Here is a 144,179-nt window from a genome sequence, read left to right as displayed (position 1 = left end):
CTTACCTGAGGTGGATTTAGGTACACTGAGTAGATCTGCACAGAGATTATGCTCCGAGGGAATTAAATCATAAAGTCTCCTACTTTCCTCTGTGGAAGCGCATATTGCAAAATACAGATACATTATTTGCATCTGAATGACAGTTTGCTATTAGAAGAAAGAGCTGGAAGTCAGCCCATGTTTGCCTTTCACTGCCAATTGTCTTTCTATTCGTCTTCTATTCCTTCATGACACATGGACTGAAAAATACTTTGAAAAAATGTGTAGTGGAAAAATATACATATGCACATCCATGTCTCTGTGTAAAAAATGCTGCAGTCTTGTCCTGTATCTAGAATGGAAAATAATTGTTCTATATGTAACTTTTAAATTTATGCTTCAAATATTACTGATAATTTGGTTTTATTTCACACAGCATCCTATGAAGCAATTCTTGTGTCAGGAGTGCTACTGAAAGTTGCCTTTTTTTTTTTCAATTTTACTTGAACCTATTGTTGATAATTCATCATTCTGGATAATCAAGGAAAAAAAGGCCACATCTTAGTGTGCATAAAATCAAAGGCGGGTTTTTTCAGATAGGAAGGAACATGAACTTAGGGTGAAAAGACCTCTTGCAGCTACCTAACAGTTGTAGGGGACAGGTCTCCAGACAGAATTGAATTCAGGAGATGGTGAAGGATATCTGCAGAGCTGGTCCTGCCCACAGGTAGCAACTTTCAGATGAGAATATTCCCACTGAAGCAGCTGGTGCTTTTTTGCCCAGGGGCTGGCTGGACATACACCCCAACTAATTCCATGTCCTGATGTTTGTATTTTAAATTATGACTGAAATGAAATTGCAAGCCAACATGAAGTATGGAGACAGGAAATTATTCCTCCCCAAACTGAGCTGCTTTAATGAAGCACTGGCTCCTGATTTTTTAACAAGGTACAGTTTTTGACAGCATTGTAAAAGAATGAACTTTGATTCATAAAATCATAGAATCTTCAGGTTGCAAGCGACTTTCTAAGATCATCTAGTCCAACCCCCTGCAATGAGCAGGAACATCTCAACTAAATCAGGTTGCTCAGAGCCCTGTCCAACCTGACCTGGAATGTTTCCAGGGATGGGGCATCCACCACCTCTCTGGGCAACCTGTGTTTCACCACCCATACTGTGGAAAAATTTCTTCCTTATGTCTAGTAAAAATGTACCCTCTTTCAGTTTAAAACCATTTTCCCCTGTCCTATCACTACAGGCCCTGCTAAAAAGTCTGTCCCCATCGTTCTTATAAGACCCCTTAAAGTACTGAGAGGCTGCAGTAACATCTCCCCAGAGCCTTTTCTTCTCCAGGCTGAACATCCCTCAGCCTGTCCTCACAGGAGAGGTGTTCCATCCCTCTGATCATTTTGGTGACCCTTCTCTGGACCCTCTCTGTTTAGGCCAATGTTCATGCCTTGCTGCACTTTCCTCCTTAATCTACAGCCCATCATCTTCTGGCTTCACTAATACTTCTTGCAGGCGGCTATTTACAATCATAAAATCATAGAATCATAGTTTGGGTTGGAAGGGACCTTTAAAGATCATCTAGTCCAATGCCCCTACAGTGAGCAGGGACATCACCAACTAGATCAGGTTGCTCAGAGAGCTTTTGACCTGCTCATGGCTGTTCTTCAGAGACATCTTTTCACACTCTGTCCATTTCTTGACATAGAGGGCGATATTCCTTGCCTGTCGCTTCTGAATAGCCTGTAGCCATCAAGAGCCACACTCCAGTCATGGAATTCATCCCACCAGTTTCAGTAATGGTAACCAGTTCACAGCTTTCTAGCAGCACGGTGGCTTCCAGCTCCTCCTATTTGTTGCCCATGCTGCATGCATTGATGCAGAGGCACTTCAGCTGAGATGTCAGCCATGTCATCCTCTTACAGGAACACCCCTGAGTTCCTTTGAGGTCTTTCTCTGGTGCAACAGGCTGAGGAGCCTTGCTAGCACCCTGTCCCTCTAACCTTGGTGTGTTATCCCACAGCTTGTCATGGGTAAACCTAGTATTATCCCCCTCCGCCTTTGTATCCAGTTTAAAGCCCTGTCATAAGCTCCACTAACTTGTGACCAAAGACCCTCTTCCCCCTTTGAGAAAGGTTAAACCTGCCAGCAAGCCAGGTGCCCTCTAAGCCATCCCGTTATCAAAAAAAACCAAAATTGTGGTGGTGGCACCAGTCATGGAGCCATGCATTAGTAGACTGGGACAGTTTGTTTCTTCCTGTGTCACAGCCTGCAACTGGAAGGAGGGAGGAAAAAATAACCTCTGCTCCAGATTCCCTTACCAACCATCCCAAGACCCTGAAGCCTCTTTTGATCACCCTTGGGCTATGTGTTACAGCTTCATCTCCACCCACATGGAAGAGCAGTAGTGGGTAATAGTCTGAGGGCCACACCAGGCTGGAAAGATTCCTAGTGATGTCCTTAACCCAGGCCCTAGGGAGGCAGCAGACTTCCCTAAGAGAAGGGACTGTCTGGCGTGTTGGACTTTCAGTTCCTCTCAGAAGGGAGTCGCCTACAACTACAACCCGTCTTTTCTTTTGCATGGGGATGGTTGTGATGCAGTGGGGTAGGCCTTTCTGACCTTGGCAACACCTTTGATGTGTCTGGACCATTGTCCACTTCATCCATGGGCTCTACTTCCACATCCAGATCCTCATACCTGTTGTACAGAGGCACCTGGAGAGGCGAGGTGGGCAAGGAGGGGTTCATCTCCCATCCCAACCATGGACTTGCCTCCATTTGCTCCTTTCCTTTTAAGCTACTGCCTTCAGCCTTGCAGGGGGAGGATACAGGACCCTCTTGATCTTTTTTTCTGATGTCTATTCCTGATTCTGTCTCAGGGAGGGCAGAGTATGGTTCCACGAGTCCATCTTTTTCTCAGATTCCCTGATGCTCCTTAACCTTTCTACCTCATTTCGTAGCTCTGCCACCAGTCCACCTGGTCACACCTCACACAGCTGTTCTCACTACTGCCATCAGTTACAAGTGAGAGGCTTTGGTTCACTCCTATCTCCATGCCAACAGGAAGACTTCTAGTCTATTATTTTCACCAGAACATTTCCAGTTGTTTCCCTTCCTGCATCAGTGTCTGGAAAGTGAGACAAAGAAAGAAGATTGCTGGTACCTAGTTGTGCATCATAGAGGATCTCCATCTGCTTTAAGATGTTGAAGTCAACAGCTAATGATCTTCAGGTTGCATGAATGTGTTCTCTTTAAAATAATGACACTGAGGATGACAGGTTTGGTTTTGTTTTAAAAGATGTCAAAATTTTATCTTCTAATATATTTCAGTAAAAGTAAAGTCAATATATAAAAAGTTTTTGCATTGTTTTTTATTTAATAGCCATGCAGGCACTCATTTTATATAAACTTAAGGAGCAGTCATTCTGGAACAAAATAACTGCAAAAATTAAAACTAATAATTTTGTTTTCTGTTCCCAAATGCAACTAAATTGTGACCATAGGAACTTCTAGAGCACCTGGAAAGAAACTTAAGGATTAAAGGCTCTGTGGTGCACAGTGTGACCAGGAAGAGCTTTCATTGTATTCAAGTTGGGGCATGCGCATTTCTTTTAGCACCTTCAGTGCACTCTGCATATCAAGGACTGCACTTACCTGACTTGTGTAATAGACTGGATGAATAAGCTATATTATTTGCTAGGCAAATGTATTTCAAAGTCTTTGTGTGGTAAAGATAAAAATTTCTTTTTTTATTGGAAAGCTTAGGGACTCTGTAGTGTAGGGGTTTTTTTCTCTTTTTGGTTTTGTTTATTTTTTAAAGTATGGGGAGACACATTTATGTCCAAAAGATTTTTTATACTGAGAAGAATCGAACTGAATTATTACTTAGTGAGATAACATTATCATTTCACTGAATTCTTTAAAAAACATTTCCATGAAAATGATATCTGATATTGCTTATTTAACCTGGCATTTATTTAAATGTTTAGGCATTAATTTGTTCTCTTCTCTGTGAGTGTGTTTTCTTTTTTTTTCCCCTTAGGACCAGTTTCATAGCTAGTTATAACATACACCATTAGAATTGGGGAATTGGAAAGGCCTTTGTTAGATCTAGCGGCACCTGAAGAATGAGAATCGTTTTGCCAAAAAATCTGGAATACCCCGCTCTCCCTGGGCTCTTCCTCTTGAGGAGCCTCCCAGATCTAATACCAGGTTGTTGCCTGTAATGGATCGCCACTCACCATGTATGACCGTGCAATCTCTTCCACTTAGCCAGACTTGAAATAGAAATAATACATGCCTGAAAAAGTTGACACGTAGCTGGACCTAAGACATTGCCAATGTCTCAAGCATTGCTATGGGGCACAGAAGTTTTGAGACAGTTTAGGTTAATGCCTGTGAGTTGTTCCACCTCATTTAAAATGCACATTTGACTTCCCATTATCAACTGGGGACATAGCACCATGCCTGCTGTGAAGCGAAAGCAGCAGCTGTGCAGGGGAGGGCAGGGGAGGGAAAGGAAAACATTTGTTTGCAAACCTTTTAAGACATGAGCTCATTGAAATGAATAAATCTTTAGGATCTTGGTATTTCTGTGTTAACTTTTATTTGTAACATTACTTTTATTTCTATTTGTAACATTCCAAAAAGAGGGAGCAAAACCAAACCCACGTCTAACACATGGACTAAATCCTGCCAAGGCTTAGAGTGGCAATCAGATTGCTCTTCCCTGAGTTGGTCCTGCTGTCATGTACTTTGCTGGAGTTAAGCACCAGCCAGAGGAGTTCAGGTTTGATTTATTCCTTGCCAGCACAGTATTTGTCACTGAAGTGTGAGGTTGGCAATCACATCCTGCCCCATGTTGCTTAGGCGTGATAGCATCCCCAACATCTGCCTCGCTTAGGGTACTTGGATCATTACAAAATACTCCTGCCAGAAAAAAACAAGCACTCCAGAACAGGTATCAGGTTTATATTCATAGCTGGTGCACATAATAGCTTATTCTAATCATTTTCCATTACTAAATCACAGCAAATGCAGCAATCACTGTAAAAGATAAAACCAGGCCAGTATCTTGCAGGTGAATAATTTTTTTTAAAAAAAGATAATTAATATTAATATTAATTTTTCTTTATTTTGAAGTTTCTTTCAGCATCTTTTGTAGTATTCTCTAAGCATTACTTGAATTAATTTAAGATAAACCCAAGCAGTAAATTTGTTCTTCTTACTCTACAGTGAGTCCATTTAGAAAGCCAGTTCAAATTAAAAGGGCACTATGTTGATGCTGATGTTGGTGACAAATGAAAGATTCTAAGGGGGCAGGTCAGTAGGAGACAACACAATTAAAAGAGATTAATGAACCCAGATTTAGTGGTCAAGAAGATGAAGAAGTAATTGTACTTAAGCAGTAAACCATGAAGACTTAGTTGTTCTTTTACTTTTTAAAAATGTAAATGTCATGAGATCAGCAGAATCCACAGTAACTTAGGGTAAAGGTGGCAGGGGGAGACCGCGACCACCCACTCAATTGAGGGACTACACAAATTACCCCCTCAATCTTTCTAGGAGCATGCACGATAATTTAAATATGTGTAACCCATAATAAGCAATGTGGTAATTACTAGCCAATGAATATAAATGTGGGAGGTTCTCTTTGTTTTTGCTGATTGTGTAATGGGATAAATATGTGGTGAATCCGTTGTGTGGTGTGCTAGCTTGTGGAATACCACCTAGCACCCATATCTGTGTAAATATGCTATAAATAAAATACCTCTACTCTCTGTGTATATTGGTGTGTTGCACACTGGGTATACGATCACACTTTCAGGACAACAGTTTTCTGGCAACCCAGATGAGACTGCACTGACAGCCTTGCCTGGATTGTCTTGCCACACCCTACGGGGAGAAGCAGTCCGACTGGCGTCCAGCACACACCAACCTGTTGATTGGTGACTCCATCGGCTCCTCTCTTGCAGCCGGGCAGTGAGCAACACAACAGTGCAATGCTACTTGAAAGAGGTATTATAAGGGAAAAAGAGGGGAAGGGTGAGACTCTTTAAGGAAGCATTTGGAATTGCTATTTATGTAAGCTCTGCATAAAACACATCAGAAGGTGTAAGCAGCAGCTGCATAGTTTGTTTCTACATGTTGTGGAATTTTTGTGTATGAAACATTGGGAGAAATTGCTCTGCAGAAGGCTCACCGGAAAAGATATGCAGCAGTAGCATGGTTTTGTTTCTACACATTGTGGAATATTTGTGTATGCGATGTTGGTTTAAATGAGTTCCACTGCTTCCACAGAGGCTCCTCTTTGCTGTCCCTTAGGATGCATCCTAAAGAATTGGAGTAGGTTTGGAGGGGACCCCTTGACAAAAGAAAAATTGAAACAGTATTGTAATCAGCAGTGGCCACAATATAAATCAGGCAATGGTGAAAGGTGGCCTGAAAATGGATCCTTGAAATATAATACTATTTTACAATTAATGTTATTCTGCAGAAAAAATGCAAAATGGAATGAAGTATCATATGTAGATTTGTTTTTCTGATTTAAGAAACAATTGGCAAGTTAGGAAAAAGTGTGGTTTAGTGGATTCAAAACACCAGAATGGAATATATTCTTTAACAAAGAAAGAGAAAGAAAATTTATGTTGTGGTAGCTGTAGGATTGGAAAGTTTAAGTGCAAGAAAATGGAGGAAGATGTTCCTAGTAACCCCACCCGAAACAACCAAATTCTGAAACTTCAAGTGAGGATGAAAATGAGGTTACCAGCCCTGGGTCTGGAAGAACTAGAGGTCAGAGACCAGTGATTCAGGCTCCTCTTAGGCTGTCAGACCTGAAGGGACACCAGTATATGTGCATGTACCCTTTACCACATCTGATCTATTAAATTGGAAACAAGCAGTTGGGTCTTATCGGAATAATCTGGAGGGAATGTATGGTACTGTTAAAACTGTAATGATAACTCACAACCTGAATTGACGAGAAATACAAGCCCTTTTAGAATATTTGTTTATTTATGAAGAATGGAGAAGCGGCTTTAGAGAAACCTAGGGAAGGAAAACCCATCTGCTTTCTATGAAAGACTGTGCGAAGTAGCTTGAAAGTGGAATGATTTGAACCCAGAAGATGCAAGTAATATGAAATTGTTTAATATGTTGTTCATTGGTCAATCAGCGTTGGACTTTAGAAAGAAACTGCAGAAAGTAGATGCTGTGGACAGGATGACAATTTCACAATTAGTGTTGATTGCATATAAGGTATATAATAACAGAAAAAGAGGCAAGGGCAAGCAAAATTGCAGGCTTCTTTACTGGTTGCCCTGGCAGACGGACAGACAAGGGGCAGAGGCAAAGGCTTACTTTTAGGAGTGGTCAAGAAAAAGGCACAGAGGGAGCTGCTATGGAAATGGCAGAGATTGGATTAGACTGAAGGGGACCAGAGGAATCTATTAAAGTTTCCCCAGACCATCTTCCGGTTCCAGTTAAGCTGGGGAATGAAATAATGGATTTTCTGATTGATAGTGGGGCCACCCATTCTGTAGTGACTAGTTGTAAGGAACCGTTAAGCAAGACGTGTTGTTGGTGCAACAGGGAAAAGAACTTTAAGACCATTTTTGCAGCCTATGGAGCTCTCAATTGGCGACACCAAATTAGCACAATTAACAAATTAATATGCCAGAATGCCTTTTGCTATTGCTTGGACAAGATTTACTTTGTAAGTTAAAAGCACAACTAACAGTCTCTGAAGGTTCTGTCCAGCTACATATTCCTCCAGAGAATGCGTGGAAAGCCCAGAGACGTTTGTTAACTGAGAAGAATCACGCCAAAGAAAGAGGCATTCCAGATGAAGTATTGGATGCAGTGATACCTTTGGTATGGGCTTCAGGAACACCAGGATGAGGAAAAAACCTGACACCGGTACAAATCGAGCTAAAACCAGGATCCCAGCCAGGAAGAAAGAAACAATACCCTATTAAATTGGAAGTTCAGAAGGGACTGGAGCCTATCATCAATTACTTTTTAGAACAAGGACAATTAAGGGAATGTCAATCAGAGTTTAATATCTCAATTCCACCTGTAAAGAAACCTCTTTTTCATGAATATACGTTGGTACTGGATCTACAAGAGGTTAATACAAGGACTATAGATGTGCACCCTGTGGTTTCAAATCTGTATACACTCCTCGCCTCAATTCTTGGTAGTAATACCTATTTTATTGTATTGGACTTGAAAGATTCTTTCTTTTGTATACCTATAAATGAAGAGAGACAGACCATTTTTGCTTTTGAATGGGAAAACCCAGACACCAGATGGAAAATGCAACTCTGCTGGACAGTCTTCTCTCAAGGATTCAAAATAGCCCCACACTGTTCAGTAATGCATTGGTGAAAGAACTAGAGCAATGGCACAGTGAGTATGATAACACAATGTTACTACAATATGTGGATGACTTGTTAATTTGGTCTGATACCCACAAGGAGTGTTTGGAAGCCACAGTTAGCTTACTCAATTTTCTAAGTTTAGCTGGTTACCAAGTATCTAAGAAAAAAGCCCAGATCAGAAAAGAAAAAGTCCAGTATATGGGATTTGAGGTTACAAAAGGAAAAAGAGAACTAAGTGCCGAAAGGAAGGAGGCTATTTGTAGGATTGCAGTACCTACATCAAAGGAACAATTAAAAGGATTTTTAGGAATGGCTGGATGGTATCAGCTATGGATTCCTAATTTCGGGTTAATTGCCAAACCTCTGTATACAACTATAAAAGGACCCAAAGGAATCTTGGAATGGACAGCAGAATTCCATAAAAGCTTTGATGAGATTAAGAGAAAATTGATGGAAGACCATGCTCTGAGACTACTAAATTTAAGAAAGCCCTTCCAATTATATGTACGTGAGAGACAACGAGTGGCATTGGAAATACTAACACAAAAATTGGGGGACTGGAAGAGGCCAGTGGGATACTTTTCCAAACAACTGGATGAGGTCAGTAAAGGTTGGCCCGCCTGCTTGAGGGCAGTAGCGGTGACTGTAACCCTAACTAAGGAGTCTCGAAAACTGACATTGGGCCAACAAGTCACGGTGTTTGTACCTCATGCTGTATCGTCCCTCCTTGAAAATAAGGGACACCACTGGATTTCTTTGAATAGGTTAGCTGAATATCAAGCTGTGCTACTAGAACAAGATGAGTTAGAACTTGCTTTGACCTCCACCTTGAATCCTGCCACCTTACTCCCAATCTCTGAGTCTGATGAACTGCAACATGACTGTTTAACCACTATTGAACAAGTGTATTCCAGCAGACCAGACCTATGGGATGAACCCCTGTCTGATGGAGAAGTGGAGCTCTCCACCGACAGTAGCAGTTACATGCAGGAAGGAAAATGAAGAGCTGGATATACAGTAGTAACAAACACCCGGACACTAGAAACCAAGGCACTGCTTAATAATACATGCTCTCAAAAGGCAGAATTTTACTTTTTAAAAATGTAAATATCACGAGAACAGTAGCATTCACAGTAACTAGGGTAAAGGTGGCAGGGGGAGACCGCGACCACCCACTCAATTGAGAGACTACGCAAATTACCCCCCCACTCTTTCTAGGAGCATGCATGATAATTTAACTATGTGTAACCAATAATAAGCAATGTGGTAATTACTAGCTAATGAATATAAATGTGGGAGGTTCTCTTTGTTTTCACTGATTGTGTAATGGAATAAATATGTGGTGAATCCATTTTGTGGTGTGCTAGCTTTGTGGAATACCACCTAGCACCCATATCTGTGTAAATATGCTATAAATAAAATACCTCTATTCTGTGTGTATATTAGCGGGTTGCACACCAGGTATATGATTCCACTTTCGGGACAACATGTTAGTCTTTTTTCCACTCTCACCTCTTGCAATCTCAGTCCTCCAGAACAGCTTCATCAACTCAGGTTGTACCTGCTTCTGCTGTCCACTCCACCTCTGCTATGGCCTACTGAACATGTCATTGCTGAGCAGCAAGGCTACAACCTTGCAGGTGAACTCCTCCTCCTTGGGTAGGCTTCACACAGGTCCCTGCTGAACCCTGAAAAGGCAACACCTGTTTTCCTGAGGCCACAACATCAAAGGTAGGTGAGTCCTCAGCAAGCCTTCCTGCTTCCATACTGTTATCTTTGCTGCTGCTGCTACTCACCCTTCCAGGCAGCCGTCCTGCTGACATCAGGCACCATGGCCCAAAGAGCTGCCCAGCCAGCAGGAGAGTGAGAAGATTCAGCATCTGCTTTTGACTACAGCCCAAGCAAACGATCCCACTTCTCTGGACCTTGCTTCTTCTGTTCATAAATAGAACATAGTCTTTTCACCAGATTTTTGAGATCTGGGAAGGAATTTGAAGGAATTATTTGTGCCAGTTATAGGCAATGCCAAAAGAGGTCATTGCGTATGTATAGATTTAATCCAGCTTTCAGACAATGAGAGTGGTAAAACACTGGAATGGGTTGACCAGAGCGGTAGCAGACACCACATCCCTGGAAACATTCAAGGTCAGGTTGGCTCTGAGCAACCCGGCCTAGTTGAAGATGTCCTTGCTCATTGCAGGGGGGTTGGACTAGGTGACCTTAAAAGGTCTCTTCCAACCCAAACTATTCTATGATTCTGTGATACAGAGCTAAACTGAAAACAGGCCCAGCCACATCCTTACTGGTCTCTGCCACGTTCCTTTTGCTTATTTAATGATACCTCTGCAGAAACGCAAGCTGAAACAGAGCTTACAACAGAGACACCCTATGGAAATTTGGGCATGCTGCATTCAAAATTATTTGCCTGTTTGTAATTTGTAAAGCTATCCCTAGTGCCACTGCACTAGATGGAATTAAAAAACCCAAGACTGACCCATGATTAATGAACAGATTTGAAGGCTGGAAATTCCAGATGTGAATGATGGCTCTGCTAGCTTTTCTATGCAATTTGTAGCAAGCTCTTGTAGAACATTTCAAAACTGATTGCTTAAGTTTAGCTTCTCTAATAAAGTTGGTCTGTTTGCTAGAGACACTGAGTTTGGTTGTTGCATTTAAGCTGTGCAAAGACTGTGGGTTCTCAGTATCTCTGAAAATCAGTGTACTGTTTTTCTTTTAGGTTAATAAATTGAGGTATAGCTGAGTACAATTAGAAATTCATCTTTGTAAACCTTGTTCTCTGTTTGTTTCAATGAAATTTGCTGTGATAAAACTTATATAAGCATATAGAGCCTAAATTAATACCAAGTCTACGTCCAGGAATAGGATTGTTTTCTGTGTGTTTAACTATAAAATGCAGCTATGGGTATTAACCTGATACACCAAAGGCATCAATAAGCATATCCATCACATTTTGTATAATGCCTATCTCCCATTTGAGGTTATCCAAGATCAAAGAATTTTTGATCAGTTCCAACTTTCCTCTGAGACTAGCCTTCACACCAATGATATTTTCTTTTTTTTGTGTTTCAAGGATTGTCTTTCAGTTTTTGAAGTTAACCTGAACATTGTCTATTATGTTCTTAGTGGTATCACTCATGATTCTCAAAGGTAAAGCTCATGGGATAAAACAGACAGAAGACAGAGGTAAAGTAAGTTTGTGAGGATAAGAGGCAGTAAAAGAAAAGACACTGATAATTGGAAAAGAGAAATACGAGTGAACAAAAGTGCAAAAGACTAATACCAAATTCCATAAGAGAAAGAAAATATCAGAGAGGAAATGTTTGGGAATGAAAAATATCCAGAAAATCAATGAGGCTAGCAACAGTTTTGCTGGGCTTGGGGTTTTTTTTTGGTCTTTTAAAAAGTTTAAGATTAAAAACTGTGAAAAAAAACCCCAACATTGGAGGGCATGTAAAAGAAAGATTATTAAAGAAAGACAAAAGAAAATTGAGAGAAGTGAAAAAGAAAATGTATATGGTGACTTTCATTGCTTTTTAGTGATAGAAATGAAAGGGTTGAGGAAGTTACAAAGACAGACATCAGCCTTTATTTAAAAAGGGCATGATTACTACACAACTTATCTGTAATAGCTTTTGGACTCCTCAGGTTTTCACAGCTAAAATCCTCACTACTCAATACCTATGAAGATTACGACATTATAAAGTAATTGCAGCAGAATCTGTGATTACTGTGTAATAATAATTGAGCAACTATTTTACATATATTTTAAAATGCAGAAAATCAGTTAATTAATATTAATTAATATGAATACAATAATATTAGTATCTATTTATAGTATTACTATTTAACATAACATCAATGCAGAAACTTGATGAGGTAATCTTCTGAGGTAAGATTATAATTTTTCAGCTGCTTCTGTTTCAGACAAAATTCCTTCCCTAGGCATATTTAATAGCTGCACAGTTGCCATTGGTTTCTTGTCTGACTGTGCTAGACCCAGCACCAGAGACAGAGTTCATAACCAAATGGAGAAGGCTTCAAGCTTCAAGCTGCTCATGAAAAGGAAAAGTAGGCGTAGCTTCACAGGCCAACAGTATCTATCATGTTCTGCAGAGGAACTGCTCTTCCCATTCCTGGCTTTGATCCCATTTCCCAGAGCTAGAATGGGTAGGAGAGCTGCAGGGCTTAAGCTGGGCAGGGGCAGTGTGATTTACATCACTTCATTTTAGCAGCATGAAGGTAAGGTGCCTTGTCCAAGATATTCTTCTATACTCTGTCTATATTCAACTTTTGCTGGCAGTTGTTTTCTTTAAATTCCCAGTAACCACTGGCTAAAAAGGGGGTCAGAAAATATGGCCAGCTCACTGACAGCTGCAGAATGAAGAACAACTTCAATTCACAAAAGTCGCCCCTGAAACGCATTTCTGCATCTAGTAATCTCTGCGCAACCTGTGGTGTTTAAGTTAAGTTCATAAATATTTGCTTTGCATCAACAATTAAACATACAGGTAGTGAGCAGATTCTCCTGCTATATTCAGTATTAAAAGGTCTGTGATTTTAAATACCAGCTCCCTGCCTGTCTCTGTTCAGCTGGGAGTGTGGTATGGTTTAGGTGAGAAGACAATTATGTGTTACTTCAACACATAACGTTCTTTGTGCTGCCTCCATCTACCAGTACATTGCTTGTTAACAAACATAAGACATATCTCCTCTGACTCGCCATATTTTTCCAAATGTTTTCAGTATGAAGGTTTCTCTATTTTATTTTTTCCCCCCAGAGCAAATCCTGTAGAGCTAGTAAAGAAACAAGCAAAAGGGAGGGAATCAGCTCATGCAGGCTTTTGAAAAGGAATTTATTTCAACTTGCAAATCGAAATTTGGGTAGTATTTATAACATGTCTGTACCTAACTTCTGTTTAAAGCAAGAGGGGCTAGGAACCTATGTACTTTGGGAAATCTCCCTGTGTACTCACCTTCATTTTTAGGTATAAAAAATAGGATATGTAGACTTTCAGTGCCTCTTGCAGTTTCACGTACAAAAATAGTACCTCCCTACAACACGGATGCACTGTGAAGAGAGTTGCACAAAATTATCACAGAAAGATTCTTAGATTGTCTCTTGTGAGGGTCTTATAAAATTAACTGAAGTGTTAATATGTCTAGTTAGTTATAACTGGTGTGGTGTTCCTGCTATTGGTCTATTTTGGTACATTGGTGGCTTTGATCTGGCCAGCTGATTGCTTTCTGTAGAACAACATTTTTGTAAAGACTTTTGGTATTTTATACTTTATAGATATTTAGACCGCAGCTGTTACAGGCACTATGCATTTGACTCCTTCATTGAACAATTTTTCTTTGGCACACCTCTCTAAAAGAAATCAAGTCTTTTCAATCCATCATGAGCTGCTGTAAATATTTGCTTCATAGAAGTCTGCACTTTCCACTAGCAACACTCAAAACTGAAGAGAAAAGGCAACAGCTGTAAGGAGCACATTGCAACCAAACACTACACTCATCATAAAGTCACAGAAGAATAATCTTACAAAGTTTCTGTGCTTTTTTAAAAGGATCGCATATTCAAACTTGGAGCCATAAATATTAGGCACTTCAGTAAAGCACCTTCAGTGCCGAATACCTACAGTGCACATAGAAACTTACATTTTCTCAGCACCTCTAAAATTCAGTCTACCCATAATTTGGCTGCACAAATATAGAGCAATACACCTAACCCAGCTCTGAAAAGTTGTGCTGTGCTGTACAATATGTTTCCAGGTTAAAAGTGGGACATTTCAAAATTCTCCAGCTATACAGAAATAGAAGCTATACTCGTTAAGATCCTGTTATTGAAATATTCCTTCACTCTTCCTCCCCCTCAACCAATCCACCATCTTTGGAAGCACAGACACCATCCGTTCTGGGCACCACTGACTACCGATGGAGCAACATCAGTGCATTAATGACCACTTTGACAAAAATATCCTGATAACCAGCTTATGGGAGTGACAGAGAGAGCAGGAGCCTCAGTTCTTCCTCATGCCCCTGCATGCACATGCAGATCAGTTGCTGCCTATTGGGCACACGTGGGCTATGCTACCTGCTACAGCCATAGTTCAGCACCTACCCATCATCTCCTCCCATCCCAGCACTGCCACATTTACAACACATCTTTTTTTTACCAAGAATTTAATGAGACTCATTGTTGGTGCCTGGAATTTTGAAGGGTAGAAACATCAATGATGGCAAACAAAAACAACAGCCACCACATGTTTTTGAAGAATATCACAGAAATCTTCCGACCAGCCTCCCCAGTGCAAAGCAGCTGGGGCACTAGCATCTTTAATTCAGTTTATTTGTAATGCTTTGTAAAAATGGCTGTCTAAACTTAATAGGGGAAAATCTCTAGGGGTCTTTAATTCCTACTTCTAATTAAATTCTCCAGGTTTTAACAAGAAGGAATGAGGCTAAGATGGGACATATACTGATATACTACAGTAATAGTAATTAGTTTCACAGAGCTCCTTAAATCCATAAAAATTGAGAGGTCATTACAAAATGGGAATCACTTGACTTTACATGACCTTTATAATGGACCTGAATATTGCTTTGAAAATACATTTTAAAACTGATATATTAATCACCACACTAGAGGTTATGAAATTTTTACTGTTTATTTAATCAGAAGTAAACTGAGAACAGATCACAATTCTGAACTAATGGAGGCTTTAATGATGGTGCTTGAATCACATTAAGGTTGACAGAGATCTTTAAGATCATCAAGTCCAACCATCAATCCAACACCACCATGCCCACTAAACCATATCCTGAAGTGCCACATCCACATGTTTTTTGAACACTTCCAGAGATGATGGCTCCACCACCTCCCTGGACAGCCTGTTCCAATGTTTGACCACTCAATCCGTGAAGAAATTTTTCTTAATATCTGGTGTAAAACTCCCCTGGTGCAACTTGAGGCCATTTCCTCTCGTCCTATTGCTAGTTACTTGGGAGAAGAGACCAACACCCACCTCACCACAACCCCCTTTCAGGTAGTTGTAGAGAGCGATAAGGTCTCCCCTCAGCCTCCTCTTCTCCAGACTAAACAACCCCTGTTCCCTCAGCCGCTCCTCATAAGACTTGTGCTCCAGACCCCTCACCAGCTTCGTTGCCCTTCTTTGGACACACTCCAGCACCTCAACATCCTTCTCGTAGTGTGGGTCATCTTGAGTCACTTCAAGTGCAAATGAAATTTTCTGGCTCATTAGAGATCAGGTTAACAAATATTAACTTGTAGCTCTTCCTCACAGTGTTAGTTTCTCACTAAAATTGGTTTCATTTTGAAACTCAGAGCCATATATAGCTATATGTCAGAAAAAAAATGTGCGAGAATGTAGGTTCACAACCTAAAAATATCTCTATGTGTACTTTCTTCATTTTGACAACAATAGCTTTTCTGGAAATTTCTGGAGTAGGGTGTGCTCTACTGGTAAGCAAAGAACAGTAGTCCTGCTACTGAAAATAAAACTCAGTTGCATTTCCAATATTAAATAATGGTATTCAGGATATTTTAAATCAAATAGGAAGTTTTTCACATTTATGCCAAAAAGCAGCAGTATTTAGCATCTCAAGCAAGCATGACCAGCTTGTGTATGTAGAATCTATTTTGTGGTGGAGCCTGGCTACAGTGATGCATCAGTTATTGTCAGACATTGACCAACGAGGTTTATGTTAAATATTAGGTGAAACCAAGACTGCTGACATGGAAAACTAAGTTGCACTTAGCATTTTATTCATTTACGTGTTCTAAAGTATGGTAAATCCTCTAGTTTAGACAATCCATTGGACACAGGCTTTCATCTGCTTTATTTTCAAATGCTTTGTTGAACATGGCAAGGTCAAAAAAACCCCTGAGCAGTAAGTCCAGCACACATTGTCTAGACCATCTTGGCAATCATTAGTCCCAGTTTTATCTCTTGTCTTACACAGCATGGAAACAAAAGGAAAAATCAGCATCATATTTAGTGGTAAGAACCACTATGAGAAGTAAGGTGTCTCCAGTCTAGCACCTGGTCTGTGTTCAGCCTACAAGTTTACAACAGGTTGTGAATTAACCATTCACAGTGTGTACTGTGAGGGTGTACAACGCATCTGTGTGATTTACTGACATTAATGTCATTAGAATTATTTTCAAATGTTTTAATATGTTGTTCCTTAGGCATTAGTTGCCTTGGGAATCGCTTGTATTATTTAACATTATTTTCCCTACTGGCATAGCATGATCTTGACAGATAGCCTTAAATGTTGCAGAGGTGGGGGTTAGTGTACTTTTTGACCATCAGTCTGATTTTCTGATTTAACAAAATTGCCATGATATTAAACATAAGTAATCCTTCTCAAGTATACAGCCAAATCTGTGTCAAAGGATCAAAGTTTATGCTATTTGGTGTCTGTGGTGGGTTGACCTTGGCTAGATGCCAGGTGCCCACCAAAGCCGCTCTATCACTCCCCTTCTCAGGTGGACAGGGGAGAGAAAATATAACAAGAAGCTTGTGGGTCGAGATAAGGACAGGGAGAGATCATTCTCCAATTATCGTCATGGGCAGACTCAACTTGGAGAAACTAATTTAATTTATTGCCAGTCAGAATCAGACTAGGGTAATGAGAACTAAAACCAAATCTTAAAACACCTTCCCTCCACCCCTCCCTTCTCCCTGGGTTCAACTTTACTCTCAATTTTTCTACCTTCTCCCCCTCAGGCAGCACAGGGGAACAGGGAATGGGGGTTGCAGTCAGTCCATCATACATTGTTTCTGCCACTCCTTCATCCTCAGGGGGAGGACTCTTCACACCCTTCCCCTGCTCCAGCATGGGGTCACTCCCATGGGAGACAGTTCTCCATGAACTTCTGTAGCGTGAGTCCTTCCCACAGGCTGCAGTTCTTCACGAACTGCTCCAGCCTGGGTCCCTTCCACAGGGTACAGTCCTTCAGGAACAGACTGCCCCAGTGCTGGTCCCCCACAGGGTCACAAGTCCTGCCATCAAACCTGCTCCAACGTGGGCTCCTCTCTCCATGGGTTCACAGGTCCTGCCAGGAGCTTGCTCCAGTGTGGGCTTCCTATGGGGTCACAGCCTCCTTCGGGCACATCCACCTGCTCTGGCATGTGGTCCTCCACAGGTTGCAAGTGGTTTTCTGCTCCACCATGGATCTCCATGGGCTGCAGGGGGACTGCCTACCTCACCATGGTCTTCACCATGGGCTGCAGGGGAATCTCTGCTCCGGTACCTGGAGCACCTCCTCCCTCTCCTTCTTCACTGATCTTGGTGTCTGCAGGGTTGTTTCTCACACATATTCTCACTCCTTTCTCTGGCTGCAATTGCTGTTGCTGTTTTTTTTCCCCCCGTCTTAAATATGTTATCCCAGAGGTGCTACCACCGTTGCTGATGGGCTTGGCCTTGGCCAGCAGCAGGTCCATCTTTAAGCCAGCTGGCATTGGCTTTATCAGACATAGAGGAAGCTTCTATTAGCTTCTCAGAAGCCACCCCTGCAGACCCCCTGCTAACCAAATCCTTGCCACGCAAAGCTAATACAGTGTCTTCAGCAGAAAAAATACAGCTAGCAGGAACTAAAAACTGATCTGCATGGTGCTAAGGGGTGTGTAGAGTGGCATAGCACTTGATCTGGATATGGCATCTGGGCCCAAACACTACCTGTAGCTCTTGACAAATCATTTAGTTTTGTTGTCTTGCCATATTGTATAACTGGAGTCCATGTGGTTCATACAGATAGGTGCACTAATAGTAATAATAGTTAAGTGGGAATACCTTGTTTCCAGAAATCCATATATGAAAATAGAGGAAAATGAACATATTTTCAGCTTTTGGAGATATTTTTGTGTGTTTATTTCTAAAGGGGGCAGACATGGTTCAGTACTGTCTTTAAGTAGATGGCATTCTAAACTGTCCCAGATTTTAATCAAATCTAGTGCTATCACAATTTCTATGACAAATTTCAAGGAGTGGAGGCATTGTTGCCTGTAATTATTGTTCAAGTGTACTTATAAAAAGGTTTTTTTGAGCACTAGGTTTTTTACATACTACTATTACTATTATTCATTTTATGCAGTCTTTTGTTTAGTGAAGAGATGAAAGTCTTTGTTATCCAGCAAAGTAGGCTAATTTGCAATAATATGTGGGAGACCCACTGTAAATTGCTGAACAAAAAAAGCAAACCATTATAACATAACTAAAAGCATCAGTCACAAATAACACAATGTACTTGGTTTATTTTAGCAATGGCAATTTTAATTCCTTCATAATTGCCTTGTAAATTAGCTTCCTTTTTAAGCAAAAAGTGTACATCATCTGTTACTATCTGTGTTCAGTACTTGGCTATGAAAAACCACCAGAGAATTAGAGTAAAACTGGTTACTTGCTCTACTGAGTGTAAGTCTACCACTTTTTCGTCACAATGGTGTGAATGTAGTTATTAGCCAACAGAATAGGTCTCATAGCTATAAAAATTCTTCAGGTTTTCTCAGACTTCTGGGATAGGAACATTAAGGCATTCTGGCAGCTCTCTCATTATGCAACTTACTAAAACCTATCTCATCTATACAGAAATCACACAAACTATATTTTTGGACATTTACTGACTATTCTTTACACTACTTCAAAATAGCAAATTAACTCAATGTTTTGGCTGTACTAGACCTTAAGAATCTAGAGACCAAGTATCATAATTTGAAGTACTGTGTTCCAGCTATAACACTTTTCAACATTTAGTTTAACAACATCCTGGTTTCTGCTGATGACAAAGAAGCACTCTTGCTACCGTATTGTCCATACACAGTTCAGACCATCACTGAAGTACTGTTTAGCCAGTCTCCACAACAGTCAAGAAACTAACCAATGGCACAGAGAAGCTGTGAGCTGCTTCCCCTATAAATGTCTGCTCTGGGCCTGTCAGTCTTTAAGAGGCATTTGGACAATGCCCTGAACAATGTGCTTTAACTTTGGTCAGCCCTGAAGTGGTCAGGAGGTTGGACTAGATCGTGGTTTTAGGTCTCTTCCAACTTCCCTTCCCTTCTCTTTTATTCCATTCCATTCCATTCCATTCCATTCCATTCCATTCCATTCCATTCCATTCCATTCCATTCCATCCTATTGCCTGCACTCATGACGAGTGGAATAACGATGAGACCGTTATTTGCCTGAAATGCCAGGGGGGTTTCAGCTGTAAAAACACTTTCAACTACACAAAGCAAAAAGCTTACAAATGGAAACAGGATTTTATTTTATGTTATTTTATGTTATTTTTCTGAATCTGTTCCAGAGACGATGCTCACAAGCAATAACACAATGCACATATGCAGCCACGAGCAGGCTGATGCATTATTCAGTTTAGTTTGCAAAAATACCCCTTGCAGTCTGGCAAAGGAAAGCCACAGCCACAGCAAATAGCAGCAGCAGCAATACAGGCCACACAGTCACTGTTTTCTGAAGCGTGAGAACTTGAAGAATGAACATTGGTACCAACCACACGCAACTGTAGAAAAAGAAGAGGTGTGTGGTAACATGGGGTATTTTCAAAAGGATGACACATATTAATGACAAGCATACTTTTTGCCTTCCAAAACTTGCTCCACTGTGCTTCTTGGCCAGTGATGCCTGACAAGTGCTCTCGTGCCTGCCCTGCACCTGTATTGCACACAGGGAGAGCTGAGAAGTGGCAGCTCCTGATGGGGCAGCAGCCTGGAGCCCTTCCAAGCACAGGCTGTTCTGCACAAGCAAGAGCACCTGGGGAATGGAGCCAAAGAAAGAGCAGAGCTTGCTCCTGCTCCCAACTTGCACTGGGCAAGAGATCCAGAGAGAGCCAGGGCACGAGTGGTGCCTTGGAAGGGCCGGAGCAGCCAGCAAGAACCAAGTCAAAAGGGCCCAGAGGAGCCCTGGCGAGGGGCTCTGCTCAGTGCTACAGAGGAAAAGAAGCAACCCCTGGGGTCCACCCCGGGGGCCTACCCTGGGAGTCTAGAAAGCTTCCTCCCCCTGGATGCAGGGCACAAGGGGCACCTTCGTGGAGCATGAGCAGCAGACACCTAGCCAAAATGGAACAGAGGAGTCCTGGCAAGGGGCTGTGCTCAAATGCTGCAGAGGAGCAGAAGGCAGAAAAAAAACCCCGGGGACACTTGCTAGCCCACTGTGGGGGAAAAAAAAGCCTTCCTCCCCCCAGCTGCAGGGCATGAGAGGCCATCTGCATGGTGCATGAGCAGCAGGCAGTAACCTAGCCAAAACAGACCAGAGGAGCTGGTGGAACTGTGACATAGGGGCGACAGAGCCCTGTGCACAGTCCCACCCACCATCACCCAGGATCCTTCAGAGGAAGGCGTTTGGGGTGCTGCCCCCAAGGCAGTCCTTGTGCACAGGATGTCCAGGGGACTGTCCCTGCCCTTGGTGGCCATGCACTAAGCACATCTGCTGGGTGTCCCTGTAAATTCATCTGGACATCCAGGCTATGTAAAGAAGGGCATTTATATTATATATATTCATTTAGGGATGAATGTATATGGGGATGCCAGAGGTGAAAGAAAGGCTTTAAACGCTCTGCATGAGTGTTGCAGAGACGTAGAGAGCAGGCAGGATTTCCTCACTGTTCCTCACCAGTGCACCAAGGGACATTTGCTACTACCCTGCTTATGGTTGAGGTATTCTTTGTGGGAAGAAGTCCCAAATTGTTTTTTATTCTTGCACTTCAAGAGCTCTTTTCCTCCTTTGGCCTTCACCCTTGAAATCTTTCTTGAAAGTGATTGTAGCCCTCTCAGCCTTTGTCTTGTTTCTTCTAGTTGTCTTCTTCTGTAGGCCCTCTACGCCCCTAATCAATTGTTTAGTCTTTGTTTGCCTGCAGCCCAGACAGAACTTGTCTGTCTTGAACCTTGAGGGATGAGAAAGGTCCCTAGTGGTACAGGTGAGTTCTCACCAGGGCTTTGCACAATGCTTGCCTTTCCAATGGAAAGGCTGGTAGCACTTCAGAAACACCTTCTGTGTTTGTTATAGAGGGTGTTTAGACATTTGCTGGTCTAGCTTGGAGAGTTGAAAGTGTCTAGCTTGGGGAGCTTACCTGTTGTATTACTACTATTGATCTTGAATGCAACACTTCACTGATTGCTGCTTAATTTCATGTTGTTGACAGATCAATAAAGCACTTGGATCCCAATTTGCCCTAAGCCGCATGGGTTGAGCAGGTTTTCCCTGCAACACTCAGGAAAAACAAGTAAATGACTCAGTTGTGTAGAGCACTTTAAAAACCCTCATCTAAATATCACTGAAGGAAAGGGTACTGTAGAGTGGGTAGAGATCGAGACATTGACAACAAATCACCCCAGCAAGTTTGTTCACATCCTTGAAAAGCAGAAGGACTGCTGGTCACTCTTCCATAAGGCTTATTTCTTGAGTGGTCTCTCAGGGGAAAAGGGAAAGCCACTGAATTTGTTACTGGAGATGTTGCTGGAGGCTGCAGAAGACAGCCCCAGCTGGGTTCCTGTTTGAAATGAGGAAATGTTTGTCTTTGAACAAATTGTTCTTTTAGGCAGAACACCATTATTCACACTGAAAACAACAGTAGAAAATGCTGCCTGCCTCTGCCCACTCCTGGTACAAAATAAGCATAATCACCCCTGAGAAACCACCAGGAAAAAATAATACACACACTCACAAGCACACACATACCTATGCATATACCATTGCCTATGCTTATATCTATACCTATATCTAATCACTATATCTATCTCCTGGGTTAGTGCAAACAAACCCTCAATCACAGCAGTACTAGGAATTTCAACAGGGGGCATATGCTGAGGACACCAGTTAGAAAGAGTCCTGCAGCCAGGGCAAAGGGAGACAAGCTGGAGGGAACTGCAGCAGCAATGTTCTTGCAAGAGTTGTTCATAAGCAAAGGCAGGAAACAGGAGAAACCATGAAGGGACAGCTTGTTGTCCATTCACGCAATGTCCTGAGCTGGTACTGAAATGAAAAGGTGGGCTCTAGAAGTAAAGGATCAAGAAACAGTGACCTCCCTAGGAGGGAAAAGAGCCAGGCCATGAGGGAAAGGTAGTGATGGATTGAAATCTCTTCTCTGTCTTAGAGAAACACAATGGTGTGTGGCATATACTACATTTCAGAGAACTTTTCAGGTATCATCTCTTTTCCTCACCATGCAAACCACCACTCTTCTTACCATTCCTTACCATTAAATGACTACAAATCATCCCCTTTGTGCTTGTTATAATTCATTGGTTTAACCTCAAGCTGGGGCACAGAGAAGTCAGGATACAAATATTTCTGCCGCCTATATTCTTCCACCAAAAAACTCTACAGCAAGACCTAACCCATAAGCTTTAAGCATCTAAACTCTGAAGTATCATGGCACTGAAGGAAAATCACAAGTTTGTCAGCATTTGACTACATTATGAACAATCTCCTATGATGCTCCTTATTAGACCTTCCTACTTGGAGGATTTTTGTGTCCAGTGGCTAAACTCGATACTGATCAGAGAGAAACTAATTCCCCTACAAGAGAATGCGTCCTGTGAAGCATCTAAAAGGGATCCAATCAAGAAAAGCAAGCCTTGGAAGGTCTGAAGTTTCAGCCTGAGTAAGCACGCACACAATTGTTTCGAATCTGCTGAGTGTGAACAGCTGAGCTGTGACTTGCAGGAGAAGCATGCTCCTGTGAGACTTACTCTGCCTTGTTCTCCTCCCTCCAGGGAGAAATATTGGGAGAAACAATTTCACAAGTTAAGCCTGAAAAGCACTGTTCCAGTATGAAAAATGTTCTTGCAGAATATCAATTTGATATAATATACATGTTGTGTCTGTGAACAGCTGCCTCTATACACATCATCACAAAATAGGAAAACACTGCAGAAAACAAACAAAAAAAGGAAGACATCTTTTACTAAGCATCAATGAGGCCTATAGTTCTGCTTTATTAGCAGGAGGTTAGCTGAGCCTCAAAATAAAAATAAAAACAATGAGAAGCATAACTAAGGTTGTCTTTCAGTCTGTAAAAACTCCTAGAAAGGAAGAGCTCTAAAAAGTTAAATCAATTCTGAGTGTTGGATCTCAGGCCCAAGCGAAACCTGATAGTGAGCCCAAGACTGATTTACTAGCAATGATAGACAATCCTGAAACTCAAATTTTCCACTCAACAGAAAAGCTGTAGAAATTAGTAGCCTCTTCACAGTATGTTCAAATGCTGTACACAACCATATATCCCTGTCCCAAACACTTTGCTTTATATTTCCTGTATCTTAGCTTGCAACTCCCCACAAGAAATAACAGTAAGGGCAAAAGCATGCCTGCTGCCTCCTGCTAGTTCAAGCAACAAAGGTTCTAAGAGCTAGGGAGCAAACTGTGCTCAGCTCAAAAGCAGGAACAAAGCTTTAAAATGGAGAACTACCACTTATGAGCTTAGCCAAACATTCTTGACCAAAACATTGAAGAAAATGGATCTGCCAGCAAAAGCAAGAGGTGTTCAATACAGCCATGCAATCTTTACCAAATACAAGTATTAGTACTGCCATACAGTATCATACAGGAACAGCTAGGCATTAGTAGCAGTGACTGTATTGCTTAGTCTATGCTGTCAAAGGGACAAATAATTGGCAGATTTGATGCTACTCATTAAGATGAACAAACCAGCACAGAAGTAGCTGATACCACTTATGCACTTAATCTCAGTTTTTCTTTGTTTTGAGACTCGTTATCTAACATTAGGCATGGAAATTGAAAGACAGAAGAGGAGGATATTTTGTGGTTCTGGAGAGGTAAAGCATATGAATAATAAAGATTACAGCCAGTGTATTCCTTACATATTCCGTATGTCAGCCTTAACAACACTGCTTTCTCTTAGCATTTATGGCAATCCTTGCTGCTTTTGGCAAAGATATTACCTGAAAAAAAAAAAAAAAAAAGCTATAGTTTAGTAATCTCAATCTATTAGCAAATTTGAACCTACGGGCAGGAGGTCCCAACTCCCAGCTGATCGGCATAATGGCTCCCCACTCTTTTTCACTTCTGCAAAACACAGTAAAGCTCATACTAGTACAATCAAAGACTAGTGGGAAGGTCATTCTCCTGCTAAATGAGGCAAATTTGTAGATCCCCTTAGAGAAAAAAAAAATTAGGACAATGCTCTCACTCTGATAGAAAAGAAAACAGAACTCAGTTTCTAGTATGTGTAGACAAACTTGCAGAATTTAATCAAAAAGAGGTAATTCAAAGCACTTTGCCTTCAATTGGTTAATGCCAGATTCAAATACAAAATCCTTGGACGGCCTAGAGAGAATAAGACTTCTGAGAAAGCAGTTTGGTTAGGTAGTGGGCAAAACTTCGTCCCATTTCACAGGGAATAGAGAATAGTTTTCATTGGCTTCTAGTGGTAAGTTTGATGACACCAAATACAAAAGAAAGCTTAGAAATATCTTTTTAAGCACAAAACAGTAGGAAAACATTTTAAGCATCTTCCTGGAAGTAGAAGAATATCACTGTGATAATCCAACTTACAAGAATGTATGAGATGCATAGAAAATCTCTTCTGGTACATTGATACACAAAAAGTTGGCCTCTGAATCTCCCAGATACTTGGAAACGGTATCTGCCATTGAGACCTGTGCATGTATGACTGAGTACCCAGTACGCTGGCTATGAAGAAAGAAGAAAAAATCCATGCATTAAGAGGTCCTTATCCACTGTGTAAATGCAGAGTACCCAGAAAACTCTGTGCCTCTTTACCAGGTTGCAAGATAAATTTCAAACACATTGTTCTGACTTGTAGAAAGAGAAATCTTTACTCAGGCATGCACCTATCACACAACCTCCCTAGAAATTTGACTGATCACCTTTTGCTGAACCTCATTATTTTCACTCAGGCATTCTCATGCTTCGGAGTAGATTTTTATGTGTGTGAGAGGTGCACAACATATATACAGTCACTCCAGTTCAAACCCATCGTATTCATGTACCGCTTGCTTCCCAATACAAAAATTTCCAGAGCTGAGGGCACCTCTCAGCTATAGCCATACTTTGTAAAAATATTACCTGTGAAATTTTGCCTTTCAGGCTCCAAAAAATGGATTTGAGAGTAAGTTTAATAGCATTTGGCTCTAGTTTCTGAGAACCCTTCATCAGTTCTCAAGGAAGACAGTGATGAAGGTGTGCTGTTCTCACCTCAACTGATTGGAAACAAGTGCAAAACAGGCTTCCAGACATCCACCCTTCCTCATGGCAGATTCTGGTGTGTGAGTCAGAGCTGTTGGTGCTGCATGCCCCTGGACAGATGCAAGTCTAGCAGTGACCTCTCTGCTGTTATCTGTCCTCTCATTGTATATTCTCTATGAACAATAGTAACAATCTTGGTGTCTCAGAGAACTTTGCATCCAGGCTAGCTATTGTCATACAGGAATTTTCTTCATCTAGTTCTTCCAAACTATTTTTTACAAGCTTGAGTCTAATACAGTGGTGTGGTTTGTTTGGGTTTTTTTCTTTTGTGTTAGTATCATAATCAAAGAAATATTTGTTTATATTCAAGCTGGCTGTACTTTATATAAGATATCATCATGTGGTGTGTTTGACCACATTCATTACTTCTGCATATCTTACAAGAGTCAGTAAATTCCAAAAAGCAGATTTGTCATGTTGTTTGGTTAAACACTTTTGCAATATTGCCTCTCTCTGGTTTTGTTTTTTTGTTTTGCCAGACTGAGTCACTGGTGCACTGGCAGCACAACGGAACTCATATTCGATTATGAATGTGGCAAAAAATCTGGTTATCGTCTACCCTGTCCTCCTGGCCATATTGAGGGGGTAATACAATGACTGTTTTCAGATAATTACTGTAGATATAACTAGCAGGGCAAGTATTCCTCCCCATCTGTCCAGCCTCCTGAGATTAGTAATAAACTAGCAGCCACTGCACCTTTGTATCTTTGAATGACTTGGGCTTTTCCTCTTTGCCAGTGGAGCTTCATACTTGCACCAACAGCAAACGTTGTCATGATAATTTTCTTATTTGATGTGTGCTGATTCATTGTTGATGCAACAAGTGTGAAACCTGCAAGTTACTTTCAAAACAGGCCCCTCTCAGCAGCACTGTAAACTCACTTTAGTAAAAAGAGAGTGGATTTCTTTCTTGAAATCTGTCCTTGAAATTTTGGCTGCTTCAATCTCTAGGTGAACTTCTGTCCTTTCATGCAAAGTACATCAATTCCATTGGACAATTGAAAGTGCATTAACCATCCTGCTATGAGTAATTTGGTAATATTTATTTTGGCATTCAATTCCCTTTTCTCTCTGTGACCACTTATCCTGATACTGGCATTCTTTCAATGGATGTATGAATGAGCCACGTTATGCACCATGTCTAAACCGTCTAGTGATGATTTTCTCATTGGCCTACCTTTTGAGAGTGACAACTGAGCTACCACCATCATGAATAAAATTAGAGAACTGTGCCTTGCCTCTTTAAAGTGTATGCAAATCATAACGCAACCCTAGGGAAAAAAAAAAGAAACAAACCTTCAACACTCCAAACTGTCAGATCTCCAGCAGTTAATCACAAAAGCAAAAAAAACCCCCAAACAGTCTAGTGCAGGATAGTGCTAATTCAGACCCTCATTCTCCCCATTTGCTTCCTTTCTTGTCATTTTTCTTCCACTTCCTTGCTTATCCATGCCTCTACTGTCCCCTTGGTTTCGGATTTTAAAACAATGATGGCTTTACATTTGTGTAAATACAACTGCTCTAAAATACAGCTTTAAAACTTACTTTCCAAGACTGAAAAATCAGTCCGTATTTTTTATCAGTCCACCCTCCTTTGGATTTGGTTCCTGTCTCCCACAAACTATTTTGTTTGCCCTCACTCTCCCCAGCCTTTAACACACCATGCAGAACTGGCCATGCTGATGCAGCATCCAGCATGACTAACACAGACTCTCCTATAGTACAACTCATGTATGTCAGCAAGCCAGAAATTTAGTCATGCCTAGGAATGGTATTAGCAAAGTACGTCTACATGGGCAAAATTAATATAAGCATTGCGATGCCACCCAGCTGACTAAGACAGTGTCCCTGCTACACATTAAACCAGTTCCTCAGTGTTCCTCTGGTCCTTAGCCAGCGCTGTTTCATTAGAAGAGCTGTGTCAATGACTTTGCTTGTGTCCACTTCAGTAGGCTGTGCCGTAGTAAAGTGTTATTATACAGGGAAATAATTTTTCAAGCACTTAGGTGACTAAGGGCCATTAGCTTTGAGAAGGCAAATTTTCAAAAATGGTGTACAGCTGGTGGAACCAGGATGCAAGTGAAGCATTTTGCCAAGCAAAGAAATCTTCTGTTTCTTCCTATTGCTTCCCCGTTTCTCTTTCCTTTCCCACGAAGCTACTGCATTTTCTGTTTTGAACTCTTTATATTAAGTAAAGGATAAGAACTTTTTATGATCACATTTGAGTTGCTTTAAATGTCTTCTGGTATAATTCAGATCAGAATCTGCATTCATCTGGGCAGGGAAAATCAGCATGGTTTGTAAGGGTACAGTGCAGAGAACCTTGACACAACACAATACCAAGGATATGCAAATATTGTTCTTTTCCTTTGCAGCACAGCCCCAGCAATATAATCCCACAGTCCTCAGGAATAAGTAAGACAGGACTGACTCCAAAACATTACTTTTCTGAAATATGTCTTAATTTTGGTATGATTTTGTATCATTGATTTCTTACTGTTACAAAGAAAAATTAACCGCCCCACTTGCAATCCACATAAAAGTGATGCAAATATGCTAGGAAGTTTATATTTTATCAGCATAAATTAAAGTTACCTGCACTAGGTATTTTTGCTTAAATTTGTTCATAGATTGCAAACAGGTTCATGTAAGTACTTAATCTAATTCAGTCCAGCTCACAGCTGAACAATAGAACTTCGTTCCTTTCCATTTCTACCCTGGTCTTCTCTCTGCAAAGTTGTTTTCTTATTAATCTGAAATTCACAATTACAGAAAGATTTCTATGTTCTTATGATGTCTGCACTTTAATCACCATCAAGGTTTTCAATGCAATGTTCACCTCAGGGTGACTCTTGATGTGAATAATTCAGAGGAGAGCCTTGCAGCTTCATTTAACACTTGCTGGACAGGAACAAGCTGTTGGTGCACAGTTGTACCATCCACTTGGGCTCCGAGGCTGGGTATGGTGCAGCTCAGTATGTCCAGGGCACGCTAGAAACCCACATTTCTCATAAACACCAAAGCAGCTGCTTAGTTATGGAAAGTCTTATCACATCTAATGGTGTCATCCCGAAACCCATCCGACAGCTCTTCTGGCACTGGGCTTGCTTTGCGGGGGGGGCGGTGTCGGGCGGGACAGGAGCCTGGCGGCCGTGACAGTGGTCGGCTGGCCACCGCCCGCGCCACCAGCCTCCCGCCCCCGGCGGGCTCAGGCTCCGCAAAGGGGCCAAGCCCCCAGCCCGGCCGAACCTCCCAACCCCGCTAAACCCCTGCCGGGAGCCGGCGCCCAGACCCCCTCTATAGCCACGGCGCGGCTGGCGGCTGGGCCAGGCCCCGACCTGCCCCAGCTCTTTTCCTGAGGGGACAAGGGAAGGAATGGCCGGGCTCAGGACACCCCAAGCTCTCCCAGCCGTGCCGGCAGTGCGGGCGTGGAGAGACCCCACGACGCGGCAGCCACCCCAGACCTCCACCCCCTCAGCGCCCCTAGCCCGCCTTCAGGGGAGTGGAGGGGGCGGGCCGTCCCTCCCGCCGCGGGCAGCCGCAGGCCCGAGCCCCCTCGCACCGCGAGACCTCCCCGCGTCGTGGGCCGGGGCGGGGCAGGCAGTGAGGGGCGGTGCTTCCGCGCTCTCCGGGCCGCGCTGGGGGGGAGGTGGTGGCAGATCCGGGCCTGGAGGAGGCGGAAGGGGCGGGCGGACGCGGCCTGGCTCTGCGGGACGCGCGATGCTGGTGAGTACGGGGAGGCCGCGGCGTTGTGTCGCAGCGAGGCCGGGATGGGTCCAGCCGGGGTGGAGGCGGTCCCGCCCGGCTGAGGCCGCGTGGACCTGGGGGAGCGGGGCCCGGCACTGAGTCACCGCCGCGGGGAGCGGGGGAAGGGGAGGCCGGGCCCGGCCTGCCCGCCCGCCTTTCTTTTCCCGAGCGTCCACCTGGCTCCGGAGCGAGGAAGGCTGCGGGAGCTGTTGTCCGGCCCTCTCGCAAATCCGGTGCCAGGAGCCGCGGGCTGGGTCGGAGCGGGGAGGCCGCTAACTGCGCACTCAAAATGCATCGCCTCCCTTGGGGCGCGGGAGCCCCCCCCCCCCCGCCGGATCTGCCCGCCGGCCACCCTGCTCGCTCCCTCCCCGTGCCGGTCCGGTCCGGCCCGGCCCGGCCCTCCCTTCCGCCTCCCTGCCCTACCCTGTGGCTGCGGCCCCCGCATGGCCGGGGCCGCCTCGGTGGCTGCCTTTCCCGCCCGCGGGCTCTTAGACCCCGGCGCCATGGGCCCGTCCTCCCGCAGCCCCGCGCCCCCTCTCTGCCTCCTCGGCTCCAGGACTCCCCACCGCTCCCATCCCAGGCCCTGCCTCGTCCCAGGCCTCTGCTCTCTTTGCCTCGTAAGCTTTCGTCCATAACCTCACTGGGCACTGTTTTTGGGTGTTCACCTGCCTTCTCTGTGCTGCCTCCTTTCACTGTCTTCTATCCTAGCCGTCCCCAGAGCCCTAGTGATGCTCAGGTCTGTCTAGGAGCGTTTGGTTCTACCTGGAGAAATTCCCCTGTGTTTCCAGTACCATCGTGGCTGCTGGGGGATATTTCTCACAGCTCCTCCTTGTCACCTTCTCTAGGTTTCTGCCAAGGACTGTGCACCAGGCATCCCCTTGTTGCCACCTACTGTTGTGGCCTTACCAGAGAAGGTGCCCCCTGTAACCTTTTATCTGTCTGTGCATTTATTGCCTCCATCCAGATGACTAGTCCTGCAGTTTGTTGTTCTTGCAAATAATCACCTCATTTGTTTCTCAGTAACTTTGCCACTGAAAGCTAACTGTGTCCTTACTGGGATCCTTTTGCCATAATTCTTATTTCCTCTTCAATTTATATTCCATCAGCATCATTATCCCCCATTACCTTTCCCCTTTAAGTTTTCTTCAATTTATATTCCATCACCATCATTATCCCCCATTACCTTTCCCCTTTAAGTTTTCTTCCTCCCAGTAACTACTTCCTTCACCATGTTTTTTGCCCTTCTGATCTTATTTTCCTGTCATTAAAACCTTCCTTGTGATCTCATCTAATACTCCTTCCTTTCCTTTGTAGACTCACATGCTGTCTCCCCGACTTTGTATTTAAATGCTCCAGCTGTGCCTTTGAGGAGAAAGGGATTTAACCCTAGGTTACCTGTATACTTGTCAGTCAGCACTAAGAGGACAAAGATTACTTACTTGTTTTACCTTATTTTGTTTTCATTTGTTTTCTTACTGACTTCCTCAACAGCAGATTCCCCCAGGGGAATATATATACAATCGTATACCTCCCCCCTAATACACACACATACCCTGATGCTGGTCTGAGGGGGGGAAAAAAAAAAAAAAGTCTGTTTTGGAAATCCTTTTGGCAGGACTTGGAAGAATGGTCCGTGGGGACCAGAAATACCTAGTGGCCATGTAACTTACATTAGACCCAATATTATTTGTAATACCATATTGTGAATTGGTACGTAGTTGATGCGGAGCGTGCTTTGGATGCATGCTCTTTGGGGAAGTAGTAAGATATATTTCACAGGTACCATAGTGCATAGTTTTTTACTGCGAGATGCTCATAGTGACCTGCTGTAATGTTGTGTATTGATGGGTAAGTGTCTGTGTTACACCGACTCTTTGTGTCTCTGCTGGTGACTCGACTAGAAAGAATTTTTTTCCCTCTGCTTTGTGACTTCTCTTGTTTCTTAGTATTTGTTGCCCAACTTCTTATTTTACATTGTAGTTGCTTTGGTTCTCGAGATCGGTTACATTTCACTATATATTTGAGGTGCAATTGAAACACTGGACATAGTTGGCCTGTGGAGCCATGGGGAACACATCTGATCTTGGGAGTAATTTATACACCTAGCTTTAGAACCCAGGTTTGGTGCCTAGTGTTAACAGCTTCTTATTTTCTCAGCTGAGTACACGCAGATCCTAGTAACTCAACAACAGCTCAGAGCAACTGAACTAGGTTTCTGATCTGAAGTACCCCTCTGGTGGAAACTTTCCATTGCCTATCCAGTGATCATGTAGAGAACAGTTTCTTTGTTTAGGTACATAAATTAGGCATATGCTCCCCACTCCTTGGCTGACAAAATATTTATGCTGATTTAACTACATGATTCTTCTTCCATCTTAGTCCTTTTTACACTGGTTTGAACTTGCCTTGTAACTTGGGCCTGTTACTTAGACTGTTGGCATGAGAAAATCACATTGCTTTAAATAATTGAAATTAATTTAAGCTAAATTGAAGCACACCCTTATTTGGATACTGATTTGGGGGTGGCTTTTTTGGATTTCGTTTACTCTTAGTCTTGGTGTAAGGTCTTACATTCTAGCTGTGTAGTTATGAAAACAATACTGAGTCCTTTGAGAAAGTTATCTTGGATATTCAGCTTAAAAAGTGTTTTCTTACAACTTACATGTTAAGATCTGAGAGCATTGCTTTTCATCTGTTGTGTTTCTCAAGTAGTGCCTAGTTTTGTGTAGTCATAAGCATTTCAGTAGGGCCTGGCTTAATGATGACAGTCACATCCTGGGTGTCAGTGGTTGTGTGAATTGAGTATGTCTGGAGTCACCTCTCTTGGCACTGAAGTTTGATAGGTTTTTAAAAAAAAAATCCTAGTGGATGAAAACAGCTTTAAGGATGTCCCACTTGCACTTACACTACTCAACATCAAAAATTTATATCATGAATGTGAAGTGAGGGAGTTGTCCTAGTAAGAGGTGGTCAGTATGTTAGAGGTGGATACTGATGTCTTGTGTACTACACTTTTCAACCAGGATTTTCTAACTTGCCAAGGGCAGAATCAGATTATAGTGTAAAGTGACTGGATCAGTGCTGGTGTCCAACAGTGTGGCCATGCTGTTGTACTTCCTGTGCTGTCCAACAGGGTCTGTCTGCGTGCATCAGGAGGAGAACAAGGGTGGGTGATGGGCATGCCAGGGGGATGTGCACAGGCAGTCCCAGCAGCCTCCAGGTCGATACAGTCTTCCTGCTGCACAGAGCTGGAAGAAAGGAGAGTGTGAAAAATTTGGTCTTGGAAGTTCTGCATGTGCTTTAGAAATGTATGAACTTGCTTTAAACGGACTACTTAAGTGCTAGTATTGTTTTTTCTGGCAAGAGTAAACTAATAAAAACTTTTTGGTTATTGTATTTTTCAAGATAATCTCCCATGTAAAGAAGTGTTTGTCGGAACCAACATTTAGAGGCCTAGGTAAAAGTTGTAACCTGTACAGTGTGCAAACTTAAACTTTTTTTTTTTAACTTATCATGGACACCATTGAGTTTCCCTTACTTTCTAACGGAGAATTTTCAGTAAGGAAAAGGCAAGAAAATGTAATGGTTGGAAATATAGAGAGCTGTTGAGCTTGTCTACAAGTGACTTGCTATTTTATTATGAGCTGTAGGTTTTCCAGTGGCAGAACTACACAGATTGACTATTGATGTTTCTACAACACTGCAGATCTGACCTGTTACAGACATGACTAAATGACTTGGTAATAAAATTGTCCTCAGCTGATGGGCTCTGCTGTAGTGCTGTAACTTGTAGCCTTTAACGTAACTACAGTGATGGAACATTGTCAGATTTAAACACTTGTTGCATTATCCAGGATGAGTAGTTATATGAGGTTAAATCAGGGAATAGTTGCAGTATAGCTGCTGGGAAAAGCACTGGTTCAGGAAATGATGTGTGTCCCACAGAACCTCTGATGTCACAACAGTGAACTGCCTCATGCTGCTACCTCACCTCTTATAAATGACACAGGTCAAAATCAAATGTACTTTTTTAAAAATAAAGCAAACATTTATTACATTTCACTTTATTTAATTTAAGATTTTTCAAATCCCTCTTCATTTGTGAACCTTGAAAAAATTAATGAAGGCTACTGTGAAAACAGGAGAATATTAACTCCATTTTGTACTTCAGGAAACTGGTATAGTCATATGTAAATTTTTGCTAGAGCTGGAATCTCTTGTAGTTTATCCTCAGAATTGCCCTACCTTCTTTGCCAATTGTATCCTGGACTTGTAAAAAGAAGCATGGCCAGCAGGTCAAGGGAGGTGATTCTGTTCTGCTCTCATGAGACCCCATCTGGAGTACTGCATCCAGCTTTGGGGCCCCCAGCACAAGATGTGGATCTGTAAGAACAGGTCCAGAGAAAGACCACAAAAATGATCAGAGATGATCAGACCTCTCCTATGAAGAAAAGCTGAGAGAGTTGGGGTTCCTCAGCTTGGAAGATAAGAAGGCTTCAGGGAGACCTTACTGAGGCCTTTCAGTACTTAAAGGGGGCTTATAAGAAAGATTGTGAGAGACTTTTTACCAGACTTTTTACTTTAATTTGCATCTGGTGACAGGAACAAGGGGCAATGGTTTTAAACTGAGAGAGGGTAGATTTAGATTGGACATAAGGAAGACATTCTTTACTATGAGAGTGGCAAGACACTGGACCAGGTTGTCCAGAGAAATTGTGCATGCCTCATGACTGGAAGTGTTCAAGGTCAGGTTGTACAAGGCTTTGAGCAACCTGATCTGGTGAAGGATGTCCCTGCCCATGGTAATGGGTGTTGGACAAGATGATCTTTAAAGGTCCCTTCCAACTCAAACCATTCTATGATTCTTGAACAAAGATTACAACTTTGATGTGATGTTCTTCTAAAAACATCGATTAGTGTTATCTCCTTTTCTTCACCTTTTGATTGTTCTGGTTTTGGAGTCAGAAGGTGCAGTGATGTAGCTTGGTCTAGCAGGTATGAGGCATTACTTGACATCAGTACTAAGAATAAAAAATCAAATACATTTTCTCTGAGGTCTTTGTAGTTATGTACTAGATTTCAATATCAGTTCAATACAGTTGACTCCTGTTCTTTAAATTTGAAGTACGTAAAGGTGATATAAAATGTTCCTTGTTTTTGGATCTCATTAGATTTGCTCTAGTTAATGTTGCTGTACGTCTCAAACTTGGTGTTACTGTGAAGGAGAAATGGAAACTTCTTATTCACACATAGGATAGTGAGGATCATGATGATCAAAAGTTTTATGGTGTGGGCAGCTTCTCACTCTGCTCTGGTAATGTAGTGATCTTTTGAAGACGTGCACATGCTCCTCCCATTTTCATGGAGATACTGGTAGTTCTGCTACTGGGACCCAGATGTATTTGATTCTTTAATATACAAAGTAGACAAAAGTTAATCTTTTAAATTTAAAGCAGGGAGCTACAAGACTTTGGGTTATTAGGAATGCAATTTCAGCCATTTTCTGAACTCAGAAACTTCTTGCTTTTATTTTTAATTTGCATCTGATGTAACTTGGCTTTTTGCTGCTCTGTGTTTAAGGTTGGACAGTATCTTGATGTGGATTAGAGTTCAGAAGTAAGGCTGCTGGTGTGACCTTAGTTCACCCTGATTTGCTCTGTAATTTTAACTTAATTTCCTATGTAGATTTGCAAGCTCCTCTAGTGAGGAACGGTGGAAACTGTCATCTGGAAGTTTTATCTAAAGTTTAGAGGACTGAATTTGGGGAGGGGGGAAGAGGGCTATTGGAAATGGGTTGATGTTTTGTTAGCTGCTAGTCTTTCCATCTTGCTTTTAATGGTAGTAATGTCATGGGCAAATGTTCTGCTTGCTTCTGGGTAGCCAAAGGAGAAACTTTTCAGTGTACAATTAAGAACACTTTTTAAAAAATCTGCATTTTCCTAAGAAAACAGGCTGTTCTCTTACTATGCTTTTTTCGGAGATTACTTTGGGAACGTTTTGTTCTCTGAAAGTGTGCCTTTGCTTGAGTACCATCACTAATAGGAGTAATATAAAATAAAAATGTATATGCTTAATTAAATTGATTTTGTTAGGTTCCAATGCAGGCTTAGCTTTAAAACATAATGGTGCAAGCTAAATCAAGAAGAAGCAGTATTTAAGTGTGGCTTTTAGGGTTGTGTGTCAATTTTAACTTTCGCAAAATTAAGTTAAACTGTTTCACTTCTGTACCAGCCACGCCTGTTGCAGTCATTAGAGGTCAAAAGTGATTAAAAATTTGCTGAAAAAGTTCCGCATAAATTCAGTATAAAAATTTTGTGAGGTATAAATTCTTTGCTATGAGATATGGCTGTTAGGTTCAAATTTCTTAGCTGAACGAGAAAAATCATGTATGAATCCATTTCTAGACTAATGAGAAAGTTCTTATTCTTTTTCATGCTGACTGTGGAAGTAAGCATGCCTTGTCAATATTTAGGCATCTGGAATGAAATATATAGGAGCTGTACTGTTCATTGCTAACGGTGTTTGCAGCATTTTACTATAGTTGGAATCTAGTTCACTAGCAGATATATCTGCGCACTTTATGTAGACCTGATTTAAAAAAAAAAAAAAAGAAAAGCATTCTCAGGGTAGTGGTTTTGTCACACGCAGGAAAAGAATGCAACTAACTGCAACAGTCCTTGATTTGTAGACTGTTTTTACTGTATGGTAGTTGCAATCCTCATTGCTTCTGAATGAAACATTAGCATGAAGGTAAATACTGAAGAGCTTCCTCCTGTATTCAAGCCATGGTCTTGTGGTAAATTTGAATGTCCAAAAATGTCAGACTGTTTGCAAGATGAATTGGTGTGACTAGTAATATTTATTTGTAAATTGAAGTGGCACTGCATTGCCTTGATCAGTTGAGTTCTTGCAAAAGTAACAAGATGGAAGATGTTGTAAAATTAGCAAGCTGTTGGGAAGAGATTCCAGCCAGAATTGTTTTATACTCATAAATGTTAGTACTTCTTAAAGTTACTGATAAGAATCACCACCTTCCAAGAGCATGGGAAAACTTTGTATGGAAACATTATTACAGGTAAAAATTCCTGTTTGTGTCTAACAGGTCAGTATGAAAGTGTATGCTGTGGTGCACTAAGTGCTGTTACAATGGAGGGGGATTTGTGTCAGGGTTCAGAGGCTTGCCCTGTGGGTTCTGGCAGAGATCATGTGTCTGAAGTGGACTGTAAGACTGTATCAAGATTTTCTTTGTGGAGATCAGTAGGATCACACTGTTTTAGCTAATTAAGTTGGTTTTAGTTAAAATTTTGATGGCTGGTAAGAGTTTTTAGGAAAGCAGTTACATGTAAGAATTGTGCTCACAGGTTCATTAGGGTCTCTAAACTCACCCAAGGTATTTCAGAGTTTCCAGAGTCTCCTGTGTTTGTTCTTGCTAAATTGCGTTTGATATTCCTTATATTCATTTTTCCAAGATGTAAGAATTGAGCATAATCAGTGTTTTAAGAAGCTGTGAAGCTCATCACTGCAGGCTCAGTTAAAAAACACTGTAGGGTCTGCATCCTATTTGTTGTAGCACAGGAAAACCTGAGACATCAGGTTAGAAAGGACACATTCCGTTTCGGAGTAATCTAAAAACTTTGTACACAAGGATTACGTGATCAGCAAAACGGCCATCTCTTAAAAATGGCCAAACAAAACCTGAAAAGTTTTACCTGTATAAAGTATATTATACTATAGTAGGAATCTAGATCATTAGCAGATATATCTGTGCACTTAATGTAGACCTGATTAAAAAACAACACAAAACCAAGACTGAAACCTCAGGTTAGAGGCCTTACATTATTTGCAAAGTTTATGTTGCTGCAGTAAGACTACCATGAAACTTTTCTAGTTGGCAGGACTGTTAATATTGACCAAAGTTTATTTCAGCTGCAAGTGCAGAAGGGAGAGCTTGCTTATATAGATAAATCAACAAACCTTGTCTAGCCTAGAACTAGCTTCTCTTTATTAGGCAGCACATATATGTTGGATTTTTTTGTTTTGTACTAGCTATTGCATACTGTAGTGACATTTCTGTCTAAAGTTGCAGGAACTGTTTGCTCAAGGAAGACAAGGGTAAAGCTGAAATCAAGAAGTAAAGAAAGAATGTTAAAGAACGAATAAAAGAATAGGCAAAAGTGGCACGCTCAAACTTCCTTGGTGCTCTTCTGAGGAACAGTCATTTATGTTTTGGAAAAATCTTTGTAATCAGACATCCAAATTAAAACCATGTCAGTTAAAAAGGCTTTTAGTGAACATGATCATGCATAATTTAAGTAAATAAGAAAGATTTAAGAACTGCAATTCCAAGTTACAGAATCACAGAATCATTAAGGTTGGAAAAGACCTTCAAGATCATCAAGTCCAATCATCAACCCAACACCACCAAGCCCACTAAACCATATCCTGAAGTGCCACGTCTACATGTTTTTTGAACACTTCCAATGATGGTGACTCCACCACCTCCCTGGGCAGCCTGTTCCAATGCTTGACCACTAAATTACTTCCATATATTCTTTAAATTTGAAAATAAAGGTGAATTTAATTGTCTGTCTAGCTGTGAAGAACACATCCAGGCTTTTGTTTTATTTTTTTAGCTGGTAACTGTGTCACTGGCACATGAAGTAATGCAGGGTTGTATTCTTTATAGTGCTTTAGTTATCATTGATCAGAGCTGTAACACATAGAGGAGAGGGTAGGTAGAACTCTGAAGCCCTGAATGAAGACATTGTCAGGGAGGTAAACTGCTGCTCAAACTTTACACCAAATTTACACAACTTGGTATTAAACTACTGGCAAATTGAGCCTACTTACTTCTACTCTAAACTACTTTAAAAAAAAAATGCTGTGCAGAATGCCTTTGCTATCCAAAGACAACTTTTGGAAGAGAGGAGTGTATGCATGTATAAATCTGCCTTTTTCTCAAATGAGAAGAACTGAATTTAACTCTCTTGAAAATAAGATGAGCTAAAGCTTTTCGCACTACACATAACTTAGTATTTTGTAATAATACAGAGGAACTGAACGTTCTAATTTGCATAGTTTATCTCTTAAATATCTTTGATACTGAAAAGGGAGAAGATATTCTAAAATTTCTCTTCTGGTATGGATATGATTTCTGGAATAACCATTTTTTCACAGTAGTTGTAAGTAGGTTTCATTTTGCTGGGGCACAGTGGAAATGTCTGCTATAGACAGGCAGATTTTGATTAATTACACATTTGTAGCATGTACAATGCTAGGGACGTTCTGCTCGCTCCTAGCCTTGCTTTAAGGATTGGGTCACTTTACATGCATAAACTGTCTGCCTAGTTTATAGTCTGTATATTTAGTGACCTAAAATACTTCTGGACAGAAATGTCAGTGCTATGAAATGTTGTGTGGAGGACCATGGCTCAACTAACCTATGTTACATTACAGTTTTGACCTCATAATGGTGACTTCAACTGAGGTCAAGTAAACACAAAAGAATTAATTTGCAGATACACGGCTATGAAAAGTGTCTTTGAAATCATAAGTTGTGAGTGCAAGTGATTATAAGGACAAAATGGAATTACTTCTCTTGTCTCTCTTCACTCCATCAAACATAAATGTGTGCTAGAATGGAGGTTGTGTCCTTTAGGATTCAAGAGATGCTTTTATAACCTGGAAGAAAAAAAATCCAAGAAATAGCTTATAAGTTGTAAAAGTAAAAGGTGAAAGCAAAGAGAATTTTTAAGTGTCTCCCCACCCTGCCCCACTGCTTGTATCTGATTAATCATGTAGATTGTATCTTACATGCTAACTAGTAGTGGAGGGAGGTATGTTATTCTTAGCTCTGGACTTTGCATTTACATGGCTTTTCAAAAGGTGTGTGTTTGCATGGATTCAAGAGGAATCTTAAGCCTGGTTTGGGTGGATCATCTGCAGTGTCCTATCTGTGAAACTGTCCCTGTTTGCTAAGTGAGGATACATGAATAATAAATTTACCTTTTTGCTTATGAGAGGGGTTTGGTTTGTATTTTGGTATGTTTTCTATCAAGCCTAACACTGAAAACAATAGATATGCCTTTGGATGCTTATTGTAAGGCAAAAACTTGGCAAATATTTTGATTTGGTAATACTTTAGGGTCACTTCAACCATAGTGATTTTGAAATTTATTTGAGCTAGAGTATAAACGAGCATCTAATAGCTTAAGTTGTTTTTAAAATACAGGAACTTTTAAAAACTATAGGAACAAGCAAGCAGCTTGTGTTAGAACAAAGGTAGTGTTTAATGTGCTTCTGTTTTAGTTCTTTGAAGATACTTTTTGTGTGTGTGTCAGATGGCATTGGTTCAATCAGTATTGCACATCTTGGGTAAATAACCTTAAGAGTTGCCTTGTCTCAGTGTGGAGGTAGCAGAGACTTTGAGGGAGTAAAACTGGTTGGGAACCTTTATGAGTGTTGCTGCTTGCTGAATACAAGAGCATCTTGTTGAATTTCTGGATCAGACTTGCTGAAATACAGCACAGGAGAGCAGGATAAAGTAAATTAGAGGAGTCAAGCTAGAAAAATGGGGAGAAAAGAGTTTGGAAAGAGGAATTTCATCTTCCATTTTTAAGGGTGTGGCTGTATTAAGCTTGCTCCTTTTTAATGTCTTTTGAAGCCAAAGATGAGAAGTTTATTTTGCTTTATCCTTTCAGCACAAAGGGCTGACATTTTGCTTGTAGTGGCCATTTAAGTGAACATGGCCACTACAACCAATTTTTACAGAAGATGTCAAACTGCAGACAGTGTCCAAATGAACTTGTACTGTATTTTTGCTACTGGGAAACTTGGATTCAGTGTTCAGAAAATGGATTTCAGGCAGTGTACAGAGGTGAAATTCTGACTTTTGATACACACTTGTAAACTTTGGAAACCTTGTAACAATGAAGGACTTTGAACTTATTTTTAATGGCATTCATTCTACCATAGCTGCTTATTGAAATTTGCTTCTCTACCCTAACATGTGTTTTTAGTATGATTAAATCTGGTCACCTTAGCTCACACTATTAGGCATGACAAGAATGTTCTCCTGATGTTTGAAATTAGACAAGGGATAGAATACTTGGAACTGACTAAGTCTAGGTAGGTCCTGTGCTTCTCTACTATGTCTTTTAAAAAAAAGCTGTCTGAGGCTCTTGGGTCAGCTGAAAAACCTTGCTCTGGACCTGAACATTCTTACTGAGACAAGAGGCTGACAACTTCAAATTCTGTCTGTAATTATTTATACAATCATTGAAGTAAGCTATCTTGAAATCTGTAGTTTAGAAATAAGTGGTTGTGGGAGAACAATGGGTGATGCATAGGCCTCCAAGCTGTGAAGCTGAAAGTTATGTTGTATCAGGATGTAAAACTGAGGTTGTCACTCCAGCGGATGGCTTGAGGTGCTGTAAATCTGGTGGGGTTTACTATGTATTATGTTTTTTAGATAAAAGTAGTGTTAACTTTCAGATTTTCTTATAGGCCTCATTCGGCGTACGCATAATTTTTCTCAGATGGGATATCTAAAAGAAATACTGTTTATTATTATTACGGATGAGTAAAAACACTGTTTTCCAATATGATGTGTTTCCTTGCATATGAGGTGTGTCATGCCAGTAATGGAAAGGAGGGAATAGCATTTCCCTCTGTCCTTTAAGTCTGTTGTTCTAATGTGTTGGCAGAAATATTACTTCCTTTTGACAATTGGCATGGGCAGAAATGACAGTTTTGTTTGACAGTGTTTTAATTGCAGTGCTTGAATGCAGGGTTGAAAGATAGGATGGCATTGAACACTGTCATGCTGCTGCATTAAATTGTGTATACATCAGCTGGAAACTGCAGGGGTAATTTTTTTCATGTAAATATAGCTGTTCCTGATAATGACTATCTACTGGTCCAGAGCAGATGTTGCAACTTGGGCAGGTGGTCCTGTCCATGAAGCAGGTCACCAGCAAGTTTGATCTGTTTGGGCAGGAAAGCACAGTGACAGTTCAAGACTGACGTGTGCATAGTGCTGCCAACAGCTATTTGGAAGGTGAGAACTCTCACTGATACAAAGTTATGACTTAATGTTGAGGTTTTAATTCATCTGTAGTAATTCATGGTCCTTGGGAGGGCACCTTGCTCTTGGCAGTTGTGCACAGCCTGGGCACTGAGAAATGGCAGACTTTTAAACTTTCTTTTTTCCCTCTTTGTAAGTTAAGCAATCAGGGCCTGAGTTAAAGAGATGCAGTGTAACTATAGTGGACCAGATTTGACCTTCTAGAATTGTTTGCCTAGGAGAGGTTTTCTGTGCATGAATCACAAAAATAATTTTGAAAACTACTACTTCTCACATGAAACAGAATTTAATATTTTCACTGGATGTTTGTGTATAATAACTGTGCTGAGTAACAAAACCTTGTTTTACCTCTCCTCTCTATACATGTAACAGCATAGCTTAGTTTAACTACTAAGTAAAATGGTTGCTTTCATAAATTACTTTTAACTACAAAAGCATTTCTTATGTAGTGAAACTTTATTCCTGTTAAGATAATATATTAATAATTATCTTTCTATTTTTCTGCACATGAATAAATCTGCAAAAAAAATAGGAGTCATTTTTATCATTATTCATCTATTGCATTATTTCACAACTGTGTTAACTGGTAGCTAACTGGAAAAAGTAAATTATTTGAGTCTACGAAGTTAGTGACATGATGCTATCACTCTGTATTCATGTCTTTAATTGCAAAATTCAAATTGGAAGCTAGCCAAGGAAGAGTGAGGTAATGTTGTCAAATGCAGTGGAATTTATTGCCTGTAAAGAAAAGATATTTCTACATAGTTGACTGCATGAGAAAATAAAAATTAAGTTCTTTCTCATGGTATTGTTTTTAATGGCTATATCCTGACGTAAATACAGAGAGCTACTTTAGGGGGAGGGCAGGGAAAATTAGTACAGTATGAATGAGGAACACCTTTAAAAGGTGTTTAAAAGGTTTTGGGAAAGGCAGCATTTGTAGATGTACCAGGGTACATAAAAACTGGGAGAAACTTGGAGATGCTTAATTAGAGAAGAAAATTAAGTATTTCCATCATCATAGAGGAGGAAACTCCACATTCACTGGGCAGCCGGTGGCCACAGGTTGCAATGCAAGGTGGCTGCCTCTTACTGGCACCTGGAGAGATGTCTGAATAAGAGCCCTAGCTGTTGCTTCTCTCTGTGGGCTGCCTGGGAAGGGACCTTGGCCCAGATGTGAACTATTGTAACAGTTACGCTTTCTGCTAGCTAGCAAGGGGTTGTCCTTTTGTTATGAACTTCTATACAGAATTATTAGTTTGTATTTGCATTAGTTATGCCAAAACATTTTTACTGAAATGCACTCTAATTCTAGGCTGCATGCTTTTTGCAGATTAATAAGAGAGTAATGGTCAGTTACTTTTTACACATACTGCAGTTGTAGTAGAGTTGTAGATTCATAATCTTTGTCTTGTCTTGCTTGTGCAGAGAGCTCAAATAGTACCTGATTTAAGGAACCAAAAATCTCTTCTCTCCTGGATTGTAGACATTGGATTAATTTTCTTGCTTTGTATTGCAATGCTGACTTAGGATCATAGTCCAAGATTGTGGGTGTGTAACATGCACAGCATGTTTCCCACAGTAGAGGCAAATGGCCAGTCATGGACCTTTGTTCTTTTGGACTTTCATTGCTCAGTTGTGGAAGTCCGTCACCAGTACTGCAGCAGGTTTGATTTCCAGAAACTAAAGTAGTGAAATACAAACAAGTTATGATCTGTATTACACTTCATCATGATGATGATGCATTATTCCCATGTGTCTTTAATAACTAGTTTGCTGTAATTATAGAAACAGAATGGCAAGGTTAAATTTTAACTGTATGTTTTATAAGATATATATTCAATGAATTCTTGTTTTTCCACATAATCCTCTAAGTACTTGTTGCTCATGTAAAAAGAAAAATGAGCTACAGAAGCAGTTGTGATTTGAAATGAGACAGTACTTGTTGCTCAGATTGACATAATGAAGATACTTCTTAGTATTTTTTACTTAGAGCTTGAGACTTAAATGCTTACAGGTGATGGATAGAAAGGACTATGAGGAGTGGTAACTTCTGTGTTACTGTGGCAAGACAGATTCATTGACTAGAAAAAATGAAGAAATTTCTCAATCTTGGCTAGTCCTTGGCCTGCACTATCCTTGGGATTATGGAAGGGTTCATACAAGCCTTGGCCGGCAGGTTCCATTACAGGACAGGTTTATCATAAAGCTGTATTCTTGTCTGTAGAGGCCCTTGGGCAGGGACATCTTTCACTAGATCAGGTTGCTCAAAACCCTGTCCGACGTGACCTTGGACACTTCTAGGGATGGGGCATACACAACTTCTCTGGGCAACCTGGTCCAGTGACTCACAACCCTCACAGTAAAAAATTTCTTCTTGTATCCAGCCTAAATCTACCCTTTTTCAATTTAAAACCATTTACCCTTGTCCTGTCACTACAGTCCTTGGTAAAAAGTCTTTCTCCATCTTTCTTATAAGCCCCCTTAAGTGCTAAAAGGCTGCAATAAGAGTAAGTTGGTTCTGACTTATTACAACTTTGTTATTTGTGGGTTAATTTTTTAAATCGTGTTACCTCTGTTGTCATTTTTGGGTATCTTCCTAATTTTATTGCTACAGTGGATGATACATGTTAAAATTGCAAAATATTTTAAGGACTTGTGTAAAAATGGATCTTTACTGCTTGATATTCTCGTCAGTCCTTTCTAGGTGACTGTTTTTTTTCCTACTCTGTCATTTCACGAGGCCAGTGAACGATAACCATCTTTTCACTATCTCCCAAACTATCTGCGCTTAAGCACTCATGGGAGTAGTGTATTTTCTTAGTATCTTATTCTTTCATTTACAATTCACAGAATCTTTATTTTCTGCACTACATTAGTTCTTTCTTCCCACCATTGTTAGCTGCATATTCTCTTGCTGGTAAAATGAGATTGAAGGAAGCGGTGTTCATTTACTTAGCAAAGAAATCAATGCAAGCATGCATTTACCATACAGAAAAATTCTCTGCTCCCAAAATACCTTGGAATTTCAGGTTACCTGCAGTAGAATCTCAAGTCTGGAAGAGTTATTGATAACTGAAGAAAAAGAATTATTTTTATTATCTTCTCCTTAATCTTGGAGTGCTTGTTAAACAGTGAGTTACCACAGAACCCTGAGTTGTTTGGAAATATGGAAGTTTTACTGTTGTGTAGGGAGGTAACACTTCTTAGTAGGATAGTGTCTGCTGCTTGGAAAGATTTTTACTGTTACATTTTCTTATTAGCATTAGGGTTTTGTTGTCAGCAGCACTGACCTTCAGGCTTTGGACAGATTGCTGAATTGCAGCGTTACGGTCTTTGTTTCTGGTATTTCAGATCTCATAATGGATTTCTCATCTGTATAAATGAAAATATTTCAATGAAATAATTTTATATCTTTTTCTCTAGTGTGAATGAATTTGGACTGTCATATAATGTGTATATTTTCTTCTCCTTTTGCAGATTATCTTCCTGGGAAACGTCACTCTTTGTATGTAACGAATATCTCACTGAGTTGCTGCAGCTGAGTTAGAATGTTACTTGACTTGTGATTCTGATGGAGGAATAGCCAGATCTCAGGCTGCTGCACTGGAAGACTTTACAGGAAATACAAAATGTCGTCGAATAGGAATCAGAACCCACATGGACTTAAACAGATTGGTCTTGACCAGATATGGGATGACCTGAGAGCTGGAATTCAGCAGGTTTACACCAGACAAAGTATGGCAAAATCCAGATACATGGAACTCTACACGTATCCTAATGCCGAAGCCAGTTAGTGCTTTCACTGTTAGTAGATTAGAGAAAGCGTTTACTTTTCTAAACTCAGAATTGTTTCATAACTATTTGACTTAGTGGCTTTTAAGAATACATTTTTATTTTGAAGATCAGCCTTTTCTATTTAATCTTACTGGCAAATAAGCAGGAACATTCTGTTGTGTTGAGAACTGTCTTTGTAATTATGGCTACCTCTGAATTTCAGGTTTGATTACTATTGTCTTTGACAGAGCAGATGTTTAAAGTGATTTTATTAATAGGTCTAATTTTTAGTCCACAGTACACCAAGAGAACACAGAAATTCTTTTTCCTTTATATGTTAGTGTCTGGCATTATGCTGCAGGTTTTATTGGTAATAATATCCGATCACCTGGAAAACTTTTTTCTTGTCAACCTTAGAGTCGTACTTTACTCTGAGTTGGTCGTATAATTTTCCCGCTGGAGTGATAATGTGCCCAGTGGATTTCTATTGAATTCCTAGCTTGCATCAGAGAGCTATGGAAATTTTCCAGCATGTCCCCATTCTGGGAGTTCTTATAAGATGCTAAAAGGGGGTTGTATCATGCTTGTATGTGTGTGCTGAAGTACCATTTGGAAGATGTAGGAAACTAGTTTCTGTCAGGTAATGTGTAACACTAATTTCTAACACTAATTTGAAGGACAGGTGTGCCTCTTGCTGTATTATAGCTTCAGTGTTTGACTTCAGGACTTTGTTTGGAAAATGAGAGTTCCTTTTATGTTCCACCTCTAAAGTGGCATGTAAATGGATTTGATGAGGAACCACCTCTGTTTTGCATCTGTTCCGTGTTTACTCTTGTAATCTTGTATTGCTCAGCAGAGTAAGCACTGCTTAAGAAGATGGTGGTAGAGCAAAGTGTGTGGACATATGGTAGAAGAAATGATGACGGAAAACATTTCCTATCCTACTTTAGTTCTGCTCTTTTATCAATTTTTAGAGGTTTTATAGGAAAGATTATTGTTCTGATACATAAACTAACATCTAAAGCTGTTGCTGGCACCGATTTGGAATTGCATATCAAGTTTTAGTCTGTGTTAATTTTTTTTGAAAGGATAGAGCTTTTATAAAAGAAAGAGGGCTTGAAGGCTATAGAGCAATTAATTCTGTAGTTCTCTGGACTTCCTATGGAGATAGAAAAGTTTGTTTTCTGTACATGTAATCTCAGAGTTGATCTGTAATCTTGTCTGTGCCTGCAGAATCCATGCTCCTGAGGGGGCGGGAAAAACCCTGAATGTTTCTAGGATACTTGTTTAATAGTGATGGGAAGATGAAATTACATTTGGTTTAGGGTCAGAACTTTTCCTAAGACTTAAAATGACTGATTTCTTGCAGCGCTAGGTTCAATATTGTTCTTGACTGAATGAAAGCAGTCTGCAAAAGTTGAATATCTGAGAGAAATCTGACATGTGGTAGAATCTTTGAGAGAGGTTTTTTTCTTCTGAGCGCCTTTAATCTATTCTTGTTAGTTTTCAGCTGCCCTGCTTGACAGAACTCAAAGTAGTTCTTATAATGGTAATGTTAAAACACTTGGGGTTTTTTCCTCTCCTGATGTTCTCAAATATTCTTGGGATGAAGCTGTAAAAGGGATATATTGTCTATTAACTATTCATTTCCTTCTTCTTGCTGCTTCAAGGAGTTGTTTGATCTGAAACTTAGGATGGTTTTTGTTACTTTCATAAGTGAATTAACTTAGTGGATAGTTTTGGTGTTTGACTTTCATTTGTGGATTAATTTAGTAGTCTGATAACTCACTACTTGAGTATTTGACGCTGGCTAGGCTAAGAGTTTTTAGTCTACTGTGAAGATAACAATGCACTTTGTATCCTATACCAAGTGCACATGTTCAAAAGTTGTGCTTAAAAGATTACTTCTCTTTTAGATGCAGTATCTGTAACACATTTGCTCAGTCTTTGCATACAGCAAGTCTAGTAGACAGATGGACTTTTATTTTGGGAAGCTCTGCCTGTCAACTTGGTTTGGAAAGCTAAACAGATGCAGATGAGTTTCAGCTGCAGTTGTAGTTGGTCTGAAGATGAACCTCACTTAGAAGGATGCTGGATATGACAGCAGTTTGGAAATTTTGCACAATGGACAGTTTAGTATTTCCTCATAACTTTTTGTCCTTTTTTCCCCACTTTTTTCTTTTTTTCTTTTTCTGTTTTCCTTTTTTTTTTTCCGGGGAGGAGGGGGGAAGCAGGGTATTGCTCCTGAAGTAGATTCCATCTCATCCCTCTCAAGAGGAGGAGAACCAGGCATAAGCAAGCCTGCCTTTATTCCTGTATCTGGTATCAAATTTTCAGTCAAAAATGATTGGAGATGTGGAAGTTTTTGTTGTGACTTGTTCAAGTGAATCAGGGAAAAAATTGGAAGAGTTGTGCACATAAGAGTGTGTGGACCTCCATGCTACCTCCATTAATTTTCTTTGTTCAGAGTGTCTCTTTGTGAGATGCTAGATTCAGTCTCTGAGTGCACACCAGAGCTTGTACTTAAGGTGTTTTTCTTCCCTTCATTCCAGCAGGGGAAGAGATTGATTGTTCCAGGGGTTTTCTATATCTGAGAATACTGAAGATCACTCTGTATACATCAAAGCAGCCTCTGCCGTCTGCTAGTATTAATCCTGTTTATATTCAGTATGACATTCTATAGCATTTCCTATGTACCAGTTAGTGCTTGTGTGGAATGCAAAGGTAGAAGTAAATGTATTTGTTTACATGTTCAAAAGGTACATAATACACTTTCCCTTGTGTGGCAAGGAATTGTACGGCTTTGTGCATATTTATAAAAATTGATGCTTCAGTTTGAAAGAAATGCAGAGTATGTTTATGTTAGTGTGATCAGTTCCTTTTTTTTATGTTGTTCTCCACAATGATCACTTGCTGTTGTACTTGCTTTTTATAGTAACCAAGAATATTCTGTACAAAACCAACTTCTGTCAATGTAAAGAACTTTAAACTTAAAAGCAGCCTCAATTATGGTGGTTCTTACATCTCCTGGCATAAAGACTGTACACTTTATATATGCATTTGTCTGTGAAAATTTGTGTTTTCCTTGTAACTCAGCGCTTCTTTGTGATTCTTTTGTGTTTATGCCATGAAGAGGGAAACAAGAAGTTATCTATTAGTCTTTAGATGGCGCTTGCTGGAAGCTTCTCCAATCTCAGACTTGCAGAAACATGTCTGAGTTCAGCTATGCCTGGATTTTCATAGCAGCTGCGTGGCTGATGCTGTAATAGCTGGTTCAGTCTCTGCCTCAGTCCTTCCCTGACTAAAATGGGGATGGTTTAACAGTGCAATTGTATCTAATCAAAAGACTTAAATGTGTAATTGATCTTAGGATAAAGTGTATTGAAACACAAATGGAGAATGTATGGGGTTGGGGGCAGTCTTAATTTTTTTGTTTGTTCTCTTTGAGCTGCTTTGTGGGAGTAACCTTTCCTTACCGGATGATGAACTGAACATAGTTAAAATAGGCTCTTGCTGATTCCTCCCTGAAAAGAGTGAAGGTTTCTGGTTTTTTTGTTTTACTGCTGCTCCTCACAAAGCTAAAGTGGATGTTTAAAGCACTTGTTCTGAAATGTGATTGCTTATTGGCAACCTCATAATTTCAAAAACTTGTGCAAAATTCCTTCATTTGGCTTCTGAAAAGTTAAAGTCATGTAGGCATGTCCACTTCTCTTAGCAGCTTGCTTTATGCATGAGGTAGTTTTGTGAGGTTTGCACAGCGTAATCTTCTGGACACACAGGAGTTGAAATAATTTTGAAGAAAATATGTAAAGCTGTTCTTTAATAAATATAATAAGCTGTATTGCTAGTATTAGAAATGGTTTTACAAGAATACAAAACTTCCATAATCATTCCTAGCAATTTTCTTATCAGTATGTTCAGTAACTTTCTATCTGTTGTTCTCGCATGCCTTTGGTGTAATCTGGGAAAATATAAATTTTTTACAAAAGTGGAACTAATCTCAACTTGTTCCTGTAGGCTAGCTGACAGAGCACTCAGCGTTGAGTTAATTACTGCTTTAAGTTCTGTGACATAGCAAGTTTATGCCTAAATTTGCATATAATAGATAATAAATATTTATTATAAAGAAACTAGAAGTAATGAGAGAAGAATTTTAGGTAGAGTTGTTCAGCTTTTGTTGTTGTTGTGTTTCCTCCTTTTTCAAAAGCTTTGTTGTCATTTCTCTCTCCCCTATAGTTTTGTGCTACGTTGTATTTCTGCTTCCCTTTCAGTTCCTTTTAATTTTACATATCAGTTCCTCAAGTAGACTTATTCCAGTTATGTTAATTTTTCATAGCAAAATGGAAAAACTGCAGGGACCCAGCTGTGCTGCTGAAGGGGGAATCAGTTATTACCTCAGCAGAACTGTTTTTCTTTATTAAAAAAAAAATTAAGGTGAGGTGAAACTGAGTAATTTCCACCCATCAGTGTAAAATCTGAGTATTTTCCTCTTGTGTACCGAATTACAGAACTGATACTTGTCTTGCATAATTTCTGTTTGCACTTGATACTGGAGGGAAAAAATGCTGTATGGAGTATTTTGATAGTTTTCTGGGTGGAGGATAGATTAGAAGTGACTATGGCGTGCACTCAAGCTTGTGTTTTGACGGCATACTTGCTCAGAAAGTATATGCACTACTACTGAAAGAGTCTGTTTCACTTTCCTCCTTTCTGTGCGGACACAGAAGTTCAAATCTGCTAAGCAAAGGATACAGGGACAATGGGTAGTTGTAGCAGCAGTCACTTTCCCAGTCCAAATCACTGATTGCCTGCATGAACTCCCATGCTACTGGAAAAGCAGGTGGCAAGTAAGCTCTCCCAGGTGGGTTGTGTGTCAGAATCATTTCCTTCAGTGGAAATAATCTCCTACAAGGCCATAAATTTGTTATGGCGTGGCAGCGTGGGAATTTTTTTTTTCCTTTGCACTGACCAGCTTTAGAAACTGAGTCAAGGTTGTCAAAAGCAGTGTGAATGATACTGAAGACAAAGGTGGTAAAATTTGTCTTTGTCTGTTTTTTATATCTCATTTTGAAGAGTTTCAGAGAAGAATAAAGTTCTGAAAAAGATTTTTCATCTTAAACAGCACAATGCTGAATCAATTTATAAACTTCCTTGCAGTCTTCTACTTCAAATTCTAATTTAGGTAAGTAAATGTAATTTCTCCTTCACTGTAAGGAAGGTGTAAAAGTTAGAGGAGATTGATCATGCTGTTTTTCTTCTGTAGATGGTTTGTCTGTTTGCTCGGCCAAATCTTGAAGTTCAGCAGCCAGAAGCTTGGGGAGCAGTGCAGCTTCACTTTGGTGCAAACTATTCTATTGATGAATTAACTTCTCTGCATGTTGTAGTATATGAATTGCTACGCAGAATTCTGCAAACACCCACAGAAATGTTTCCTACTAGCTGTTTGGATATGTATATGCCTTCCAGCATATGAAGCAGTTGAGGGGCTTAGTTTGCCTTCTGCAACCAAGAATTATCTTCATAGCATTCCTCTTGTGGTTCTCAGATGGACTGTCATGTACTTTGTTATAAGCAGTACAATTCTGATTTTGTTTTGAATGTGTCAGTCTTTCTGTCAGTGGTTGGTTTTAGCAGGTGGGGATACAGATTGTAAACAAAGTGAGAGAGAACATTCTTTTATGTATAATATGTCAAAGAGTTATTTACACTTACAAACCACCTTCTGCACAGGCAAACTAACTTCAGTTTGACTTGCATAGAACAACTAAACTGGAGCATTTCAAAAGTGCTGTTTTGGCTAGCAAGACTCAAGCCAGAATAACAAGTAAAGATGGGCAGTACTGGTATATTTTTACACCAGCTCTGTGTTGATTATGGGCAGGCATGGACAAAAGGTCTCAGTCTCTCTCAATGTTTACTTTACAAGGAATCCTGGTTTTAATAGTAGAATTTTGGGGGTTAGAAAAAGGCTTATGTCTTCTAACCTTGGTCTTTTATTTTTCTGAAGGCTATTGTGATTATTCTTGGAGAAGAACAGAAAGAATATTTTCATCAGGCAGTATTCACAAAAACTACAAGAATTACCTGTCATCTGGACAATCCTCGTTATTTTCAGGCTTGCTTAAAGCCACTTGGGATAGGAGAGTTGGGGAAAGAAGGAGGCAAGACTGCCAATTAGGTACTTATGAATCAGCCTTAAATTCCTTGTATCGTGATGGAGAGACTTTCCATACACCATTGAGGACCTTATTTTACCTATTTTAAAGTTAAACTGTGAGATAAGCCCTGCTTTTCTTGTTTGTGGAAAGAAGGAAAGTTTTGTATCTAGAAAAAAATTGTTATGCTGTGTGGCATTCCTGACTTGAACAGGCAGTTCTGAAATTGAATGTAGATTGTAAAAGTAGCAAGTGCCAGGAAGTTTGAACAAAAAAATGACTAGGAACTGGAAGAAATCATTAATGTCCAGGAAATAAGTGGCTGTTAGAGATAAGAGGCTGATAAAAGTTCAGTTGCTAAGCTCAAATTAAAGTTTTATATTATTGGTTGATATCATGGGAAAATAATTATTTGGCACCTGGATGAGGTAACAGGTAAGAAATAAATTAATGCTGTATGTTTTCAAAAGAGGTTAATCTTAGCCAAAGATCATTACTCTTTTGGACAGAATGTGATAACTTTCTGAACAAGTACATGAGTATAGAGTGTGAGAAGGCTTTCCTTTTAGATTGACACAGACTGTGAGCCTTGTTCCTGGTGGCATGCAGGATGCTCTGATCCTTAAACATAGTTTAAGGATATGATTTGTCTGTGAAGCTTTTTTTAAAAGAAATTGCAGGGGAGTTAACTGTGTATTTTAAGAGATTTTTCTACTTGAGCTGTACTATTTAAATACTAGAAGCAAGTCTGTTCATAATGACTGTAACGCATCATATATTTGGGGTTTATAATTCCATTGGTATTTAATTGTGCTGATGTTTTCCATTATATTGTACTGGTCTTTCTGAAAGGGAAAGATAAAAGGCAAATCTCAGCAACATATTAATTTCCTAATACATGGCATTCTCTGGAGGAAGCCTGTCTAGTGGTTAAAGCGTGGCCCATTACTTAAAGCACAAGTTAAAACCAAAGTAGACCTTCTGGATTGCTTAAATACAGTGTTCTCTGACAAGGGATATAACTAAAAAGCCTGCCCTCAGACTGTCAGTAGAAGCATGAGTGCTCAGTAGCTGCATTCCTGTTGGCTAATCATTTGCCAGGTGCGTCATTAGGGTATTTTTGTTGTCAAATCTGAATGCTCATCAAGTTGAATTTGAGTGCTACCAAGCTAGTTTATTCTCCTTGTGTGTGGAGTGCAGTTTCTTTCAGGATGCTTTCTTATCTGCAGTGTTTCAAGTAATGTGACTTCCGCTTACTACTTGGGAAGAATTCTGAATATTTTAATGTCTTAGATCAGAAAACAGAATGTCTTCTTGAAATGTTATATTAACAGATACAGTAAATCTTCCAGACTGTATTAGTATGAGAGGAAAAAATATTACTACCACATACTTAATTTTGGGATTATGTAGCCTAAAATGAGTTTCAGTGAATCTCATCATAAAGTTCACTTACACACACTGAAATGCACACTGTGTGTGTCACCATTACTGCTTTCTAGGTTTTTCTTCTGTCTGCCAGTGGTAAATGGCCAAATCTTTTATAAAGGATTATGTTCAGAAGAATCCAAAAAGTATTGTCCTCTGTGTTTTCAACTACTGAATGTTACTTGAGGCTAGTGGTGAAATTTCTTCCTGTTCAAGTGCAAGCTTATGTATTTGTAGAAGGCCAATATAGTAGATCAAAGAAATTCCATTAAAACCTTGAAAATAATCTTATAAGCAAATTCCACTGCTTTGCTTTGTTGGTGGTCTTGTTAAGTAAGTGTTAGGTAAATTTAATGTTGTTGTCAGTATTTGCAGTGCATTTGGCAGTCTGACAGATTCCTGCTGCAGATAATTCTGCTGAAAATGACTTCATTTTCTTAGCTTTGGTTTGATTTTATGTGGCCTAATGCGTCTTGTAATGTACTATGGTTAAGTCATTGATGGTCATATAAAAAAAGCTTAATGAAAGTAACATTGGATTTTTAATGTCCCATGCTGGCATATAAATATTCCTTAACTTTCCTATCAGTCATGTTTATAACTACTGTACTAGTGTACACCAGTCTAATCAAGCACGGGGAGCTGGAGTACCTCCTTCTAAATCAAAAAAGGGCCAGACACCTGGAGGTGCTCAGTTTGTTGGCTTGGAACTGTACAAACGGCTAAAAGAATTTCTAAAGAACTACTTGACAAATCTCCTTAAGGTAAGATGGAACATTAGATGAATCTGTATTTGTAGTAGTGATATGGATTGGTTGAGAAAAGCTTGTATCGACAAAACTAGAGATCTATGTGCAGCCACTGGAAGTAAATTGAATGATCTTGAAATTTGCTTTTGTCTCCATTAGCCATTAGAAAGTTTTGTAGGCTTTACCTCAGGCATAGATCAGTCACTAAACATACCTGTGAGCTGCTTTTCCCCTTCAAGCCAATGCGTCATTTCTGTGTTTTATAGAAGTAACATTATATGCCATCTTAAGCTGTCCTGTATCCTGAACAAGAGCAGCTGGACTTTCTAACCAATTAACCAGCATATTAGTAATGCTGAAAAAACAGTTTCCTGTAAAGTTGAAAATGCCTGATGGTAGACATTAATTTAGTAAATAAATTACCAAGAGAGTAGAATGTTAGACTGCTTTGTAAGAGAATAGTTCCTAGGTATTTTTGGAAAGGAGACATGCTTTTAACTTTGGGGATTTTAGTTTTGAGCAATAATAAGAGAATTCTTGGTGTCCTATCAAGTCTACTGCGTAATTGATTTATGAAGCTGCATAAAGGTGTCTGAGGTCTTCTCCAGAATGCACTCCTGGTTTTATTCCCTTGCCTGTTCAGGCTGTAGTGGTCCAGTTTGGAAACGTACTTGAAATTCCATTTGTTACAACTTTATTTTCTTTTTTTCTGTAACAAGAACAAATATGATGCCATACCCATTTCCAGTAATACAGGGTTCCATTTACTGCCTGACAGGGTCCTAGAGAAGACCCCATTCACAATCAGTTGCCTCAGCTGCCCAAGTAGCAGCGGTGGGAGTCAGTGCTATATTTTGTGGAGATTGTCATGTTGAATGCATTACTTTTTGCACTGGCATGTTTTACCTGGTGCTCTCATCAGTGTCACTGTCTGTTTCTGATGTGGGCCTTCTTGCTATCTCCCACAGGAGGGACAGGAGTGTCTTCTGGAGCTTTGCCTAGGCTGTGCATTTTTTTTACCAGTGTTCTAATTTCTAAATCTCATACTGGCCTTGTGCTTTATTAATGTAGCAATAAATGTTTCCTATAAATGTAGGACTATAAATGTAGCACTATGTTTCCTATAAATACATTGCATGGTGTAGATTTATTACACAGTCAATTTGTACACCCTTACAGATCTTGGTTGTACCTTAAAATTCCCCAACAGTGCTGGTGAACTTTTGTTATTTCAGGATGGTGAAGATTTGATGGATGAGAGTGTGCTTAAATTCTATACTCAACAGTGGGAAGATTATAGATTTTCGAGCAAAGTATTGAATGGAATATGTGCCTACCTCAATCGACATTGGGTTCGTCGTGAGTGTGATGAAGGTCGTAAAGGAATATATGAAATTTATTCGGTAAGTAGCTTTTTGAAGCAAGTGATTTTTCTATTCCATCTGTCATGCTTGCACTATCCTGTAGATCACTTCTTGAAACTTGTATGAAGCTCACAGAAGTTTTGAAGAAGTGGGAAAAGTGGAAATCTCCCCCCTTTCCATACTTCCCACCCCACTATATTTATAAAAATTCGATGGGTCTAAGCTTGTGAGATTATCAATCTGCCTTGTACATATTGAGACTAGCAATATTAGACTGTCGAGGTTGTTTCTGAATATCTGCTGTTTATACTGTTGTCTGTGCGCATCAGTGTGGCCTTGTCATTCCACTTAGAATTCAGTCAAGTGTTTCAAATAAAGAAGTAAATTGCATTTTTGTTGACTTCAATACATCTCTGCAAATTTTTTAGCATCCAAGCTGCTAAGATTCAGTCAACATTTGGTTTGTAATCTAAGTTATTTTGGTACAGTTCTGAAAGATTGATATGGGATCTTGATAATTCTGTTGTAATGTAAAGTAATATAAACAAGAGAAGAACATAGAACTTCTGTATCTCAGATAACTAAAAGTACTTTTTTTTTTTTGTAAATAAAGGATAATTATTGTCCTTTCTGGTAAAGCATTAGGAAAGTGATATGTTATTTTATTGCTTCGCTTAAATAACTTTGCATATAGTAGGAAAACAGTTGGTATCCTTGCTTCCCTCCTTCGTAACTTCACTGGCTTAATGCTAAGGGACTATGTCAGCCTGAAAATCATCAACAAAAAAAGCTGTATGTTGTCAAAGGAACTTGCAGCCTTTGTTAGTTTTAAGAGTTGGCAGTGAATCACTGTCAGAAAAGGGGACATCTTAGGTAGAGTTAGTAATAAAGCAAATGGCAAATTTTTTTTATGAAAGTCTTGTTGCATGAGAAATGTGTGTGCCAAAATATAATAATTTTAAAAGTTCTGATTATTTAGCATACTATATCAGCTTTCCTTAAGAAGTTATCTTGCATGTATATGTGTATATATTTATTCCAACTTTCATCTCCCTTCCTTTGCTTCTAGCTTGCTTTGGTGACCTGGAGAGACTGCCTATTCAGGCCATTAAATAAGCAGGTATATATAGATGTTATAACTGCAGTGTTATTTTATAGGGTTAATTTTATATATTGTTAGTAACTGTTCCAAGGAGAATTTGGAGTATGGGGGGAGTAGGAGGGATGGACCTAGAAAATAAAAGGAAACCTTCTACTTCTTGTTTGTGATGTTAAAAAGTTAAACATCTGGGGCAATGGGCCTTTCTCTCTGTGTGTGGTTGAACCTTGATACCAAGATTGTTCTGTTACCTCTTTGCTGAGAGGACTCTTGAATTTACTGTTTCCAAGCCAAGCAGGAGTACAGGCTGACAGTCATGTTTTAAGGTTTGAGAGTCAAGATTGTGCGAGAACAGTGACAGGCCTGGAATTTTTGGTCTCTTAATTAGTGAAAGCACAATATAAAACAAGAAATTCCATCACAACAAAATATTGGATTTTTGTATGTGGATTTCAATCTTATTTGCAAGTACTTCATGATGAAAAGAGTGCATTGTGTTATGAAAATACTAGCTAGATTTCAGTGTAGAGAAACAGTAGTTGCAACAATTATTTGTCAACATAAGCCAATAGCTTTCTTTGTGTAAAGTACAGGTGGTTAGTTCAGCTCTTACTGCAAAGTTTTCTTGTATTTCAAGTATAAAACAGACAGAAGTTTGGTTTAGAAGATGCTTTTTGAAATGTAAAAAACCCCAACAAGCAAAAACAACTAAAACACACAAAAAACCCCAACAACACAACAAAAGAAAACAGCACTTGCACACCCTTTTACAGTTCACCACTAATCAGACTGTAATTACATTGTAGAACTTAAAGGTGTAGCATACTCTGTGATGTCTGTAGGAATTTTTTTATGTTCAGGTGTCCTTAAATTTTGTTCCTGAGGCATTTGACTTGTCTTGAATATAGGAATATGCTCCTAATTAAGTACTGTGCTTGACCTACCAGCTGCTTTCTCTGGGCTTGACTGACTTTTAATTTCTGTTTTCTAAGGTAACAAATGCTGTGCTGAAATTGATTGAAAAGGAAAGAAATGGTGAAACTATCAATACAAGGCTGATCAGTGGAGTTGTACAGTCTTATGGTAAATGATATTTCTTTAAGGTTTTATTACTGTCTTAAAAATTGATAAATATATATTCCCTGCCAGAGCCCAGAAGAGCATCCCACCTCTTTGGATGTCAAAGATTTTTACAGTAAAACAAATGCTGCTATATATTGTTTAACTTAATGTTTTAGAGACACTTGGCACAATTTCAGTTGATTGTACCATATTTGTAAAGCTTGAAAGCAGAACTGGTAGACAAATGTTCATTGTTTATGAATCAGTTATTTAGGAACTAAATCTGGAAGTGGGGAAGCATAGTAGTTTACAAAATGGGGTGGGATTCTTTTTTTCCATTTGCATGAAATTGAGAGTTTTGCCATGCAGATTAATCACTAGTTTCATTAAGAAAAAAACATAAATGCATATAATCTGGAAGTGTAAGAGGAATAAATAGAAGGGGAATTTGAACCAGCTTTTGAGACAGGATTTGGAAAACTTCACTATCATCCATTTAGTAATGTATCAAAAAGTGCAGTTTACATCAATAATGTCTTCTGCTGCTTATTTTTTAAAATGCAAAGGAAATATATACTTTAAAAAGTTTTAAAAAGTGGTGCTGGTACTGTCCCAATGGATTATCTTCATGTAAGTTAGAAGTAGCGTACCTGTTTATTTGCTAGAGGGTACCTGTTTATTTGCAAGAGACCACCACTTCATAAAAGACAAGTTTGTGATTACTTGCCATTTTTATTTTGTGTTTTTTTTTCTTTTTTTTTTTTTTTTAGTGGAGCTGGGACTGAATGAAGATGATGCATTTGCAAAAGGACCTACTCTAACTGTCTATAAAGAATCCTTTGAATCTCAGTTTCTTGCTGACACAGAGAGATTTTATACACGAGAAAGTACTGAATTTTTGCAACAGAACCCAGTCACAGAGTACATGAAGAAGGTAAGTTACTTAATAAGCTTTGTGATTATTTTCTGGATACAGATATCTTCTAGATATCTGTGAAGTAATATAAATTCTTGGTTTTTATTATCTGTTTCTTAAAATGCTTATTATTTTACAATTAGCTCTTTTTCCCTGTGGTGATCTGCTTCTATATTTATCTGGTGTGAAGTTTGTCTCCTTAGTGTATTTCAGTAAGCACAATGGAAGTTTGAAACTTTCTTAATGGGCAAAAGAGAAGAGAATGTTAAAATAAATTCAGATTTTGTTAGACTTCAAGACACCAAAATAGTCATTCGGCTTTAGACCTACTAGTTCACTCTTCCTATACAAGGAACTCTGTGTTGGCACATCTATTACAATCTCTTCCAAGGTGGAAAAGGTGGCCAAAGAAGTAGATTGTAAAATATTCTGAGAGAATTAAAGCTAATTAAATGTAATGAACCCTACTGATCAACAGAGGCCAGATTTAAATTCTTAGATTGCCCTGTCTGGGATCCCCCAAACCAGAGACTACTTAAAGAGCGAGCTGGATAAACATTGACTATTTCTAGCCTGGTTTAATAACCAGTAAGTCTTATTGAATGTGAAATAGAATAGTCATCTTCCATCTTGGACAAGTGCTGCTTTATGTATTTTTCTCAGCATGTTTTCTCACTCTCTAAATTATCATTTGTTTTTTCCCCTTGCAGTTTACTTTTAAAAAAAAAAAAGAGAGAGAGAGCTTTTTGAGTATGTAATATGCGGATACACATCCGTCCCTGCAATATTTTTGTGTTTCTTTTGTGTAATTCTTTTTGCCGCAGAACACATCCTTTCTGAGTCTTGGCATTAAAGTCAATGATTTACTCAAAAAAGGAGAAGGGGGGGAAAAAAAAAGTCCTAGAAGTAACACAGTAAAATGAATCTTGCTTTTAGTGCTTTGGGGTAGTTGCCTAGTAGGTCACAGACTATGTTTACTTTCCTGTTGTTGTTGAATTCATTATTTTTGCTAGTCCCTTTCAATTTCTTGTCTTTACTTTCATCCTAAAATATATATATAAGAACAGAGTAAGGGAATTTCAGTCATTTGTAACCAGAATGACTAGCTCATCCAGGATTCCTTGGTTCAGGGAAGTAAAAAGCTGTCTGAAGGTCATCGCTATTTCAAGAACTAGAGATTAATGGCAAGTAGAAAGAACTTATTAGAACCCCAAACAATCTTGAAGACTTGAAGACAAAAATCCACAAAAGAGCAACTTGCTTTGCCTGAAGCCGAAAACACATATAAAGCTAGCAGAAGACAGGGGAAATCTTCAGCAAGAAAGTGTATAGCCTTAAGTCTTTGCTAAAATTCATATACCGGAGATGTAATACAAGCTATTTGGGCTGTCTTGGCATCTCCTTACAGATAATGTGCATACATTAAAATCAAACTGAACGAGAACTTTGTTTTCATTACTTATTTCCTGGGATTTAACTGGTGAAACTGAAAAAGATGTGTATTAGACTCTACAGTAAATATGATCAGAGCTTGCAAAATGATACAAACTAAGGGATGTGACCTAATGGAAAGGGGAAACATGAACTGAAGCTAAAAGCTTCATGGGAACAAATTGTCTGATTTCTGTAGTCTGCATGCTCTGCTGGAGAGATCAAGAGAGGTCGTGCAAGCTTTCAGAACTATTAATTTAAAATTCTTATAGGTTTGTCCTTCAGTTTTATCTTACTTAATTATGCATAAGGAATTCTTAACATTTTTTCCTTTAACTGTTTACAAAGCAGTTTCTTAAACTTCTTAATTATTTTTCTTGGTTTGGGTATTGTAATGTTGCATGTCACTTAAATGCCTGGAATGAGTAGTACTCCCCATAATTATTACTCAGGTATTGCTAGAATTAGGGTTCTTTTCTGTTATGAAGCACCTTAAATGAGACTGATGTGAAAAGCTGCAAGTTGTCCAGCAGTCACACAGCATACTATCAGAAAGAAGGTATTATAAGTCATCTGTTCGAAGTATGAACTACGAAGTAATCCACTATTAGTACGCTTGCTTGGCTTTCTCACTGAAGCACTGTGCATTGAGATCTAATTGGGCATAAATAGCATTGCAAAATAAAAATAAAAAGTGCACAGCAGCATAACATCAGTGTTTCCATGATATAGTAGAATTCTGGTTGTTTCTTGTAGAATACTAATGGAATCTTAATTAGACTTAGGATATGTGTATGTAGTTATACAGGCAGACTTACTGAGTTTAGAAGGATTGTGCATTTTTCTTCTCAGGCCAGAACTCATGAGTAAAGCTGGCATGGCCTGATATGCTGTAGGGAAAAAGGTCAGTATTTCTTAAGACTATCCTTTGAAATAAAGTCTCAAACTGAACTTTTGATCTTATACTTCAACCAGCCAAAGATACTGTTGTGCGAACTAGTTATTTTTCCTTTGTTTCTGAAATACCACTTTAAAAGGAAAATGGAATTATAAGAACACAAAAAGAGAGTATAAGCAAATTTGAAGGTAGAGTGAATCTTTATTTTCATAAAGGAACTCAAAGTGAGAGTTGACTTGTTAGCATTAGAAGTGAAGGTCTAAGGTATTTGAAGAAGCAGCATTATAAGTGGCAGAATTTCCTGAACTATAGAAATACAGAATTGGTTAAGTGTAAGATAAGTAGTCCTACTAGTCTGATACCAGTTTCCAGTGTTCATCAGAAAGATTTGCTCCTATTTGCTGTCATTAAGGAAGTCGATTGTTATTCCTTGCTGGTAAGAAACTGGCAAGTACTCCGAAGTACGAGTTTTTATCCCTTCCCAAACTCTTGATTTTGTTTCCCATATTTTGACTTGTATTTTTTAACTCTAGGAGACAGTAATCCATGACCATTTTGCAAGAGCTTATTTGTGGGCAAAGTTATTACAGAAATGAGTGAAGCTAACAGTGGCAGAGAATATTTAAAACTATCTGTGTATGATGCAGTGTACTTACTCTTTTTTTTGTGTGTGTCCATAATTCGATCTTTCATGTTTAGTTCATACTAGGAAAATACATTAATTTAATTTCCTTCTCTTGGTGACGCTATTAATATAAATAATTTGGACTGTTAAGGGGGCATATGCACTTTATGCCTAATAATGTACTGCAATTACAGATGGCTTATAAAGCTAATCTTTAGCACTTGTGCAAACAAAATAAAGGTAATTGTTATATGAAAAAACTTGAGTTTTACATTTTGGTGTAAGTACAATTCCTTAAGTGACATTTAGAATTTTGGTTTGCTGAAAAGATATGCATATGTAGCATTTCATTTGCCAAATTAAATGCTACTATAATTTAAATGATTTTAAATTATTGGGAAGCTTTTCTGTATAAGAATGTAGATGAGAACATTCAAATAAATTTGTCATGGGCATACTGCTAAATTGTAGTTTTCTGCCTTTTAGTTTTGTGGAGGCATGAAATACATTCATGTTTGTCTTAAACAAAACTGCTTCTGTAGCTGGAGAGCTTGCTGATGCTAAAACTGCCAGCATCTCATGTCAGCATTTTTCTCTTTTTCAGACAGCAGATTTCCATCTGTAAGCTTATTCGTAAGCAATGGCAAAACAATCTTGCTGTGATTCTCCTCCCCTCCCCCTTAAACAGTATATAAGATTATAATCAACATAAACATTAATTCCATATGTATGTGGGGAGGGGATCACATTACTATTACCAGAAAAATAACTGCCTGAATAGGTGGACCATAACACCACATTAGTGAGAGATTTGTTGTTGTTGTTTTCTAGATGAATTTACTAAACAGTCATCTGTTTTCTGCTGTTGGATTTCTGTTCTGCCTTCTGTACAGGTTTCATGTTTATATCTGTTCTTTAGGCAGAAGCTCGCCTTCTTGAGGAACAGCGTAGAGTTCAGGTGTATCTGCATGAGAGCACACAAGACGAGTTAGCACGAAAATGTGAGCAAGTACTTATTGAAAAGCACCTGGAGATATTTCATACAGAGTTTCAGAATTTGTTGGATGCCGACAAAAATGAAGGTAAGGAGATTCAAATATTGGTTTTAGGTTTAGAGCTCCTCCCTGATCATTTGTGAATAATGTAAATTCTGGTGATGGCTAAATGTGATTTGTTCAGGAGTTAGATTAAGAGAGAAGATAGACACTAAACTGATTGACAAGCAACTTTTGATTAAATTGGGATGGCTGAGATTATTGCCTCGAGAAGCCCATTCTGATTTCAAATATTAAGGCAAAACACTTGTCATTTTGATTTCTCTTAACAGCTGGAATAGCTTCAAGAGCACTTGAGCCATCCTTTCAGCAGGAGCTGAAGCTTTAATGAGAGAGATGTGAGGTGAAAGACAGATCACTAGTCTTACCAGCTGTTTCAGTTTAATCAATGGATCTTGATGAGTCAGCAGTGAGAATTTTAAAATCCAAGTTGTCTAGAATAGGAAATGTTAAAAGAGGAATAGAAGGAAATAAGTAGCTTCTAAAATATAGTATATAAAATATATAAAACTGCATATAGAGCACAAGGAAAGGGTGGAAATTATTGATTGATGACATAAAACTTATTTCCACAGCTAAAATTAAGTGCCACTAATGGTTCAAGTTTATACCTTCTTAGAGAACACATAGAATAAAAACTTCTTCAGTGGTTCCTCTAAAATAAGTAAAGCTTATCAAAGAGTTTAGGTATCTCTAAGGAATTGTCAATTGTATTTGTTTTTATTACTTTCTTCAGGTGTTAATGCTTAGCACAAAATAACAGTCAAAACCAGGGCCAAATAATTCCTGTGCATTGTGCAGATAATAAGGATGAGTGGTGTTTCTGATTTTTCCAGTTGGGGAATTAATTAAATCTATATAGGAAGTCAAGCTAAGACCCTATAGTGGAAATACTGCTTTTAAGAAAGTGACAGAATTGAAGAGATACTATGATTAAGTTACTATTGATGATACTGTTCGTTTGAGAGTTGTGAATTGCAGCTGTGACTCTGTCTCAACTATCAACTGTCAAAGAACAACTATGAAAAATAACTAATCATCATGTTGATAAATAAGAGATGCTTCAAAATAGAAAAGAGCAATTCAGCATGATTTTTAGGTCAGAAGTCTCCTGTTTCAAATGTAAATAGAAGGTTTTTATCCTGTACTAGTATTTAAGAGTCAGATGTTGTTTGTGTTTGTAAATAAATGTATTTACTCTGTAATTGGAAGAGATTTTGATACAGGTGGGTGTTAACGAGTAAAATTACTATTTCTGTTGCCAGAAGACATAACAGCACAAACAGGAATTTTTTTCTGGACTCGAGAGGCCTTCCCAGGCTTTTCTTCTTTCCCCTTACTTCATCAAGCTCATGGGTTATGTGAGCCTTTAATACAGTCATTTACCATAGTAATGCAATTCCGTAACTTTGTCAGGGTAAAAAAGGGAAGCACGTAACTTGTATCTTGGGCACCATCTTGTTATATGTCTTTGGTTTTACTTTCATTTCAGTTATTTCTAAGATTAATTAGGCATTTTAAAATGCCTGATTTTTTTGTTCTGCTTTTTCAAAATATTTTGTTTTCTCTTATCAGGCTTCACTTGTACAAATTATAGTAGTTCCCTGGCCCTTTTTTAAGGTTCATGAAGTCTCAAGATTAGAAGCATTTATTTTGAAAAATTCTTTGACAATTCATTCTTTAATTACTATAAGCAGTTCACTCTCTAATTTGTGATATACCAAAATAGCCTATTGTAGACTATTCTAAACTTAAAATAAAATCTTGCTCTCAGTTGAAACCTTCATTACTTTGCTATTGAAAGTACACTGGTTTTGAGGTCCTCCCATGTGAAGTATGTTAAGTGTATAGTATTACAGGCCACTTGGGTTGGTGTTCTGTAACTTCTTAATCACATTGTGCAACTGGTTATGAAGATTGTGGGCACATTTGTCATGTGTTACTTGATCACATCGGTACGATACCTATAGGAAATAATTATGGTTATTGGGAGCAGGCTGTAGTGATTTAGGTGGAATTACTGTGTAAATCCTCCTTGAGGCTTTCTAGGACCTCTTCCATATATCACCTAATACAGACATCCTGATAGACAAACCTGTGAACCCTTATTTTTGTGTAGGTCTAGCAGCAGCTTATTATACCTATGCATGGCATTATATTCCTACCTTTTTTCTAAAATTCTGTAGGTAAAAGAACAGCATTCTTATGTTGTTACAAAAGTTTAACACTGGGTTGCAAATATGGTTTCCAGAGAGAAAAATGTTTGCATTTCAAATCCAACAGTTTAAGCTTGCTGAAGTTCTAAGGAATGGAAAGTATTAGATGGAAGTGGGTCTGAATAGAGGTGTCATTGCTTTAGTATTAAAGGCATCAAGTTCTGTGTGTTGTATTTCAGAGTTAGGTAGGAATACAGCTACTTGATTGCTCTGTGTTATTTAATCTAATAATCCTAAGGTGGTAATAAATTGCTCATACTCTCTTCAGAGAAGTCCTTACACTTTAGGAGCACTAGATGCATATGTCAACCTTAAGATGGATTCAACAAGGTGAAATACCCTCATTAGTTTACAGTAACTAATTTGGTTGTTTACCATTTCATTTGAGTGCCTGTTCAGTGAGAGCAAGATTGCAAGAGGTAACTGATGGGTTTGTGTACCTGGTTTATGGCCATATTAAAGTTTGCTTTTTTTTTCAAAAGTGTTCTGCACTGAAAGTACAAAGCATCTGTCCTGTTGAAAATGAATAATAAAAACAAAACCCTCTTCAATATTTGACTTTCTGAAATTACTAATTGATTTTGGAAAGTCTTAGCTGAAAACTGGTGAGATTTTAATATGAGGCTTTAACATGTGTGAAATTGTCCAAATTTGAATATGTCCAAATTATTTTTACCTTAGTTTTGTTCCGAGGTAATGCTTTTCAAGAACCTTTTCTTTCTTTGAGATACAATTATTTCTACTGGTGGCTGGAGAATGTGGTATTCTTAGCATGGCCAGCAGTAATGCTAATGACTGTCATGGTAACACTTCAAAACTTCATTTAAATAAGAGAGTTTTAACTCCATTTTAAAATCATTGCATCTCTTTAAATTTATGAAAACTAGAAATCAGAAGTAAATATAATTTAAGGCCTTTTTTTTTTCCTTCTTCAGATTTATGTAGCATGGTGAAGGTAAAACAGATCTTAATGTTTAACAGAGTGCTTTCTCTTTAACTAGTCTTAGCTTTCCAGGTTAGTGCAAAGATTTGCTATACTGTATTATTTTTTCTGTAGTTTTTCTATGGCTTTTTAGAAGAGCAATTGCACATAGGTTTTTGTTGATGATAGATGTTTTAACTCTTATTGGCAACTTGTAAATGAGAAATTCGAGTCATAACTAGTACAAATGTTGGCTTTCCTCTTCCCCCCGCCCCCCCCCCCCCCTTCCCCTCCAGACTTGGGACGCATGTATAACCTTGTATCTCGAATCCAGGATGGCCTTGGAGAACTGAAAAAACTTTTGGAAACCCACATTCATAATCAGGGTCTAGCTGCAATTGAGAAATGTGGAGAAGCTGCTCTAAATGCAAGTATTCCTTCAAAATAAGTCTGTGTATGGTTGCTGCCAGTTGTACATTAGAGGAGGGTGAATGCTTCCTGATATAATTTCCAGTTTGCTTATGTTTTCCCTCTCACTGATTTAATTTGTGAGGATTAGGCAATTCTCAAATGTTGACGGTAGGCTTAAAACAACAGTACATCAACTGTGTTACTACTCTTTGAGCTTTGGGGGGGTGTGTGGGGATGTGTGTGTGTATTTGGGGTTGTTTTTCCTTCTGAGTTTTTGCTCTCTGTCAGGATGTTGTGCTGCTTAGAAAGCTGGCTGTGCAAATATAGCATTGTATACTTACAAATACACCTGGAAGACCACTGTTTCAAGAAGCATTATCTTCAGTGGGCTATATTTTATTTCATGATCTTAATGGACTTCCGACTCGGATGGAACTGTATAGACAAAGTTTCTGTTGGTTTTAGTTTTTTGGTGAATGGCTTTATTCTATTTGGAGAAGTATGAGAAATTTAAGACGTAGAGACTACTGAAATGGTTGGAGAGGTTAATGCTCTAAGGAGCAGGTCAGATCTTTGCAACATTGTGGTCTGTCTTGATTTTTATCCCATGACTGTAATTTTGTATTGATTAGGGTTGAATCTCGGCAACGTGGAGTTGTTTAAACCCTTTGCTAACCTTTTTGTCTGTAGATAATAACGGCATTTTCTAGGAAAAAAAAAAGAATGAAATGTTGCACAAAGCAAAATTAGGTTACCATATAGATTCTGGTAAATTTTAGTTAAAATGGGGTTTAACTTCGATTTTTTTTTTTTTTTTTTTTTTTTTTACAGAGTTCATTTTAACTTGTTCCTGGCCTCAGATATTCATGAAATAGCTTCATACTAGTAATCATTAAAGCAGTAATCTGTAATGACTGCATGGAGAACAGTAAAAACTTGAATAAAATGTTTTACCTGTGTAGTGTCTGTTGTTCACTTCTATAGTTTTAAGTTTTGTGTCGCTTTTTTAGCAATATTGATCTTTTATGAATCCTGTATTAAGTTCAGGAATCTTCAGCTTCATCTGTAGAAGTCACCTTAAATTTGGAAATCAGATGTGCTCCATGATCCCTGGTGATCATCGCTTTTTTGTTTCTTTGTACTTGGGCCTTGAAGAATTTCCCAGAAAAATGAAAGCTCTTTCTCCAGTAATTAGTTCATCTTTGAGAGGGAGGAAGCCTGAGATTTCTATCTATTAGTTCTTTTGACTCCAACCATTTCTAAAACTCTTCCTAGTCACGACATGTCTTCTTGTTTCTGCATCTTTCTCTTTTGTTCCTTTTCTTTTTCCACATGTTTGTTCTTCATTTTCATAACAGTATCTCTGGCTGTCTCCCTTGGGAATCATTTTGCCTCTTCTTCCAATATCCTTCACTCCACTGTATTGCTAGTCATCATTGCCTTGTTAGCCGTCTGTCACACTTAGGTAGGATTGATTCTGCCTAACTTTATTTATCTGTACTGTGTCCAAACAGATAGTCAGCTGGGCAAGTGCTTCTCAGTTTCTCTGTAGTCAGTGGAGAGAAAGAGTCATCCCAGCTTGACTCATCTGACCTATTTTAGATCTGTACTGCAGAAGGAGTTGTGCTCTAGACTTCATTAACTATATTAATGAGATTGGTCTTCAGGCAGAAGATTACTGCTTTAGTGCCTTTGGTTTTTTGCGGGTATTTTTGAGTCCTTGTAATAGGTAGATGCCTTTCTGAATGTTGGTCAAGTCCACTTGAATTTCTTGTCTGGGGGGTTCTCTAATAGTCTCAGTTCTTTGTCTGAAGCATGGCATTAGATCGGTGGCCTGCGTAGTCTATGTCTGTCTTCAGTGCCAACAGGCAATGTTTTTCAGGATCCTGATAAAACCCTGCCCATCTTTGGCCATTTGTTGCCAGCATCCAGAATTCTTATGATAGGAATGTTACAGTAGTACCTCCATGCCCAGTCCTTTTAGGTTTTTTTTTATGGACCTGTTGTCTGTGAGTTTGTGTAATCCATTCTTGAACCTGCTGATATTATCTGCTTCCAACAGCCTCCTGTGACAGCAAGTTCTAGAAGTCTACTACCTTATATGTAAAGATGTTCTTTACTTTCCTGTCACTTTCATCAAGTGCCCTGTAGTTATAAAATGTGGCTTTCAGTGATCGTTCATCTTTTTAGTCATCTTCCTGACTTTGTAAACCTTGGTCATATGCCCTTTCAAACTTCTGATCTCCAAATTTAAGATTTCTAGCCTTTTTATACTGTTGTATAGTAGCTGTGTCTGCCTGGTGTTTTAGTTGCCCTTCACTGTTCCTACTCTGACTCCACTCCATCTTTACTGAGATGCAGTGATCAGTAATTGCACATAGGACTCAGTCTATGAGTGCCATAAACTTGATGTTTATTGGCATTTGGCTGCCACGGGGTGTTGAGTGGATAATTTTTAAGAACTGTCAACAGTGACTGAGGTCTCTGTACTATAAGTTGTACTTAATTGGGGCTACACCTGTTACATTCTTACTACAGAGATTTGTTTTGAGGGTTTCTTCTATAGCAGCTGCCATTTTATGATTGTCCAGCTCTCTTGAGTCTGATTCAAATTAAGATTATGTCTTTGAAAATGTCCTTCTTGGAAACATTTGCAATGGTTGAGTAAGTGGTTTTGTCATCTTTTATTTTATATGATGGCATACACTATGCACTCTGCTGTAAATGAAAGCTTGGCCTAATGTAAGTCCTGGACATAGGACCTAAGTTAGTCTGGATACTATTTTACCTTCAAAATATTTTTAATACTTTGCAGACTTTCCTCATAAAAATTTGCTTAGGCCAGTGAGTAGCTCCATTTTGGAAGAAATAGAAAGCAGAAAGACAATGGGTTGAAAAAACAATGTCTCTATTGCAGGATCCAAAAATGTATGTACAGACAGTGTTGGATGTCCATAAGAAATACAATGCTTTAGTCATGTCTGCATTCAACAATGATGCTGGCTTTGTGGCTGCACTAGACAAAGTAAGTATATGTAGTGGCATATGATGAACTTCTTTTTTTTCTATTCAGTATTTTGTCTCCCAAAATTTCACTGTCTTTTGTGATTTATAGGCTTGTGGTCGATTTATAAATAATAATGCAGTGACAAAAATGGCTCAGTCATCCAGTAAATCCCCAGAGCTACTGGCACGATACTGTGACTCTTTACTAAAGAAAAGGTATGTCTTCAAAGACTAATTATTATTTCAGCTTGGCTGTTGTTTTAAAATGTTTTAGCATGTGAAGTTTTATATTGTGTCTTCAGAAACAAAACTTAACGTTTCAAGAAAAATTAATATCACCAAATTGTGAATACAAAAATTTCAATATGACCATTCTTAGAGGTTATATGGAGTTTACTTTTCTTTTTAAAGTAGGCGGGGAGAAATAACAGATCTAAGACCTACGTTTCCTTATAGGAAAGTTTTGGGGTTTTTTTTAATAAAACAGAAGCGGTTTCCTCCTGTTGTTTTCTCTATATCTTCTTCCGTCTGGGCAGAAATTGAGGAGGACAAAAACTGCTTTCTAACCTCTTGTAGTTCATAATTTAATTAAGGTATTTGACTTCAAAAAAATTCAGCAGGTCATACATTGAGTTGATATGAGTTCAGTTCATACTGGATTGGTGTCAGTTTTATCACTGGCAAATTTTCTAGCTTTTTTGGGGGACAGAAAAAAAAAAAAACCGAACGAACAACCCAAAATGAGAAGGAGTTCTTCCCTTTTCCCTTCCTCATCCCCATCTTTCTTCAGCAAAGGATTTATTTTCCCCTTTATAAATACTAGCTTTCTGCAGGGTAGGTACGGGGTATGCCTGATGGGCAAGCATGATATGGATGAAGGCAATGTGATACCACCTGAGCTCTCACCCGTTCAAGACCCAGCTCTCTGAGCTGTTTTTTTTACACTGTACTATCTAAGATAAATAGCACTTAGCAGCAGAAAAAAGGCAGGAAGAAAGATATATATATATAAACCCATAAATCCTGAGAGATATACATGTGTAAGCCATAATCCAGGTTATCAGGAAGTCCTGAGCAATTAATGGTCCAGGACTTCAACCTATTGTTTAAAAATCATGTACTTCACTACTCCACATATAAGCAATTCTGAAGTGTTCATTTAATTACACTGTTTCCTCTCTAAAGAGTCTTTGATCCCAAAACTACTCAATCTGTCTTCCTTTTATTTATGGAATTTCCATATACATCCACATGTTGTTTTAATTCACCAGTTTTGGGGCTTATTAAAAATGCAGTTCTTGAATTGCAGCTCAAAGAATCCAGAAGAAGCAGAATTGGAAGATACACTCAATCAAGTGGTAAGATGTCTATAAATACCGTTCTCTTCTGTGTAAGCTTTGACAAGTTAGTAATATTTGATTGTCACACAAGTCAGATTAGAGAAAACCTTTTATTTTGTATGTTTGATTTCATTACTTGAAATATTTCAGCTTTTCAGTAATAATCTCCATCTCTGTGTGGCTTGTTGGTTGTATTTTTTTAATTTAAAAAAAGCACTTTACAACGGATGGCTGTAAGCAGTGGCTAAATGGAATTTATGCTTTTAAATTAATGTTTATATACACATATAATATAGATAACTTCTACAGTAGATTTTTCTATAATTGTACATGCACTACATGTATATAAGGCATTATTATATACATATACAATGTGTGTGTATAAATATGTGAATTACATATACATATAATACAGAAAATTTTCTACAATGTATTTTTATAATTACATACACGCACTACAGATTTATTCATATATAAGGTGTATATGTGGAATGTACAGTTAATGTGTTTAAAATAGTATCCACATTTAAACAACTCCACCCCACACCCCCCAATCCCAAAAAACCCTGCCCTTAAGTGCCTTTAAGTGCAAATTAAGTAGCTACTACTACAGCTTTTCAAGACAAATGCTTTTTTTTTTTTTCTTACAAATCATCTTGGCTTTTCCAGATGGTTGTCTTCAAGTACATTGAAGATAAAGATGTGTTTCAAAAATTCTATGCTAAAATGCTGGCAAAAAGACTTGTACATCAGAACAGTGCTAGTGATGATGCTGAGGCGAGCATGATCTCTAAACTAAAAGTGAGTATTCCACCACTGCCCTATGATCTACCATATTGCAGGTCTTCAGGCTGCCTTGGAAAGCATCGATGTATGTCCTTTCATTTCATTATTTTATGTACAGTAGAAAAATACACAACCTAGGTTTTTTTCTCTCTTTTTTTTTTTTTACCTCCTAGGAGCTTGTAGTGCATGTCTGTCCTATGGACTTAAGCTTAATTATTCTTATCTAAATGAATGATGTGGATATAATTATCCAAGGGAATGACTACTGAAAAGTTGCTTAATTTCATTAACCCTTGTTCATTCAAGGTCAAGCAAGATATGATCTAATACTCTTTTAATAGTCCGTTTCATAGTGTGTTTCACTTCCTTTTTAAACAAAGTTTTCTTCTGTTTTTGATGTTAAAGAGCGTGTCTAGTTGGGATCAGTATTGTGAGTGAGGGAAATACAGAACTTTGTACATCATCTTTTAAGAAAATAGGCTCCAGTACTTTGTTGTTCTCATTCTCCAATGTCAAAAATGTGTCTTGCTGACATATCTGTGCTTTTAAAATACAGCAAGCTTGTGGTTTTGAGTATACCTCCAAGCTGCAGCGGATGTTCCAAGATATTGGTGTAAGCAAGGACTTGAATGAGCAATTTAAAAAGCACCTGACCAATTCAGAACCATTAGACTGTAAGTAATACATTTATCTAAGTTACTGCTGAGTAGTTTAGCTGCTTCTTATTTCTAGAGAGCTAACTATGTGAGGGAAATATTTGACTTAGACATCATACCCCCAGAAGTTAGAATTAGTATTATTTTGGACAAGATGACTAGGATTTTTTAATTAGTCTTTTAGATCTGTGCTCTGTCTTCTTAATAGCACTTTATATCTTCCGTTATAAAGATCCTGATCTTGCAGCTCGTGCTTAGGTATGTAATTAAATTAAGTTGAATCCTGTCTTGTCTGGGGTTTTTTTCCCTCACTTGGAAAGATGATTTTCTTTAAATGGTTTTGATTTTGAGCACAACATGGTTTTACTTGTGTAAAAGTATTAAGGAAAAAGGATACTATGTTTTAGGTTGCTAGACAGCCCTGTCACACTTTTTATATAAAGAAACATTTTTTTAATTGAAGCACATTGAAACAAATTCTTTAAAGAAATGGTAATTACTTTTGGGATTACATTTAGAGTTGTGTATTGTCAGGCTTAAATTTTACTTAGTTGTTGTATTTTTCTTACTCACTTGCCCAAAATGCCTTACAAATATAAATGTGAAATGTTTTTCCTTGCAGTTGTGTACTGTGGAGTGAGGAATTTTAGTTACACATAAAAACGAATGCTGACAATTTTTACACTTGCATGTTAAAAGATAAATCCGTTGTGGGGATGAAAACAGGGTAATAACTTCTACAAATGAGAGAAAATCAAGTGACTGTCACAGTAAATCTAAAGCTCTCCAACTATGGCAACATCTTACATGCATTCCTTTGTTTTATAGTCTGAATAAAAAAAATGTTGCTTAATGATTTTTCATCATGTTAGTTGAAGAGGGGTGGGAGCAAGGGAGATAATGCAGTGCAGCCTCTTCACCTCTCTTCCAGTGGATTTCAGCATCCAGGTGCTGAGTTCCGGCTCGTGGCCGTTCCAGCAGTCCTGCACATTTGCTCTGCCATCTGAGGTGAGGCACTTGCACTTGGTTCATCCAAACATGGAGTGATCATGTGAGAAATTTGTTTTATAAGGCTGGTGTCTCTGGTTTTGTTGTGTGTCAGACAGGACTGGATGTGTCTCTGTGGTGTATGCCTATTTGGCTGGAGGATGTTTGGAACATTTGGAACTTATCTCCCGGAGGAGATAAGTAAGGTAGTGGGAGGGAACTCTGTGAATACATAACTGTTTTCTCCTGTGGAAAGACCCTGGTTAATGAATCTTGCTTGAAAACATTCAACAATAACTGAAGCAAATCATTGTTAGCATATTTTTCTGTGTATACTTTTATTTAAGAAACTTTTTTTTGCTGTTGCTTTGGCTTTGTCCAGTAAAATCTTTAGATACTATGATTAGTTTTCTGTTGAGTGCTTATCCAGAATAGACAAGATGTGAATACTTGACATGAGAAATAAGTAACTGCTACTACCTGGAGGATGAAGGTGGTTAAAAAAAAATCACCTTTCTAGCCTTGCTTAAAGTATCATAAAAGAATAGTACTTTAAATGCTTGTTTAGTTTTGTATTGTTAATGACACTTTAAAGGGGAAACTTACAGCAACGGGAAATTTTCACCCAGTTTGAAGAACTTGAATAATTTGGATTTCTGTTTGTCTTATTCAGACAACATGGCAGTTAAGGGTGAAGAGATTCGATTCTCCTTTGTTGGTGCCAGAGCATGTTCTAGTAATGATAAATAACGGTAAATAATATTCTTTATTTATTGTTGTTGTTTTTATACAGTTAGAACGGAGCTATCAGAGATTTACTGCATTTTATGCCAGTCGTCATAGTGGAAGAAAATTAACATGGTTGTATCAGCTGTCCAAAGGGGAACTGGTTACCAACTGTTTCAAAAATAGATACACATTACAGGTAAGGATAACAACATAGCAATAGAAACACTTGGCAATGGTTGCATCCAGACGACTGGATGCAGGTGATCATTTGAAAGACATGCGTTCACGCTCCGGTCCACTGCTCTTACGTTACGTGGATGAGCTGCTCAGCCTCTGTACTCCTCATTTGGAGATAATTGCTTTTCTTTACTTTAAAGGACCATTGTGCAGATAAATGTGTGATAATGATGAAGTGTGTAGATGTTGAAGAAATGGAGTTGATATGAATACCTGTGCCTGCACACAAACCAATTTTAATAGATAATAGAGTGAATTGAGCTGTATTAGATGAAATACAGCTCAATACAGTATGTCAAAATATTCATCAGTAGTATGTAATGATGTATCACAGTTTAGTATTTTAAATCATGCAGTTCCTTAACTGGGGTGGGGGGTGTACGTTCATATGTATACACACACATAGATGTTTAGCTACTATTTATGATGCTCATGTGCATTCATTAGCTTTATTCCTGTGAATAATGCTACTGTCTTTAAAGCAAAGCCCAGATGCAAGCTCTGATGGCAACATGTCTGTGTACTACTGAAGTGAACTTAAGTGGTACCCCTCCTCAGATGGTTGTTGGTGTTATTATTAATAGATCCTTTATTATATATTTGATTTATTTACTATAATGATACTTAAGAACTATGTTTAATAGAAAATTGACTTAGAAAAGGGAATATATTACTTGTGGATTAAACAGGTGTTGAACGGCGTTGTTAGACAACTGCAACCTCTTTGCATAAGATCTCATGCTGCTTATACTTCCATGTCTGCTTTCTCTGAAAAAGGAGAGGAGAGGAATTCACAACAGTGAGAAGAAACAAGATAATCTTAGGTTTTGAAAACATCATCAACACATGTTAACCCTGTGCTGGTAGAAGTGAATAAGCCACTGATATGTTTATAAACTTGATTTTGTTAATTCTGCTGGAGCTGGGAGGGTTGTATTCCAGTATATGTGTTTAACTGGTGAATTTTGGGCTGTTCAAATTCAGAAAGTATGTTTGTTTATTCTCATTTTCCGATTTCCCCCCTCCCTCCTTCATTCTCTTTTTTTGGATCTGTTAGGCATCTACATTCCAGATGGCGATTTTACTGCAGTACAACACAGAAGATGCCTATACCGTGCAGCAGCTGACAGACAGTACTCAAATAAAAATGGTAGTGACTTTGTACATTTTACCACATTCTTGTGAACAAGTCTTTTGGTGTTCAGCGTTCTTCCTGCTGTTGTAAGAAATTGGGATTAGACATGCTTGAAGCCAGAGTCAGTTTCTGTCCTGAAGGAGGCAGATGTGCTCTATTCTTGGTCAACTTACTTTCCTGGTTTACTTTCCTGTAATCATAACTGCCTAGTCTTCTGATGAATCTTAGCATGTGTATACTGTTGTTCATGACTGGAGTGAATTGTCTAGGTTGCTGCTGAGCTCTGGTAGTAAGTTTTCAGTGTTTTGCTACATACATTTTAATATTAAAAGACAACATCACTCTCTTGTGGAAAAGGTTCCCTTTTCTTTCCAAGTAGACTTTATGGCCCCCAGTTTATTTGGCCTCTGTGTCCTTTAAAATCCTTTTAGTAGGTTTGATTCAAGTCTTCAGGAAAGTTAGGCAATTCTTAGCTAGTGAGATCTTTACTTTCAGAAATACATATCCAGAAGGTTACTGCTGCTGATGGTTTACAGCAAACTTTGAAGTTTTATTGGGGTTGCCATTTATTATAGATGCTTGTTTGCAGAGAGAGAGATATTTATTTATGCAAAACAAGTATTTTGGCCAAATTATGGTTGGACCAGAATAAAACTCTATACACAGCTGAGAACTAACTGCATGATCAGAAGACTTCCACTGTGGTAAAATAGCGGCTTTTGCAGGCCTGCACAGAATTTTGACAGTAGTGTAGCCATCTGGGTGACTGACATGGGGCAGTAAACGGAACAGAAGAAGCAAGAAGAGAAAAAATATGTTAATCAGAAAGCAGAAGATGCTTGCTTTCTAAAGGCTTAAGCCTGCCATTGTATTTATATTTGCATGGTTTAGGGAAAAAAAATTTCTTGCTGTTATAAATCTGCTTGCAAAACAGCTCCTAAAACAGTAAGTGCAAAGATCTGTTGTTTGGAATTAGTCTTTCTAAAAAGTCTGATGTTATTTGACTGACCGCAAGGCAAGTATGTCCTAGCACCCAAAAAGGGCCTTATTACATTCTATTTCTGTGAACTATGTTTTTACTACTTTTTTCCCTCATTTATTTTGCAGTGTTCTGCATTCTCTTAGTTCTTAGTCTAAATCTGTGTATTCCTGTTGAAGTATTTTAAGCTAGGAAACGTGCTGTCTGCGCTGATAATATTATTTTCTGTAATTTTGTAGGATATCTTGGCGCAAGTTCTACAGATACTGTTGAAATCAAAATTGCTTGTAAGTACTCTTGCTTTTTTATGACCTGGTTAACGTTCAGCAAAATGTATTAATGAATATATATTTACTTACTTATTTTATGTCTTGCAGGTTTTGGAAGATGAAAATGCAAATGTTGATGAAGTGGAGTTAAAACCAGATACCTTAATAAAACTGTATCTTGGTTATAAAAAGTAAGGAAAAACCTCATCAGCATACATCACTTGTGTAGCGTCCTCCTCCTCTGCTTTCAAAATTTGGGTAAAACCTAATAGACCTGGGATGAAAGCTCCAGGGTTCGAGTGCCAATTCAAGTACAGATCCAACATAGTAGCTTTAAAGGAGAGAGTTAGCTGGTATGGGGGATAGGGAAGACTTCAACTATCTGACTTTGACTTTGTCATAAAGTCTATCAAGTCAAGGCCTGAATATATTTTCATATCTCTTTTTTGTTCCTTGATTCTTGTCTAATTCTGGTATAATTTATTTCTGGTAAGAAATTGTGCTGGTTTTTACCAGGATGCATGACATACATGCACTCAGGAAATTACACTATGTTTTATAAAGTTACAGTAGCGTACAGTGACTAGCAAAGGTCAAAGTCTTAAATATTGATCCACTAGAGACAACATGAGAAGATCAGCAGGCTCACTTTAGAACTTCAGAGTGTACAGTGATTTGAAAACTTAATAAACATGATTTTCAGTAGTTTTTACTACTTACTTTAACCAGCATTGCTTTTAACGATTGTGTATTTTAAGGTGTTCATAGTACTGTGGTGACTTATCATGCTTACCAGAGCATAGAGACACACACACACACACACACACACAAATTCAGTGTGGATTCAGTACTTCCTGAAGATAAGATCTCAAGTGAAAGAAGCATTTTAAAACTTTCCTTGTACCTCACTCTTTATCTGCTTTGTTTCCTCCTTGACCAATAATGAAAGGTTTGAGAATTCATGGTCAGTTATGTTAATGCAGTGATGGAAACAGCTCAGCATTGCTGCACTGTGTGGTTTGCTGGTTCCCAGTTTATGATGCACAAGACTCTGCTAAATAAATAACAGATCCCCTCTCCACTGCAGTATTCCCGAGTGCAGCCAACAGGCTGAGCACTGCCCCATGATCCCTGGTTCTGAGGTTCCTTCCCCACTTGTGACACAGCATCAAGTCTTGAGAGCAGTCACGTGTGCTCACAGTAGCGCAACCATGGACACTGGAGAGCGTGTAAAAGAAAGGCAGAATTCAGTTTTAAAACTGAAAGCGCTAATTTGAAAACAAAGCGCTAATTTGACCTAACAGATCACTAGGTTGGATTGCGTAAGTCAGGAAATACACAACTGCCAAAAAGGTATTTTGGTTTTTTTGGTTAATTGAGGGGGGTTTTTTTGTTTTATTTATTTTTTTAAACTTGGAAAAGCTTGTCTAAAATTTTCAGAAGTGCCAAAGTCCCCTTTTGCTGTAAAGTAATTTTGGTGGTGTGGCTTTTATTTTGGAGTTGGGTTTTGTTCAGGGTTTGGTATGAGGGGGTTGGTTTGTTTGATTGGTTTTTAAACAGGCTAGTTGTTCTATTAACTTTTGGTTTTCTTTACAGCAAAAAATTAAGGGTCAACATCAATGTGCCAATGAAGACTGAACAGAAGCAAGAGCAAGAAACTACACACAAAAATATAGAGGAAGATAGGAAACTACTGATTCAGGTGACTTGTATTGCAGAATGCTGCCATGCTATGAACTCAGAATTACAGCTTTGTAATCCTTTAATGAAGGTTACTGTGGGGTTTTCTTCATTTTTATTAAAAGACATGCCATTGCAGCACGCTGTGGTGGAGCTAAAAATGAATTTACAATACTCTTAAAGGCGATATGAGTCTGTAATAGAAAATGTAGAAAGGTACGATAGGTCACTGTTCTAGAACATTTGTCCTAACAACATGTGGATGGGTTCCACAGATGCACACACTCACCAGAGCTCTGTCCTTGGTGAAAAATAGTAATACCTAGGTAGTGTGAAATTAACAGTGTTTTTCTATCTGTTCATTTGGAATCCACTTGAGAAGCAAAGGGGGCAGGGGAAGGAGATACAAATATACTACTAAGAGAGCGTCACACTAAGGTTAAATATATAAAGAAGTCTTTCTATTATATAAGTAGTTTTATGTTGCTCTTGGTACCAGCTGGTACTGTTGTTATGACTGACCATAAGCAGAGTAGTTCTTAAAATTCATGTGTCAAAACCACTGTTGATGACTGTATGCTACATAGAATCTGAGTTCTTAAAGTCTGCATGAGTAGTTGACATTTGTAGGCATGCTTCTCTCCATCTGGTACTCAAGTTTGCTGTGATGATGCTTCTGTGCTAGCAGACATGATCTGCTAGGGAAATAAAATGGCTTTATCCAGAAGGACAAGTAGTTGGCTCCTAAGCACACCTTTCTGACCTTGCTGTGCAGGCGGCTATTGTGAGAATCATGAAAATGAGGAAGGTTCTAAAGCACCAGCAACTGCTTGGAGAAGTGCTAACACAGCTGTCGTCAAGGTTCAAGCCACGAGTTCCAGTAATTAAGGTATGTGAGAACTGCATCTCTGAACCTGTGTTCCAGGAGGTGAGGAGGATATATATAGACAAAATACATGCTTCTGAATTTAAAAGGGAAGCTAAGGAGATGGGATGGGTAAGGACAGATTTTTGGAGTTGTAAATAAGTACGAAATATTTTAACCAGAAATACTGTATTTCTTTTATGGTAATATGCATGTTTCATGTTGTCCACAGTGGTAAAATAGTAGCTTGATTTCATCTTTTCACATCAGTGCCCGCCTACAGCAGCCTCTGCTCCAGGCTTAGCTCTTGTTCCTGCTTTCCCTGTTGTAGAAGGACCACTGTTTGTGGGCTGCCTCAATAGAAGAGTTTCCTGATCTTTTCTAGAATAAAAATGTTGGGGAGGGGGGGTGTTATATTTGTTTGTTGTCATCAGTTTCTTTAGTGGTCCCACCAATGGTTTTTACATCCACAACCATGGGGTAGTGGGGCAAACAACAAGCAGTGGAGAACAGTTGCATAAACTGGCACCAGTGCTGAAAGAGATGCACCCAGTCAAGTCGTGCAGCTAGTTACTGCAACTGCTGTCTTTAGTGCCATTACAGTAAGCACTCTGCATCTTGGTTTAACTCTTTATTTTCTGTTTTACTATGAAGTTGCTCAGCATACTGATGATCAGTTGATCTCCCAGTCACTACCCTGGTATGGCATCAAGTAAGTGTAATTCAGTTTAGTAACGTCCTCTACTTGGATGTAGTCAGAAACAGGAGAGCAAATTGAACAATTTTGGCCATTGAATTTCATGCCAAGTAGAGAACAGGAGTACACAAAGGGCATAAACCATGGCAAAGTTTGTAGCAACCACAAAGAGGGCTTTTCTGCCAGTGTCACACAACTTTTATGTTTGTTTCTCCCACAGAAATGCATTGACATTCTGATTGAGAAGGAGTACTTGGAACGTGTAGATGGTGAGAAGGACACCTACAGTTACTTGGCTTAACATTTTTATTAGCAATTACTTGACTGTATGACACTCAGCAAATATGTATGTGATGGAAAGAATGAAAGCAACGGAACTTCATAGCAGCCACCCTGCTGCCATTTGGACCTCCCTTTTTAATAATTGAGACCAGGACTCCCATCAGCCAGTCTCAGATTTACATCAGAACTGCTCAGGATTGATACATTTCAAGTATGTAAATATGGACACCAATGCCATTTAACCTAATTTAAGAACAGAAAGAAATCAAACCCGTCTCCTTTAAGGGTTGCATGCTACTGCATTTAAATCAATACATTGGCTATATGATAAACAGCTGCCATCACAGGCAGCACTTACAAATGTTGGCAGCACTTTGAGAGCAAGTCTGAACAGACCCATGTGTAATCTGCTATGGAAAAACCATTTGTATAGTGTGTTTCATTTTTTAATGTGTGATAAATAAAAAAAAATTAAAAGATTTCTGTACAAGTTGCATTTGGTTTTATTGTTTTAAGTTTCATGACTTATCTTTCTACATGTAAATAAAAGGTATAATGGTTATGAAAGCTATAGAAATTTGTTTTGCTTTTCCTCTTCCCTGTTTTCTGGTGATTTAAAGCACATTTTGTTCTCTGAAGAAAGTAATTGTCATCTATTATCAAATGTGCATGTTACTTTAGAGGAAATGTCTGCACTTTGAACAGAAATGAAAGTTGTGATGATTGCACAAGATATGCAGAATAGAAAATACTTTAAATATATGTGGCAATACTTTGTCATCTGAAATTGGAGCTGTTTCTAATATTGTTCAGTATGCTATTAAATGCATCACACTTGCCTAAATGCTACCTTGAATAAATAAGGTTTAGGCTGCCCATTTCTTTGACTAGAACAGAAAATTGTGTTCAGAAAGATTCATTCCCATTAAATGCAACCAGTGATGGGAATGAAAATATACTATATCTATATTGATTTACCAGGCTTCATTCCATTCTTCTCACAATGTTTTGTGTTCATTATATACATGTGTAATGAGTTAATACTTCCACATGCTACAAGCAAAATGCTACCATCCTCACAGTTTTGTTAATTTGTATTTTGTGTTCTTGATAATGAAAAGAACCTAACTTTTTTACAACCAAACCATTTTTTCTCCTGAGAATTTGTGATTTGATCAGTCCTTGTTCTGGCATGAAGAAAAGGGAGCCAGGTTTTGTGCTGATACTCTTTTCTCTGAGGAAAACTAATTTTTTTGTGGCTACAATTGAGCTTTGACTTACTTACAAAAACAGCTGGGTTTAAAATAAAATACTCCCAGCTTGAATTATAGAGCAGTATTAGATTAGATTGATCCAAACTGGTTTGGAAAATGGGGGAAAAGTCTTACGCACACTTGAAGCTTTGCATGCTTGCTATTCCTATTCTGGAAGAAATGTAATTGCACTAAAGACTGCCAGGATACGTAGTAGGAGCACCTTGCTGTTCATTTTTCAGATTGCTTTTTGAAATTTAGAAAATGGAGCTTCTGATGCTTTCTGTGCTGGCTTTTTTTTTTTTTAGATGCTGTTTTGTTTTTGTAAACCCTTCTAGTGGACAGTTTAGTGTTAGTAGATTTTTGTAGCAGGATGTAAGAAAGAGTGGTACAGTGACAGAGAAGCAGCCTCAATGATGATCATATGTGCCTCTGAGTTGCCTCTCAAGGCCTAGCCTTAACCTTATTGCTGGTTAAAGGAGCATTGTTTTGTATACTTTGTCTGCTGTCTATTGCAGAGCTGTATTTTTAAAACCCATTTGCTGTTCATCCAGCTTCAGACAAGAGCCATGCTTTACCTAAGCAGGGAGAAAATAAGTTTTGACCTTTGGACTTCTCCCCCACTGTTCCACCACCACCCTGAGCAGAAAGATGTGGGGTATGAATTCTTAGTTCTTAGGCCACCACAGAGCAAGATGGCATCTGACTGATATACTCTCAAGTACAGAAGCAGGCAGTGCTGCTTTGGCTCTTCCTGAAAAGGGCCAGTGAGTTAGAGCCTCCTCAGTGCAGAACATACACTGTCATTACTGACAGGATTGCCTGAAATCAGTTTTGCAGTAGTGTGTCCCTGTGCCTGCCTTCCCACCCCAGCTGTTTTGACCAGAGAGCATCATGTTCATCTAGCAGTATACTGCAGAGTTCACATTCAGCTGGCAAATCAGAAATAAACATATGGTAGCCCTGTACAAGACCCAGACAGAGCACTAGCTGCAATCTAAACAATTTTGAATAAAAACATACATATAAAAAAAATTTAGTAAGAGATAGTAACTGTGCCAGATAGATAAACAAGCAATGCAGAAGAGACATGTATGTGTAACTACTGCTGCATTCATCATTCAGTTTGCTTTTTCAGAGATGCCACAGTTGAGGGTTCCAGTTTATGGGAGTAACACTGCCAGTTCCCTTATCAAATGATGCAAGTGTGTCCTCAGTGTTTGTTCACTCAGTGTGGAAATAAGGGGAAAGATTCATGGTACCTGCTTGGGCAGGTGAGTTGCCATTAAGCTAAATAGGCAGATAGAAGCAAACCTTGTACCACAAATTTGTCTTGAAAATAGGGTTTGTGCCAGAAATCAGAGCTGTTCTAATTTGGGGGGGGACACACACTTTTCCCCCTCCCATTAAATGCATCTACTGCTGACCCTTGATGGGACTGAGCAAAAGTAGAGGAAAAACTTAGAAAAAAATTAAGTGCAGTTGATGGTGGGACAAGAGGTTAGCTAGAGCAGCAACTGTAGGAGTTTCTAAACTGCAGCTGGCACTTTGCAAAATGAATGTAGCTTCAAGTCAAGGGTGCATGAAAACTGCAGGACTGTGACTATTTTACTTAGGTGCTGTAGGCTGAAGTTCCCACCATCGGTCTCCTCCACTGTTCACATCTTCACATTAATCTATTACTTCAGGTTACATTTAAAAGTAGTAGACAACTGTAGACCTGCCTTTGCTCAGAAGTTTAAAGTAAGTATTCACATTGCTTCCTCAACTGTCTGACACAAAAATTCCAACTCTGTTCCAGTAAAAATGAAGAAGTTCAAGTATCCTTTATTCAAGGTTGAAAAATGTACCACACCACATTATTGCAAAAGTTCATAGGTACAAAACACTTTGCAGCTGGTGAGAAGGCAATAAAAAGTTGTTATTTTTTAAATTTGTTACTATAAATTACTGTTACAGTACTTTGCAAATACAGAATTTCAAATTGCATCATTTTTATTTTTCTAAAATTGCCCACAGTACTAGAAATTCCTGAAGATAAGGCAGCTGTTTGTTTAAAAGAAGAGGTAGCTGGTGTCAAGGGATTTCCATTTCTCTTTCAATGCCCACATACTTAAGGGCATCAGCTTGGCTATATCTGAAATAAAATAAAAAAAAATAATAAAACCCAGTAACACTCAACATTTCAGCTTTGTTCTAATGTAACAGCACAGCACCACAGCCTGGAATCCTCTCATACTTAGATTTTCCATGGTTTCCTCACCAGCTGGGGCCTTTATTCTTTGTGTATATTTGCAGAACAATGCTGACCGCTCAAGAAACTGCTTTTAGAGGAGTATGACCAAGAGGAAACAAAATGCTACAATTCCACACTTTCACCTTGAATCTCACAATGCTAAAGTTCATTTTAGCTAGCAGAAAGCAACTGCATTTCTCATGGTTGACTGGCTCACTCATACAGTATTGTCACTGGACTACTTAGTTTTCTTCAATTAATACGAGTTTAGATGAAAGTATGAACACAATCTTAGCAAGCACTTCTCTGTAATAGCATCAGAATACTACTTGCCCATTTCTGAATGATGAGAGCAACATACTGTTTCCTAGGGAACCCTACCAGATAAAGTTTAATATGCAGGTCTGCCTAGAGAAGTTGTGCAGGTTTGTCCCTCTGTCACTAAGCTTTTCTCTATACAAGCTGGTGTTCCAAGTTTGCAAGGTTCTTAACCAGCTGTTTTGCTCAAGTCAGTCTTGCTCTGGTGTCTAGCTTAAGAAAACAAAACACAAAGGGGACTGCTTCTCAGCTTCTGAGACCTGAGGTTGTAAGGAGGCTGGCACATTAATTATGAGCTGGGCAGAAATACTGAAAGCTAATCCAGTCTATGACAGGAAGAAATAACAAAATCCATCTACCAACCTGTAGTCAAAGAACAGTTCTTCACCAGTCTGAATAGCTCTTTTAGCAAATATTCCTATTCTGTGATCACCATTAACCATCATAACTGTTTAAAAAAGAAATGTAAACTTATGTTAAACACAAATACTGATAAAATGTGTATTCAAATAAGTATCCCACAACATTTCACACATTGCTGAAAGCAAGTAAGTTAGTTTAAAACTTACCTTTTGCATAGCAGTTGGGATTTACTGAATGGTTTGCAAATCTAATTTTGTTGCCCTTGCGTGTTGCATCAACCACAAAATCTATGCGGGGGAAAAACAAAACCCACAAATGATGGATAGGTCACCTACAAACAAATTTTTTTCTGTTTAACACCTAGTGTGCTTGGATTTTAGCAGCTGGAAAAGGTAACTGCTCAGCTTCCCACATGGAAAAGCTGGGACATCATCCTACGATAGCTTTACTGTTCTGCAAGACACAAAATATTCCTGCTGCCCCACACTGTATTCAGTTTGTTTCCTGCCACAGTTGCACTACCTTAGCTTCTCATTTGAAGCTTCTCTACATTTATTCCACAGGGACAAGCTCCATTAATATGCAAAGTCAACATTGACATAAAGCAACTTCCCCCCCCGCCCAATAGTTTTTAGTAATTCAGACTTGACACAGTGCAGTCTGTAGTTTTCAATGTAGCAGTAGCCACATTGTCTGTGTGTGGCTTTTTTTTCCCCCCAACAAAAAATTACCATCACAACTTACTGCTAATTTAAGTCACAGTAAAATTATTTCAGACAATACTTATCAAGCCGTTTAAATTCTTCAGGCTATGTTACTAATGCTTGCATGTAATTTTACTCCATGAAATTCTACTCAACTCATCTTGTATATTTGGCTTGTGTAATAGGCTCCATTGCTACTAACTAGTTGGCTAGCGTTTAGGGAAAAAAAAAAAGGATTACCTATCAATAGTAGGAATCTAAACATTTATAGGAAAAGATGTGCAGAAGAAAAAAAATTCACAATGTTATCTGCTGCAAAGAACAGGGCTGAACAAAATGGTAAGCATACATATTTTGTATATGCTGCAAGGGTTGTGACTAGTACATACATACCATTATTCAAGTTAAACAGAAAGCTGCACATATATTTGTCATACACTTTTCCTCTTCTGTCTGCCTCATCCTGAGAAATAATCTGAAAGAAACAGTAATTTTAAGAGAAATCACCTCTCCCCTTTTGTAACTGTAGCAGCTTAAGATCAAAAACCCCAGACATCTGAAAGAAAGGTGGGTTGTTTTATTTGCTGGGACTGAAAAAATTCCCAAAGTACTGTTTTCAACAAGCATTCTGCACTTGTCAAACCACCATTGTTTGCTCTTAGCATAAGTAAGTTCTTTCAGAGCAGAAGGAAAGCAAGAACTGCTTTTCATCTCAAAATCAAGACTGCATACCTGATTCAGGGTTTTCTTATTACTATAGAAGATAATTTAGTGAAAGCGCCTCCTGAATTTTAGTACTATACTAAATGATTTTGCACCAAATTCCAGGCATATCTGAATTGAAATTACATCTAAGATAAAAATGACACTCCAGCCCCTCATTCTCACAAGAACCTATGTCAAGTTTTTGGTGACATTTCAGCCACCTTGGTTTGGAGCCTCTGACAGCAGTAGCTCTATACTTAGTCAATCACATCTCTCTGCCTAAACATGATACCAATCTCTTCACCCCTAGCCAACACACAACTTCACCAATTAAGCTCATACATAATCAGTGTTCTCTGTCCTTACCTCACCACAGTATTCAGAGATGAATTCATTCTTCTGTACAGGATCTTTGATGAAAATTCCCCAGCCTGCTACATCTGATGGTGCCAATAGCAAGTGCTGTGGGAGAAAAAACCCAGAAAGTTTTGACATGCCTGGCTTGGATTTGTTTTTAGTTTGGTTTGTTTTTTTGTTGTGGTTTTGTTTTTAATTGTATCACTTAATGAAACTTATGCTGGGGTTCCAGGAGAGAGGACATACACAGATTCTTCTAATTATCAAATGCACACTGAAATTACAGCTTCTGGATCAGAAGTTGTGTGTGAAAAAAAACACATGAAGTACTTGAAAACCAATAAAAAATTCAGCTTAACCCTGAAATGAAGTTGTTACATAAAAACATATACGCTAAAGAATTCAAACTAGAAAGATCTGCAGACAGGAGGCCACTACTGATTAGCTCCATATTTGACTGAACTAGTTTGTCAGAAGATGTTCCAGAGCAGAAATAAACTTTGTTAAATCAATCAATCAATCAAATCAATCAGAGCTGAACAGGCTTTTGAGATATCTTCAGCAGACTGTATACAAGTTTGTGCATTAGGATAACAACTGAAGAAAGAAACAGCCAGCATCTATGTCTGAGCCAAACTTCCTTATGACGATCTAGGGAGAGACTGATGAGCTATCACTTCAAAACAGCAGCCTATTTGCAAATTACAATTGAAGCCTGAATGGGGAAAAGGAGGTAGTCTACTTCACTGTTACACAGAAAACACTAACTAATTAGTACATGAAAAAATGTACAGAGAGCTTAACAGCAGCACATAAGCAAGTTAACATAAGTCACAGCTACTTCCCTTTTTGTTTTGGTTTTTCTTTTCCTGTTTGACAGCATGAAGGCAAGGAAATTCCATTCTCTGGCATAAAAATATAAAAACCCACTCAAAACCAAGGCAATAGGCATGTAGTTGTATAACTGTCTACATACTTTTTTGGATCCTCTCTGAATGCTGCAGTTCTTGCAAGAAACATTTTTGCTATCCCAGTGGTCAGCCGCTCCACATGTTAAACAGAGGTCAGGATCACATTCACGTACAGCTAGGTAACATGGACACTGCTTAGTGTTGCATTGTGCTTTGCAACGACATCCAGGAAACCTGTTTTGGCCTACAAAAGAATATATGGAAAACAAAAAGGGCAAGTATGAAAAAATTAAGACTATGCAGATTACAGCATATCAGAATATTAAAAAAAACCCATAGCCACTGACATCTGTAAGAGACATTCATTACTTTAGTCTTTCTCAATTTCTTCCACTTGATTCAATAGCTAATTAAGAGGGCCAAATTAAACTGAACATGTGCTCCCTTCTCACACCATTTGACACAAACTGCTTGCTCATGCAAACACTGCCTGCAGTACAGACTGCCTACTAATACGGAGTTAGATGCTGGGGCAGTGAAAGAAATTTACAGATAGCTTTTAAGTGTTTTACTTACATTCTGAGCTGCACTGACAAAACTTCTCACAGAAGTTTTGAGCAATTACACATGGGCATGAGCTATCACAAGGCTGACGTGGATGATCACATGGCTGATAGTTGTAAACATGATTCGATGACCCATCTGAATAAAAATAGCAACATTTTGTAAAGTTGAAAGGTGCAAACAATATGCAGTTCCCTTGACTCTTTAAAGTAGAAATTCCCTTTTAGTCATTTCACTAAGAAAACCCCCCAAATGAACAAAAGTCCTAAACCTATGATCAGTGGGGTTAAAAAAAACAAACCACCAGAAGACACCAAACCAGAACTGTAAAGCTAGTTAGGTGTTTGTCACCATTAGTTGTCTGCTTCCTAGTGCACTTCGTTCTTCCCATTACTCATCTGCTTCGAGTATTCGGATCTGAAAACGGAAAACTGTGGAAAACTGAAAAATGAAACTACAGTGGTATAATTTCTTGTGTGAACATGTTCTGGAGTAACACTGATATTATTCAGCAAGGTAAATTTGCTCAAATACCCAAAGTAATTTTTACTCCAGAGCAACAGTGAACTTTCAGACAGATACACTGGCAAACTAATACTGGGTTATTACACCACTGTGCTTTCCCAAGTCAGTTTTCCAATACAGACAATGCTAACATTTTACAGGCAAGGAGGGACTATCAGGGACAAGTCTAGAGCTTTACCTATAGAGCAGCTAGGAGAATTTAGTGGTATATAAATTATATTTGCTGTCAATACTCCTGAGCTTGTGTTGGGTTTGCATGTATTCGTGAAAATGCTCAAGTTAGCAATCAGCAACCAAAACGGAGACACAAATTGATCAATTATTTGTGTTGCTAGAAGTCCCAACCACTCTCAACAAATTTTCAGGTAACTATTTCTAAAAAAAGCTGTTTAAAAAAAACCCAAACAAACAGCAAATGCTGCTTTTTACCACAGCTCCTATTGTTAATACCATTTTTGTCTGTACTTCAATGAGGCCATACTGAAAAGATTGTAAATTCAGCCTCCTTCCCTTTTTATTGAATTACACAGAGCTGTTCCAGTTACCAAAACCAAACAGTACCTTTTGTCCCTACAATATCTATAATGAGAGCTTACTTTTTTCTTTTTATTCCCCCTATAATCTCTAGCTCCCCATGGAATGCATATAATGGCCTAACATTTTTAAAAAAAAAAAAAAAAACAAAACCAAAAAAAAAAGAAAACCGAAAAAGCAACAGTAGGATGTTAAAAGTTCAGGACATAAATTGAATGGAAAGATGCTAACCCTTTTTCAGCTGTATCTTTCTGCAATGAGCAGCCCACAACCTGCAAAAACACAAAACAAACACAAGAAGGTTGACAGGAACTCCTCCTGCAGTGGGCTGGGAAAGGTAGCTGCATCTTGCACCCATAAGACTTAAAATGGGAACGTTTCTGGTAACGTGAACATGTGCTAACTATGCACAAGTCAAAAGCAGTTGCAGCAGAACCACCCTGTCCCAGTCTCTGGGAGCTGACAAGATCAGTGCTCTGCAAGCTGCTCCCTCCCCCTCCCACGCCATTCGTCTAGTCCCAGGATTGTACAGACAAGCAGCCTGCACCCAGACCAGGCTAGACAGATGCTTGATTTCAGAGGGCCTTTAAGGAAAACCTGCAAAGAGGAGGCTGCTGGAGCTGCTTCTAGCAGGCAGAAGCAGCAGCAGAAGGAAGAACACTGAATTGCAGATATGCATGGCTACGTCTAAAGAGGGGAGTGAAGGTCTGTTAACGATTTGCTTCACAGAACTTGGCCACAGCATCACACTGGTAATCTCCTACAGATCACAGCCAGGTATTACCCTTCACCTGCTGAGCTCCAAGTATATGACAACAGGAGATCACATCTGTCTGGCACAGCCACACTGCCGTGACCTCACTATTTCTTCTGGTTGGACAGACTTTTCCCCAGTTCATTCTGACTGGTGGTACTATGCCCCTTCTACTTCAAACTCTATACACCTTTCTCTTACACCCTTACAGTTTTCCTTCTGTGTCCTCTTTGTTAGCTTAGCTAAGCAATCCCTTTGCAAGAAGTGGTGTTTTTTTAAAAAATTTTAGATTAAGGATTTTCAAAGTTTATACTTCTTTGAGTTTTAGTATGTCATATAGCAACATTGAGAGAATATGGGAGAAGTCTCATTCCCTGGCCAAATTAACACACTGCTAGCTGTACCTAGCAACCTCACTTTCTGTGCAGATTTACTTAGCAGTCCAAAACACTTGTAAACACCTGTAACTCAAAAATCCCCAGCTCAGAACACTTAGAAGGCTACGCTCCCTTTCAGTGAATGCAACACTCAGAAGTTTGTGCTCTGAAAAAAACATCTCCTCTGTAACTACTTAAATAGGACTTTTTAGCTGCTACTTCTTTCATAAAAGCATATAAATTTCTACTTTAACCAAATTGTGTGCTGGCCCCATGACCACACACAACAGCTTTAGGTAAACAAGATTCTCTATGCAATTGCCCTTTCAAAGCTTTACTGTTAGACTTAACATTTAAGTGCTCAACAGCCAACTTACAAGCATTTGAAGGAACCCATACAAGTTAGAAACCCACAGAGGCAGACTTGTCCAAGTAACTGAGGTTGAGGGGATTGAACAAAACCGAAGACTATCAGCATTACAGGGCACAGAAATAAATAGATGACATTCCTATTAAGAGTGACTCATTCTAATTAGGGAGGAAAAAAAAAAGGCTACCAACATATATTTAAGAATTATGAGACATTGACTCTTTATAAGATGACAGTTCCCATATAATTGAAAGGAGTGCAATTTTGACTTAAATTACTCTAATGCACATCAAACTATTCTTTTTTGTCTGGCTGGTATTCAGCAAATGCAACATATACCGTATTTTTGAAAAATTCTTTCACAGAAGCTTGTCTCTCAGCCCAAGATAATAACGGCCTACTAGCATACCAAACCCTTAAAAGCCTTCTGTGGATAGACTTCTTAAAACACCATTTCATTAGCAATTAGTATGAACCCTTTTTTTTTTTTTTTTTTTTTTTTTAGCTAAGCGCTATCCTAATACTTTAAAAGTAAAATGCCACTTGCTGACTAGTTGCCACCTGAGACTTTTTGGCTTCTATGGGAAAGTATAGACTGTATGGACAAAGTCACCTGAATATAACAAAGATTGCCACCATCAACAAAGCATTAAAACTCACAACTCAAAATGGATAGAAAATTAAATATGGCAGTCACAATGGCAAAGGCATCAGCTTAGCCACAGAGGCTGGTGTCACAGGAAGAAGAGATCCTACCAAGAAAGGAGCTGGAGACACACAGTGCGAGCATGACTTCTGTGAAATGACCAAAGACAACATGAAGTAAGCTGCCAACACTGACCAATTTGACAGGGGTTTGATTAGCACAATCAAGTAGTATATTCATTGGCTTGTAACTTTCAAAAACTGACAGGAAGGATTCCAAGTTCCCCTTATTAGTGCACAAAGCTGAAGCCTGAATGAGTACCACAGTAAAGGTGAACTAATTTATCTACCTGCCCTATAATCTGCTATCTCAACCAGAAAGAAAAGGCACGATCTGGTCCCATGCACCAGGAAGCAAAGGCAAGGAAAAGACAGAAAGTTGAGAAAGCACTCAGGACTGAAAGCTTCATTAAAAAAGCCAACCAGAAACAGAGTGGCAGGTTTCTAAGCAAGCAGGACGATTTGTACATCTGGTTGCTGACATCTGCAGGATAGCCAGCTTAGAAAACAAGTGTTTTCAGAAGCATTATGACAGAAGGTGTAAAAAATTGTTCTCTGCTAACAAGCCACCAGGTTATGCCAGCGTTTTTAGGAGGCACTGGTATCAGCTAATCAGGCAGTAGAAACACATTTTTTGGAAGAAGCTACACTAGTATTTCTTTCTCTGCGCAGGGATACTCTGCTACCTGAAATAGCACTGAAAATTCAAAATACATGCCAATTATGTCAATATATGTAGTTAAGTCTTTGCAGTGTTTGATTGTCTGGCACCACTCAAAGAACTCTTTTTCAGTCTCCTAAATCATAACTTACCCACAGCCTCCCTGCCACTCTAAGACTCAGCCTTCCAACTGGGTGACACATAAGAGTATCTGTGCCAATACTGCAGCTGCACCTTTTGCCTGATAACAGTAAGACTTTAAATCCCTATAAAAAGGCACCCTGAAGTCTAGGCAGAACCACATCAGCTATTCAAACATACGCAGTGAATAGTAGTCCAGCAGAATGTAGGAACAGGAGGAAGAAAAAAAAAAAAAAAGACAAGAAAATGGGGAAAAAAAAAATACTTCCAAATAAAGTTCACTAAGTAAACTCTCAATGCAAATAGGGGATGGGGGAGGGGAGTAAAACAAAAATAATCAAGAAGTATCATTACATGGCCCTACAGTCAATAATAGATCCTTACCAATTCAGAGGAAGGAGTGTTGATTAGTTAAAGCAAATGCAATTCAGCTCCCAGCAATGGAAGAAAACATACACATAAGAGAATGAACAGTGCAGAAATACTCTCCCGCTAGCATACACTCATACTTTTCTGAATTCTTTCTTGGTTCAGATTTTTCTGTTGGCTTCTATACAAAGTACTTACTCCTCCAGCAAAGCAGAGTTTTCACAGACTGCCAGGTTAGTCTCTGATACATAGGACAGGTTCTGACGCTTACTGGCTCTCAAAAAAAAAATTTTTATAAAAAGTCTTCTCCTCTCATTGATCAGCCTTATTATGGCTATCTAACAAAAAGTACATTGGAAGGAGGGAGAGAATATCTTTTACTATCCAAGAGGGGTGTAGTCTGGCCAGCTAGTTGCTCAATCTGCCTAACATGGGCACCAAGATCACATGGGAAATACGCAAAGTCTTGCAAGATCTGCTATGAAAACAGTTACAAGAGGCCATTAAAAGCAGTCTTCTGCTGCTGGTTTTCTCTTTGGTGAATGCTGCTTTTGCTTGAAGGCTGTCCACCACATGTACACATGGAAAACCTGCAGACCAGTAAGTCCCCTGCAATGGAAAAGTGCAAACAGGACAGAAGGGGCTTCCTGGCTCTAGGACTGAATTTACTCCAGGAGTGAGTAAACTCAAAGAAACTTAGAAAACAAAGAAAGACTTCCAGATAGTTTTCCCCAATTGCTAGTTGTGCAACATCTTTGGAGAGTGCTCAGATTACAGTAGTATGTAGGTGGACTAAAAGGTTTTCCTTTTTTGAAAAACTACTGCACATAGGAGAATGGAGACAGCTTGACTGCCACATATTCTGTGAAATAAAAAAAAAAAAAATTACCTCCTTCCTTCAATGAGAGTTAAAAGAATTAAAAGGCATTGTAAAACTGAATTGCTAGCATAGAAGTTTTTTGTACTGGCAATGAATAAGAACAAAACAATATCAAGAAACTCCACATAATGGTATGTACTTTTATTTATTGGGGGGGTGTGAACAAAAAAAGGTCTCAAAACTCCTCAAAAACAATGTCAACCTGGTAATCCATTTCAGGGTCAAAATACATTTGATCCTTTTAGTTGCTCTTTTCTAGTGTAGTTGCACCATTTTTATAGCAATTTGCAGGAATCTGAAAACCAGCTAATTCCCAACTGCATAATCCAAACTTGCATTATGGCTAGTAACTCCAGATTTAAACAGCCAAGCCCACTAAACACACAAAAAGTTCAAAACTGTGACAGCATTAAATCAGTGGTTTTTGCCGAGAACAGAATCTCTTCCAGATGCTCACTGAATCTTTTCTTAGCTCATATCAGCTGCCTCTATGCTACAAAGCAGAAACATTCTACTCCACATCAACAATATGTTTGAGCCAGTATCAGGAATGTCACTAAACCTGGAAACAATATACTTAGACAAGCTAAGACAGAAGCAAGAAGAATTAATGGGAGAACTGGAAGAACAACCTTGGGGGAAAATAAGGAAAGTTAAGGGGATAAATAGGAAGTTTTATGGAAAAAAGTGTACTTACTGCTTGCAGAAAGAAATGTTCGTGCTAATTTTCAGTCAGCTTCTTATCTCCTGTGTTCTTATCCTTATGTTCTTATCTGTCTCTGAAGAATAGCCACAAGCAGGTCGAAAGCTTATGGGTAAGAATCAAGGACCGAGGCAACAAGGGGAACCTTGTGGTTGGTGTCTATTACAGGCCGCCCGATCAAGGGGAGTCTATTGATGAAGCTTTCCTACTCCAGCTACAGGAAGCGTCATGCTCACAGGCTCCCGTCCTGCTGGGGGACTTCAACCACCCCAACATCTGCTGGAAAAGTAGCACAGCAAGCTGTAGGCAATCCAGGACTCTCCTGGAGTGCATGAAGCGTAACTTCCTAAGTGAGGTAATAGACAGCCCTACCAGAGGGGATGCCATACTGAATCTGTCTGTCACGAACACATGTGAGCTAATGGTGACATCAAAACTAGAGGCAGCCTGGGCTGCAGTGATCATGCACTGGTGGAGTTCACAGTCCTGAGGGATATGGGGCAGGCACAGAGTAAAGTCAGGATGCTAAATTTTAGGAAAGCAAAATTCCAGCTCTTTAAGGAGTTAGTCAATAGGTCCCCCTGGGGAAACTGCCTCCAGGGACAAGGGAGCAGAACAGAGCTGGCAGATCTTTAAGGATGCTTTCCATAGAGCACAAGAGCTCTCAATCCCCAGGTGTAAGAAATCAGGAAAGGAAGGCAAGAGGCCAGCATGGCTAAGTCAAGACCTGCTGGTCAAACTAAAGGGCAAGGAGGAAATGCACAGGCAGTGGGAGCAGGGACAGGTATCCTGGGATGAGTACAGGGATGCTGTGATTCAAGTTACATAGGGATGGCCTAGGCATAGCTGGAGCTGAACGTGGCAAGGGATGCAAAGAATAATAATAATAAGGGGTTCTATAGGTATGTCAGCCAGAAAGGAAGGTCTAAGAAAGCGTTCCCCTCTTGCCCCCTTGATGGGCAAGGCTGGCAGACTGGTAACAATGGATGAGGACAAGGCTGAGGTACTCCATGACTCTCTGCCTCAGTCTTCACTGGCAGTGTCTCTTCCCATACCTCTTGAGTGGATGGACTGCAAGACAGGGACTGGAGGAGCAAAGTCCCTCCCACTGTAAGAGAAGATCAGGTTCATGACCACATGAGGAACCTGAACGTATGTTCATGGGACCTGACGACATGTATCCCAGAGCCCTGAGGGAATTGGCTGTGTAGTTGCCAAGCCACTCTCCATGATATTTGAAAAGTCATGGCAGTCAGGTGGAGTCCCTGGTGACTAAAAAAAGGGGAAACATTGCACCCATTTTTAAAAAAGGTAGCAAGGAGGGCCCTGGGAACTACCGAGCTGTTAGCCTCACCTCTGTGCCTGAGAAGATCATGGAAAAGATCCTCCTAGAAGCTATGCTAAGGCACATGGAGGACAAGGAAGTGATTTGAGACAGCCAGCATGACTTCACCAAGGGCAAGTCCTGCCTGACCAATCTAGTAGACTTCTATGATAGAGCGACCACATCAGTGGACAAGGAAAGAGCTACCAATGCTTCTGAAAGGCCTTTGACATGGTCCCCCACAGCATGCTCCTCTCTAAATTTGAGAGATATGGATTTGATGACTGGACTGTTTGGTGGATGAGGAATTGGTTGGACGGTCGCATCCAGAGGGAAGTGGTCAACAGCTCCATGTCCAGATGGGGATCAGTGATGAGTGGTGTCCCTCAGGGGTCTGTATTGGGACCAGGATTGTCTAAGTTCTTAATGAGTGACACAGACAGTGGGTGCACCTTCAACAAGTTTGCATATGACACCAAGCTGAGTGGTGCAGTTGACATGCCTGAGGGACAGGATGCCATTCAGAGTGACCTGGACAAGCTCAAGGAATGTGCCCATGTGAACCTCCTGGGGTTCAACAAGGCCAAGTGCAAGGTCCTGCACCTGGGTCAGGGCATCCCCCGGCCACTATCAGTACAGGCTGGGGGATGAAGGCATTGAGAGCAGCCCTGCTGAGAAGGACTTGTGGGCACTGGTGAATGAAAAGCTGGACATGAACCAGCAATGTGCGCTCGCAGCCCAGAAGGCCAGCCGTATCCTGGGCTGCACCAAAAGCATCATGGCCAGCAGACTGAGGAAGGTGATTCTGCCTCTCTACTCCGCTCTGGTGAGTGACCCCACCTGGAGTACTGTGTCCAGCTCTGGAGCCCTCAGCACAGGAAAGAGATGGACCTGTTGGAGAGGGTCCAGAGGAGGGCCACAAAAATGATCAGAGGGATGGAGCACCTCTCCTAAGAGGGAAGGCTGAGAGAGTTGGGATTGTTCAGCTGGGAGAAGAGAAGGCTCCGGGGAGACCTTATTGCAGCCTTCCAGTACTTAAAGGAGTCTTACAAGAATGATGAGGACAGACTTTTTAGCAGGGCCTGTAGGACAAGGTGTAATGGTTTTAAGCTGAAAGAGGGCAAATTTTTCACAAGGAGAGTGGCAAACCACTGGTAACTGGTTGCCCAGAGAGGTGGTAGATGCCCTATCCCTGGCAACATTCAAGGTCAGGTTGGATGGAGTGCTGAGCAACCTGATCTAGTTGAAGATGTCCCTGCTCATTGCAAGGGGGTTTGACTAGATGCCCTTTAAAGGTCCCTTCAAACCTTTTATGCTATGATCCCTCGGAATAAAAATAGTCGATGCAATGTTGCATTTTTCAGACCTCAGGATTCTCAAAGAAAAATGCAATTCACTGACACACAGTAGCCACCAAGTTTACAATTTCAACAGAAATTGTTTCAGGTAGTCTTTGAGGCTCTAGCAAAAAAATTGATTTTGTTCTTCATTGCAGCTTCACCTTAAATAAGTTAACAAGTTAGCTTGTTAACCTGGCTCTTTAGCTGAAGTTCTAATTTATAATGAAACTGGATGGTACAAAGGAATAGTGTCTCAAAGAAAAACAAAAGGCAATCCTACTATTTTCGCTTACTGATCAGCTGAATCTTAAAGAAATACACTTCACCATAAAAACCCCTGAGTTTCAATTTACAAAATACCATATAATCATTATTGAATCCCATTATAACACTTGCAAATTTAATGTTTATTGGTGCAAACAAAATTATACCACAGTATCTTGAATGTTATAACAAGCTCTGTAGAGTATTTCTAACCTAAACTTAGTTTGACTACTTGAAGCAATATACCTACAAGAATCTGCTAACAACAATCTGGCTGTTAAAGAGGTTAAAAAGAAGGGAGAGAGGAAGAGAAGTGGAAGGTTATACTTGTCAGTGCAATAACACTTTTGTCTGAAATCAAAACACCATTTTATTTTATTGCTGCAAATTTTGTTTTTGGAAGCAAAAGGAGAAGAGTTGAATGACTTTTCCTCCAAAATACTTTCTATTCTGATCCCCTGTATCTCCAATTTATTGTTATGCTAAGGTTATTTAGTAACAGATTTACCTGTGTTTCCTTTTCTTCTTTCTGGGAGGAGTATCAACATCTTCAGCAGGGACTGGAGCAATAATACTAGATTCCTTTACTCTAAACTCATACACCTAACAAGAGATACCATAATACATCCACGATAAATCTCTCACTAGTAGAAAGTTGCTCATTTTCTAAGTTAGTATGATTTCCTCCAACCAACAACTTACAGATTATATCCAGTCGTACTCTCTTTTCAATACATTTAAAGCTGATTATTTTTGTCATTTAAGAACAGAGAGTCCAATTTAAACCTCCTATAAATTTAATTTAGAAACAGTTTTAAAACTAACTTTTATATGTTTGTGGCATGTGTTCGAGATCATAGCATTCTTGGGAAAACCAAGAAAATTCATTAATTTTCTCTATAGTAATCAATACTAGTATTTCTATACTCCAGTTTTAAAAGTAAAATACTATCATTCTTACTAAGTAGGTTCCCTTCTTACCTGCCTGCATGTTTTGGTCCCAATCAGTCTGGCAATTGCACAGAAGTTGTCATAGTAGGTGCCAATAAGAACTCTAAACATTGAGGCTTCTGCACCACTCCATTCCACATTCTCTGGAGGCTCAATATTTGGCTTCATCTTTATCGGTGTTTGACATCTAGAATTTGCTTCTGTAATAAATAATTGAGACTATGAGTCAATGTAAGGCTATATTTCAAAAATTTTAGAGCCCTTAAAATTTTCTAATTATTAACTGTAGTTAAAAATATCACAGGTTTTTGTTGTTGTTGTTTCCTAATCTAAGTGACAGCACATTTTTCCACATACCTCTTTTAAAGAAGTTAAAAATTAGGTAACCGTAGTTATTGAAATTACACAATCTCACCTCTCTACATAAATCTGGAAATTTTCTTACAGGGTTCTATTTCATTAAACTCATATTATTACTCTGTCTTTTCACTCAGTTCCATACATTCCAAATACACAGTTTCTAGGATCACATGGCTCAACTTTTTTTTTTTTTTTCATCATCTGAAGCACTGCAGATAATTGAATAAGGAAGCACTGACTAGCCTTACCAGAGGAACTGGATGTTTCATCTTTCTTTTCCTCCTCTTCTTTATCATTGTTTTCTCCTCCAGTTTCAGTTCCAGCTTCTCTGTCACTATCTGTGTCTTTTGATTCCAGTACATTTATTGTTGGCGTGCTGGGTCTGCTGGTGTTTGGAAGTCTTCCCCTTCGGCGGCCACCTGGGCGCTTTGGTGGTGTCTTTATACGCTCAGCTGTCAAGGCAGCTGCAAACTCCTTTGCACCTTCCTAAGCAAAAAACATTACAATTTTCAGTGAAATAGTTAAAAAGTGTTTTCACCTGTGTCAGGGATCAGGGAGAACACATTCTACTTGCATTGGGAGAGTTTCTGTTTGCGTATTATATAACTTTGCATTATTCTACAAGTTAATCACATACCCACAAATTCCAGTTAAATGTACGCTAACCATGAACATAAATACTTTTGATGCTATCATGGGAAAAAAAAAATCTACATTCACAAACTACTTATGTCAGTATTTCAGTTCCACTTTCATTTTGGCTGCCAAGTAAAAAATAATTCAGTAGTAAATTTCTATTTTCCTAAATGACAGAAAAAAAAAAAAAAAATGAGACTTTCCCATAGAGAATACCCTGCAAAATATAAGAATTCTTGTTGCACATGGCACTTAAACAACATGCATTCTGTATTTTTTAAAATACAATCACTGGTAATTTGTTTTCTAGTGGAAAGGGGTATGGCAATGTGTTACAAGTTTTTAGATTGGAAAATTACATGGTTGCTCATACTAAAAAATTTAGGGAAAGTATGAGAGAGATTTGAAATTGTATTACTAAGGATTTCCCCTTATTCATTTCCATCCTGTTGTTTCTTAAGAGCACAAATACTGGATGGAATCCACCTTCAGCAAGCTAAAAAAGACTTTATTAATTTTTAGTTGTGGTATAACTTATGAGAGAGCTAAGTGTGTTAAGACACAGTTCTTTAACTTGATTGGACACAATAGCAGCAACACATTATTAGGAAGTAATAATCTTTCTTCCCTAGAAATATCTCAGGCTATATCTAGTAGAGCTAAAATTATTCCTGCTTAGACTTTCATTTGATGACTGATGTTAACTCTTTTTCTTTTGCACAAACTGAAGATAACATACTTGTCTGCGAGTGGCCCACAAATACATGCACTAGCACAGATCCAGAATGTCTTTACACTAAGTGTAGCTTGATATACTACAGCTAGCACTAGCACTGTGTTAGTGAATTCTAATATAGGAAGTTATCTTACCAGATGTTGATAACTTAATTGATTAATAACAACTTAATTATGATACAACAAAGTATATGTTGATACATATACTCATGTTCCAAAATTATATTAGGAGCTTTTTGGAGTACCATCCTTAGTTTTCTGCAATTCTTACCAGATGTTGATAACAGTGCGGTCCACAAGGCTTATTATCTAATGCTGTTTCTGTATTCTTTCGTTTATAAGTATTAGGAGTTGCGTGGAATGCTGTTGAATCAAAACATCACATTTGTAAGTTTTAATATAAAAAAATTCATTAAATATCTAACCTCAAACAGTACCCAAAATACAAGGTCCACCAAGACTTTACAAAAATTGGGGGGGCGGGGGGGGGAACACAAAATAAACCCCACAAAATAAATGTCACAAAATCTAGTGACATTTGATTTACCACTTAAACACAGAGGCAGCACATGGCTAAATTTTGCACATGCCCATTTACATCAGTGAAGACAACCATCACATTTGTTTCATGTATCAAGGAAGAATTTCTCCCTTCCCAACGAACAGAACACTTTAACATGGTAATGGAATTAAATAGAATTATTCAGGGCTTCTCCTGTTAATGCATGATCATCTCTCAATCTACAAGATTCAGCTGTTTGATTTCTATCTTGTCGAAAAATCCAACCCCACACACTTTGTAAAGGTAATGCACCCACTTTTCATTAGTGAGAAGGACACATAAGCATTTTTAGTCTATGAGTTTATCAGTTTATCATTCCAACTAAGCTGACAGGTGATAAGAGTTCAGTTCCTATATCCCAGATGCAAGGTAAAAATAAGTTAGCATCACACAGTCACTATGGATCAGAACGACGACAGTTAAGTCTGCAACTTACATGACCAGACACTTCTCTGCATCTGATGGACTCTGTATAGCTCTGTACAAATTGCAGAACAGTGACTCAGAATGGAACAGAACTGGGTACATTACAGATGCAACATGAGCATGTTTATAACAGGGTAGCAGTTTCCTACCCATTCCCTTTGCCAGAGCTCATGTCTACGAGGTTTCCCCTCATGCAATCCCTGCCTCCCAGCAGGATCTCATAGAGACTGAGTTTCCTCATTTTGCTGGAAGTCTTGGGAACCCTTCCATATCCCTTACTTAACTAAAGCCTGGAAAACCTGCAGCTAGACTCTCACCAAAACTCATATACTCATGTTCCAAAATTATATTAGGAGCTTTTTGAAATACCATCCTTAGTTTTCTGCAGTTCTCTTTTTTTAAAAAAAAAAAAAATTCCTCCATGCTCAAGGAACAAATTCTTTTGTTTTAAGATAGATAGATAGATATCAGTAAATACTTTTTCCCCCTACACGTGCTAACAGTTGCATACACAACTGCAAGGAACAAAAATGGAGAATGCACTCAAGTTTTACCATAGTTGCAGTTAAGCGAATGTAACTTACAGTTAAATTTTTAACACTCAGTGAATAAAAAGTGCTAATGTTCAAACTGAAAGAAGAAATCCCCCCCTTTTACCCACATTAATCCATAACAGCTGTTCCGTTACCAACACCACACACATCCTTCTCCTTCAATAAGCCACCACCATAGGCTTTCCTACTCATTTTATTTACAGATTATGCACATGGCTTCTCTCTTTAGAATAGTCTACTATGCTATCAAGACTGAACTTTTTAAATGCAGTTCCTTCCCTTTTAAAGAATGTGGGCAGAGTCTTCACAAGTTTTTAAAAGCAAATCTGATTTCCGTGATCTGCTGCTCCACAAGCACTTGTTTTGGCACCAGTAGAGAGGGTGACCAGTGGTGGTAAGCACTTCTTATGAGAGGTTCTCTGATGAAACCACTCTATCTTGGAACAATCACTTCGTGCTCCCCTCCCGTAAGGGAAGATATGCTGGAACTCAAATAATAAGTTCTATAATAAGCTATGCCTGTGTTAATGACAGCAGCACATGGGAACCTCAGGGAAGCAATGTTTTCTTCCAAGGCTTTCTTAAAAAAGTATAAACAATATGAAAGTATCACTAATTAAATATTGCATCACTTTCTCCAGAGAAATATATTACATTTTATGAATCTGGGAACACAAAAAAGCTTCTATCTTCCACCTATGGACATACAGATATGTAAAAATTACTTACAAGCAAGTATAGGAAAGTAATTTATGCACTGGATTACTATTAGCACTCTTTCTTCCCCCACATTCCAGTTAAAAGCTTTTATGTGGTGTGTCACTTCTCATGTTTCACATATCCTTGAAGCATTCATACATTCTGTAGTAAAATTTGTTAAATGGCAAAGAAACCTTGCAATTTAATGCTAAGTTATTCCACCTCTTTCCATCTTTTAAGAAACAATGAGATGATGGGAGCCCCTCACCCAAAACTGGAGGGGAAGTGTGTGGGGGAAATCACATTTTTGAACACTGCAGCTTTAAATTTGCACAGTATACCATTTCATTCACTCACAGTTGTTTTGTTGTTCTGGGTGTTTAGTTTCCCCCGCCCCCCCACATAACTGTTTTACCCTCTTCATACCACAAGGAAAATAATTTTGCAACAATGCAAAAGAACAGTAAAATATCTGCAAGCCATGATCCATAGTAGACTGCTGCAATGTGCAGAAATCAAAACTGTTCTTTTTATGTAGAATGTCACTTGCAGATGCAAACATGTCTCTCAAGTTCATTTGTGCGAGGTCCTAAAATGAGTGTTTATTTTTTTAAAAAATTGTTTTCCTTTATACAATGAAGAAACATTTAGTTTGTAATGCACTGAAACAAGTCGTTTAACTTTTTAAACCAGCGAGACCTCAAAAATATGCTATATCTGATACTTAATGTTAGAATCGTATCTTGTATTCCACTGTTTCAAAAACACCCAACATAGTATAGTACTGACAACTATAGTCAGAATCTACCACCTCTATTGCAAGGCATTTCTTCGAGAGGCTTGTTACAAAGAAAGGACACAGGACAAGAATAAAGCACTTCGTACAGCTGTATTATGAATCTTGCAAATATCAGTAGTCTTTTGTTTTCAAAAATCAAGGAAGACTTTGCAGAATTTCCTAAGTAACTAAACTCCATATTTCTTCAATAATGTCCTTAAGAAAGTATTTCTAAAACTGCTTCACTGAGCATGATTTCTATCCTTTGAGATTTATTACCTATCTCAACCCCAATGGACTCAATTCTCATATTTTTCATAATGTGAAAGTACACAGGCAACAGTTTAGCCTGAAATGTACATTTGCTTCACAGTCAAGCTATTTGGGAAATTCTCCCTACCTGATATTTTTCCTTCTTCTAAATTCTTTGTTAGTCCAGACATTTAGGCATAATTCCTTGCTGTCAGCAAATGAAGTCGGTACACAAGTTTTTTCAGTAATGTCATCACCTGCACATAAAGGGATTGCCAGGTCGTCAAGGGGACTTGACACGTTAAAAATCTAATGATAACTTTTCCAATATTTAATTCAAAAGTTCTAGAACAAAGATTTAGAACTCCATAAAATAAGGCTAATCTTAAAAAAAACTGAATCCAAGAGGTGGAATTACAAAAATCAAAACCAGACCTAACAGAATTCCTTTTTTTTTTTTTTAATTCTCTGTGCCTTCTCCAGAGATTTGCACCTTTCAAAGTACAAATCTGATCCCTGTAGTCCATGATATTACCAAAGTAAATCATCAAAAATGTCATCTGCAAAAGCCAGGACATGATCCTGTAGTGCTTCGCAATTGCATGAAGTAGAACATAGGGGCAACTGATTAGGGTGCTAGTAGGAATGTTACCAACTTTTAAAAAAAGTTAAATTGTTAAATTGTTGCAGAGACACTGAAAATTGCTAGTGCAGCCTTCCAATAACCAGAGTAGTCTTTTTTTGATGAGTTACTTATTCCCACAATGAATATGGTAGATTTTGATCAACAGTCTTAACATTTCACAGAAAGTGAAGAGGTCATACAACTGACTCAGTTTCTAACATATAAATTCCTAGCTCTAGACAGACATGCAGACAGACAGAAAACAATCCTCTTTCTTCGGTGTTACTACAGACAAAAGCAGAAGGAAGCAATGCATCCAAAGCAGTGACCAGTCATTGTAGAGGTGAGATTTGTTTATGTCTTCAGGGAATGGTGACTGAAGCATGAGCTTACTACATTCAGTGTCCAGCCTGGAGGCTACATAGTGAGTGTGTAAATCAAGCTTCAAGAGATCTCTTTGCAACAATGAAGTATCAAATATATTTTTATCAGTGACAATGCATGTGCTGCATAAGCTGTTATAAAGAGCATTATCATAACCGGTAATTTCACACTCCATCTTGACACAAAGGTACATCTTGAATGCCTCCACAGTGGAAGTGTTATTCTTCCCTCTTTCTGCTATGGCCCTGAAAACCTGAAGAGATGACTTAAAGTTTGGGCCTTTTCAAGTATGAGGCATGGTTTAAAATGAAGCTTTGGACATACACCACTTTGGAAAGAATAGTGACTTGTTTAAGGGGCTTCTCAAAAATCACCAGCAACAAGAACTTAGGCAATCTTTTAGCATAAACACTTCGTCTTCCATCTGAAGGTTATGAACTCAGAGAAAGGGGACACAATGCTTTCATCTTAAAGGATGCTGCTAGTGTGAGAACTGAGGTCCTTCAGCTATCAGCGACATTACACTGGACTTTGTCATTGGCTGAATCTGGCACTTAAGAACATGTCAAAATGAACAACATTATGAACCTGTCCTTCACAGCACTAAAAGAAAGGAAGTCTCTCAGAGTTGGTGCCTCAAAACTGTGGACTGGTAATACCAGGCTCCCCCGAGTCATAGGTACCAAAATGCGGTCTGTGGATCATTTCAGTTCTACTTCTAACAATCTGAAAAAATGACTATGAAAGGCAAATCTACATAAACTATGTAAGTAATCAAATATATGAGTATTTTAGAGGAGTCCATATCTTCACTGGAAAACTCCTACAAGTTTATAAAATTAGTGAGAAAAATGACCTAAAACCAGTGCTGCAGAAGTACCTAAAATCTTCTCAGGTGCTGCTGGAAAAAGTTTCTTACTATGTCTGGACAACACTTTCTTGTTGACTTAACCAAAATTTTTTTGAAGAAGTAAAACTAGACTGGCACTTAATCTCCCTGCTAGACTGTTGAGAGTGTCAGGAAAACCACTAGCAGACAAATGGATTTGCCAAGAAGTAGCATACAGCTTCACTTCCCTGTCCTACAGGCTAGGGTTGCACAAACCGTTTCTTGGAATGAGTCATCCAGGCAAACAAGATACTTCTAAACAAAACCTACAGCTTCAGAAAACATGCCATGTTGAATCTGGCTGAGCAAGGCGGCAGCTATACTTCCAGAAACTTACTGTTCTTAAGCATTATTCAGAAGTAAAAGCTTCTTTATTTCTATTTTCAAGCAAGGCCTGACAACAGAATGCAAGGAGAAATTGAAACTAACAGACCTAACTCCAAAAGCCACAAATAGGAAAGTAGGAGCAGGAAAAGCTTCTCCCCGCCCTGCCATCTACAGAACAACTCCAGTTCCTCCTCAAACTGAAAGGCAACTAAGGGATACTAAAAAGCAGCAGCACTGTGCGAAGCCTTCAGTGTCAAGTACAAATACTGGCAGATTGCATGTGTGCTGAATGAGGAGCTGCTGACAAAGCACAAAGATTTCCAAATGAACATGCATGCACAGTCACAGTGGAACATGCAAATAAACAATTAAGTCAAAAGAGAAAATTAATTTGAAATAGAGGGTATCATAGTATTCAACTACAAGTTGAAACCATTTCGTATTTGACTGTTACGTTCTCCTTTACATTTGACTCTGTTCTCAGAGAAAGTGTCTTGAGTAACACTTCAGAATCTCTCTTACCCTTTACACTTTGCAAATGGAAATTAACATCAGTGCTAACACTCTTGTTAAATCCTTCCCCCAAAAGAATGGGGCAACATGAAAGCAATTCACTGGAAAGGATATCACAATTTCTAAAACTCAACTGTCTGAAATAATAATTCTTCAAATCACCAGGTACAAGTAAAGTGGCTAGAAAGTAACCTGAGAGAATGAAAGATAAAACTATTCATGGATGTTCATTCTCCCTGCTGAAAAATGAAACAAGTCTGACGAACAACCAGGTATTTTTATGGAAAAATATATTCCATTCTCCACGCACAAACTGAAAAAGTGTAACAAACAAACAGTAGTAGAAAGCAATGTCGTTTTCTTGAAGACTGTAAAAAGAGAAGTAACATTACAGGTTGGTCCAAGCCAAGAATTCTATACAGACTCCTAAATACAAAAAGGATAATGAACTACCCCAGACAGGTGCATTCAGTGTTTTGAGGTATAGTTTTCACTGCAAAATGATGTCAACATGGACAAGTTAGTTTCGTAAACTTTAGCAATATTACTGGTTTTATTTTTTCTTCTCTTTCCTTCCTTCTGTATTGCATCTTATGGTACTTTTAAGTTTCCTGACTTGTAAAAAATAAGAGATATACAAGCACACTATAATTGTACTTACGATGTAAGAAGCAATCATATTTAAAACAGCGTCTACAGAAGAGCGTGTGAAAAGAGTGCAGGCTTTGCTCCCTCTGAACAGATTTAGCGTTTGGTCCATCTATGTTTGGTGTGCATTCAGGAGGAAGAGCTCCAGGAAGCTGCTGCTCAGTGAGTTCTTTGTATCTTAAAAGAAAGAAATAGAAGTTAATTATTCATAATAAAAAAGTAATTTTTGATTCCACTACAGCTCTGCATTTTCAGTGACAAATTAAAAAAAAAATTAAGAAATATGTGCCAGCTAGAAGGGTCAGTCTGTCAGTGACATGACAGCTTTATTCCATACTCTTTAATACAGATATAAAATTGGCTAAGAAAGAATGCATTTATTTTCTGGACCATCATCTCCTCATATATATTATTCACTATCACTCACTAACTCAAAAAAAAAAAGTCTCCTTTTTGAACAGAAGCTTTTATTTTACCACTTCAAAAAAAACATAGATTATTAAACACATGCAAGCACTCGCTTTTCAATAGTTTGAAAGGAAGGCTAATAAACACCTCTGTATTGTTTGACTTAGGGGGAACAGCTAATTCCCTTCAAGTATCACTTGCAGAAGTTACACAACTGCCACAGAACCTAGCAGAAAGGGGAACCACTCCTAATCAACAAATATTTAATGACATCAAGGAATCATTGTTGCATAAAGCAACACAGCAATATATCCTAAGAAACACTTTCTTACTTCTCTTTCAATTCTTCTGCTGTACCCTTGTCTGGAAACATTGAGGAAATGGCTTCAAATATCTTGTCAGAAGGAAATCTCCGAGGTGGGTGGGTTTCTTTCTCTGTCAAAGAAGCAAAAAAATTTTTAAACAACAACAAAAAAATTATATTTCTGCTCTTTGATACTTCAAGGAGGTGTTTAGAGAAAGGGTGGCTTCACCAAAATCCTTATAAAAAAAGAAGCAAAGGTTTTTATTTCTAAGTTACGGACAACTTAAACTGCATTAAGTAATCTTTCCTGCTGAGAGAACTCTACTAGTAAAATTTGGAGAAACCATTATTTCACCAGCAGATGGAGATGTCAATTTAGAACTCTGCCTACTTTAGAATAATGATATTACATTTTCTGAGGAGTACCAAAGCATTTATTAGACAGATACCCGACTGATTTTTGGTGCATTTGACTGTCTCAGTATACAGACTGGCAAAAATTGGCAAAAGCACTTTTCATAGTATTCTCTGTACAACTCTTGAACTAAATGGCAGAGGAAATGATGAAGAAAATGATACTACTTTAGACTTGAAAACTATCAAGTAGAAGGGTTTGAACAAATTATTGAGTGATTAAAAAAAAGGGGTTTTTTGTTTTAATTTTTGAAGTCTGCAGACAGACATACCCATCCTGTTACCTTCCCGATCTTTTTGCTTGTCATCTCTTTCATCAGGATTGTCATCTCCATCATCATCATCTTCATCATCACTATATTGACCAAGTGCATTGACCAGCTCAACAAATATTTCATCATTGATAAATCCACATTCTGAAATTCAGCAAAATTGGGAGTGAACAGAAAAGCACGAGGTATATATGAAGTATTTTTAATCCTCCCTACATTTGAATTAAATTATGGCAAATACTGTAATTTATGAAAAAAATTTTTTTCTTCTCTTAATTTCAATGTATGAACTGAGAAGAGTTAAAAATACTCAGTATTTGTTTCTTAGACTGACAATGGGAAGGAGGAGAAGGAAACTTGTTGAAATTTTTCTTTTCCTAACTCCCTGCACTTCATACCAGTAGACATAAATAAATCTCTCTTCCTTGGAAGACAAAAAAATTACTTACTAGCTAGGCTATTTAAGAGGTTTTATAGCAGAATCCCAATTCCAACATGGTTGGGTTAAGACAGCCTGGAAACGTATGCAAACAGTCTATGAAGCTATCCTTGGACCGATAGGGAACCTCCAGAGAGATTTTTGGTTGGTAGTTCCATAGCATCCACTTCCCCACTATAGACCCCACTGGCAAGGTGATGAAAAAGAATACAGTTATATACCCAAAAAAAAAAAAAAAAAAAAAAAAAAAAATCAAGAGAAAACTGAAGGATACAATGCTGCATATATCTGCTTTTTAGCTTATATTCTGCTCTGAAATTCAGGAAACAGCACAGACAGACAGTAAGGCATTTCTGCAGAGAGGAGAAATCATAGTTAGTGTTGACAGAGACTGCTGTTATTTTTCAAAAAATAACCATGAACTATGTAGGAACTGTAGTGCTTATCTTTTGAACGTGGTCAGCCTGTGTTGGATGTCAAACTACAACTTGAAGGAAACTAATAGTTTTATTCCTATGCAGACAATGAAAACAAGCAGGTACTTCATTTGGATGTTTTAAACAGAACTCTTAATATACACACACAGGTTAGTATGAATTTCTCTCCCATCAGTGCAATTACAGGGCTAGTTTACAATTCTGATGCCTACATGGGAATGCTTTTGGATTACAGATTCCCACAGCATTTACATTTAGTGTCACACAAGAATACTAGTTATTGGGAGACTAAAAAAAACATTCTTCTACTTTTGATATATAGTTTTAAAGGACTCATAATAACAGTAATTGCCATCATAAACTTGGGACTCAAGACTGTGAAACAAGATTAACTTCAAAGCTAGACTCATTTAATAATAAATTAAATCAATAATAGAAGGCATTTACTAGTAATGTCACCATTTTGACATAACCGGACCTCTGACAAGGATGTCATCAATCAATACATTTGTAAAAATATCCAAAGGCAAAACCCCATGAAACATTTCATGTTTCTCATGAAATATAAAGGTACCAGCTATCCTGAGGACATTAACAAGACTGGTGTAAGACTGAGTAGCATTTATTATTGAATTGCAGGCTTAATGTTCATGAATGGCAAACAATGTACTGAAAAATTTAGTTCTCTTTCTCAGTCACTCCACCATTAACAGGAATATAACCAATTTTAAGAAACAACGCCCCATTTGTTGTGTGGGTAATGTTTCCATGAAGGGGAAGCAGAGTAGTCAGAGAAACCTTTACAACTGTAAAGTTCAGGCTTGTATAAGCCAGTTCTGAGTGGGCCACAGAGCAAGTGAAAGGTTGCTACTTCACTGAGACTTTGGCAAACTAAGAGACAGATAACATCACGTATAGTCCAGCTCCCACACAGAATAAGAGGTAAACTACACCTAAGAATACATATATATAATATACCAAGAGAAGGATACAACTTTGCTCTGACTTACAGGAAGGAGGTTTTTAAGTAACTAATAATTTCCATAAAGGGGAAAAAAAACCCCAAAAGAGGTTGTTGTATAGAATCGCATTCACAAGTTTTGTCATTATCAGAGTTTTGCATACTTCTGCCACTTTCCGCTAGGCAGGACACATGTAGGGACATTACACTACTATATTCCAAAGTTCTGAGCACAAAATTGAAGAGCAAGAACTTCTCAAAGTTGCACCTAGGCTTTATTAGTGATGAGTGGTGTCCCTCAGGGGTCTGTATTTGGACCAGTACTGTCTAAGTTCCTCATCAGTAACATACAGAGTGAGTGCACCCTCAGCAAGTCTGCAGACGACACCAAGCTGAGTGGTGCAGCTGACGTGCCTGAGGGACAGGATGCCATTCAGAGTGACCTGGACAAGCTCAAGGAATGTGCTCATGTGAACCTCCTGGGGTTCAACAAGGCCAAGCGCAGGGTCCTGCACCTGGGTCAGGGCAACCCCTGGCCACTATCAGTACAGGCTGGGGGATGAAGGCATTGAGAGCAGCCCTGCTGAGAAGGACTTGTGGGCACTGGTGAATGAAAAGCTGGACATGAACCAGCAATGTGCGCTCGCAGCCCAGAAGGCCAACCGTATCCTGGGCTGCATCAAAAGGCTTGGGGAGGAGTGGCTGGAGAGCTGCCCGGTGGAAAAGGACCTGGGGGTGCAGGTTGACAGCTGGCTGAATATGAGCCGGCAGTGTGCCCAGGTGGCCAAGAAGACCAAGAGCGCCCTGGCCTGTATCAGGAATAGTGTGGCCAGCAGCAGTAGGGAAGTGATCATGCCCCTTTACAGTGCCGACTGGTGAGGCTGCACCTTGAATACTGCATTCAGTTTTGGGCCCCTCACTACAAGAAGGACATTGAGGTGCTGGAGCGTGTCCAAAGAAGGGCAACAAAGCTGGTGAGGGGTCTGAAGAACAAGTCTTATGAGGAGCGGCTGAGGGAACGGGGGTTGTTCAGTCTGGAGAAAAGGAGGCTGAGGGGAGACCTTGTCGCTCTCTACAACTACCTGAAAGGGGGTTGTGGCGACGAGGGTGTTGGTCTGTTCTCCCAACTAACTAGTGATAGGATGAGAGGAAATGGTCTCAAGTTGCACCAGAGGAGGTTTAGATTGGATATTAGGAAAAATTTCTTCACCAAGAGGGTGGTCAAGCATTGGAACAGGCTGCCGAGGGAGGCAGTGCATTCACCATCTCTGGAAGTGTTCAAAAAACGTGTGGATGTCATGCCTCAGGACATAGTTTAGGGGACACGGTGGCGCTGGATTAATGGTTGGACTTGATGATCTTGAAGGTCCTTTCCAACCTTAGTGACTCTGTGATCCTGCCCTTCTACTCCACTCTGGTGAGTGACCCCACCTGGAGTACTGTGTCCAGCTCTGGAGCCCTCAGCACAGGAAAGAGATGGACCTGTTGGAGAGGGTCCAGAGGAGGGCCACAAAAATGATCAGAAGGATGGAACACCTCTCCTATGAAGAAAGGCTGAGAGAGTTGGGATTGTTCAGCTGGGAGAAGAGAAGGCTCCGGGGAGACCTTATTGCAGCCTTTCAGTACTTAGAGGGGGCTTACAAGAAGAATGGGGACAGACCCATGCCTAAAGCAGGGCCTGTTGCAGTAGGACAAGGAGTAATGGTTTTAAACTGAAAGAGGGTACATTTTGACTAGATATAAGGAAGAAGTTTTTCCACAATGAGGGTGGCAAAACACTGGAAACTGGTTGCCCAGAGAGATGGTAGGTGCCCCATCCCTGGCAACATTCAAGGTGAGGTTGGACTCTGAGCAACCTGATCTAGTTGAAGATGTCTCTGCTCATTGCAGGGGGGTTGCACTAGATGCCCTTTAAAAGTCCCTTCCAACCCAAACTGTTCTATGATTTTGTGATTATGATGAATCACTGTATGGTCAAGGGAAAAAGTTAGGTGGTTCATTTCTCCATACTGCTACTTTAACAATTGGCAGGCTTATTTAAATATATTGCTTTGCATTTTCATAAGCAAAGTCTGCTATACCCAGTGTTTACACAATGCAGGGATTCTAGAGATACTACTGTAACAGTCAAGCATCAGGCCTTACAAAGCAACACTGACACCAGTTATTTATTTAGGAAGAAGTGATTAGTATACCTGAGTGTTTGGGCTCACCTCTGTCTCCATGCACCTTCCCATCATAGTTCTTGATCAGTTCTTCAATAAAGGTACCATCCTGGTCAAGCACTTCATCTCCCATATACGGAATGTTATGTAAAACAGTTTCATCCTCTACCTAGTAACAACAGTTATAATCAATTTCAAATTGCATTGTCAATTGACCATTTCTGCACTGCTATTTTCTCAATCTGCAGGTGTCTAGCTACCACAGTTAACTAACTGGCTTCGCTGCTTTAGCACATTTACCATTAACCAGATACATAAAACAAAACCCTCATCTTTGTTCAACAATTTTTTGCACTGTGGTGACTGCCTGAAGATACTGACACTAGCTGCTAACATGACGGTTAGCAGGACGTTTCCACAAAGCTTCTACTATTGAAACACAGTAAGCTACCTAGATTTGGGAAGCTTTCATTTGATGAAGTTCATTCTCCCTTCCTTGGTTCTCTTCCACAGTAATGTCCAATGGAAACCACCCCTTCATTGCTTTGCCAGAGGTAAGAAAATATGATACAAGAAGACTCTAAATTCAAGTTGTCTAAAGAGCAAGCACAGAAACATGCTTCACAATTTGATCTGAACTATATTGTAATTTTTTAGTCTATATGCAGACAAAAAGCATTAATACTCCCATGTTTTATCTGTAGAATTTACAGACCTTGATACTCAGCTGTATCTTCCAATACTACAGAATAAACTTCCATTGTTAAGAAAATAAACATAAACTTTCCTGCTGATGATTCTGCAGCAGTGCAAAATATCCAAACACTGATGAATTGAAAGCAAGAAGAGTGTGGAAGAACTCTGTATATATACTGATAAAACTGGTTATTTAAATCATTTTGCTACGATTATTATTATAATAACAAGTCAAAGGTGATCATATACAAAATGATGTGACAAAGATGCGTGATAAGCTAAGCCTTTCAAATAAATCTAATAATATGGCTTTTGCATACAGTGAAGCTAATCAGAAGAAAAGGCTATACTCAGTTGCTATGCAAGAATGACCCTTATGTGAGGAGACTCTTTTAGGAGTAAGTTCTCTTTATTCCATAAGAATTATTCTGCTACAGATACACATTGGTTGATTGTCTTACATAAAGACACTCATATCCCTCAGAAAGTATTTCTCCTTACACTAATTATATGCTTTCAAATAAATCCACATTTGTTAAATGCCATACAAAACAACTGGTCACCTGAATTAAATAAACTTACGGTCTCTTTACAGCAAGGTTTTAGAGATACGTACATTCATTGAGGACAGAGGTTTAGTTTGCAATCAAAGTTACTTTTTCTTTTATTTTATTTTATTTGGGGGAGTCTCTTTCTGATTATTACTGCCTTAATACCAAAACCAAAAAGATAGGGAGGGTAACTGGCAACAGATTTTTCGTGGTTTATCTCTAAAATTAGCCCCTCCCTTTTCTCCATATATTTCTCCTCCCAGCACTTTTTTTAAACTTACCATAAAATTCTGTTGAAGGGGAGACCAAGAATACATTATAGGTACAGAAGCAACAGCATTGAGAGTCTTCAGTGGGATGACTTGTTTTGGAAAATCTATGTCACTGGTAACAGAGCACTGAAATAGGAGGTTGAAGTTACACTTACATAGCAACATCGGAAGCAAAAAGAAAAAAATTAATCACAGAACACTCTACAATGTACAAAATTCAAAGTGTTTGGTGTTTGTCAAAATTAGCTATATGAGCCTTTGAAAATTGCATCAGGTTTTTACAGCATAATAGTAAGAACAGGTTTAGCAGGAAAAGAGATGCAAGAATTATTTCTATGTCAATACCTTTGCTAATAGATCACAATGGTTTTTTTCACTTCTTAAGTGGCTGTGAGAGTATTTCACTCAGACTATTCAACCTATAATACAAATTATGTTTGTTATCTCAAAACAGATTTAGTACCTGTTGCTGCTACACTGGTGTTATCGAGTATTTACTCAAGCCATCAGAGAGACAACTGAATTCCCCTGGCTTCAGACCAATACACTGCAGAAATCATGTATTATTTATGTTAAATAAAATTTTACTTTAATTCCAGGAGACATTTTAGGGAAATAAATTCTCCACGTCTTGTTAATTCCTGCCCCGTTTCCCCATTATTGTCTGTTTATGTTATCGTCAAGCCTTTGATTATGGTCACTGCTTACAGCAGTAAAATGAAAATTAACTCTTAATATGCAACTCTGGACATGTCAATGAGTTTTTCACCTACAGGACTTTTTTTTTTTTTTTTGAGATTCAGAGGTTTATGCAGCCTCCAAAGGATAAACATGCCATAGAAACACAGAAAACTTCTAGGTTATTCTTCTATCTATTCAGCAGTTAACAGACACAGATCAACTTTTCTCAAAAACTCGACAGCAGTATGAAGAACTCTGAAAAAAGTTACAAACAAAAGGAGACAGGAACATACAAAGCTAGGGAAAGAACAGAGAGGATTTGGAGGTAGGCAAAATAAAGTTGAGAACGGCTATCATAGCTACCTGAAAGGAAAAAAGGAAGTGGAGACAAAAGATCTTTCTCCTTTCCAGAAGGGAAAGATGAACAGAGCTTCACATTTCTAAAGAAATACACAAAGTAATGTAACAAACAGTATACAGAGACAGTACCCTGGTAGAATGACACAAGCCAGATTTTTTTATTTGCTTTATAATCTGCAGTAAATTAAATTAGATTTCTGCTGTGCACATCAATACTCAAGACACTGTCCTATGCCATGCTTTATTCCCATTTCAGGTTAATGTTTAATTTTCTAACAGCCATCTAACATATTTTTCATGTATTTTTAAAGAAAAATACAAAAGTAAAAAAAATAATTACTTCATCTTTGGAACTAGAAGTCTCAGGCTGACCAATGAGCTATACCAAAATGACTCAAAATGTTTGGTACTAAGTTTCAGTTATGTTGCCCCGTTGTTTTGATATGGAACTCATCTCAATCTTTATAAGGCTAGCACAGGACATGTTGCGATCTCTGGTTGATGCTGACTGGACTAGCCAATGAAGAAAATTTGTCACCAGCGGTGCCCTGCAGTCTTCACCAAACACATGAAGGCTCTCACAAAACCTTTCCATCAGGTCACTAAACTTCTAGGCAGTGTCCTGTGCAACTCTGAAGAAATTCAGCACATTAAGAAAAAAAAAGATTTTAAAGTAATCTTTTAAAACCCCCACCATTTCTTTGTCTCCCTTCTCTAACTATAAATTACGGCAATCTTAAATCAAGCATTAGAGTTCTGATTCATGAGACAGAGACTGGATTTGAATGCAGTAATTAGTGTGCTCTATCAATTCAGGCAGGTAATCAACAAATCAACATCATCAAAAAAATTTAAAAGAGAAGAAAAAAGTAAAAGGCATGGTGAGGAATGATCATTTACTAACAAAAAAAGAAAGAAAATTGGATGTGTACCTGTGTCAATTATTATCAGAAATTCTGATCTTACAGTGCCATATAATAGGTATAGAGCTGTATGTGAGTAGTTGCATATTCAGCCATGTTTAAAAGAAAATACTCAAGCAAAGGTCCTTGCCTGTTTGTATTTGAAAATGCATGTGCATAAATGTACCTCTGACACACACATATCCCCAGTTCCCCACTAAAATTTTCAGAAAACTAAAATCTGACAAATTTCCTTGATAAGAAAGTGTTTTATTTTTTTAACCTATTCACAGTAAAGTCTTTTCATTCTCATCCTACTGAAAAGAGTTAGCTTTTCAGATTATTAAACATGAAACATCTTCAAAGTGGCTTGGTTTGGAGAAGTGCCTGAAGAGCAAGTGAGAAAGAAGATAAATTAACCTGGGCTGAACACAGAAAGTTGGAGTAGGCATAAACCACTGTTCAAGCTACCAACATGAAAGCCAGTTTAGATGCTTAAATTGCATCACCATCATGGAAGTGTTTTTCAAAAATTTAGCATCCATTCTGCTTGAGCAACACAATGGTGCATCAACTCAACTAACTCCTTTGAGAACCATAAAGAAGACTTTTTCAAGTGGGTGTGTTCCTAGTTTTCATGTGCTTTAACTCAATAAGAATCAAAGTAACTACTCATTTGTACCACTGGGAGTCAACTCCAATAGGAGCAAGATTAAACTCCCAATATCAGTGAGACAAAATGGTTTGATTAAAGGATTCTGAGGTATGATCCAGGTATTATCAGAAATAAAGAAGTTTCACTTTTGTGTGTTGTTCAAAGCTAGGTAGCCTGCTACATATTTCTTGCTTTCCAGATGATTGAAGGAAATCATAAATAAAATATTTAAGAGACTCTTACGAAAAGTATTTAGCTGCCAAGTCATGTCATACTGGAGAAAAAAAGGAAAAAAAAAACAAAACCCCAAAACCCCAAATCAGCCAACTTTCCAGTAATAAAATAAAAATGTGATAACAACCTTCTAAGTGGAATTACCACAACACATGTTAACCAACCTCCCTGGTCCCGCGCAATGAGCTCACAGAAGTCATGATGTGAACAGGCTGTATCCTACGTTGTTTCCATTCTTGATTTAGTATTTCAGTTCTTTCCAGTATCTTCTGACGATTAGAATTAAACATACTCTAAAAATTAATCACAGTTGTAAACATTACAAATAAATCAAAGACTCAAAATTCACCTGCTAGCATGTTCAGGCATTATAACATTTACTAAAAAAATAAACAAAACCAAACAGGATAAAAAAAAAGGTGCTCAAACTCAACCATCCAAATTGTCTTTAAATGTCAGTGAGGCTCAATATTATTATCACCTTCTTTGCCTCAAACCATGTTCTTATGTTTAGAGACTCAGAGGTTGAGCATGGAGTTAAATTTGAAATGGAATTAGTATCTGGCTAAAGAAGTTGCCATACTGGCTCTCCACAGTCTCTTCTGATATTTAGCATGCCTGATTCAATCACATATAAACGTACCATACCTGCCTATAAGATCAGAGTTAAAACAAGTTTTCAGTATGTTAAAGTATTTCATAATTGTTATTGCAGGTGTTAACTGCAGGACAACTCATACTTTGAAGAAAATGAATTTTTATATAATTTTTTAAGCAATAGAACCAAAAGATTACATACCTTTACTTCATCCGCACGTCGGAACCTCTTGAGCTGCCTCAGTCTCATATATTCTGATTTCACGCGTTTTCGCCAACAAATTGGTCCCTTCTCAGATTTTTTTCCGGTTTGACCCATGATTATCCTACTGGAGACAATGTCATGTTAATATTAACCAAATCTGATGCCACAGCTTACAGAGGAAGTTAGAGTGAAGTTAGGTAGGCTAGAGACATTCCCTTAATACCTTTCATACCAAGTTTCTTTAATTCCTTTCAATCAGACACTTGCAATACCATCCCAATCAAAAAAAAAAACAACCCCAAAAAAACCCTTAAGTGATAGACACTGGAAATCCATAATTTTGATTACAAATCAGTGGGACCATTCACATTTGCTTTAAACGCTTCTAACACCTCTATACATAAAGGTAGCTAATGGATTTAAAGGGGTGAAGCGGAACAAATCAAGATTGCCACTGCAAAGACACACACTAGAACCCTATCCTTGCAAGCAGTCTTGTAAATTAACTTCTGGACAGCTATGTTCGTGGCTGACAAACCTTTCCCTCCTCGCAGGAGCAGTCCTCTTCAGTAAGATATCAACTCCTAGAATAGGCTTCTGGAGTTGATTTCAAGTGCAGAGAGGTACCCCAAGTACAGTCCTCCTACCCAGCCACTCAAGTGCCAAAAGTTCTAGAAATTCAGACATAAAGAGTTTTGAAACAGACAGAATAAGTGATCTTGCTCTTTTCTCAAATATTCTACAAAACCCCAAACTGTCCTGCAAACAGGAGACTGATTCAATTTTTACTGATCACGCTCCTAGTTCCAAGTGCTTCGTTTTCATGTTACAGGACTGTTGGCAATGAAGTTGTATTTTTACATCATAATGTACTAATCCGCTCAGCATTTTTCAAAATGAAGGACCATACACTACAACTATGTTGGCAATGACTATTTTGACAACATCCTGAAACAAAACCACTACATTGAACACTGGCTTCCTCTCAAGAGTTGTGCTGCAACAACCTCCAGTATTTCAATGAATAGCTCAAAATAGCATTCACAATAGCTATTGTGGACTGAAAGGCTGAAAAGTCCAGTTGCCCAAGTTTAATACATTCTCAAACAAGAATAATTAATTTGAGCAGAAACAACTCCAGCCCTTCTAATTATCAAGGTAGGTAAACATGAGCAGAGGTGTCATCTTCACACTTGAAGTCGAATGCCCAGTGCTACTCCCATGCCCTGCACCAGAGCTCCCCTGACAGTCATGAGTACAGCTTTATCCAAGTTATTGAAAACTCTTTGCTGCTGTAGGCAGAGCTCTATTTTCAGCACTTTTGTACAGGTTGGATTTGAGTTCTATCAGACTTTATGACATTTGGGCAGGGGAATCAATACAGAACCTGTTTATTCTCAGTACTACACCTCCATCTACACTGAACACATTTACCTTGAACAAAAGATAATAGTCTATGAGAGCCTGACATCCATTTTTATACAAGACATTAAATCATTTTTTGTAAGAAAATTTGTTGGGTTTTTAGGTTTAGATGAAACTGAACCAACAAACAAATGGCAGAATTGCCCACCCAAATCACGTGAAGTATCCTTTGAGGAAAAAAGGCAAAGCATACAAATAAGTTTCACATAATGCCTGAAGGACCTGACTAGACAGAGGGGGAGGATGGAGAACCAGGAGGGGGAGGTGAATCTAGAGCAAAGTGTCAAGCACAGTTGCTCTGCTTCCATGCTTCAAGGCAGCAAGTAGAATCCACCTGTACCTCATTTGCCACAACGCCAGTGGTTACAAGAGAGAAAGATCAAAAACAAAATAATTTTTTAAAATGTTACAAAACAGAAAAGACAATCGGCATCTCAAGGTGCACTATGACACTGCTTAGAGAACAGCAAAAAAGCATTATTAAGTACAGATAATGCATTGTATTATATGCAAAGCTTATATGCTAAGCAAAGTGAAAATATGGAAAAACATCCCATTAGCTGGAAATAAATTAGACCTAGAATAAGTACCATTAAATAACAGAAAGACAGATTCCCAATTTGTTGGTAATACAGAATATCAAAATCACTTCAGTTATGGTTCAGCCAAAAGACATGGAAAAAGTACCAATGAATTCAGGAGAAATGAAAGCTCAGCTGACAGTACTGAAGTAGCATATCCCATAAAAACAAAACACAGATTATGTTTATTTACTCTAATACTGCATCAACCACAGCCATTCTTATTCTAGTTTCCTGGAGAATAACAAATGACTCAGATTTAAAAAGAAGCTTTCTTAACTAAAATTCAACTGCCAGATAAACCCTAAAAGCAAATCTATATGGAAATCATATATAATTAGATTAAAAACAACAAAACAAACAAAACCAACAGAATTCCCAGCTCTCTTTCATACAACTGAAATATGGCCCCCAGAAAACCCCAATGACTTAAGACCTGACAGAAATATATCCCCATCAAATAAACAAATAAATATATTCACTTTTTCAGTAATGAACATCATTGCTACCTGTTATATTAAAATCACTTCACAAGATGATAAATACTTCCTTTTAAAACAGCATAACTTATGCACACTAGGCTCATTCATCTGAAAACAAATGGGACTTACAAGAACACTCCTCTAGCACTCGTTTCAAGCTGCTATCTGGGGCACAACACAGACAACAATTTAACTTTCAAGGCACAATATAACAAATCATAGAAAAATGAAATTCGCACTGCTGCTTATGTCAAGTTATAGCAAGAAAAAAGTTCTTCTAGATAAAGTAATAATGTTAATGTGCAACAGTCAGTGGGATACACATGGTACATTGAGTCAAATATGTACAAACAAATTAGAAATGGCCTCTTAAATGGCAAGTTTGTAATAAGAGAAAAAGCATTGAGTGGAAATGAAACAAATGCACGTATAGGTTATAGAAAAGTTATAACTAAGAAAAAAGCAAAGTGTCCTCGATGCACATTTGTAAATACTAATTTTTAAAATCCCTGAAAATGTATTAATGAATTCTGACTTCGAGCAGCAGTTTTTCAAACCAAATGAACGCTGTTTGTATGTTTCTGGGCAGTTGAACATCACAAAAGTAGAATTATAGTGTTGTTATATATAATATATACATAACACACGTACTGTGTTAAGAGATAATTGTTTTTCTGTCCCTAATGTCAGAAGAAAGTATGGAGGGGAAAAAAAAAAACCAAGGCGGGGGCAGGGACAGAAGAATGTATTGATAGTGGACAGAGTTAATTCTCACAGTGCAATTGATCCATCATCTACACATTAGGACTATAGCCAAATGCCACTGACAATTTCTAATGCCAATTCAAAAGGTTTCAAAAGTTCAAAAAACTATACATTTGAGAAACTAAACCTGAGAAACTGACATAAATTTCACAGACAAGGACAGCCCAAGTTGGGTCAGGGCTGAGGGAGCAAAAAATGACAGAAAGATGCACTCTCAACAGAAGGGTGCTAGACACTATCTCTGAATGGAAAAGTAGTTTAGAGAGTTAAAAGACTTAGGGAAACATCAACATAAACTCAATCTCTGGGGCAAATTCAGGATTGTAGATCCTGTATCAAGCCTACTATTGGGCCACTTGCACTAGTACCTAACTGTAAGAAAAACCCTTCTCAAATCACTTTCTTCCACCATTTCTTCTGTAAATACTCTGAGCTGTATCAAACTGCACAGTTTTCACTTTGCTAAACAAGAAAAAAGCCTATGCATTTTCATTAAATTATGTTGTATGGAATTTGCAGCTAGGATTGCAGAGCAGAAAAGCTAGTGAATTTTAAGATCAGTTTGTCAGAACTAGTCCACTTGTCATACAGAGTTTCAGAATATTCACCACAGTAGCACAAGTGGCACAAGCTAAAACACACCTATCTAAAGAATAGTTAAGGCTGTCGTAAGAAGGTAGCATAATGTTAAAGAGTTTCCATTTAATAAATAAAAACATGATACTGGATTGTCTTAGTGCAGTGGTCTGATTCTGAAAGCCCCCAGGCCATTACCCTTTTCACTGTCCCCATGTCCCCATTTCCCCTTCTCAATCCTGCTACCTGCTTCTATTGTTTTAAAATCTTTTTTCTTTCCCATTTTTCACCCTCTTCATATGAAGGGTCTACAGAAACCACACAACTGCTAAAAATCCCAGTCCTGAGAACTTTTATCCAAAAGAAAGAAACTATGTAGCAGTCAGCTCAGTAATTTATGGGCAGATTATCTCATCTCTGAAATAGATACAAGAAAGCAAGCATAACTCTAAAGCAGTTATACTGTTCCTAGTGAAACCTCATCTCCCATAGCGTTGAATGACTTCCATGCAGAACCTGAGCTAACCTTGCCAGATCTTACCTGGCATCACACTAAAGAGGGAAACCTTGCCATAACTCCCTGCACCCTCTTTGCAGAAGAGGGAACACTGGGAATTGTGGTGAGACATCCCAAGCAGTTCTAGTGCCAACCTGATACAGCCACAGACAGACAGACTGTCTCATTCCTGAACGGGGAATCACCCCAATGCCACGGCAAGCAAGAGTATGCATGTGCCACACTTAAATGCAAAGTCTTAATACTTTGGGTCCAAAGCTACACTTAACCCAGCCAGCCCTCCCACAGCATAGCGCTGCAGAACGGAAGTGACTCCATTCTGCCAATATTCCATGCATACAGCTGAGTGTTGCTATGCTCTGCTCACCAGCTCTCATACCATCTATATTTTCCCATTACTTGTAATATTATAGCTACCTAATTCCCTAAGCTATAGAGTATACCCATGCACAATATACCTAAGTGCATGGGTAGAACTAGGCATTAGATAATTATATTAATGAGAGGACCAATGTAATTCTAAACAGACCACCATCAAATACAAGAAAAATAAAACTAATGCCTCTTTTTGACCAATAAGGAATTTGAACTACGTACGGTATTAGGAATTAGACATACTAAACCCACCTAAACACTGATTTTTAAAAAACCCAACAAGAAAGTAAAAACATACACATAGCTATTCTTTTCAGTTTTTACTCATGCTTACATAGCTGGAAATTAAAAACTTCTCAGTTCTTTTTGCTAATTAATCTACACTCCAAAAGTTATTAATATATTTTAAATATATGCATACACTGATACAATACTGCACTTAAGAGCACTCAACCAATAGCTTCAGTGCAGGGGGCAGGGTGGGAGGGAAGGATAGGGGAAAATATAAAACCCAACAGAGAAACTGCATATGCAACCTGATGCAAACTGAACAATAAAATAAGCCATCATGTTTTTTGTTGCCTAGAGTAATAAGAATAATGAAGGAATAAAATAATTCAGATGGAGCAGGGGTAGGTAGGCAGGGAACTACTGCTTCTAACTCCCATAAAGTTGCAAATGCTTTCACATTTGCTTCTCAGAACCTCGAGCTCTAAAGGAATTTATTTAGTTGCATGGCGCTGCACAGTGAACTACACCATGCTGCTCCTTGACCTCTTCTACCTCACTGTTAGCATGCCCACAGCCCTCTGAACAGTGACATACTTCCACTAAGTTCTTTGTACTGGATGCACCAGTAAGCTCAGAGCATGCATCTGAGTTGGCCTCATGAACTGTCACTTCAGATACCATAAACTTATTAATTTAGATTCAATACTACATAATGAAGGTACTCAACCAAGTAATTTCCTCAGCAGCAGCGGTGGCATCTTAGAATCATCCCACCCTTCCCAACTCTTTATTCTCACCCCAATACTACCCACTGAGCTGCAGCCACTCTTCTTGAAGCGATGCATGGTAAACTGGATTAAACTGACCAATGATAAAAAAAAGCTCACACTTCTGATTGTTTTCTGAAACACAGATCAGTTTGATGATTCCATCCACAACTGTGGCTTCCTGTGCACAACTATAAAGCAGGATTTGTTAGGAACTCAGACCAACACTAGGGAAAAACTAGGGCAGGCAATTGCACCACAAACAGGCACCGGTTTTATATATCAGTTTGCTCTGGAGCGGCAGGCATGCTCTTTAACTGTAAGCTGTTATCAAATCCAGACAGCATACAGGTCTCTCAGCCTAAGCACACACAGTCTTACTAATGGAGAAATTATTATATATTAAACCCTATACAAAGTCATCATTGAACTTCTTCAAGCATCTACAAAACTTGGGTTTTAGTTAAAAAACAAACAAAATGAACCACACCCCACCACACCCTTCTATGCTTTTCCTCAAACTAAAAAAATTTTTGCTTGGGCAGAAAAATTTTGGATAGCCTTCGTGTTCAACATAAAAAGAAGAATTTTAGCAACAGAAGGGATTAACAAGATTTTTCAATAAACCTGCAAAAAAATTCAATACTTGCTAGAAAACAAAAAGATAATATATTTCAAGTATCAAAAAAAAATCAATGCATTAAGCTTAGACCTAAAGTTGTTAGCTTTCAAAAACCACCTCATAAAAAACCTCAAATGATCTTTTATGTTAGAGGATTTTACACAGCACAATACAATGAAATGATTGTTCAGCTGCAGATAAGTATTTTTCAGCTATGTTAAACTAAACTTTATTACTTAGAAACTCTTTGAAATTTACTTTTAGTATTTTACTTCCTGTACCCTAAATGCAAAACAATACTCTCTATGAACCTATCCTAAACCTTTCCAGAGTAAGCAGTTTCCAGTACACTTACTACAATTATCAAGCACCTGAAAATAAACTATCAATAAAACACATATATATTGCCAGATTTCAAAAAAATTGACTTGCAAGTTAATTATAAATCAATGCTGTAATCTGCCAGATCTGTCTCCTTCATTTTTACCAAACTTTTGTTGACAGCATAGAGTAAAAAAAAACAAAACTACAAAAAAAACTATTGTAAAGAAACAATATTACTCATTTGTGCTAAGTAAGAAAAATTTTTCACTGCTGTGATTTCAGAGCTGCTAACTATTTCCACATTAAGTTATGCAAGCTGCAGGGGAGGGCAGAAGAATGACACTCCCAGCATCTCAAAGGGCTTTTTACCTGTGCTATCAGCAGACACAAAAAAAATGCCTAGAAGTTTTGTAGTTGCTTGCTACTCTACTTTCTGGATTTTCTAAAGCAAAACAAAACATTGCTTTCTTTCAAACTTATCTACGTAAAATAGCACATTCTCAATTCCATGGGAAGAAAATATTCCCAAGGCCACTGTCAGCTTGGGTATTTCAGACACCAGACCAGACAGACTAACAGAAATCTCTAGCTCTGAAATACAACATAGCAAAGATTAACATAGTTTATTAATAATATTTTACTACAAAAGCAACTACAGCACATTTCCTCTTTTACAGAATTAGTCACAGAGAAATAGATGGGAGTAAACTGTAGTGTTTTACTATTCTATATTATAGAAATTGGTATTTTAAGTTTACAGTGCAGTTCAACCTAATTTTAACCAAGAAATACCTAAAAAGACTTCTCTATGCTTTAAAATTTACATCATGTTATTCCATATGCAAGTTCTGTATCATTAAAGGATGTTTATAATTTTGAGAGATAACTTATATTAAATGCTACCATCAGTTCAACTGCCTTCCTCAAATGCTATTTCGTGTCAGTTTTACCTGGAAAAGACATCATCTGTCCACTGTATCAGTGGCCTCTGGTCACTTATTTCCACCTCTACTCAGCCTTCTCTACTGCAAGAGCTTAAGTGCTTATGATTCTGCTAATCAAACTAGGTCAGGGAGAAAAAAAAAATATCTGTCTGAACAGCTCAGAAAATAAACACACTTAGTTTTTAAATACAATTTCTCAACAAAATCAGCTCCACAAGCTGGCTTGTTCAGTAGCCACATGAATTCTTGAATCAACACAAGTGAAGGGGAGGGCCAACCCTGGGGCAGGAACAAGAGGCAAAGGACTGAAATTGAAAAGGGCAGTAGTTTAGGCTTCAGCAGAAGTGTCTGTCAAGCCATGTCTCTGCCACTCAGTTTTACCAGTACAGAAAAACTATTCTTAACAACCAGAAACAGGAAACATTTACTAAGCCATCCATGCCAGCTGTGCCACTCTTCAGGCAGATAAATGTCAACAGGCTTGTATAGGCATACAAAGGCTTAACCGCTATTGGGCTTTGTTTGGCAGTATCTAAAAGAAATTGATTAGTTCACGAACTGACCTAAGCAGGTAATTCCAAACAGCTCATCTGTCCTTCCTCACTCTGACAGGCTTCAGTGGTTGTAGATGATGTAGGTTAATAAAACACTCATGATCAACTCTGACAAGATTCCATGCTTTACAAGAATGTTCTTGATTACTCAAAGGATGGAAACTGTTATACAAGCTATTGTCAAAAGACAAAACTATTAGTTTTAAGAAACATGATGTAAGGTTGGAGTTGGAGCCTTCAGTTCTTCCTCTTAGAAATCGTAATTTAAAAAGACAGATCGGAAAGGTCTTTACTAATTAAGAATGTAGTCTAACTACAGTGCTACTCTAGTTAGACTCTTCATAAACTTACCATTATGTTTAAAACAGAAAAAACATAGAAGGGCTGTTTTTTCAAATTAGTTGTCATCTTATCGTAACGGAGTTCTGCCTCTCTTACAGCTCAACCTTCGTGCCTTTGAAGTGCCACTCTTTTCAGACCTTTTACTTTCTTTCGTTTAAGTGACTACAGCCTTATCTTGCACTTGGTGTACGTAAGATCAGGAGCCTAATCTCTACCCTGGAACATTAAATGGTTGGTTGAGGTTTTTTGAGTTTGTTTTTTTTTAGACTTCAATTTCACTTTCTTTCATTTTTAAATAAACTTAAACATATTCTAGGAGATATCAATAAGCAAATCAAGCAGTACACATGTTCACAATAAGCAACTTCTCTCTGACCTGCTTCCCTGCAACTCAAAAGATGTGCCTCCTCCATTATTTCTTCCCAAGCACAATGTTTTTTGGGCCTTGTTACTATCCCAGCAGCTCCTTAAGTTAATAGCTCCTAATTGAAACTTCAGAATATTCAAGATTCCTGAGATCCTTTTCCGTATCTTTTGAGTAAGAATTTCAGCTCCTTTCAAAAGGGGCTTAAAAAAAATAATCACCATTTCGTGGCAAATTCACACTTGGTCATCCCATGTTACCTTGATCAAGATGTCTATCATAAAACAGCTGTACACACCCCTTTTCTCTTATAGCTGAATGAATGGCTATCAGTAAACTAGAAGTACAGTTTCATACATACTTAATCCAATCAAACTGCTTATTTGTAGTAGTACTACCAAACTAACTTATCAACTGTAATGTCTATATTTTTATTTGCAGTATTACTTCCCAAACGTTAGAGGGGTTACTAAATTATAGCATAGGCAATACCTTGTATATGAGCTAATCAACATAATCAGAATGCCCTCCAAGTGCCTGATTTTTAGCTTTTCTATGATAACAAGGCTGATGCATCCTTCTGCACACATCCTGCCTACAGTAACTTCTGATGCAAATGGCAAACATAAATCAAATTGTGACATGGCTTACAGATCAGTAATTTATGTATGTTTTCTGCAACTGATTCATGAAGGACTGCAAGTGCTCTGGTATTATGAAAAGCTGCAGTGTGAACTCACATTCTATAAGAAAAAAATCAGGGAAGTCATGAAAAACAAAAACAATACTAGGAAGAAACACCACTTAGGGCTGCAGACACCGATGCATCAGTAGATAGCAGCAGATCCCTACCCAATCAATGCCATTGCAGCTAACTGCAATTCAGAAGACTCACTGACATACCTGTTCACTGCTCCAGTATGTAACATAATTACATACACTACTTTACAGTAGCTACTATCCTGCACTGTACCCCTAGATGTTGCTAGGGAATGCTCTTATCTTAGATATTAGGAATTGTAACCTTCAGTCCAGCTTCCAGATTTGGTAGGAGTCCCTGTTTTCTCTCCCCATACTTAACTCCCAACTTCTGCTTGCCTTGATCACATCATCTACCTTCCTTCACCAATTATTGTTTCTAGTCTGTTTTTAATAGTTAAATGAATCTCTTCACACACAGTTTCTCATTACTGCCCAAACATACCCAACAAAAACTGTATGAAGGACCAGATGGCTTTGACTTTCAAGTGTCACCCCTACTTTATGCTAGCATTGCTACAAAAAGAAGCACTTCTACTTGCCACTTGTTCTTGCACCTGTGCTATCATTTCCCTCCTGACAGCATGAGCATTTTTGCAGCCAGACACTGACAGAAGCAAGGAAGTCCTCTAGCTGAAAATACCTTGTTACTTTTTACTGAAGAAAAGTGAGCATCCAGCCACTCTGTCCTCACCTAAAGACACTGAACTATGTCCTTAGACATTCCATTTTCAGCTCCTTGTGAGACTACTAAATGCCTAAGCCTGCAGATCAATCTCCAGATGTGCTCAATTCATACTGAAACTCATAGCACTTACTTGAAATGCTCACCTCACATAGTAAATAAGAGCAATTCAGTTACTGACACACAAGACAGGAGGGAAATAAGTCAACTCTACAGCTCACAGAACTCACATTTTCTTCAATTATGCTCCCCATCTGATTAAAAAAAATTGACTCCCATGGTATTTTATTTCTTGCATTCTCCCCTAACAGTTCATTCACATAGGTAGTTTAACACTATGTTGCTTGAATATTCTTTTCAGGAGTTTCTACAACCATTACAAACTGACCAAGCAGATATTAGAAACTCCAACACTTTACCAAGGACAAGGAAGAAAGGGAAGAATGAGGAGTCAAACAGCTCTTGGATATTAAAGAGAAGAAAATGTTCCTTCACTCCCTTTTCCTTCTGGGAAAAACATGAGGAATTTTAATTTATCTTCTTGCTGTTTTTACATTAGAATTTTTTTTTTTTCTGAGAAGAAAACTACCAAAGCAAAGCAACTACCAGGTATTCAACACCCCTTGCCCTATCTGCCAGCATGTTAAAAACTTTGCAACTCAGAGTTTAAAAATAACTCAGACCTTCCAGAAGTACTTCAGAAAATATAGCCAAAATTGTGTATGGTTCTTAACATCTAGAATAATTTTAATCCATCTGCTTGAAAAATTTAAATACTAAAAAATAAGGAAAAAAAGCAAGAACTCACCTGGTCTTGGGAAAATCACCCAGTCATTTTAAAAGTTTTTGGCACTAACTATAGGTTGATTAAACACGAAGTACCTGAGTAAGATCCAACAGAATTGTTCTAGAAAACAACCTTATTTCAGATTTTTTACCAGCTGTAGAGGAGGGCATTGGTGTGATGATTTCTTTTTTCTTAATAGTACACTGCCCTTAAGATTTATTTTGAAGTTATCTCATTTCATGTGAGTCCTTCATTTAGAACATTTACTTGTCAAGGAACAATGGTATGGATAGTTCTCAGAGTTTCATTCTCTTCAGTATAGGAAAACAAAAAAGTTGTGTCTGTTAATAACAAAATAAGATTTCAATACAAAAATTAGATTTCCAATACATTTCCTTAAACAAATAAAAACAGTAGGGGAAAAAAAAAGTAATGTAGTATAATTTGTTTTCAGCCCTTAAAAGAAAAAGATACATCCTTACTACAGTGTTCAATCAGTTTGTATATGCAAGCCTGCAACTTTCAAAGGTATTCTTCCCTTCAAAAATTAAGTTCTTGCTCTGTATCCCTACAGCTTCAGGATTCAAAGAAACAAAAACAGGCATGAAATAATTACTTAATACCATGTAAGGAGTAAGAGTAACCATATCAAAGAAAATTTTTCTTAATTCTCTATATCATTGCTTTCTTCTAGAACTTTTCAACATTTGACACTTTTAGAAAAATACTGGTTTGGAAATAAAAATAACAAGTTCAAGTACTCATTCACTTGCGTGAGGGAAGGGGGAGATCATAACCAAGTATTTTATATTAAAGATCTAACCAATATTGGCACTAACTAAAATCAACTGACATCTCACTTCAGTTTGGGCAACATCAGCAAAACACTGTGCAGCAGGTAATGCAACTATTTACTTTTTACTTGGATATCTGCATGTATAAATACTTTGAACTATATTTGCATGTGTCTTTGAACTATATTTGCATGTGTGAGTAAGACTATATGGATCAAAAACCAAATAAAACATTTTAAAACTCCAAACAGCAGAACAGCAACAAAAAGTTTCAAGCCTGATTTTGATCATGCTTTTCACAAGTCACCATTAAAATCATCCCACATTTCTTACATAATACCAAGCCTGGCTATTTGTCAGGAGAAAGTTAAGTTTTATGCATAAAACTTCACCTTTGAGTTGTTCAAATGTGTACCTCCAAATTTCTCTCTTCACACTCATTCACAGGGACCCAGAGGAGTTAGATGACTACCACACACATTCCAAATAACCTCTGTTGCCTAACACCTCCATCTCTTAAAATTTAGCTTTTTAATATCCTGGATAAATCTGGCAGAAAAAGTAACAGTTGCTGGAAACACTTAAGGCATGTCTCCACAGGCAAAATAATTTAGGGTGTGAATTTGAAGTGCACTGATTATTCCACCCGAACTTGTTTTGTGGACACACCTTTTTTTACTCTAAAAACTCTAAAATAGCCACAGGTTCATCAGCTCAATCCATACACACAAAAGCAACCCATACTCAATACAGGAAAAACCCTGCTACACAAAGATTAAGTGGTTCAATAGCTATTCCATACTCCTTCCCCTGCATAGGCAAATAGTTTAAACTTTGAAAGACATTACACTTCCATGAATACAGTCTGGCAAATTTTGAAGCTAAACTGGTATTTGCCAATTGTCTGAAAACTTCCCAAATGAGCTTTAAATTATGAAAGCGGCCGTAAGAGTTATTTAGGCAACTCTCATTTTAAAGTCCTCAAAATAAATGGGTCTAATTCTACATACCTTATTCTACAAGGTATGTGGGGATTAATCCATCAGAACATTAGATTAAATGTTGCTTATAAAGGGAAAAAACAGAGACTACTTTTCCAGAAGCTTGATTTAATGGAGAAAATTATTGAGAATCTGTTTATCTCAAAAACAAAAGACAAAACAAAAACAAAAAAACAACAAACAAACCCAAAAAATTCCACCACCCTCCAGTGACAAAAATCAGCTCCCTCAGGCTGTAGAAAAGAATTACAAATAGTAAGGCTTTGGGACCAATTATGTCTCCCAGTTTTAAAGCAATGGTGGATTGAACATCTGTAATGGTTAAACTATTTTAAGAATAAAAAAAAAACGTATGTCCATCTCTTCTTCCAATAGTTAAGCAGTGGATTTAAGTTTGCACTAAAACACATTAGTAATACTCACTAGAAACATGGCACAAACTAGCGGACATAAGCTGAAAGAAGTTATCACAAAGGACTGTGGTTGTAACTGTCCCTGGTTATAAATCGTATCATTAATAAAACAGATGATAACAACTTAATGACTTTCACCCATCTGCCATGGTATAGCTTTTCAGATAAATCAAGCATCTGTAACACACATCTGCCTGATTTCTGAAAGAAGCAGCAACCTGAATTCCATCTCTAGAATTTTGTTATCTTACTAGTAAAAAATGAAATCAGACAACTACACACCAAAAATATAAAGATTGCCAGATACACTTACACTAAGATACATGGAAAGGAAACCAGCTCACATTAAAAAAAAAAACTTATATAAGTTGTAATGTTTGAGTTTCCTTCCTTTCAAATACTTTGTTTCTTTAAATTACATCTGATGGCTTTGGGCTTAAACCGAACATGCAGCCTGTGAAAAAGAGAATGCATGGCAGGAAAAACTGAACTAACCAACGGGAAGGAGCCATATACAACAAAAACCAACATGGGAAATAGGCCTGTTCCTAGATTTAAAAAAAAAAATTTAGAAGTATAAAGAAATCATACCTTCATGTAAAGACTTATTTTCAGTTCACATCTTAGAAAGCCCGGGATGTGGACTGCAATTTGTACTACTTTGCTTATATAGTACATATAAAACATAATTTAAGCAGGCACCATATGCATATAGACAAAAAAGAAAAATGAAGTTCTTCTCCAATTGTGTATCAAGGAAGTCTTTATTTGCACACAGTAAGGCATCAGGTTTACCTCATTTGTAATGAAACCGTATATATCCAAATTAGAAGCTTTGGAAGTACATCATCACATTTTCAAGTAAATGACAATACTGTGCTGATCCACTCACATAAATACATTGTTCTTTTTATCCACAGCATTCAGAACATGCACAGTATTTATCTAGATTTCCTAACAGCCTTCTCACCTTAAAAGTACTACTGATTCTTATCATTAGAAAGTAGGCATAGTATGCATTGTAAATCATTCCAAGACAGCAGTATTTTTCACAAGTTGAGCACAGGCACAATTACTGAAAAATCCTATATGCAGACTTCAGCCAGGTAGCCAAAAGATTCCTAAAATAAGGGTGTGACCCACATTATTTGGAGGAGGGGTTGTTTGTTTAAAATTTTTTCTGGACACAGCAAGGACATTAACAGATAGCCTCTTCTCTTGCAATATTTTTTTTAAATTACAACCAATTTACAAGGCTGTGGTTAAATAATTATTTATATATTTAGGAATCCCTTTCTTTTTTACTATTTTTAGAAGAAGCTTAATTTGTCAATATTATATGCAAATTATACCTTTTCACTCTTCTTAAGAGTTGACTCTACCCAAGTTTACTAGTGTTACCTGTATCTTTTCAATTCAGAATACATATTCTGCCTATAACATTGGAGGTAGTTTTCTCACTTACGCTGAGGATCAAGTCCACAAGTCCTCAAGTCCACAGTCTAACACATCTTAGTGGAAATCTAGGTGTATAACTAGAAAAAGCCTGTAACAATCAAACTACCTACTATTATCAGTTATAGAAAGCAGCATTATCACTACTGTGTTTTAGAGAACTTGACTATTTCTTGGCTGGAGCTCAATAGAACCTACTCCTGCCTCCAACAAATTTCACTTTTTAGTTTTACCTCATCCATAAACAGACATACACAGCAACATCCCAAAGTCTTTAACTGATCTGTGAGAACAGACAGATTACCTATTTAATAATTCTGTGTACTGTTTTCCTTTTAATCTTTAGCTCATCAAAACTCTTGGGCATATACTCAGAGCTAGAAAACAAACCCAAGCACTCTGCTAAGTTGTAACCAGTGTTTTTATCATTCCCCTGCAAAATACCTCTCCCTGTTTTGCATCCATTTTATGCAAGGTTTTTCTTTGTCTCGCCTTTCTTCCTCCCAGAAATAGCCACTTAATTGAAGTTATCACTTAAACTATGTAAGTACTGGAGTAACTCATCCATTTAAAGATTGACTTAGCCGTTCCAGAACAGTTGTACAAGTCGTATACATAGATGCTAAATGTATAGATACATTTATAGACACAGCATAGATACTGTTTTCAATCAGGCACCATTTCAGTAAGCCCAGCACTGCTCTTCACAGACCTTGCAGATAGTATGAACAAAAGGTTTCTAGTTGCTTTAACATTAAAATAAACCTCCCATTACTGTTCTACAGCTTATCTGTTAGCAGGGGTCTTGTTTCCTAATGCAAGTATTATTCAAACACCTCATCAGATCATTATTATATTTACAGTACATAGTCCATTTCCTCCACTTTTTTAGAAATCTGGTAAACTGAATTTTGCTTGGATAGGTAATTTTGTAAAGATGACCTCCTTAGTGAGCTTCCTTGCTTAGTGAAGGCTAGGTCCTCTTCCTGAGATTTTCAGCATCCCTGCTTGGGAAAACTTTATTCCCCCTTAAGTTTCACAGATACTTCTCCTCAAGTCAGCTAAGATGAATCTATCAGTGCTAACTGTAGAATTACAGAACTTCCAGATTACAACCAACACTAAAGTTTCCCACAGCACTTTTACTCAAAAACAAGGTAAAGCAAACATTTATTAAATATGCTTTCTGTCAGTATTGCAGGCATTTTTAAAAATAACTCTCACTGTACTGTCATCTAAAATTGCTGTTCAATTTTAACAGTGTAGCTGTGAACTTATTAAAATGTATCCACAATACATACAGCTAAAGAAGCTGAATATTCTCGTGAATCGTGACAAGAACAGATTTTTTGGACTAATTTTGAGAGGAATTTTAGAGTGCACCAACTTTTCTGTGAACATTGTTGGAGTGCACTAGATGTAGCTTATTCTGGCATAAGCTGCTTTACAGAAAGTGGCAGTTAGCTTGCCCTATCTCTATATGTAATACAGTTATTGCATTCAATAATGCACTACAAAAATTCCCTGCTTGCTAAGCCAAAGTTTCTTTGCAGGTAAGCAGTAGTACAAGAATATATTTACATTTTGCCTATAAATGTTGCAATGTTACAGAACAAACAAAAATCCATTTGAACACATATCTTCAATGAAAATACCATATTTCAGCTTGTTGGCAATTCTAGCAAGAGAGGAAAAAAGTACAGCAAGGAAAAAAAAATTAAGCTTGAGTTTCAAGTCTCTGGCCTAAGTTTACACATGACCTCTTTAGGTCATTTTAAACTGAGCAGAGACATTTTATGACCTTTTGACAATGTGGATTTTCAGTGTCTGTCACTTTTCACAATGCAATTACATATTAAATAAAAATCTGAATTTTTTTCCCCAGTTTTTGTCCTAAGTTAAAATCTTAATTCTTCCAAAGCTCCAGATGAAGATAGCTGTTGGCATTTCATGTAACATTTTACTGTCACAGGTTTCTCCACAGGTTAAGTTTAATTATTACTTTCATTTCTCATGTAGACAGAAGAAAGGAGAGAGAGGAAACTCTTTTTTTTTTTTGGTAAAGGCAACTCCACAACAAGAAATGTAATATTTTTCATGTAACAATCTTAAAGCCAGTACTCAATAAAGCACTAGCTCTCAAAGTTAGAAACACTCGACATGCAACTCAAAAGTTTTGTGAAACATCTCCTAAAATACTGTAAGCATGCTTTCTGAAAGACTCTGTAGATCTTAAATATTCACATTTTAATAACCTAAAGTAGATTAGTTATAGTACACTATGTACAATACTCACCCCTCTGAAGATGCTTTATTGTTACCACAAGTAAACACTCCCTGGAGTCTCAATTTGATATACGCACTAGGGAAAAACAAAGAATGACCTTTTAATTTTTATAAAGCACGTAAAGAATCTGAATGTGTCAACCCCTAAAAAAGATATGAACCTATCTATGAGGAAATCCTAATTTAGAATTGAGAATTACACTAAAAATGCCAGTAAAACTCTTCACTGAAATCTGTGTAAGAACTAAATTCGTAATAGCTGAAACTACAGTCGCTAGACTTGAACAAAGACAAACCTATCCTGCAACAATTAAACAACTTTCTTCAAACTGTTACATGCTTCCTATTACAGCGACCAAGAATCTGAACTTCCAGCTCTATAGTTAAAAAAAAAAAACTTCTGTAGCTCAAATAAAATAAGAATAGTGCTTTGTAAGTTAGAAATAAGTATCTTGAGTAATGTACAAGTTGGCGATACCATTCCTGCTGCATCTATGCACAGGCTGCTTTTCTTTTGTCTGCTAATAACAATTACTGAATCACCATGAATACCCGTTAATGTCAAATACATATGCGTGATGCCACAACACACCGATTTCTTCATCTTTATTCAATCATACATTCGTTGCTCAGAGACAGCTCTGGCCAGTACCCTCCTTCACACCACCCTGATATCCTAGTTTGAGAGCGCACTCTGTATACCCGTGCTCGGCGATATTAGATCCAAAAACCAGAATTTCCAGCTCCCTCTCAACTTTCTTGCGGCGCTCTGGAAGATCAGGATCGCGATCGCACGGTGCCCTTAACGATCACGAAGTTCGCCAGAACCACCGCCAGATTGATTTACCCCTCGCCCTCTTAAACTCCCTCCCTGAACCAGGAATCCTCCAAGGCCAGAACCGAGAGACCGAAGAACGACGAGCGCCCAAACCAGAACTGGTTTCTAGGGCACTTGGGTGCGGGCAAGCGGCCCGGGGCGCGCTCAGCCTCCCCACCCGGTTCGCCCCGCCGAGCGCCAGCTTCCGGGAGGCTGAGAGTACCCGAGCCCGGCGTGGACCTGTCCAAGCCTCCTGTGAGCCTGCCTCGGCGGGGGAGAGCTTTGTGCCACTCTCCCCACCGGAGATACCCAGGCTTCTCCGCCGGGCGCTCAGAGACCTTACCAGGCGCATATACCTCCCCTCCACCCCTTAACTGTGCCTGAAGCCGCCGCCGCCGCATGCAGTCGGCAGGAATGGCGGGGGGGGGGGGGGGGGGGAGGGAAACCACCGAGCACCGAGTCTTCCCCATTCTCCCTCTACCCGCATCCACCACCACCCCACCCTTGGAGGGCGAGACGACGAGCTCGCCCCCAGCGCGGGGCTGTGGCTCCGTCGGGCGGGGGTCGGAACGGGAGCCGCCGGCCGGGCTGGACCGAGCCAACTTAGACAAAGGGCACTTCAGACTCCATGTCTCTCCCTCCAGCTGTCACCGGCCAGGAGCGCGCGTAACTCGCCTCTGGCGCCCCCCCGCCGCCGCCGCACGCCCGGCCCCCGCCGCGCCCGCAAGAAGGGGACGGGAGGCGGCTGGTCCTCGGGAGCCGTCGCCCCCTCCCGCCCCCTCCCCTCCCCTCCTCCCGCTCTCTCTTCCCCTCCCCCCATTACAAAGAGAGCCGGTTATAAATAGCCGCTCCCGGCGCCAACGCCTCAAGCCCGCGAGATGTCGCCCGTACACTCACCCGCTCCCCCGCCCCGGCTTTGCGCCGCCGCCGCCAGCTCCGCGCCGCTCCCCGCTCTCCCTCCCCTCAGCCTCCGGCTGCCGGATTCACCCTCCCGGACCGAGCGCCAAATGCGACGGCCCAATCGGCATCGCGCTCATTGGCGAGCGCCGAGCACCGCCTCGATTGGATGGATGCTGACAGGGCCCCCGCGCCAATCAGACGCGGCGAGGGGCGGGGTGAGGGGCGGTTCCTCACTCCCCACGTGCAGGGCGGGGGAAGAGCTCTTTGTTCTCGCGCTGCCCGCGGGGTACTGGAGGGGTTTGTGCTTCTCTCTCCCGCTTCTCGCCTTCTTTGCCTTTCCGTGCTTTTCTGTGCCCTGGTTCCCCCCGCACCAGAGCGGGGCCGGGGCAGGCCGGGCTGGGAAGGCTTGAAACTCTTCGCCGCCTCACGTGGAAGGGGGAGAGGGAGGAGAAAGGAGGGAGGCGAGAGGATTGGCGGACACCGGGAGGAAGCTCGGCGCAGTGCGGGGAGGGGCCGCGCTGCTCGGCGCTGCCGAGTTTGAATCAGTTCGAAAGTGGGAGTTGTAACGGTTTTAACAGTCCCGGAGCTGCGCGCGCGGGAAGGGGCAACGTTGTGGGAGAGGCGCGGGGTTCGCCAGGAGAGTGGGAGGGAATGTCTGGCGAGAGCGGCAGGGGCTGGGCGGTCTCTCCCCTCGGCAGCCACGGCTCCTCGCCTGTTGCTTCCCCGGTGGGCAGGGCGCTCTCCCCGCCGGTTCGCCTTCTGCTTGCTTCGGCGTCCGCCAGGCTCTCACGGCGCCACATCGAAAGGATCGAAGTCGGCTCTGGGCCCAGGCGAGGGCAGCGTACGACACTGCCCTGCCGGACGTCCTCGCCGCCCCCCGGAGCCTCAGCCCCCGCGCCCCGGCGGATATCGGCTGGCCGAGTCACTTTGCAGAGTTGCACGATGCCCCCTCGTCGTGTCGTTTGACCTTTGCTTACCCAAATTTTACCGGCATCTGCCCTTTTTTTGGTGCATCATTCTGGTCACCTTGGTTTTCTCTGCCTCACTGCTCTGCATCCAGAGTGGTTACTCCACTGTCAAAACCCTGCCCTATCCTGTCATGGGAGTGCTAATAAATCACAGCAGCAGTGAGGTGTCCACTCCAGGAGTTGTTATCATGTTGTTTCTTATGTGCTGTCTCCAACCTCTAAGGTTGCTATTGTTTTCCCTGGTTTATAATCTGAGCCATGCTCGTCAATCTTGCTGCCGAGGATGTCTTTAAACCTTGAGGATTCATGGCCATGGTCCTTTAGTTCACTGTCATCTCACTCTTCTGTCACTTCAGCCTTTCTTCATCTTCAGCGGTAAAAAATAAAATTGCAAAGACAAGTTTCCTAATGCAGTGTACTTTGGCCTTCCATTGTAACCATATCCCTTTCCTGCATGTCCCACATTGAGCACCACTTCTGAGGTTCACTGGAACATGAGTCGCATCCTCGCTTCCACAGTCTATTCCCTTCATCCTTCCTTACCAAATATCAGCTCTCCTTTCCCTTGTGAATGCCTTGGTACATCTTCAGGGTTAAAGCTCCAAAAACAAGCAGCAGCCACTGTACTGAGATCCTGAGTGATAAAAGTCTCTTGGGGGGGGAAATAAATCACAAGTATAACCTCATGCCCAAAACATGCAGTTGGCTTACATGTCAAATGAGGCTCAGTGTTCTTCTACTTAAAGGTAATGTGCTTGTGTGCTTTTATAGTCTCTTTCTTTCTATCTGTAAGGACTTTAAATTTACAAACTTTACTGCATATTAAACTTGTAATGAGATCTTAGGAGTGGGCATTCCTACACTGTATGTTCTCCATTTACCTCATGGCCTTAAAAAGGGGTTTCTATTTGTAGCTTATTTTTATTTTTAAATCTCTGGGGTTCTGTGAGTTAACAGCAAAAGTGTACAGCAGAAATTATTTCGTCTTACATTACATGTCACAGTGTGGTAGATTGCCACACCCTTCCTCTAATTCTAGTGGAGTGTCTGATAATTTGAAAGATTATTTTTAAATTATCACATTTGCAAAATATTAGTAATTTCTGGAAATGCAGCTATTTGAATCTATTCTGCCCCAAGATGGCTGCCACCACCAAAATGGCTACCCGGTCCCTTCACAACTTAGAATTTGTAATTTATTTTGATTGTTAGAGTTACACTTCATGGGATCTGGTTTTAGTCAGCAAAAACTATCCTTATTTATAAGGATAGGGTAAGTTAATATAAGTGGTACAATCAACCACAAGGTGGAAAAATCTGTGCCATAGAACCTACGTTCTAGAACTACACCTTAGCACAGATTGCTTTGTTTTTCTCTCTTGCACAGAAGATTATTCATCTGTTATGCCTGAAACTAATGCTTACTAGAAAATTAAACACATTTTGAACGGAGTTACTCTTTCTCCTTTGCACTGTAGCAAAACAACCTTTCCACTAAGCTCCTGTTCTAGGCTTTTAAAGCGATGAACTCCTCAGCGAGGAACTCCATTAGGCGCTGATTTTCTGACGAGTTGTTCAGGCTGTCTCAAACAACCAGGAGAATTTAAGCAGATGGGGTTTTTTTTCTGCACACAGCAGTTTAATGCTGCAATGATCTCTGTAGAGACTTTCTGTTTTCACAGAGTAAACCACCCAAATGGTTTTCTGGTTCTTCTCTATTTTTCTGATTAAAGAACACCTATTTGAACAAGGATCTTCTTTATGCAGAGACATTCAGACCAGATCTTTAGGCAAAAATAGTACAAAAATTTTTAAAAGAATTATAAAATCTGGTATTTTGACAAGTCATTCTAAAGGAGTGAATTCTGATGTAACATGTAACATCATGTAAGAGTGCTTTCGGAAAAGTAGCTGATGTTGAAGAAATATATGTAAGTTACATGACAATGAAAATAAAATCAGATTCAGGAAAAAGTATCAGATTTGGTTTGGATGCTTCTGGAATTGTTGAAAGCTTTTTCCTTTTTTTATAGCTAATACATTGTAGAAAATCTTTTCCTATGTTCCCAACACATGAATTAAACATGTATGTTCGTATTGTATGTATGAGTAAAATAGTAGAATAAGGATTTGTCAGTTCTAGATCACTAACATCAGTTAGACATAAACATAATTGTTTAATAGCATCACAGGGTATTCCTAACTATGATTGCTTACATTGGGGTGTACTTGGGCATCTCTTCTCATTCTTTAAAAAAGTTGCATTTGAATACAGAAAATAAGAGGTACAGCACTACAAAGCAAAATTAATAGTTGAGTGGTTTCTTTTAACAACTATAACATCTCAAATAAGGTGGTATTTCCAAAGCATAGATTATTCTTTATTCATTATTATCATAATGATTTTCTTGCAGTCAGAATCATATGCTATTTCTTCTATCTGTCTGGGGGAACCAAGCAAGACCAGTCAGGGAACTGCCGTAGCCTGAAACAACCACAAACATTGGCCAGTTTTTTCCGTCGTCTGGCTTTGTTAAGGAGAAGCACAGCTAGGCCACCCCCGCCATTAGCAGCCCCGAGCAGGCATGCTGGTTAGCTGCACCTGTAATTCTGGTAGATAAGCTTTTGTCTTGCTGGTCACAGTGTCGCTTTCCTTTGTGCTTCAAGGTCTTGCTGTAATAAAGCTGTGTGCAGCTTTTGGGTGGATTTCCTCTGTGGTGTGGTCTGGTGGTCTTCACATATTAGTCACACAGCCTCCAGAAGTTCAGCCTGGTTGCTTTTGAGCTCAGTTGCTCAGGGGTGGGGAGAGAAGGAGGATGCACACCCTGTCCTTGTTATACCCCTACAAGCAAAGCTTGTAGCACTGCAAATAATATTTCATCCAGCAGGCTGTTTTAGGAGTATGGTCTTTGTTTCTTTGTTGGGGTCTTTAAAAATTTTTTGTCTAAAAAAAAAAAAAGAATTTCATGTCTGTTTTGGCAGATGTGACTTCCATACACTACTCATTCAATTCCTGTGCTTTTGCTGATACCTTGGCTTGTTGTGTGGCTTAAATTCTGCATCTTAGTCCATGTGAATTGATAAGAGTTTACAAAATGTTTACATACATGGAGATGTATGTACAGCCTAAAAGAGTAAACCTGTAATAGTATTAAACTGTTACACAGTGCAATGATAACACATTATATCAGCACATACCCTTTTTAAAGAGTTGGCCTCTTCTTACATTATTATAAAAAAAGCAGTTCTTTTGGTTTAACTTTTTAAAACAATGACTGTGTTTTGTAACTAGCCATTTTGAGATCAACTATGTTTTTAAGTGTTTTTCCATTAATATCTTAATGGTACTATGGGCCAATTTCCCTGAGAGAAATGCAACCTTATGTCCTGTTTCACAAACCCTTTCTTGACCTCTTTTTTTTTCCTCATTTGCTATATGTTCCTCTGTAGAATTGAATTTAATAATCAGATAATCAGCCAGTGTGACTTTGGACACAGTGGCCATTAGGCTAGATTAAAAGAACAAGGAGCCAAGTCACTGCAAGACATAACATATACATGTTGTTTTTCAGACCTGCCAGATCTCACATGTTGTGCTGGAGACTCCAGCACTGCCGTGCCCTGCTTCTCTCACATTTGCAGTGCAGTGCTGTGGCCTTGGCTGGTCTGGCACCTCACAGGGTGCCAGGTGGGCCTGGGGGCTGGAACGAGACAGCAGCACAGACCCACAGCTGAAGGGATGCCTCCAAAATCTGAAGCACTGTGCTCAAAGGGCACCTGCTAGCAGAAGTTACTCCTGATGTAGACTTTTTCCCTGTCATGCAACCAGACACGGGAACTCGCAAAACCAAAGAAGGTTGGGAGGTGTATGCAGTCAGGCTGCAAAACAGTGTGGGTGTACAGTGTAGGTGTATTTCTTGTCTCAAAGTACTAATAACAGAGCATCATGAAAATTAAATAGACTGCGTGCATGAAAAAGGTATAGCAGTTAAGTACATTGCTAAACATGACCAAGATTTCATGAAGTGCTGTTAAAGGAAAATGCACAGATTTTTATGCCATTTAGGGGCTGCCTACATCTAGTGCTGTGAATGGTAGCACATGCAACTGGTTCTCAGCTCTGCAAAAGTGGCAGTCCCCCCCCACCCCGCAACAAATAACCAAAAGCTGCCTGACCTTTCACTGAATGTTTGCCTCATGTATCATGATGAAGGTATGTAACATACTTTGTACTAAGTATAAGCACTCTCAGCATGCTAGGCCACCTCAGATCTACCATATTACGTTCAAGGAGATTTTTTTGCTTCAAAACATCCCATTTGAGGGAAGGGAACGTAAGACAAATAAAAGTGGAAGTGAGAGTGATGCAAACAATTAACTCAAACTATGTCTCTATCAAATACAGGATAGTATCTTTTTGGCTAAGGAGAAATGCTGCTGAAAGGAAAACTCCAGTAGTGTTATACAAGAACAGAGGCAATGTAAGTGATTTTCTATTAACTTTTTTAACACACAGAGATAAAGCTCATTGCATGTGATCATCCATTTCAATTTGTGAAAGGGATTAATTGGCTTCCCCTGGCTTCTATTAGAAATCAGTTTAACTTTAAAAACTATCTGTAGGTTTCAGTTTAAGGAACCTGTTTTTGTTTATTTTGTGGTCACAGAAGCTGCTTAAGTTGTGTAAGAAAAATACTTTCCCATCCTTGTCTGCTTGTTTTTCCCTTTTCTTTTTATTCTTTACCTGACCCACATTTAATATTCAAACCGCTTAAGGGTCTAAATGGTCTCATGTGACAAAATTGCCATGAATGCATATGCTTGAGAACTTAAATTCCAGAGCCTTGTCCCATTTCCAGGAGTATTTGGAAGTGTAGCTGTATGGTGTGCTGCTTGCAGGGGAGGATTTTGCTGCAAATTTAAAGGTTCAAGCAGGCATTCAATGAGCGTTGATGGATGGTCTCCCATCAGGCCAAATCCAAGATTAAAAGCCTTACCTCTGTTTGAATATTCTGTTTCTGAGGTATCAAAATTGTGCAGTGGCGATGGCTGAATTACCCTAGCAGATGGACAGAGTTCACTGACTAGAATCAAATCTTCTTGCTCAGCTGCTAAAGGTACTTCTTCAGACAGTGAAGTACAATTGATAAGTCAGTTTGCAAAAGTAAATGCAGTTGTGAAATCTCTTTCCTTCTGTTCATGATTTCACCTCTCTGAAGTATTACCTCCAAATGTAGCCACCCTTCCATCTGTGTGTGAATTTCCCATGTATAGACCTCCATTTTTAGCATCATTTGCTCCTCCTCATTCTCTCCTTGATATTTACGATACGCCTACTTTTAGCTTTTCTGTTGTAAAGGTGCAGTCCTGTCCCAACATCTAAATTACCTAATCCCAACATCTAAAATAGGAGAAGGTATTTGAAGTTGCACTGACTTACTTACCTTTTTAAAAAAGATAATAAAGTCTGTCATGTTATGTGTATATACACATGACCCGACATACTAAAGGTTAGTAAATTCATAAAGGTAAAAATGAAAATATTGTTTAGCAGCACAAACTTGATTAAACTGAAAAAAATTCCTGGTCTTCTCACCTTTATGGGAGAAGATCGTGAATACGTACACTTTGAAAGTGAATTTGATAACTTGTTAAATCTTGCCAGGACCAGTAAATTATATTGTCAAAAAAGACAATTTAAGAATACATATGGTAAAGACTTTACAGTGAAAGTAAAAAGATAATTATACTTATCCACACATTTAGACAAACTCCATCTAATGTGAGCCATAAAAATAAGATGTTCTTCACAAAGATTTGTGGAGATGTATGAAGTACAAAGTATGTATCCTATTTGAATATGCTTCTTGGTTGTGTTAGAATTTCTCATGATTCAGTAGCCTTTTCAAATGATAGTTAATTCTTTGCAAAAAGCTTCTGGCAAGTCCAGGACCATATCAAGTTGCTGCCCCATTCCTCTTCCTTGTTTGCATATTTGCGAAGAGCCTGTAGTGAGTTGAGATGCTGGTCCCTTCCAACAGAAGGCAAAGCCATCCAGCACCTCTGGCTTTTTGTTTTCCAGTCTTAGCCCTTGATGAAAACATACACAAATAAATGCAAATTTTAAAAAAGGATTATGCAGACTCTTTCACTGCTGTGACATTACGTCAATGAGTTTACTTCCTAACCGTAAAGACTTCTAGTCATTTGGCAGTCATTTGCCAAATATGTGGTTCTTTATCATATACATATCTCTGAAGATCAAAATGGTAAAACAAAACATCATTCTATTGCTGGTCTGAGAAAGCTGTTACTGGGAAAATAACGTTCTGTTTCTCAAATCAGAGGATGGTAAGAGGTTTTTTGTGCTTTATGACAGAAAGGATCACCATTGCAGTGATTTATGTGCATGTACAAATACAGACAGACCTGTACATTAATGTCTGTCGTGCAGTGATGCAGGACTTGGTCATGAGATAGGCAGATGACATTACGTTTTAGGTGTCAGCTGAATATGCTGGTCAGATATGTAATGGAAATAATCACTGATTTCGATTGCTATCAACTCATAGAATAAAAAAGGTCATTGGTTTAACAATTTTAAAATGTTACATATCAAGTTTCCTCTCTGAAGCCTTCATGCTGGGTATGAAACATACAATTAAAAGAAATTAAGGGAACTGGACTTTAGCCAAGAAAATTTTGGAATAAATGAGTGTCTGCGCAGACTGATGCTGTGAAATGCTTTATGAAGGATAGATTGCTGACAACTACATAAGTGTTAAAACCTTGTCTATAATTTACATGCATAAGGCCACATTTTGCTCTCAATAATGCTTACTTAAATAAATAATACCAAGGGCAGAATCACATCGTTTGCTTTCAAAGCAAGTGAGGTAAAAAGGAGAAAAAAAAGAAGGCTAGGCAAGGCCTGTGCAGCACTAAATTTCTCTTTAAGACCTTAAAATACTTCCAAGTCACATTGAGATTGTTTCATGAATCTTAGTATCTGTCAGAGTGAAGGTGTAATTCTGATTTTCTCTATGTGGGTCTTAAGTGAATTTTAATTGGCATTACTCACTGGAAAAATGAGATGAGATTCTAAGGCTGTAAGTATGAAGGACTGAGTCAACTGAGTGAAACAGTGACTAATTAAGTGAATGAGTGAGCACAGCATTGTTTGCTTTTGTGACCATTTCTATGCATGAATGAATGGCAGGGCCATTACACGTGTATGAATGAGTGGGGTAAGGGTTGCTGAATAATCCTTACATTTGTGAGGTCTTTCCATCGCTTGATTAGACTAATGAGCCAAGTGTTTGGAATATTAATACATGTAGACTAGAGTTAAACATTTTATCTAGTTTGGAAACAAATTAAAAAAATATGAACGATAACGTGCCCAAGTCTGGTTTTGGTTGCATACATATAACTCTGGGTTGGGTAATCAGCTGTTCCACAGCAGGTTGCTTTCAGCCCATTGGCGTCAGGGAGCTGAAAGGTACACTTCCAGGTTTAGTGTTATATGTGACTTTACCAAATCTGTTTGTAGTTTATTGCAAATTTAATTGTGTAATATAAACTTAAACATTATCTGACAATGAAATGATTTTTTGTCTTATTACACTTTCATAAAGGAACAGATTTGACTATTATGTCAACTATTTTGCTTCCAAAGTAGTTAACAAGGCTAGCAATAATTCTGGCAGCCTAAAAGCTTATTCCTTCAAATAGCACAAACAGAAGCAGAATAAAATATTGTTCTATTATGCCATATATAAATAATGTTCTATTGTAACTTTGTATTTCATAGCTGCATGCAATTAAGAGAACAGGCATCAATACTATGCTGCTAAAATCCAATCAAATCATAGGTGTGATGTCTGATTATAAAAAAATAATCTAGAATCTTGGAAAACTTAATTTTTTCCTCCTTATGGATTTTTTTTTTTCTCAAGACCCACTGGCCTTCACTACCCTGCCATTTTTCTTAAAGAAATAAATAAAAATTTGTAACTTCCAGTAGTAGGAAAGGTCAACAAAAATATATCAGGCCTTAGTAGTTACCAGCATTTCAACAACTCTGATGTCTGCACCTGAGCTTGGGAATGCTTTTAATTATCGTAAATTATTCTGAATTTGAAAATCGAGGTTATGGGAAACATGTATATAACTACTTCTACAGTTTTTCAGGCCTTTTCTTGCATGATTGTTTCAGTACAAGATATTTCGTGATCCTAAGCCAAAATCTGCCCTCTCATCTGCACTGCACTCTCAGAATGTTTCAGTAAATTGAGCAGCTGGCAGTATTTTTTCATATATCTTATGATCTGACAACATTTTGCTATTCTTTAAAAAATCAGGAATCCTTTGCTTTTTACATCTTACAGGTTTGGGATGGCAGTCCTCCAGAGAAGGACATAATTTGGCAAATAAACTGTGATTTAGCAAAATGCTGATGTTCTGCATATGCTGCCATCTTTCCAAGTGTATTTGATCTTGATTTGGATGCCTTAAACTAGGCATGTGACTAGCTTTAGAGAGAGTAACAATTTGGGGATTTTTGTGGGTTTACCTTGCCAAAAGAGCTATCTGACTTTATAAGCAAAATTATTCACTGATGTATGTGCAAGCCCAATGCCAAAGGTAAAAATTTGTGACTTCTGCTCTGATGGAAGTCACATAGGTACGTTCCAGTTATCCATGCAGTGGTAAAACTAGAATGGGATTCCATTCAGGTCTTGTGACAAAAATGATCAAACACAGAGATAAACAAAGGCAAAAATTTTAAAAAGAGTTTTAAATAGCAATTTTTTTTAACAGAAAACTGAAAATTAGCAGTCTATGTTTTAAATTGATTGGCAAACAGCAAAAATCTTCTAATCAACCACATCAGTCAAAACACATGTGTTCCTACCTAAGGCTACTGTTAGCAGCCATTTTATGAAAAG

The 144,179-nt window shown here is 38.8% G+C and overlaps 2 protein-coding genes across 6 annotated transcripts; one reads left to right on the top strand and one right to left on the bottom strand.

The window, feature by feature from the left end:
• Window positions 1-45,120: 45,120 nt before the first annotated feature.
• On the top strand, window positions 45,121-79,263 carry CUL1 (cullin 1; the record flags this gene model as incomplete). The annotated part of the gene is made up of 21 exons (XM_082014694.1): window positions 45,121-45,260; window positions 53,438-53,612; window positions 54,833-55,000; window positions 56,031-56,081; window positions 57,053-57,143; window positions 57,893-58,056; window positions 61,912-62,074; window positions 65,482-65,612; window positions 68,514-68,621; window positions 68,712-68,818; window positions 69,912-69,960; window positions 70,612-70,743; window positions 71,285-71,402; window positions 72,316-72,392; window positions 73,165-73,296; window positions 74,395-74,487; window positions 75,691-75,738; window positions 75,829-75,911; window positions 77,317-77,422; window positions 78,176-78,289; window positions 79,183-79,263. 21 exons carry the CDS (start codon window positions 45,121-45,123, stop codon window positions 79,261-79,263), a joined length of 2,331 nt encoding a protein of 776 aa, XP_081870820.1.
• A 3,050-nt stretch (window positions 79,264-82,313) lies between these two features.
• Window positions 82,314-132,576, bottom strand: EZH2 (enhancer of zeste 2 polycomb repressive complex 2 subunit). Of its 5 annotated transcripts, XM_081996620.1 has the most exons (20): window positions 132,554-132,576; window positions 115,492-115,615; window positions 114,857-114,985; window positions 111,870-111,986; window positions 110,390-110,510; window positions 106,340-106,483; window positions 105,682-105,784; window positions 104,955-105,118; window positions 98,556-98,647; window positions 97,162-97,399; window positions 96,584-96,753; window positions 96,111-96,205; window positions 87,946-87,986; window positions 86,668-86,793; window positions 86,157-86,335; window positions 85,190-85,285; window positions 84,512-84,593; window positions 83,621-83,701; window positions 83,415-83,499; window positions 82,314-82,634 (listed from the first exon to the last, which is right to left on the bottom strand). In XM_081996620.1, exons 2-20 carry the CDS (start codon window positions 115,606-115,608, stop codon window positions 82,574-82,576), a joined length of 2,241 nt encoding a protein of 746 aa, XP_081852746.1. In that variant the 5' UTR covers window positions 115,609-115,615; window positions 132,554-132,576; the 3' UTR covers window positions 82,314-82,573. The 5 variants fall into 5 exon arrangements, with proteins under 5 accessions (XP_081852746.1, XP_081852742.1, XP_081852743.1 ...); XM_081996616.1 differs by lacking the exon at window positions 132,554-132,576 and having other exon boundaries at window positions 104,940-105,118; window positions 115,492-116,136; XM_081996617.1 differs by lacking the exon at window positions 132,554-132,576 and having other exon boundaries at window positions 114,884-114,985; window positions 115,492-116,136.
• Window positions 132,577-144,179: the final 11,603 nt, after the last annotated feature.

This window comes from Phaethon aethereus (assembly GCF_964289735.1).
Source record: "Phaethon aethereus genome assembly, chromosome: 2".
Taxonomy (NCBI): Eukaryota; Metazoa; Chordata; class Aves; order Phaethontiformes; family Phaethontidae; genus Phaethon; species Phaethon aethereus.
Note: the sequence above shows the minus strand (reverse complement) of the source record. Positions and strands in the feature narration are given on the sequence as shown.

Bases quoted from the DNA above. Each gene is read 5' to 3' on its own strand.
- EZH2 (XM_081996616.1), bottom strand. From the start codon at position 115,608: ATGGGTCAAACCGGAAAAAAATCTGAGAAGGGACCAATTTGTTGGCGA. The intron at 110,511-111,869 runs GTAAGTTTAAAA...TGTTGTTACTAG, and splicing joins CCCTTCAACAGAATTTTATG to GTAGAGGATGAAACTGTTTT. The intron at 83,702-84,511 runs GTATGTATGTAC...TCCCCCGCATAG, and splicing joins TCTGTTTAACTTGAATAATG to ATTTTGTGGTTGATGCAACA.